The sequence below is a fragment of the Mesocricetus auratus genome, unplaced genomic scaffold (assembly GCF_017639785.1).
Source record: "Mesocricetus auratus isolate SY011 unplaced genomic scaffold, BCM_Maur_2.0 Super-Scaffold_6730, whole genome shotgun sequence".
NCBI lineage: Eukaryota > Metazoa > Chordata > Mammalia > Rodentia > Cricetidae > Mesocricetus > Mesocricetus auratus.
Genome location: NW_024429184.1, coordinates 37,014,958 through 37,159,136, shown reverse-complemented (window position 1 = coordinate 37,159,136; position 144,179 = coordinate 37,014,958). Strand labels below are relative to the sequence as shown.

General features: G+C 41.4%; 2 protein-coding genes and 1 long non-coding RNA gene across 3 annotated transcripts; 2 read left to right on the top strand and 1 right to left on the bottom strand.

Annotated features, from left to right (window-relative positions):
• The first annotated feature begins 46,563 nt into the window (after nucleotides 1–46,563).
• On the top strand, nucleotides 46,564–68,849 carry Ttpa (alpha tocopherol transfer protein). The gene is made up of 5 exons (XM_005066220.4): nucleotides 46,564–46,842; nucleotides 54,344–54,497; nucleotides 61,145–61,338; nucleotides 63,832–63,942; nucleotides 66,838–68,849. Exons 1-5 carry the CDS (start codon nucleotides 46,639–46,641, stop codon nucleotides 67,009–67,011), a joined length of 837 nt encoding a protein of 278 aa, XP_005066277.1. The 5' UTR covers nucleotides 46,564–46,638; the 3' UTR covers nucleotides 67,012–68,849.
• Nucleotides 68,850–83,703: 14,854 nt separating this feature from the next.
• On the top strand, nucleotides 83,704–108,771 carry Ggh (gamma-glutamyl hydrolase). The gene is made up of 9 exons (XM_005066221.3): nucleotides 83,704–83,898; nucleotides 87,178–87,292; nucleotides 93,763–93,813; nucleotides 95,835–95,919; nucleotides 97,102–97,240; nucleotides 100,647–100,753; nucleotides 100,849–100,939; nucleotides 106,891–107,028; nucleotides 108,397–108,771. Exons 1-9 carry the CDS (start codon nucleotides 83,790–83,792, stop codon nucleotides 108,516–108,518), a joined length of 957 nt encoding a protein of 318 aa, XP_005066278.1. The 5' UTR covers nucleotides 83,704–83,789; the 3' UTR covers nucleotides 108,519–108,771.
• LOC121137917 lies at nucleotides 93,730–97,106 on the bottom strand. The gene is made up of 2 exons (XR_005875186.1): nucleotides 96,136–97,106; nucleotides 93,730–94,025 (listed from the first exon to the last, which is right to left on the bottom strand). It is a non-coding gene; the product is annotated as an uncharacterized LOC121137917 (long non-coding RNA).
• Nucleotides 108,772–144,179: the final 35,408 nt, after the last annotated feature.

Genomic DNA, 144,179 nt, shown 5'->3' with positions numbered 1-144,179 from the left:
CTCTAGCCCTGTAAAACTGGTATCTTAACTGGACTGATTCTGTGAATAAATGTGAAATATTTCTCCATATACTTATAATGGCTTTCACATTTTTCATGAGAGTCTTGTATCATAGATCTTATATATGCCTTTTAGGTTTATATCTCAGCATTTCCTTTTGGTACAAATATAATGGAATTAAGTTCCATTTGAAGGTTTTTCCTTTCCTTTTCTTTTTTTCTTATTTTAATTTTAAATAGCTTGCTTCACATGTCAATCCCAGTTCCCTCTCTCTCCCCTCCTCCCGCACCCCTCCACCATCCCCTCCAGCCTCCCACCCTATCACCACTTCCTTCCACATAGGAGATATCCAGAGTCTGTCATTTCATTCAGGGTAGGGTCCAGGCACTCCCCGAAGAGTCCAGGCTGAGAGAGCATCCCTCTTTGTGTTATGGACACATGAAGTCCATTTGTATGCCAGGGATAAACACCGATCCACTACCCAGGGCCCCATAGATTGCCCAGGCCTTCTCACTGACTCTCACACTCAGAGGGTCTGGATCAGTCCCATGCTGGCCTCCCAGTTGTCGGTCTGTTTTTGCCAGCCAAGTCTTTGCCAATTTGCTCATCGCTCCTCTCTCTGTGTCACTGGGTTCCATGATTCAGTTCAGTGTTTAACTGTGGGTGTTTGCCTCTGCTTCCATCAGTCACTGGATGAAGGTACATCAAGTTCATTATCAGGAATGGGCATTCAAGGTGGTCTCTCCACTATTGCTTAGCTTGCCAGTTGGTGTCATCCCTTTAGATCACTAGAGGTCTTACTGGTGCCAGATCTGTCTTCTAACCTATGATTCCCTCTTCTCCCTATTCTACCCCCCACTCAACCTTCCTGTTCCCCCATGACCTACTCTCTCTTCCTCTTCTCCCCTCTCTTCTTCCCAGCTCCCACTCCCCCCACCCCTTGCCGTGTTCCCAATCTGTTCAGAAGATCTTGCCTCATTCCTCTTCTCTGGGGTACCATGCATATCTCTCTTAGGTTCTTTCCTGTTTTCCAGACTCTCTGCCAGTGGACGTTTTATACTTATACGTGTGCATGCTTGCTTTTGTGTGTGTATGGGTGTGTACATGGGTATAGAGGCAAGAGGTTGATGTCTGTCTTTCTTGATTGCTCTGCACTGAGGCAGTGGCTCTCACTGAAATTGGAGCTTACTGATTCTGCTAGTTTAGCTAGCTAGCTTGCCCCTGGGAAATCTGACTCCACTTCCCAGCACTGGGATTACAGGCTGGTCTCTATGTGATGGGGTTTTATGTGGATCCTGGTGTTGGGGAAGTCCTTTGACAATAAAGCACTGCTGGCCAATAGGAATCTAGATAGGTGGGACTAGGAGTCCAGGAGGACTCTGGGAAGGAGAAACACAGGAGAGTTGAGATGTAATGCCATGGGGTAGGAAGCCCGGAAACTTCTCTGGTAAGAGTCATACTTAGATTAACAATTATGGGGTAATTACTTAAGTCAGAGCTAGCCAGTAAGAAACAAGCAAGGCCAACAGCTTCATAATTAATATAGCCTCCTGTGTGTTTATTTGGGACTGATGCGGCTCTAGAACCAGGCTGGCGGGAAGACTTCTCTCAAAGAAAAAGCTCCTCTTTACATACTGGGGATTCTAACTTCTGTTCTCACACTCGAATACTAGCAAGTACTTAATTCATTTAGTCACTTCTGCACTACCTGCTTAAAAAAGGCAATGCTTATTCTTGGACAGTTTCATCTATATATGCGTTGATCATATCTAACTCAAGCTCCTCCTTCCACTCCTTTGAGTACCGCTCCCCAACACATTTCTCTCCCACTGTCATGTTTTCTTTTTTCATTTCAGTCATTGGTCTGCCTGCTGGAATAGGATCAGATTTTGTTGGATCTCGTGCAGGTAACTGTCACTGCAGTGAGTTCATAAGACAGCATTTCACAGCATTACATCACATCTTCTGGCTCTTACATTTTGTTCTGCAGCCTCTTCCATGGTGATCTCAAGCTTGGGGTTGGGGCTCTGTGTAGATGTACTATTTGGGATAGAGCACTCAACAGCTAATTGTTATCAATATGTTCACCAGTAATGAGTCTCTGAGCTAACCACTACCCACTGCAGAAGAAATTTCTCTGGCTGAGTGTTGGAGAAACTGCGGCCAACCTACACAAGCTGGAATAGCCCTACCCCTGGTGCCCAGGCCAGCCTGTATGAGCATGTGCAGCAGGCACTTCCTCCCTGAGCCAAGCCTGCCTCTGCACCCAGAGATTGCTGATGAAGAGACACCTGACCTGAGGCACCAATGAAGAAAAGACAATGCAGCAGAGTCAGTACCTGAGCCAATAGGACCTTGGGAAGGGGTATAGAGGCAGGTCTAACTTCCTTAATAAACGAGTCTGCAGCATGCTCTGCTACTCACTGACTCCCAGTGCCTGAGTTGTTGGTGCTGGCCTTTTCACCCCCTCCCCAAGGGGTGTTCACCCACAATAGTTCAGGTTTAGAGTAGCAGAAAAAAATTGGTATAAATATTTCAAAGGCAGTTTGACCACAGTCCATTTAGTAAAGCAACAGTTGATTTCCACGAAGGGCTTTTGAACAGATTTGTGTGCCATGAATTCCTAGGTGTGCAGCAAACCTCAAATAAAACCAGAAAATTCTTGGTTGCCTCCAGTCTTCACGCCAGTATCACAGAAGTGTGCACTGTTGCTGGCTGCTGCCTCAGTGGTCACTGTTACAGCTTTCAGAGTCGACTGCTGGGGAATACCATCAATGGCTTTTCTTTCCTACCAGTCTGGTAGCACCATAAGGCAGTATGAAAGCTAGCCAGCAGAGTGGAAGTTTTCAGGTCAATTTCTTCTTGATTTCTCTATTTCCTGTGATGGAAGTATGTTATATCTTCAACGGTGGTATTTAACCATGTGGTTACGATGGGCAACCAAAGCCAGTGATAATATGTGTTGTTTTTGAGTTTCTTTAGGGCCTCCCTATCTCATAACTTGTAGCGAGGTATTTTGTTCCTAGCACTGAGATTTTCAACCAGTAGCCAGTATCTTCTAGGGGAAGCATTGTCCACCCATGCAGGTAATCTGTGTTCAAACTCCTGTAACAATTTTGTTTTTTTTTTTACCTGATTTTTAACAAAGAAGCCAAAAGTATACAATGGAAAAGAAAAAGCATCTTCAACAAACGGTGCTGGCATAACTGGATTGTGACATGTAGAAGAATGCAAATAGGTCCATATCTGTCTCTATGCACAAAACTCAAGTCCAAGTGGATCAAAGACATCAACATAAATCCAGTTACACTGAAGCTGATAGAAGAGAAATTGGGTAATAGCCTTGAACACATTGGCACAGGAGACCACTTCCTGAGCATTAACACTAGTAGCACAGACACTGAGAGCAACAATCAATAAATGGAACCTCTTGAAACTGAAAAGCTTCTGAAAGGCAAAAAACACTTTCAATAAAACAAAATGGCAGCCCACAGAATGGGAAAATATCTTCACCCCACTCTGACAGAGGACTGATCTCCAAAATATATAAAGAATGCAAAAAACTAGACATCAAAGTACTAAATAATCCCTTTGAAAATGGAGTACAGATTTAAAAAGAGAATTCTCAACAGAAGAATCTCAAATGGCTGAGATACACTGAAAGAAGTGTTCAACATCCTTAGCTATCAGGGAAATGCAAATCAAAACAACTCTGAGATACCATCTTAAACCTGTCAGAATTGCCAAGATAAAAAATGCTAATGATAGCTTATGTTGAAGAAAGATGTGGAGTAAGAGAAACGCTCCTCCATTGCTGGTGGGAGTGCAAACTTTTACAACCATTTTGGGAACCAGTATGGGTAGTTTCTCCCAAAATTGGGGATCAATCTACAAGACCCAGCAATACCACTCTTGGGCATATACCCAAAGGATGCTCAACCATGCCCCAAGGACACTTGCTCAATTATATTCATAGCAGCATTATTTATAAGAGCCAACACCTGTGAACTACCTAGATGCCCCTCAACCAAAAAGTGAATAAAAAAATGTGGTACATTTACACAATTGAGTATTACTCAGCAGAAAAAAAATGACATCATGAAATTCACAGGCAAATGAGTAGAACTAGAAAAAATCATCCTAAGTGAGGTAACCCAGTCACAGACAAACTGGGGTGTACTCATCATAAGTGGATAGAAGATGTAAAGCAAAGGATAACCAGGCCCAGAGAAGTGAGGTGGACCCTAAGAGGGACACACATATCTCCCTGGGAAGAGGAAATAGATGGGATGAACAAGGAGGGGCCAAGATCATGATGGGGAAACCCACAGAGACAGCTTATGGGAGCTCATGGACTCTGGGCCAACAGCTAGGGAGTCGGCATGGGATAGACCTAGGCCCTTTGCATTTGGGTGTTAGTCATATAGCTTGGTCTTTTGTGGGGCCCCTAGCAGTGGGACCAGGACCTGTCCCTGAAGCATGAGCTAGCTCTTTGGAACCTATTCCCTATGATGGGATACCTTGTTCAGCCTCGATGCAGGGGTGGGTGGTGAGGAGGAGCTTGGTCCTGCCTCACTTGATGTGCCAGACTTTGTTGATTCCCATGGGAGGCCTTTCCTCATCTAAGTGGAGATGGGGAAAGTGGGAGAGAGGTGGGGGAGGAGAGGAAGGAGAGGAAAGAGGGAAGACTGTGGTTCATATGTAAAATAAATTAAAAAAATGATGAAAATTTTTGATTTTTAATTAACTTAAAAACAATGAATTTGCTGGGTGGTGGTGGCTCATGCCTTAAATCACAGTACTCGGAAGAAAGAGGCAGGAATATCTGTGACTATGAGGCCAGCCTGGTCTCCAGAGCCTGTTCCAGGACAGTTAGGGCTGTTACACAGAGAAACCCTGCCTCAACAAACTCAAACCCAAACCAAACCAAACCAAACCAAAACAAAACAAACTGGTGGTTCCCATAAATGCTTCTCACTCATTCTTAGTCTCAGTTCACCATTCCTTACTTCTCGCCCATCCCTCCTGCCTTGTGGCACCCTCTCTCTCTGCGATTTTCATAGCACGCGTGCTTTACTTTCCCATCACCCTTTAATGCCATCTCCATCTCATGGACCCTTTCAGGCTTCCTGACTTCTACAGATACTCCAATTGAACACAGATTTTAGAAAGTCAAAGCTAAGATTCCCATATGAGAGAGCACATGCAGTATTTGTCTTTCTGGACCAGGCTTGATATTTTCCATTTCTGTCCCTCTCTTGAAAATTTCATTTTTCTTATAAGCGAGGAAAATACTATTGTATATGTGTACCACAATTTCATCATCTGTTTATCAGTTGATGAACATCTAGGATGGTTCAGTTTCCTAGCTATTGTGAACAGAACAGCTGCACAGACAACTGTGCACACAGATGAGCAAGTATCTCTGGAGTAGAATATGGAGTTCTTTGGGTGCATACCCAGGAGTGGTATAGCTGAATCACATGATAATAAATTTGGGGGGGGGGCAGAGAGGGTTTCTCTATGGATTTGGAGGCTGTCCTGGAACTAGCTCTTGTAGACCAGGCTGGTCTCGAACTCACAGAGATCCGCCTGCCTCTGCCTCCCTAGTGCTAGGATTAAAGGCATGTACCACCACTGCCCGGCTGATAATAAAATTTTAAAACTAAAATTGTTTTAAAGATAAAACTGCTTTTACCCCTTCGAGAAAGTTCCATACTGGTTTCTGTTAGTTTTAAATTTCAGACCCTGTTTGTTCAATAGTGGTATCAATAAAGAAATTGGTTCTTATATATCCATCTCTATTCTACACATTTGGCAAAATCTTCCAGTATTGTGTTGTGTGAGAGTGGTGGATGGTAACATCCTCGTCTCCATCTCGATCTGAGCATGGGATTGTCTATTTTTCACCGTAAGTGTGATGTGCTGTGGACTCTCTAAGGATGCACATTGTGTTTAGTGAGTTACTCTCTACTTTTAGTTCACTAAACTGATTTATGATGTGTAGGTACTGACTTTTGTCAAATGCTTGCTTCGCATCTCTTGTTAATGATCATATAATGTTAACCACCTGTTGATGTGAGAATTGCATTGATTTCTGAATGTCAAAGGTGCTCTTTTTTTTACCTGTAATAAGTCTCGTATGTTGTGGTGTACAATTCACTTGATGAATATTATTGGTTTGCATTTTGTTGAATTTTTTCATATCGATGTTCATTAAACACATGGGTTGTATGTTTCCTTGTGGCTCTGCTTCTTCCTCCAGAAGAACTGGTTCATGAGGGAGGAGGAACCAGAAGCAGGGAACAGGGTTTGGACAGTTGTGGATACGATGGACATATAGTCCTAAGGGAGATGACTTTGGTGAACCAGCAAAACTTTATTCCAGAGTATATGTTATATAGGATCGGGAAGCCTGGGAACAAACTATAATTTGCACAAAGTGTCACTGTCCTATCATAAGTCTTCCTATGTGACAGCAGGGTTCTATAGCAAAGCTCTCAGCACAAGTCTTAGTTACCATATGTGCAGCAGGGGGAAGGCTTCTAGCAGGAAACTGTGCCAAGGGTCATGCTAAAGATAAATCAGGCATCCAGGTTTAGAGGCAGTTTTCAGATAAGGTCAGTCCTCCAGGCCCAGAGACATCCCCCAGACAAGAGCAGATAGTGAGCAGGAAGTCTTCCTGGGTTTGGGTGTGGGGAGGGAGACCTCCATGTTGCTAAGGTTAGAGAAAGCTGCCAGGCTATGGAAGACTGCAACTCTGACTGACCATCAGGGCCTCTCAACATTTCCTTTTGATATGATGATAACAATGCTGACCTCATAGAATGAGTTAGGAAGTAGTCAAATACCTTTTCTTTTCAGAAGGATTGTAGAGCATCCTATTGTGTCCTTGGTACATTGTGATTTGAGAGGTTATTGATTGATTCAACTATTTCAGTAGATTCAAGTTAATTTTGTTATAAAAATTTGATTGTATCTCTCAAGGAATTACTCTTTGCTTATCTAACATCAAATATGTGAATTTAGATCCATTGCTAATGTTCTTTTGTTATATTTGTACACAGGCTTATTATTGGTACTTTCTCTTGTATTTCTGCTATTTGTGACTTCTGTTGTACTGGCATCTTGCCTTGCCAGTAAACTTGTAGTAGTGACCACACCCTTTGGGTGCAGTTTAATGTGCAGACGTGACCCTTTTATGGCAGAGGAGCTGTGGGCTTGTGCTCTCTTAGATTGCAGAGAGCATCAGAAGGGCAAAGACTGCGCCTTCTGGAGCAGGAAGGCCAGGGTGGTTACTTACCCTTATCTGTGTAAGTTCTTCCCCACTAAAACACCTATTTCTCATTTATCTTGGGTCTGGTGGACTCATTTAAGCCTCGCCTTCATTCTGTCTTTCTTCCCAAACCCTGAGATTGTTTGCCTGGCTAGAGAATCATCACTTTTCCTCTAAGAACCAGCTTTCCTTCTTGTGTTTGTGGTTTTCATTTTCACTGATAGCAATTTGAATATAATACTAATGGCTTATGTTTTGGTTTGCTGCAGATGTGTATTGCTATTGTCTCACTTGTTGTCTTTAGGCTCCTTTCTGCTGTGTGCAGTCAGTGTTAGTAGTTCCTGCCAGCACCCACTGCTCATCTGCTCATCTGTATACTACACATTTTAAGCTGTCTTTTCAGTTTAAGTTATTGCTTTTAGTTTCTTTTTAAAGCCTCTTTTATCATATAGTCGTTAAAAGGGTATCCTGAGCATATTAGATGCTAAAGTTTGGAATTTAGGAAGCTTGAAAGTCTGACACTTTTGGGCATCAACATGCTATCTGGCCCGTGGCCACCAATGATCTGCTTCATATCTCTGTGGGCTTACCCCTGGTGTGTGTGTGTGTGTGTGTGTGTGTGTTGTGCCTGCTTGCCTTCGCTTCTTTTATGTAAACATTTAGCAATTCATTTATTAATTCATGTTAATATAATAGCAGTACTTTCCCACTCTACTGTTGGGTAGTAGTCCATTTTATAGTTTCTCCATGATTTTAGCTTTTTTCTGTTATGCACAAAACTAATTCATAAGAACCTTCAAGTATTTGTGTTGGTAGCTGACTTAGGAAATAAGTGAAAGTGCTGTTATTGTTCATATGGTAAGTGATGCTTAGCTTTTTCAGTTGTCATTAAGTACCGTTTTGTAGTCCTAACATTAATATAAAATGTTCCAATCTTGCTGCTTCTATGGATTGTTTTGGGGGGCATAATTTCATTTCACTGTTTTTTAGTTCTGATCATTTATTTGTTACTATTAAAGACTTAGTTTTGACTGGACTCATACTTAAAAGTAGAAGCTCTCAGTGAGGACAGACTACATCTCTTGATAATCTCTTCCTGGCATTTTTCTTTGGTTTCCTTTATCTGCTTGGTCAAAAGTTTAGCATATTCTGCAACCTTCTCATTGGTTTTCTTAGTGCATTGGTTCTTCAGAGAAATACATTGGTATTACAGGGTACATGGAAAAAAAGGGCTCTGAACAATGGGTGCTTTGGTCCTGGGCTTCTTACTTTCTTTGTTTAAGGGCTTCCTGATAACATTTTGGCAGACATCAAATTCTTTAGTGAGATTGAAAGCTTCTGGATTCTGTTAGTTCTTTTGAGCCCCAACCACTGAAGGACATTATTATATGTCAGTCTAGGAGTATCGTTCTCTCCCTTTTCTACAATGATCAAGTAGAAAACCCTCAGATGGGCATCCACACCCATCTGTGAACAGACTTGGGTTTCCTTTCTCTCTAGTTCTTCTTGGCCAAGAATGCCCCTTACTCAACAACAGATGTATTCTGCCATGTGTTCAAGACACCTTATTTCATGGAAAAACCTTGTTTGCTGTTCCCACCACTGATTTAGACAATATAATCCTTCTAGGCTTCACCCAAAGCACCAGCAAGTCCTTCTGTGGCCAGGTGTTTCTCTTAGAAAGTATGAAGCTTGAGTTCATTATCCTCATCAATGGGTTTCTGATAGCCAGTGACCAGGAAGGAGATACATGGCTTTATCTTGAAATAACTAACCACCTAGGAGGTGTCATGCTAAAGAGCTGGTTAAAATGACATAAGAGCCACAAAATAGTGCAGTTGTTTCCCAAGCTCTTTTTTCCTCCTAGAAAAATATTTTCATGAACCATGAAACATTTGCATTTATGAAAGGTTAGAGCTTTATCTTTATAGAAATATGTACACAAATGCTAGAACTTATTTAGATTCTCTCAATTTTGCCACTGACATTGATATTATGCCCCTGGACCCAGTTGAGGACACAGGGTTGCACATAGTTGTCATTTCTCTATAGGCTCCTCCAGTCTGCGTCTATCCCCCTTTCTTCTGTGACCTTGATACTAGCCCACTGTTTTGGATAACTCCTAGTTTGGGTTTCTGTGAAGCACATATCAAAGTTGGATCGAGGTTATGCTTGGTTAGGATGGACAAATAATAATGTTGTCTCAGTGTATCATGTCAAAGTTACACAATAGTGACCTGTGTCGCCAGTCCTGACTTGGTTATGTGGTATGTATCAGAGCTCTGTTGTATACAATTATTATGTTTGGAAGTCTCTGAACACCTATTGGCTGAATGTGTTAGTTCTTCCTCTGTATTGTTTTTGTTTTCTTTGTCCACATGTCTGTCTGCCACACCAGCACACAATATATGGTCTTTCCGGACTTGTACAGTGAGTTTCAAAAATCAAGTTGTGTAGAATCTCCAACTTTGTTCCTGGTGTGCAAATTTTTTTGTTTTTTTTTTTAATACACTTTACATCTCTATGCATCTTAAAATGTATTTGTCAGTTTCTGCAGAGGTCTTGCTGGGACTCAGGCTCTCATGCTTGCTTGCCCAGCTAGCATTCTTACCCATCGAGTCACCTCTCCAGTCTTATTTTTAACTTTTGGATGGTATTGCTGTGTAGTGTAAGCTAGACTTGCAGTCATCCTGGTCAGATTAAGTATAGCCTTGAAGTCTCCATCATTCCAGTGTTGGCTTCCCAAGTGTTGCAATTACAGGGGTGTGCCATCACATCTGGCTTATTAATCCAAGGGGTTTAAGGCATGATGTGCCAGGAAATATGGATAAAACACTATAATAAAACAAAATGCTGTTTCATTCATCATTTAGGAAGTTACATGGGATATAAAGGTTTTCTGCCCACTGGTAGAGATGACCAAGTGAACAGGTTTTTGGTTTTTTTTGTTTGTTTTATCATAACACAATGGCATTTCAAAATTGTGTTTAGGCACCTTTTAAACATCCGAAATAGTGTATTTTCTTGGAAAAGTGGCATTTTAAATATATGGGTTTTCAGTGCTAGATATTGAACTCAAGGCCTCATCCATGCTAAGCTGCCATTGAAATGTATTCCCAGCTCTCATGTTTATTTTCTTAGACTTGATCCACTACTACGATGCTGGAGTGTGCTAGGTCTCTGTGATCAACTTAACCTGACCTCTACTTCATATGAGTTCTTGATGGTCCATACTTTTTCCCAATATCTTTTTTATTTTTTATTAAGCTATGTACTCTCCTTCACTCCTTCCCTCTCCCCTTCCACCTCCCCCTGCCCTCCATGCTCCCAATTTACTCAGGAGATCTTGTCTTTTCCCCTTTCCTAGGCAGATCCATGTATGTCTCTCTTGGTGTCCTCTGTTACCTAGGCTCTCTGGGGTTGTGGCCTGTAGACTGGCTGTCCATTGCTTTACCCCCTCCCCGTCTCTTTTGTTTGAATATGACAGTGGAGTTGCCAAAGGAAGCTTGTGTCCAGATGAAGCACTAAGAACTGATGAAGAGCTGGGAACTCCTGGCTGACCCTGCAGCTGTTCTGCAGTCCCTTCCTTGGCGGTATTTGAAATCCTCATATCTTGATTTTTCTATTTCTTTGGGCATCACCCATCCTCTAGGTTCTAGACACAGAATAGGCTAACAGTTCAGTTTCACTCTGTTGTTATTTCAGTGTGTGTTTCTTTGAAGGAATGAGGGGATTGATATGAGATTGTTCATTCGTCATTAAGACCCAGTGAATCAGGAACAAACAGTAGAACTGAAAAGAGAATATAGGACTAGGAATAGGGTCTAGTTCTAGGGGAGTTTGGATCCTTAATCTATGAGAGTTTGTGATGGGGAATGTCCTTCTGTGTATAGGTTTCTCTGACTGGTTGATGAATAAAACACTGTTTGGCCAATAGCCAGGCAGGAAGAGAGGCAAGGGTAGCAAACCAGAAGAAGGCTGGGGAGAAGTCAGAGCGGGACTTCTGGGAGACACCCTGTAGAGATTGGGAAGATAGGATGCGCCAGGAGTTCTCTGGTAAGATAAGGCCATGTAGAAATACATAGATTAATAGTTATGGGTTAATAATTAAGAGAGAGCTAGCCGGTAAAAAGCCCTAGCCATGGCTAAAAGTTTTATAATTAATATAGCATCCATGTGTTTATTTGGGGTTGAAGGGTGGTGGGACCTTGTGGGAAAGAAACTTTCATCAACATGTTTGAGAAGCTTTGTGGAACCAGTTGTGGGAGCAATAAATTGGGGACACCTTTATCTGTCCTGAGTGAGGGTTACCTCACCTGTGGGTTGAGCTTCGTGAGTGCCAAGTTACTTCTTATGGTGTTAGAAAAGTCCTGGCGTTAGAAGATAGAAGTGTTCTGAGTCCCTGAGGTTCTGTACGATTACATCTGGGTCTGCAGCTCAGGCTGCTAATGAAGCCAGAATGAGGGAAGAGGTCTAGAGGATCTGTAACAGTGCCTTATGCTTGCACCGTTTTTACTGCTTGTCCTGACACAGCTCGAGTTCTAACGTGCAGCAGCAGCCGAACATTGCTGGGTCTCCTGTGTAGTCAGTGACAGGGTAGACGACAGTGATACAGGAGACAGTGACTGCCATTTTCAGAGGAAGCAACTGGGACATTGTCTTTTATTTCAGTTCATGGTCTTTCATATGTGCTATCTTGTTCAGGCTTGTTGGCACCCTAGTGGATTTGACTGTTAGTTTTTACTTGATAAGGACTCTGTGGAGAAACAAAGCAAACCCACCTTAGTTATAGAATGTTTAAATTTCAAGCTTTGGATTTGAAGAATTTTTATTCCACAAAACTTAAAAAAAATCACCCAAGCCTTGGTATTTGTATTTATTATTCAGCCTTTGTGCAGTAATTATAAGAGGTATTCAAGCTTCTATGTGTTTTTTATACTAATTTTTATTTAAATTAAAAACAATCTTATTTTGCATACTAATCCCAGGTCACTCTCCCGCCTGTCTCCCCATTCCCCACTACCAATCCCCCATCCCTCCCTATCCATTCCCCAGGGAGAGTGAAGCCTTCCATAGGGGATCATCAAAGTCTGTCACATCATTTGGGGCAGGGCCTAGGCCCTCCCCTATGTGTTTAGGCTGAGAGAGTATCCCTCTATGGGGAGTGGGCTCCCAAAGTCCATTCTTGCACTAGGGATAAATACTGTTCCACTGCCAGAGGTCCCATAGACTGCTCAAGCCCCTAAGTGACACCCACGTTCAGGGGGCCTGTTTTCATCCTATGCTGGTTCCCTCGTTGTCAGATTGAGGTTCCAAGCTTCTAAGCAGAAAGCTCTTCCTTTCACTTAGTTTTTGATACGAAGGGTGCTTTGTGTGCTCCTCTCTAAACCACTAGAGGTCAGTGTTGTGTTGACAAACACAGTCACCTTTGGGTTTTGAGTCTTAGGTTTTGAACTCTGCAAGGTATGTAGGTAGGTCCTGTCTTGGGAGCTGGGGCTTGCATTCCATAACAAGCCTTTAATTAATGGTGTGCATAGGATGCGGCATAGGCACTCAGACAGTTGATAGTGTTAATAGTGACTTCTTAGGTTCACCGTTCACTTCAGGCGACATTCATGGCTATGCTCACAACCCCCTACTGATGTCTAGTAGGTTTTTCTTTAATTTTAGGGGCCAGATAGCTTTCTCACACATATTCCATTTGCCACCTGCTGCATTCCTGTAGTAAACATTGTATCTTAATCTACCCTGTGTGTGTTAGCTGTCTGGACTGGGGATTCCTGCAGTGGCAAAGCATTTCTTTTCCAGGTGAGAAGTTTTGTTTAGTATTTTCAAGCCATTTCCCCCTGAATATCCAGCAGACTTGTGGTGCTCAATTTAGTAGTTCGTCATTTAGTCTATACTTTACATGGTCCCGATTGCTAGAGGTGGCTCCACTGTATGGCTTTCAAGGCCAGAATACTCTGAGTTGTTCTTGTTTCTCTTTCTCCCATGTTGAACAAGCAACTCAACAAGTCAATTTTCTCCTGTGTGCACCGCTACCACACTTCAGTCCATCATCGTTGTTTGGGGTATTAGAGTGATCTATGTTGCTTTTCCTGCTCCCCCCTCCCAGTAGATCCCTTCTGTACCTAGACCATTTGTCTGAATTGTAAAGCTGACCTTGTAATTCTCTGTGCGCACTCCATTGTTTCTCCTTTGCTTTCTTAGCATTGAAGTTGATTCACTCTGCATCCGAATAGACATTTGAAACATATTTGAGTGAAAGCAGTAATGCAGAAAGTACCATTTTAACCATATATAAGAGGTACTGCTTCCTTTTCTTCTCTTCCCTCCCTTCTTCCCCTCCTCCCCCTATCTTCTTCTTCTCCCTCTTTCATCTATATTTTTTGTTTTATTTCGCTTTTAGAGACAGGGTTTCTCTGTGTAGCTTTGGACCCTGTCCTGGAACTCCCTCTGACCAGGCTGGCCTCGAACTCACAGAGATCTGCCGGCCTCTACCTCTCAAGTGCTGGGATTACAGGCATGCACCCATGGATTTCATTTATATATATTTTAAAAGAGGGGGTCTTATGTATCCTAGCCTAGCCTTGAACTTACTGTGGCCCCCCCCCATATTCATCTTCCAAGTGCTGGGATTACAGGTGTGTACCACCACGTCTGGTTACAGAAAGCTTTCTATAGGAAAAGCTTGACTGGGTTTTAGAGAAAACACTGGATTCAGTCACATCATCAGGCAGGAATGTGAATGTAAAAGTGGAAATGTCCGTAGTGTTTGAGGATGTGGTCTGATCCAAGTGGGAGAGGCTACTGATACACTACATGGAGTGTCAGTAATTAGTGTCGGACCTTGGACTTGTACTCCTTTACTCATCACTCCGTGCCTTCATACAGAGTGACCAGGAGCATTGGTTGGGGTGGTGGTGGAGGTGACGCGGTCCACTATGTCGGAATTGAAGTGATATAAAAAAAATACAATATAGGAAGTTGGAGCTGTGCTGCTGGGTCCCAGAGCAGCGAGGGAGAGCGGGCGCTAAGGAATTCTCAAGGAAGAACGGACATGAGGTGACCATGGAGACGAAACTCACTGAAAGAATGAAGAGGAAGAAAGTGGCGTCACGCTGGTCACACTGGCGCAAAGGCCTTGCTGCTGCTGTGAGCATTGTGCTCCTTTCCTTGCCGCTCGGGCTAATGCTCCAAAATCAGTTAGCTGGTGCTGCACAGCAGCTCTCAGTGTTCTTGGCACTGCTGCTTAGCCTGTTAGGAAAGAACCCTGACGGGCTCTGAGAGGAGTTTTTTGCAATCTCGAATGCCACGTTTTCATGATGACCTGTGTTGTATTCATTTAAACGTGTGTTTTTGTCTTCATCACCATCTTCTAGTCTCACATATTTTGAAGGATGGTGTTATGAATGGGCGTCTGTAACTGTAATATCTGAGTATCTATGTGATTGCTTCACATAGATGATTCTGTGTTTTTACCTGCACCAATTTCTGCATGGCAGATAGTCTGCGGTGGACCCTTTACAGATGCAGAGAAACTGTGCTTGCTCAGACCCCAAACATTGGGGCTGGGGATCTTTAGATGCAACACAAAACTCTGACTTCTGGTCAAGGGCTCGCTACCTCAGCATGGGGACTGCCCTTGACTGCCTTGTGTTCCTTTAAGCCAATGGGAAAATGGCACGTCAGCAACAGGAACAGCAGCACCCACAACAAAGCTTTTCTTTTTCCTCAACTAATCTCCACTTTATTCTTCGAGGCACAGTCTCCCACTTGAGCCCAGAATTCATGGCTATGTTTAGTCTTGCTCAGGACCCCATCACTGCAATTACATGTGGCCCGCCCTTCCCACCCTGCATTTACAGGGGAGCTGAACTCCAATCCTTCCACTTACACAGAAAGCACTCAACTACTAAATCATCCCTCCCAGCCCAGGATCTAAACACAAAACTCTTTAAAAGTATAGAAAATCTGAAGTTACTTCCTTAGGTGCATTTTCAGTCTGTATGGTCTCAGGTTTAATGTCAGTATGTAGTGTGACTCCTCTGGATTGCTTCTGCTAACCTGCAGTATCTGATTGATTGTGAAAGAACACTAATTTGCCTGGGGTTTGTTGTGAAGACATACTTCTGGACAGCTTTGGCTTTGGTACTCTGAAAGGAAGGAGAGAAAGAAGGGGAAAACAGTCACTGTGCAATTGAAGAACTGCTGTTTGGGATAGGAGAGCCCTGGAGTTCTCCATTACCTTTGCATCCTGAGTCCTTGGTGTGGGTGTGGTCAGCAGTCAGTACAGCGCAGGATGCTGTCTCACTGACAGGTGTAGAAAGATTGCTGAACTTAACTTGGGATGGTGAATTCTTGTATTTTGTTTTGACCTGACTTGTTGGTGAGTGCCTGCTGTAGCTCAGTTTGTTGGTGAAGCTATGAATTTGATGTCAGTGAACCCAAATGTCAATGAAAAATGAAAAATCCTGGGGAAAATCCTAGGAGAGTGGGCTGTGCCAAAAATGCATCCAAAAAAAAAATCCCGGCAGAAAATATGAACACAAAAGCTGAAAGCAAAATCTTGGCAAAAAGTTCAGTACAAAGCGGGGTTGAAAATCCTGGTAAAATGCTTGATGTAAAGACTGCTCTAAACATTTAAGTCAAAAATCCAAGCCACCTGAAAAAATCCGGGTAAACACCCAGGGTAAACAACATGGGTGGAAATGATGAACAAAATGTGGAAGAAAAAAAATTCCAGGTGAAAAATATAGGCACAAAAGTTGTGGTCAAATTCTAGGTGAAAAGCCCAGCACAAAAACAAGTCAAAAGACCAGGTGAACATGCTTTCCAAATAGGTCATTCTGCAATCCAGGAGGAGGATTCAGGGAACAACTATGGGCATCAAAACCGGGATCAAAGTCTAGGAGACAAGAACGGCACAAAGGCCTGCTGGAAAACACCGGTGAAAATGCCAGGCAAAAAGACTGAGACAAAAATCCAGTTCAGGTGAACAAAAGGGGAAGAAAACACCAGAGCAAAGTATACTCAAAAGGTTCAGAAGAAAGGGTGAAAAGTCATAAAACTACCAGATTAAAGCGGTGGGCAAAAAGGTTAGGCCACATATTTAGTTGAAAAAGTGAATGGGAAATACAAGCCCAAAATCCATGAGGAAATCTAGGCCAAAGTCCTACACAGGGCCTGGTGAAATATCCTGGTGACAATGCTAGGAGAAAAGCTTGGGCGAAAATCCAGGTCAAAAATCCCAGTGACCAACAGCCTGGAAAGTTTTCCTCATACTCCTCTGAAGTCGCTTCCCCTAGATGAGCAGAAGATTGATTCCTATGTAAAGAGGGTTTTGAGAAAACGGAGTGAAAATTGTAGTCCTTTTACCGTGGTAACTTCTTGCTAAAGCAATTCACCTCAGGGAAAATAACAGCAAGAAAAGTGGTGATTTAGTACAAGAAGGCAGAGCACACGAGTTGATTATTGTAGTGATGTACTCTGTTTGGGTTAGAGTTAAGATTGTTAAAGTAAGAAAGGAGTGGCAGGATACAAGATCAACTCAAGAAAATCAGTAGCTCTACTATACACAGACGATAAAAGGGCTGAGAAAGAAATCAGAGAAACATCACCTTTTACAATTGCCAAAACAACATAAAATACCTTGGGGTAACGCTAACTAAACAAGTGAAAGACCTGTATCACAAGAACATTGAGTCTTTAAAGAAAGAAATTAAAGAAGATACCAGAAAATGGAAAGATCTCCCATTCTCTTGGATAGGTAGGATCAATGTAGTAAAAATGGCAATCCTGCCAAAAGCAATCTACAGAATCAATGCAATCCCCACCAAAATCCCAACACAATTCTTAACAGACCTTGAAAGAACAATAATAAACTTTATATGGAAAAACAAAAGACCCAGGATAGCCAAGACAACCCTGCTCAACAAAGCAACACCTGGAGGCATCACCGTCCCTGACTTCAAGCTCTATTATAGAGCTATAGTCCTGAAAACAGCTTGGTATTGGCACAAAATAGACAGGTAGACCAATGGGATCGAATTGAACACCCCAGTATTAACCCATACTGATATGAACACCTGATCTTTGACAAAGAAGATAAAATTATACAATGCAAAACAGAAAGCATCTTCAACAAATGGTGCTGGCATAACTGGATGTTGGCATGTAGAAGACTCCAAATAGATCCATGTCTATCATCATGCACAAAACCTAAATCCAAATGGATCAAAGGTCTCAACATAAATCCAGCCACACTGAACCTCTTAGAAGAGAAAGCGGAACGAACTGGTACAGGAGACAGCTTCCTGAACATAATCCCAGTAGCACAGACGCTGAGGTTGACAATTAATACATGTGACCTGGTCACATGTAAGCTAAGAAGCTTCTGTAAGGCAAAGGACACAGTCAACAAGACAAAAAGGCAGCCCACAGAATGGGAAAAGATATTCACTAACCCCACATCTTACAGAGTACTGATCTTCAAAATTTGCAAAGAACTCAAGAAACAAGTCTCCAAACATTGAAGGATCCAATTAAAAAGCAGACTACAGAAGTAACTAGAGAATTCTCAATAGAGGAGTCTAAAATGACTGAGAGGCACTTAAGAAAGTGCTCAACATCCCTAACTATCAGGGAAATGCAAATCAAAACAACCTGAAATACCATGTTACTCCTGTCAGAATGGCTAAAAATAAAAAACACCAGTGACAGTTTATGCTGGAGAGGATGTGGAGAAAGGGGAACACTCCTCCACTACTGGTGGGAGTGTCAACTCGTACAGCCACTTTGGAAAGCAGTATGGAGATTCCTCAGGAAAATGGGAATCAGTCTACCACAAGACCCAGCAATTCTACTCTTAGGCATATACCCAAAAGATGCACGTTCATACAACAAGGATGTCTATTCCACTGTATTCATAACAGAATTATTTGTAATAACCAGAACCTGGAATCAACCTAGATGCTCCTCAACGGAATAGTGGATAGAGAAAATGTGGTACATTTACACAATGGAATACTATTCAGAGGAAAATAACAATGAAATCTTGAAATTTGCAGGCAAATGGACGGCACTAGAAGACACCATCCTGAGTGAGGTAACCCAGTCACAGAAAGACAAACATTGTATGTACTCATTCATATATGGATTTTAGACATGGATCAGGGGAGTGCCAACCTACAATCCCACAGCCAGAGAGTTAGGGAAACAGGTAGGACCCTAAGAGAAATATGCATGGTACCCCAGAGAAGGGAATGAGGCAAGATCTCCTGAGCAGATTGGGAGCATCAGAGGAGGGGAGAGAGAGGGAGAAAGAGAGGGGGAGAATAAATGGGGAGAGGAGGACATGGGAAACAGGAAGGTTGAGTTGGGGGAGGGGGGTGGAGAATAGAGGAGAGCAGGATGAGAGAAACCATAATAGGGGGAGGCATTATAGATCTGAGGAGAGATCTGGCACTAGTGAGATTTCCAGAGATCTACAAGGATGACACCAACTGGCAAACTAAGCAATAGTGGAGATACCACCTTAAGTGCCCCTACCTAATAATGAGTTCTACTACTTCCTTATATGCCATCCTAGAGCCTTCATCCAGTAGCTGATGGAAGCAGAGGCAGACACCTACAGCTAAACACTGAACTGAACTCCAGGAACCCAGTGACAGAGAGGGAGGATTGATGAGCAAAGGGGTCAAGATTAGGCTTGTTTAACCCACAGAAACAGCTGACCTGAACAAGGGGGGAGGTCTTGGACCCTAGAATGATGGCTGGGAGTCCAGCATAGGACTGATCCAGACCCCCTGAATGTGGGTGTCAGTGAAGAGGCCTAGGCAATCTATGGGGCCTTGGGTAGTATTTATCCCTGGCGTACAAATGGACTTTGGGTGCCCATCCCATAATGAGGGATGCTCTCTCAGCCTGGACTCTTGTGGGAGGGCCTAGGCCCTGCCCTGAATGAAATGACAGACTCTGGATATCCCCCATGGAGGGCCTCACTCTTCCTGGGGAACGGAGTGAGGATTGGGTGGGGGGCTGGGGGGAAGGAGGGGGAGGGAGAAGGAGCTGGGATTGACATGTGAAGCAAGCTTGTTTCTAATTTAAATAAAAAATAAGAAAGAAATGTGGAAGCTGTATATGAGTGTCAATAACATTAGTAGGACACAGTGCCACCTTTAGAAAACACGAACCAGTGACTAAAATGTGGCATATTTGCAAAAACCAATGTACTTTTACTATAGAGCAAACTCAACTTGATCTCACATTTCTGAATGAGTGTTTAAAAACAGAGTGAAGTTGGTCATGCTTGAAGAAGAGCAAGAAGTCTCTCATACAAGGCACCTGACAGAGAAGTACTGTAAGGGAAATGGGGGCTATTTCCAAGACAGCACAACACATATGTTATTCTGCATAAGGACATAGGTTTAGGGTTAGTGTTAAGGGTAGTGCTAGAACAAGAAGGAATCTGTTAGAACCTTAAAAGGATCTGTAACTTTAGCAGCACACAGAGTCATCTTTGAAAACAAAGGCTTAAGTGACTAAAACATTGCATAGTGGTACATTTACCAAAAGAAATGTATTTCTGGGCTGGAGAGATGGCTCAGAGATTAACAGCACTGACTGCTCTTCTGGAGGTCCTGAGTTCAATTCCTGGCAACCACATGGTGGCTCACAACCACCTTGAATGATATCTGGTGCCCTCCGCTGGCATGCAGGCAGAAGACTGTATACACAATAAATAAAATATTAAAAAAGAAATGTATTTCTGTCATAGGAAATATAAAATGCTGTTTACAAAAATAAATTTGAAAAGGTGTTCCATACATCACTGAGCTTGCGTGCATCAGACATTACATTCCTAAGTAAAGTGGATTTTTAGAAAACAGAGTTAAAACAGTAGTGTTTTACAGCCATAGAAATACATAAAAGAAGTGCAGGGGAGGGAAAATCACAAGGGAAGTGGTGATTTGGTATAAGAAGCAGGGCACACGACTTGATTGTAGTAGCACTACACAAGGCCATTTGGGTTAGAGTTATGATTAACATTATAACAAGAAAGGAATGGGAGAGCAGACTGTTAGTATCTGTTATGTTAGTAGCACAGGATACCATCTCTAGAAAACACGTGTCCATATGACTAAACCATGGAACAATGCCATATTGGTTAAAAACCAATGATCTTTTAGCAAAAACTAAATCCTGATTACAACAGTGTGTTTACTCTTCCATGTCTGAAGTTGCTTGTAACAGGAGACAGAGCATTCATAGCTAGGGAAAGTGAGTTTTTTAAAAGGCAGATTGGAAACACGAATACTTTTATAATAGCAGGAAGTCTGCCCTAACACTGCACCTAACACAGAAGTACATAACGGAATGATGATTATTCATAAGAAATCAGAGCATGACTAATAGTAACATTGATTCATTGTATAACAACATTAGGGTTAGGGAGAGTACGAATATCTGTAACTTTAGCGACACTGTGACCTCTTTGGAAACCACAGGTACAAAGGACTAAATCATCACATCAGATTTATGAGACAAGAACCTATCATGGTCACATCTTTTTATTTCTAACAACATACTGTGATGATATTGACACTCCACCACCCTTTCTAATCACTTTCCCTGTTAACCCCTTGTTCTTCCCAATTAGTGTCTCTTCCATGTTCATGTCCCTTTTCTATGTATACAGGTCTTGTGCAGGTGACCACGGCTGCCTTGAATTCATGATCCCAACAGCCGTGTCATACCCAGAAGACCATATTTCACAATACTCCACCCCATGCTCCAGATCTTGGCTCTTGCATACTTTCCGTCCCCTTGAACTTGGAAAAGGTGGTGTAAATAGACAGTTTAGGGCTTAGCAGTCAACACTTGTTTATTATCTACAAAGACCCTTTATGTGTTTCCATGTTACCATCACTCACTCAGAATGGAGCTTCCCTAAGCAAGACTGAAATCAGCACAGGTATAAACGTAAGTATCAGAAGGCAGCTTCTCTCTAAGTACATTTAGCAAAGCATCAGTGGTAAATTCCCCGCTCCCAGGCCTGTGACTCCCCAACCATAGGATTACAGTACCAGCCAGAAAGCCGTCATTTACAGCCACACCTCCAACAGTTGTGCCATTATTACAGCAGTGGGCACACCTTGCCTTCCAGGTCAGTATTATACCACACACAGTCTGCAACTGAACAAGATCATTGGTGACTTAGTACCTAAAATGCAAAAAGCTAAATAAAATATTAAAACTAAAGAATGTATGAAAAGTAATGGTCTAAGCATCTCAGACACAGTTCTCAAAAATGAAGTAAAAAGGACTAATAAACATTTAAAAATTATTCAAATAATCAACTATTATGTAAATGCAAATTAAAAATGCTTTGAGACTACATCCACACCAGTCAGATTGACTATTATCAAGGCAACAAATAACAGCAAATACTGAAAATTGCAGAGAAAGGGAAGCACACTTAGTATTGGTGGGTGTGTAAACTTGTATAACCACTATGGAAATCTATGTGGCTGTTTCTCAAAAAGCAAAAATGACTACATGACTGATTTATCTGTAAAAGTCTCAGTATTGTATGACAGAGATACCTGTTGTGGCCCTACTCACGATAATAAGAGAGTCAGCCTAGATGTCCACCAGCTAACAGTCTGATAATGGAAATGTGAACATTGAAGAGGGACCAGTTGGAATGAACAAGGGGCAACAGGGAACATGGAGAGAAATGAGAGAGGGTAGTGGAGTGTGAGTATCATCACAATACATCAAATACATGGATGCAATTGTTAAAAATAATAAGAGATGATGATGGAAGAGAGGTGAAACTATTATTCATTGTCCTCTTCCAGTTAGCTGTAGGGAATTTCAGCACGAAGTCAAGGAAATTTAAATCAAATTTATAAGTTTAATTTTTAAATAATCATAAACATTCTATTCTGAGTTAAGGGAGTTGGTAAAACTAAATGACAATGGAAATCGTATTCCCTGAGAGGGCCATGGAGAGCACTTCTAATGGACAGTTTGAAGTCTTGCTGGGATATAAAATTTGATTCTGATTGATAACTTCTGAGTCCTTGCTCAATGTTTAGGTTACATTTGTGAAGTTTTTCGATCAATTTCCTACTATATATTGCAATGCTTGTTTTAGACAAGCCTTAGTGAGGTACAATTCATGTGTATTGTAATCCCCACTTACATTGTACCTTCAGGTGGATTTAGTATTTCAATGTTCTTGTTCAGCTGTACAAATGTCCTGTAGTCTGTTTTCTGGCCAATGTTTAATAACTATTCATTCCCTATTTCTTATCTTTTTGGCATTTCTGGACAGAATATACATATATATATATATATATATATATATATTGCTATCCTTTTCACTGCAGGATGTTTGGCACATACCTGACCTCATGACACCAGCCATACACTGGCTATGAAAACAAAGAATATCCTGACATGTCACTAGAAGTCCTCAAAGTATGAAATCATCCCTTGTGGGGAAACCACTGAGAAGGATGAATTTCCAACTCCACCTCTGTCCCTCCTCCTGTTCTTGTTTTATATCTGCAGTGTGTATTTGATCATACACAACATATGTATTGGACTGTGTTCAGCACATAACGTGGCTGGCTTCTTTGGAACTGGAGCTCTCCTGGAATCACTCTTGGACAGATTTAAACCATCCCAGAAAGCAGGCTGGTCCTTTGCCCTCATAAGCTGTGAGGGCAGCAACTCCTGGCTGCTGGCCCCTGCCTCTACAGTATCTATAAGCAGGGAGATGTACTGCTGTTTTCCAAACAAGAATCAGATACCCATCTGCCAGATCTCTGTAACAGGAAATCATCTGTTCTCTAGTGACTGGCCGGCCAACTCTTTTGAGTCCCACTGAGTTTCAGTTTGAGTCTCTTCAAAGGTCCCCTCATTACACAGCCTTACCTTCATCTCCACTCTTGGTCTTCTGTACTGTGAGTGAGAATTCATGAAAATAAGCTGTGTTTGCAAAGATCGATGGACTAAGACTGTAGTGACTGAAAAGGTTGAGACATTGCATCACTAGAGCTCATTATCTTATTTTGTGCTAACTTTAGCACCCTGGATAGAGATTCCCTGCCCACCTCCATGTCAGGGCTAACATCCCGGGACTAATAGGTAAAGACCTTTGGAAATCTATTAATTTAGCAAACCCCTAGCTTGCACCAGCCCCCAGGAGAAGACTGTCGTCAGATAGCATTGGAGACTATAGAAAAACTTTCCCTCTGCCACGGACCACCCCAGCCGGGTATGGGTGTCCCTGGGATGAGGGTTCTCGAAGACTAGGTGGGTAAGGATTCGGCGGTGACAAACAGAAACAAACACAGAGGCAGTTTGAATCTGAGTGTATTTTGCAGCTTTCTAGCAAGGCTTTTTATCCAGAATAAAGCATATCTTCTCAGAGTTTGTGTTCAGTGAAGCAGACAAATGACATCATCATTACTTGGCATTGTAACACACAACTTTTCCAAGACTAGTAAAATGATAAATCAAAAAAAATCATTCAAGGATAACTGTAGCTAACCACCTATTTCTAAGATCAGGTTAATATATTTTTATGGTTAGTTATTGTTTGACATCTGTTACCTAGTCACAATTGTTTGACTTTGTTGCCTAGTTCTTGTGAGTCTTTGAAATAGAGCAATTTTAACTTTTTTTCTTATCAAAAAGCTTTCTTTACCAAACATTAAAACCATTCTTGATCACACATGTACAGCCGTATGAAATTTTATTGTTGGGAAAGTTTTTATTAATATTATTACTATTTACTTATATAAATGACATGAATGAGTCAAAAAGCACTGGTTTTCCCAGAGATGAGGTCATGGTCAGTGACCATGACTCAGGGGACGGTTTCTCATTTATTTATTTTGTTTAAAATGTCAGCATAGGCTTTCAGGAGCATTTTGTTAATATCAGAAAAGAATAGAAGACCAGAGATCCCCATGAAAACTACGGCTCAATATTTTTCTCCAGCCTAGAGTTCCACAACCATTTCCTGGAGACCTCCTTCTTTTGAAGTTATCACCTCAGTCTGTGGAACTTGTCACACACAATGTACTGGATTTGGTGTGGCACCCTCAACTTGCTGTCACCACCTCCCTCGTGTATCCACCAGTGTATTCTACACATGCCTTGATTTCTGTTTTTCTGTGTTTTGTAAAACTGCTTTCACGTTGGAACATGGAATTTGTAGTAAACTAAGTCTTTTTTCCTGGGCCATGGTCACCCCAAATGGCTCCAGAAGAAACTGTCTCTTATTCCCTTTAATATAAGAGCTAAGATTCTTTGTTTTTTATTTTTGGCATTGACAATACCACATTCAGCAGTGAGTTATCAGAAAATCACTTTAATATCCCTAAGAATATTTTCATAGAGTGCCCTCTGGTAATGATATTTAAACACCTCTGGGTTGGCATTTTATCTTCCTGTGGGTCCTGATCAGGTTATTTTCCTCTGACAGTTAAAGAATTAAAAGGCAGGAAATAATCTCAAATGCAGCAGTACTGGTTACGGACGAGGGTCTCTTTTGTTTTACAGGTTGAGGAGGGTCAAACCAAAGGAAAGCATTTTACTACTGAGCTACACCACAGCCCCTGGGAATTTTTGAGGCAGCGGTGTCCATCCTTGTAGCCCAAGTTGCTCCTTAGCCACTGAGCAGGCAAAACACACCTCCAATTTCTGCTCCTCCTGCCTCTACTTGCCAAATGCCTGGACAACAGGCACATATTACCACACTAGCCCAGAAGAGTGCTTTTTAAACTACATGCTCACCAATGGGTTTAACCTCTCCTCCCGTCCCAGCAACAGCCCTCAGGCATACTGGAGATTCTTTCTGGGATCCCATGGGTACTTTGTGGGTACTCCTTGTTCTTTTGACAAATCCAGTATCCTCTAAAGGACTTCTATGGTTCCTGAAATGACCTAGGGGCCTTCCTCCACAGATTTTGTGTCTGATGACCCCTTTGTATTATTGTCCCAGGTGTAGAAGTATTAGGTGCTCTCTGAAGCTAATACTGAATTGTGCTCCCTCCCCCTTCTCCCCCCCCCCCCCAAAAAAAGACCAAGCAAGGATCACATTGATCACCATGCAGCAATGACTGGAATCAAACATGCACATAGTAACTTGAAACTGTGATCACGTGATTTTTTTTTCAGTTTAGAAAAATATCAGTTGTTTAGACAATAATTTGCATTCTTGGATTTTCCTAAGTTCTAAGTTTTTAGTGTAAGTGTTCATAGATAAAATGAACTTTGTACCCAAACTTGACTACATGATATTCTATTTACATATTTTTTTCAAAAATAACATGGGAAATTGATGAGATGTCTGTTAGCTTAAATACTTTAAAATTTGTTTAAATTTAAAATGACTGTTAAGAATTATGTCTCACAATAAACTGCTAGACACCAACATTTGTGACCCTGTGTCCTAATCCAGTGTCTGACACCTTACAAGGGTGTTCACCATGTTTGGAAATAAAACAGTTGAATCAAAGAGTACCATAACTGTGGCAGATCTCCAGCTGCATAGTGAAAAGCTGATCATATCACTGCAATTCCCATGTCTCTAGATTTCTTTGTATGGAAATCCAAATTGTACCACTTATTACTTAAACTTTTAAATCCTGGAAAAGCTCCTCCCAGCCTAAAACAATTCCCTGAGGTGGCAGCTGCTTGTATCACTTCCCTTGGTAATCAAGGCAGATCTCAGTTAATGCAGTAGCTGCTGTAGCCACATAGCTACCATGGGCCTGATTGTTGAACTTGAAAGTCCCCTGCAGAGATATTCCTCTCTGGGCTTTCTCCACAGCCACAGTCCTATACTGCTCACGATGACACAGCTCCAGAGGAAGATGCCTCTCATCATACCTGTCAGGGAGTCCCCATGGGGACTTCAAGATTTAATTGACCTTCAGATATTTAGTGAGCAGACTAATTAACTTCCTTGAATGCAGACCTTTCTATCAGATCTGATCACCTCCCCTGGGTAAGTCTCTGGGTTGAATTGCATGTCCTTCTCATCAGAGTACTTGAATTTACGTCTCCAAACAATCTAGATCCACCCTGCTAACTTAACTGTGAAAATCCTGGTTTCCTAATGCCTTTGTCAGCAATCTGTAGATACCTCTCTGATGTACAGCAAATATTATACCATTACATTTTTTGTTATAGTTTATGCAAGTCTCTTAAAGGCAAAGGACTATACAATGGCATGATATGTCCCTTTGAAATATTTAAAAGGATCACAGACCAGTTTTTATGTGGTCTAAACTTACATAAGTGCTATTTCAAAGGATTATTTGAACTTGGCTAAGAGGACGGAAGTTAATTTTCACAACTGGAAGTCTCTAGAACTAACTGAAAGGGCAAGGCTGAATAATCACATGCCAGGGTTGGTCTTTGGATATTTACAACACTAGGAAGTGTATGAAAGGCCACTGCTAAATCAACAGACAGTGGCTATCACATTGGTCCCCCAAACTGTGTGCACACACTTTTGCTATTTCTGAGACATGGCAGTAAATAATTTTCGTTAGGGGTAAAAATTATGCTATTTTACTGTTTGTTTGCCTTTTAGACGGGTTCTGCCTCTGTAACCCAGCCTGCCCTCAAATGTAGAATCCTCCTCTCTTGGCCTCTTGAGTGCCACTCTCTCTGACTACAGTCTTGAAATAAGCTGTTTTCGTTTGATATGGTGGCTCATGCCTTTAATCCCAGCACTTGGGAGGCAGAGGCAGGCGGATCTCCACGAGTTTGAGGCCAGCCTGGCCTAAAGAGTGAGTGTCAGGAGAGGCTCCAAAGCTACACAGAGAAACACAGTCTCAAAAAAAGCAAAACAAAAATCAATCAATCAAACAACCACACCAATCCCCCCCAAGAAACCCAAAATAAAGCTCCACACAGCTTTATACAGGACCTAGCACAAGCTGATACTTCATAAATATTTATAAAATGAATTAATGATCACTATAGATGTTTAGTGTTTAATTTTCTGTATAATGAATAATGGAGAAATTTGATCCTCCTTAAATCAGACTGCCAATCTGTAACACACATGACACAAAGTTCATAGTACCATCCTTGGCAGGTGATTGGTATGCATGTGTGCTTGAAATGTGAAATTGTGGTTCAAAGTTCAGTGGGCCTTGAGCTAAGTGACTGTTCTGTGGTGTGGAGGTGTTGAATTGAACATGGTTTCCAAAGGCATTACATTCATTGAACTTGGGCTCTCAGGGTTAGTAACTGATAATTGTGCCATTTATTATGACTGCAATGTGATGACTTACATGATGTGTCCATGTTATGAATAAGAGTTCCCAAGAGATTTTTGGTATTTCCTTCGATCTGTTGTGATTGACTTTTTGATATTGTTGATGAACTTTAAGGCAACTTTTATCTCAACAGCTCCTCCCAATCTCATTACTTGTATCTAACGTCTTACAAAACAGACACGTGCCTGTGTTATGATAAAGCTTGCAGGGACCTTGCCTGGGGGGCCTTGGAAGATTCCATGGCAGGTGAGGGTGACTGAGGCAGAGGAACAAACATGCAAGGCAGGCAGAGCTTGAGAAGTTTATTAGAAAGGGGAGGGAAGGGGGAAGGAAAGAGAAAAGAGGTAAAGAGACTCAGAGAGAGGACAGAAGAGAAGAGAGAGACAGGAAAAGTCATGTCTGCCCCAGGGGAGCACTGGGAAAGAGAGCATAAGTGGGCAGGGGTCAGTCTTATAAGGGGGTCCTCTGCTCCTGTGTACAGACTACACAATCATAGAACCCTGGGCTGACCATTCTGCCAGGTGACAGGGGAAGTCCAGCACAATGCCTGAATCCTTACAGCCTGTGTGAACACTATAGAGGCTACCAGATATGGCCATGGCAGGTTACCCCTTAATCACTTCTTAAACTTAATAGGAAAGAATTAAAACTAGCCACTGAGCATATGGATTTCCAGATCTCAGCTAAGTGGAATTCAGAAAGCCTACCATTTATGTTCATTAAAATGAAATACTTGGGGTAATATATGGATGACAAATATTATTTAAAGCACCATAGTATCCCTTTGATCAACATTCATTCCTTAGACAGTGTTCCAATCCTACAGGATTGAATTTTGCAGGTGAAGGAGCTTATTATGTTTGATGAATAAAATAGCTGAATAAAAAATACCTTAACTCTGTTGGATAGCCAGCTGCATAGTGTAAAATTCTATTTCAAGTTTGGCATGCATTTCCTTTGAATGTGTATCGCTGAAAGCAGGGTGTTTTGTGTAGTGAGCCCTGCCAATATGTGATGTCATAGCTTAGTTGGGAAAGGTTTTATTTTCATAACACTCATAAAGTGTTCCCACGATGTGTGACAAGTTAGCATCACTATTGCAGTGAAAGCCTTCCTAACGTCTCATATCCAGATTCCCCTTCTCTGGGGTCATCCTTTAGTTATTCCACCCCTCTCCACAATTTCCCTGCAACTGTAGTCCTCTGGTGGATGAAGATGAGTCACTTGTTAAAGGTGTTCATGAAAGAACTAAGTTACATTGATCCTGAACTCTAGGCTGTCTTTGAAGTAGTAAAATTACCTTATTTTGCCCACTGGGCCTGTTGATAAACAGATGGATAGCACCAACTCCTATCTTTCTTCCCTATGGCATTTTGGACCATGCATTCAACCCTTTAGTTTACTGGGGTTAAATATTGCACCAATAAGAAGACCCCGTGGAAAAAGGTTTGTCAGCTACTCAAAAGGTTCAACAGAGAAGTATTATGGCCCCGTAAATCCCACTCTTGGGTAAATGTCCAAAAGAAATTAAACCTGATCTTTCAATAGGTATTTGTACACCAACATTCATAATAGCATTGTTAACAGCCCAAAGGAAGAAACAATTCAATTTTCCACAGGGAGATGCACAGATAGATAAAACATGGGTTATAAAATGTGCTACTTGTACACAATGTAAAACTTAGCCATTTTTCTGGTTAGTGTCTCTGTTGTTGTCGTAGAACAGAAAGGCACCTGGGGGAGGAGAGGATTCACTTTAGCCCATCGTTGAGAGAAATCAAGGCAGGAGCCTAGAGACAAGGAACCACGGAGGAGCGCTGCTTACCAGTCTGCTTTGTGGCTTGTGTTCAGCTACTTTTCTTACCCAGGTCAGACCCACCTGCCTAAGGATGGTACTATCCGCAGTAGGCTTGGCCCTTGTGTATTAATTAGAAACCAAGAAAGTGCCCTGTAAACATGTCCAAAGGTCAATCCAATGGTAACAATTCCTCAACTGAAGCTCCCACTTCCCAGGCATGCCAAATTGACAGCTAGAAATGATAATAGTCATATGAATAATGTAATTTTATATATGCTGCATATTTGTCCCACAGAGGGACATTACTGCTTTATTCCATTTGTACGAGGTACTCAGAATAGGTAAATTCGTAGAGCCAAAAACTAGAATAGAAGCTACTAGGAGCTGGTGAGTACATTGTGGACAAATTTATCTCAGCTATCTACTTAGGAGCTACTAAAGTGATTATATATAATTATATGTATATTATATGTATATTATGTTATATGTATATGGTGATAATATTTTTTAAATATTGTGCTGTTCATATTTTACTACCAAAAGTAAATATATGAAAGATTAAACTATGATTTTATCTCTGGTTTTGCTTCAACATTCCTCATATTTCATCTGCCAACATTCCTGTCTTCTCTTCTATCCTTCCTTCCTTCCTTCCTTCTTTTTCCCTTTTTTTTCTTATTTTGTTGTTGTTAACAGGATCTCACTGTGTAGCCTTGGTAGGCTTGGAACTTGCTATGTAGACCAGGCTGACCCAGAACTCTTTGAGATCAACCTGCCTCTGCTTCTCTAGTGCTGGCATTAGAGATATGCACCACCACTCCTGGCCACTCTCCTTTCTCCCCTTTCATTTTAACTGAAGCTGACCCTGAACTTCCAAGTCTGCTTTAGCCTTCTGCATACCGGTATCTCAGGGAAGCATCACTATGTCTGGCCTTCTTATGTGCTTGAGCAACATTCATGATGTAACACGCGTGCGTGGCTTGACTGACACTAGCTTTAAGTCCATTGATAACTGGATTGCACAGATGGAAAGTGTAGACAGTTGTATTCCTTAGAAGCAATGAAGTTTAAGGACTTGGAATAGGCTTTCATGTTACTGCAAGCAAAGACAGAAATTTAAATAGATTTCAAAAGAAGAAATGGGGCAGATCATATACAGACGTTCATAGAAAAGCAGTAGGTATGAAGTAGGAAATTTAAATTAGTAGTCTAACCATCAAGAGTCAAAATCAAGTGTGAGCATTCTGGTATGTGGAAGTAATAGACATATTATGCATATATCTAACATAAGGAAAAGCTGTTGAACAAACCGACCAATGCAGCTTATGTAGTAAACTTGGTTCTACCTTCAAATTAATCTATATGTATTATCTCATTTATTGACTAAAGCATCATAATGAGAGAACAGGAGGAGGAATCCCACACAGAGAAGACACCAAGTCCCCTATTAGAAGCAGAAGCTAGTTCTGGCTCTGGTCTCTGATGCTAAACAAAGGTCCTTTGGGCTTCACCGCAGAAAACATAGTATTGCCTGTTTTTACGATGTATATGAAGCCATTTGAGATTGACCTCTGAGTCAGATAAGCCAAGAACGAGTACGTAGAGGCATTCGAGGATTCACTTTTGGCTCCAGCGTTTGATGTAACAGGGGTCAAACATTCACCACACAGAGGCTGTGCTCAAACCACTTCATTGTTCTCAAGTGATAGTGGCTTACTCATGCCAGGAGCCAGTTTCAACCATCTGATGGGGCACACAAGAACCAGCCAACACAGGGTTTTTCTTTCACATGTATGTACATAAGCATGCACATTCATGTTCATGCCTGTGCATGTGTGTGTGTGTGTTTGTGTGTGTGTGTGTGTTTCCAAGGATGGAACCCCAGACCTCATTTGTACTAAGCCGGCATGCTAACATTGGGTTGCACTCCCAACACTACAGCCTGACACTGTGTTTCATAGCAATAAGTACTTGAAACTTAATATTCTCATTTCTAAATAAGGATGCTATTATCTACATCTTAGCATTACTGTGCATTAAAAATAATGTATATAACATATCCAGCACAATAGCTGACAAAACAGTATTAATAACTTTAAATATATTCAGTTAATGGTTTTAGTATTTCTCATAATGATGACAATATTTAACCAATCAGTCAATTCTATATTATAATTTGGTTTCTACAGCTTAAGTTTATATGAAAAAGTATTAATAGACTTGAGGGTGCAACATACTGGCAAAAGGTACTGAGTGTGCATTTTGATAATGGGGTTACATGTTAGTTGTTTGAGTGCTGAGATTTCAGGCATGAGCCTCTAGGTTTAGCTCAAATCTCAATCTTTTTTTTTTTTTCAAGATGAGACAGGGCTTCTCTGTATTGCTTTGGAGGCTGTCCTGGAACCCGCTCTGTAGACCTGGTTGGCCTCGAACTCACAGAGATCTGCCTGCCTCTGCCTCCTGAGTGCTGGGATTAAAGGTATGTGCCACCAATGCCCAGCTTCAGATCTTAATCTTAGTCAGGCCGATTACTAGCTGTGTGACTTGGGGAAATCTCCTTAGCCTCAGTTCATGAGTTTCCTTTATAACATGTGAGTAATGGAGCCAGTCTACTCTGTAGGATCGCAGTGAAAGTAGGCAGTATTTGTGAAGAGCACATAGAATAGATATGTAAGTCTTTGCTTAGATAAATGTATTTTCATATACATTATTAGCACGCGACTTTCAAATAAATTCTTTTGAAAACGTAATTCACTCATTCATTCATTTTATACCAGGACTGCTGTTTCTCCTTCTCCTTGTCCTCCTATCCCTTCCCTCATCTCCCCTCGACCCCACACCATTTACTCCTCTTAGTCTGCTTGGTCTCTGATAGAGCAGGGAGTCTTCGCATCAGTTGGAGGCTGGGGAAAGGCAGCTAGAAGGGAGTGGGACTGGAGGTAGGGTGAGGCGTTGCAATAGAGTGATGGTGGAGGAATTTTGGGGGAGGGCAGCCTACCTGAATTTCTCCCAGTCTGCCTGATAGAGCAGAGTCTCCACCCCAGTTTGAGTCTGGGCTGATCTCTGGTACAGCAGAGGAGTCTGCCCCAGCAGGGATATGGTGACCAGTAGGGACGAGGGCTGGGGAAAAGGTGGGCAAAGACTGAGAGACTGAGGGAGTTTGGTGGGCAGGCAGCCTACCTGGAGTTTTCCCAGCCTGCCTGCTCTCTGTGGAGCACGGGTCTCTGCCAGACTGGGGCACCGCAAGTAGGAGGGTGCAGGACTGCGGATAGGGAGGGGAGAAGCCAAGATATCCAGAGAGTGTGGAAGTTTGGGGGGACAGGCAACCTACCTGGACTTCTCCCAGTCTGAGAGGTACCTAGTGGAGAGGGAGGGGGAGGCCTCCACTCCAGTCTGGTCTCTGGTGTAAAGGTTTCAGATGAATTCTTAACTAGTGGTGTGTGTGTGTGTGTGTGTGTGTGTGTGTGTGTGTGTGTGTGTGTGTGTGGTGTGTGTACACGCGCACGCACGTGGGTGCATGAGCATGCATACATATACAGGGCACATAACAATTTGGACACCAGGGATCAACATCAAGTATCTTCTCCAATCACTCTTCATCTTAGTTTCTGAGATAGTCTTTTCCTGAATCTGAGCTTACTGATTCTGCTGGACTTGGCCACAAGCCCCAGTATTTCTCTCATCTCTTTCTACAACCCCCCCACCGGGACTACAGTCCTGTACTGCTGTGCCTAGTTTTATAGATGAGTTCCAGGGAGCCCAAATCAGATCTTAAACTCATACCTGTATAGCACACACTTTACTGAGTCATTCCTCCAGCTCCAGGACCTTGACAGTCTTTTCTTTTTTTCTGTTCAAATGCTGTTTATTTTATTTTTTAATGTTTTTAATTGAAATAGAATTACATTACTTTCCCCCTTCCTGCCCTCTCTCCTACCCCTCTCATGTCACACATCCAATTATCAAGTTGATAAACTCTCTATTATTTTTACATATATACGTATACATGTAAACATAAATATACATAAATCCAGTGTGTTGAGTCCAGTTTTATTGTTGGCATGTATATGGCTTTGAGGCTGACCTGTCTGCACTGGACAACCAATAAGGGGGCTCATCCACCATGAGTTCTTTATGTAGGGGTGTATCCCTGTGAAATGTCCCTCTTCTATGTTAGCATATCCATTACCATTGGCATTGTTCCAGTCTTGTTTCTGCAGTCATTTCTAAGACAGACTATTTCATACAAGACTTCCAATACCCTGGCTCTTACAATGCTTCCATGCACTCTTCTGCAATGTTCCCCGAGCCATAGATTAAGGAACCGTGGTGTGGATGTATCTATCCACTGGAACTGGGCTCCTCATAATCTACTGATCTCTGCATTATGTTCAGTTGTGGTTTTCTTTTTCTTTTTTTTAGATTTTTTTTCTCAATATATGTTTTTATTTAAATTAGAAACATGAATGTTTCACATGTCAGTCCCAGCTCCCTCTCCCACCCCTCCTCCCTTGTCCCTCGACCAGACCCCCACCCAATCCCCACATCATTCCCCAGGGAGGGTGTAACCCTCCTTGGGGGATCTCTAAAGTCTGTCATTTCATCCAGGGCAGGACCTAGGCCCTTCCCCATGTGTCCAGGCTGAGAGAGCATCCCTCTACTTGGAATGAGCTCCCAATGGTGAACACTGATCTTCTACCTAAGGCCCCAGTGATTTCTGTGGTCTCCTCACTGGCACTACATTCAGTCCCCTGTTGGTCTTTCAGCCATCAGTTGTGGTTTTCTATGATGGTTTCCATTTGCTACAAAGAGAGGCTTCTTTGATGAGGTGTGGTAGCTACACTTAGGGAGCAAAGATAAAATTCAGAATGTAACAAGGAATTACACTGATTTAGCAATAGTAGATTATGTTCTAAGGTCTGTGATTCCACCAGTCCTAGGAAACTGGCTAAGTTCCCAGTAAGAGACATGAATTTCTTCCTTTTGAGTGGCCTTAATTCCAATTGGACAGATGTTGGTTGTCACTGTGTGTGACTGCCACCTATTACACTTTCATGCGTATCTTGCCATATTGGCAATTGCCATGGTTCTTGGTGTTACAGATGGGTAGGACTGTTTAATTGCTCCCCTCCCATGGAAGCTTGTGACCTTGATAATCTTAATAGCCCTCTGCTAGTTTTGGCAGAAGCAGCTGGAATAATCAAATTGAATAATTAGCATAGTTTAACAAAAGAATTGTATATAGCAGAGAAAAGTGGAATCCAAAACCATTAGTACCTGCAGACCTTGTCCTAAGTCAAATGGTGTTCTCTTAAGGTAAGTATCCTTCCTAGGACTTGAGAAAGTGGCTGCATTTGGGAATAGGGCCTTTGTAGACATGATTAACTTAAGCAGAGGCCACACTTTGTTAGGTGAGCCCTAATTCAACATGTCTGGAAGCATGACAGCATAGGAACAGAAAACAGACAGAAGCCTACATAGAGAATACAAATGCTCATAGGAAATGGTGTGATATGGCTCAGTATATGTCAAGGAACACAAAAAACACAGTCAAGGAGCAGAAGCCAGGGAGAAACCTGCAACATATCTGACTCAGAGCCTGCAAAAGAGGAGCAAGTCCCCACAACCCTTGGATTTCAGAGTCTCTCCAGAACTAAAGCGATGAATCTCTGTTGTCTTACCCCTGATGGTGGCATTTTGTTACATCAGTTCAACAAATTAATACAGTCTAGAAAGCAAGATCATGGCTATAGAACAGGGACTATTGTGGCTTTCAGTAGTGAACTACATCCAATCTGTGAGTCTGTGGTGGTGACCTCAATTCTCCTCAGAGTACCCTCTGTTCACCAAACATAGGTAGGAGCCAAAGATCAGGAAAGCACACTGTGAAAATCAATGAAGGTTCATTTCAGGACTGGGGAGATGGCTCAGTTGGTAGAATGTTTACCATGCAAGCTTGAGAACCAGAATTAAGACACTTAGCACTCACATAAAATGTCAGGCATGGACCTGTAAACCTAGTGGTGGGAGGCAGGGAGACAGTGGGTCCAGGGAACTCAGTGGCCAGACAGTTTTGCTAAACCAGTGAGTTCCTGAGTTCCACGTTCATGAGATACTTTGTCTCAAAAAAAAAAGTAATAGAGATCAATATTAGGGGAAGGACATGATGTTGACTTCTGGCCTCCATATGTACACTTATCCACAGCCACATGCATGCACATAGTGTATGCCTAACACACACACACAGGTACATGCACCACACACACAGACACACACACCATACATACAAATACACAGACACACACACACTACCACACAGACACACAGACACACCACGCAGACACACAGACACACAGACATACCACACAGACCCCCCCCCCCACACACGTCCAGTTCACATCCCTATGGTGACATCATATTCAGAGAAGGTAGGACAGAGAGAAGGGCATGTCTGAGATAAGGATGGAAATACTCAGTTACACTATTACACTGCTACTAGTTAATCGGTGAGAAGTCCTGAATTGCTGTGCCTGTTATGTGAAAAACACATAAATTGTTGCATGTTACTCTTGTAGAAGACCCACACCTGGCTCCCAGTAGCCACATCAAGCAGCTCATAACTGCCTATAACACCAGTTCCAGGGTGTTTGATGCCTCTGACCTCCACAGGCATTAAAAAAAAAGACGTGAATTTTCATGTTTACACTTGCATTCCATCCTAAAATAGCTTAGATGTTTGGGTGTTATAGGAATGCCCTCTTCTTGCCAGGGACACCATGGCGAAAGGGTTGGTCACTGGGGATGTGAGGCAGCTCTTGGGCAACCCATTGAGCTCTCCTGAGAGCAGTACTAGGCAAAGACCAAGCCTGCCACAGCAGCTCTTCTTTGTCTTTCTGCTCCTGCTTGAGTCATAACACCTTCTTCCGACATTTATTCCTGCTCTTGTGTTGTGCCCTCTGCTGAGGCCAAGTAAGTGATGATGGCTAGGGGGTCACCCATACATAGACTTTGGCACCCCAAAACTGAGTTAAATAAACCTTCTTTTGATAAGCTAGCTGCCCTCAATATTTTTGTGGTGGCATAATAAAGCAGACAAATACAGCAAAAATGTTACATTCAAAATCCCAAACCACTTCCGATTCTATGTATTTCATATAACCCATGTGTCACATAGCATTCAAGCTGCCAGTGTTGAAAGGGGGCCTGGTATAGGAAGATATTTAACTGCAGAGCCAGGCTCTGGCACTACTGTCCTGCCATTTGTCATTCTGACTAGCTGAATGGTGTTAGAATTATGTAAACACTGAAAGACTCACAATGGGATTTTTGAAAACTGAAGTCAGATAATCCCTGTCCTAATCATAAAGCATTTTTAAAAAATGCAGCTTTTAGTCAGGCCTGCATGATGGACACCTGTAATGTCAGCTATGTGTGAAATGAAGACAGGCCCATAACTTGAGTTCATAAGTTTGAGACCAGTACTTATGGGACACTTTGAAAGCAGTGCTAAGAGGAAAGGTTCATAGCACTAAGTGCCTACATGAAGAAACTGGAGAATACTCAAACTAGAGAATTAACAGCACTACTGAAAGCACTAGAACAAAATGAAGCAAACTCACCCCAGAGGAATAGATGCCAGAATGACTAAAATCAAAACCGCCAATGACAATCTGTGCTGGAGAGGATGTGGAGAAAGGGGAACACTCCTCTATGTTGGTGGGAGTGCAAACTTGTGAGGCCACTTTGGAAATCAGTATAGCAGTTTCTCAGGAAATGGGAATCATTCTACCTCAAGATCCAGCAATTTCACTCATGGGCATATACCCAAAGGATGCACATTCATACAAGGACATATGTTCAACTATGTTCATAGCAGCACTGTTTGTAATAGCCAAAACCTGGAAGCAACCTAGATGTCCCTCAACGGAAGAATGGATGGAGAAAGTGTGGTACATTTATGCAAGGGAGTATAACTCAGTGGAAAAAAAAACAACAATGGAATCTTGAAATTCTCAGGCAAAAAATATAGAACTGGAAGAAACCATGCTGTGTGAGGTAACCCTTTGGGCTCCTCAGTTACAGAAAGACAAGCATGGTATGTACTAACTCATATATGGATATTAGACATAGAGCAAAGGACTATCAGTCTACAGTCCACACCACCAGAGAAACTAGGAAACAAGGAGGACCCTAAGAGAGAAATACATGGTCCCCCGAAGAAGGGGAAAGAGACATGATCTCTTGAGCAAATTGGTTGCATGGGGTGATAGGCGAGGAAGGTAGGAAAAAGAGAAGGGGATTAAGAGGAAGTGGAGGAGAATAAGATGGATAAGGAAGACTGAGTCAGGGGAAGAATAGTGAGAGCAACAAAAGAGATAACATAATAGAGGGATCCAGTATAGGTTTGAAGAGAAATCTGGCACTAGAGAAATGTCCAGAGATCCACAAAGATGACTCCAACTAAAAATATAGGCAGTGGTGGAAGAGGCTGCCTTTGATGCCCTTCCCCTGTAATGATATTGATGACTACCTTATATGCAATCTTAGAGCCTTCATTCAGTAGCTGATGGAAACAGAAGCAGAGACCCACAGTTAAGCACTGAGCCATAATCCAGTTGCAGAGAGAGAGGGGGGCTATGAGCAAAGCAGTCAAGACTGTGTTGGAGAAATCTACAGAACCAGTTGACCTGACCTAGTGAGAGCACACAGACCCCCAGTCATAAAACTGGTGAACCAGCATTGAACTGAACTAAGCCCTCTGAATATGGGTGCCAGTTAGGAGGCCTGGGCAGTCTATGGAACCTCTGACAGTGGAACTAGAATTTATCCCTAGTGCACAGATGGACTTTGGGAGCCTATTCCCTATGGAGGGATACGCTTTCAGCCCAGATATGCGGATGAGGGCCTAAGCTCTCCCGCAAAGGATGTTACAGACTTTGATGGTCCCCCATGGAAGGCTTCACTATCCTTGGGGAGTAGGTGGGGGAGTGGGTTGGGGGATTGGTGAGGGGCGTGGGAGGATGGAAGGGAGAGGGAATGGGGTATTAATATGTAAAATAAGATTGTTTCTAAATAAAAATAATAAAAAAATTCAGTTTGAGACCAGTCTCAGTAACACAGTGGGATCCAAACAAAAAAGCTGGTCATAGTGATGCACTCTTTTTTTTTTCTTTTCTTTTTCTTTTTATTAATATTTTTTTTCCATTTTAAATTTAGATAAGAAACAAGGTTGCTTCACAAGTCAGTACGAGGTCCCTCTCCCTTTCCCTCCCCTCCTCTCGTGCCCTCCCCCCATCCCCCCCCCCCGTTATCCCCTCATTCCCCCAGGGAGGGTGAGGCCCTCCATGGGGGTGTCCATAGTCTGTCATTTCCTATAGGGCAGGGCCTAGACCCTTCCCCAAGAGTTCAGGGTGAGAGTGCACCTCACATTGTTCTATGGGAGTCCAGAGACCGTGTGTATACTTGGGATGGGTACTGATCTGCTGTCCAAGGCTCAATAGATTCCCTAGGCCTCCTCACTGACACCCAGATTCGGGGGGGTCTTGATCAGTCCCATGCTGGATTCCCAGGCTGATGGTGATGCACTCTTTTAATCTCAGTATGGGAACACAGAGAAAGGGAGATTTCTCAAATTAAAGGACACACAGACAAACAAACCCTGCACAGCAACAACAAAGCCAACACACACACACACACACACACACACACACACACACCCCACACACGCCCCAGATATCTTCCTTTGCTGTTGGGTCCTGTTAAAGTCTGAATGCTTAGCCATAGAACAAGAAGTAATTGCAGCACTGTACTGCCTATTATCAACTTATCTGACCCACCAACCTATACTGTTTGTATTGTAGTAAAATGCTATTAGGCTCTATCCCAGCGTATTCTCAACCTGTCAAATGACCCTTTCACAGTGGTGGCCACACAGATATTACATTGTGTTTTATAATACTATCAAAATTACACTTACAAAGTAGCAATGAAAATAATTTTATGCTTGGGGAACTTATTTTTTTTATTTTTTTTTTACGAGACAGGGTTTCTCTGTATTGTTTTGGAGGCTGTCGGTCCAGCCTGGCCTTGAACTCACAGAGATCCACCTGCCTCTGCCTCCCGAGTGCTGGGATTAAAGGCGTGCACCACCACCACCCGGCTCATGAGGAACTTATTAAAGGGTCATACATTAGGAAGGCTGAGAACCACTGCTCTACCCCACTGTACAACACAAACCACATAATATGAATGGAGCCTAAGTTCCCAAAACACTTGCCCCTATTGCTTTATTATCCCTCCAGTAACTCACACCTGGGGCATCATGGCGATGCCCTTTAAGTAATTAAATGGAAGAAGGAATCACACGGCCATGTTTCCCAGTAGGCACACAGTGACATCAGTTGGGAGTGGACAGTGGTTGTATGACTACCCTGCATCAGATTAGTTTTGACAATCAACCACTGTGCGATGTTGAGGAGGTAGCACTATCTGTCTGGTTTATACTGGAGGACTTCAGACCTGAAGGACATTTTTAGTCTGACTTCAGAAAATGCCCATTGCTGGTCAAATGGGGGTCATGGAGAACTGACAATGAGGTCAATACCATATGCAGCTGTACCTCTTGAGTGGGCAAAATGATGCTGTCATTTCCAGAGGGTAAGGCAACACTTCCTGGGGTTGATTGAACATTCCTCTTTTTCTGGACCTGCTCAATGCATCCAGTTACAAAGTGGGCATTATAGTGGGAAAGCAACATACACATAGACTCAAAAATCAAAACATGGGCTTCTTTTCAACAACTACATGGCTCTCCCCCAGTTTGATTTCCTTATAAATCACCTTTCAACCCTAATGTGGCACTGTTTCCTGGAGTCACCACTGAACCCTTCTCTTTTGATTACACCGAGTAGCTTTCATTTGGGAGGCACAGTGTCAGGCCCATAAAACACTAGTGATATATAGGAGTCTACTTTTCTTACCAAAGTAGTTTCAGGGAAACCACTATGAGCCCACAAGCAGCCCCCACTGACTGCAGAATTTGTTCTGTAGCACAGAAGTACAGCAGTGGTTCACACCAGCAGAATCTGACAGCATATTCCTTTTCTATCCCCACAGTTAAAACAGTTGCTGACCTAAAAACCAGCTGTGATGAGTAATATTGAGTCAACTTGATAGGTTCTAGAATGTCTGGGTAGACCTTGGAAGGCTTATTAGACTAGGTTAGCTCCTGGGATGTCTGTGAAAGATTTTCTCAGTTAAGTTAATTGAAGTTGGAAAATCCCTCTCTGGACCCAAACCAAAGAAAAAGAAAAAGCAAGCTGAGCTCAGGAGTTAATTTCTACCTGCTTTCTGACTGCCACTGCCACACAGTGACATAGTTATTATTCCAATAAATGAACTGAAACTTGGAATAGTCAGGTGAAGCTTCTAGATCAACTATTGGAAGAGGGGAGTGATTGTTTGCAGTCACCAAAGGAAAGGACTTTCTGTTACACAATAGGGACAAAAGACTATGTTAGCGACCTGGAAAGTTCACTTAGGAGTCCTGTGATCTCCAGCAGCAATCAATTGAAGCTCCACCCACTAGCATCAGGATCACCTCAGACCTGAAGCCAGTAGAGACAAAGGTAAAGAATTATATAAAGAATTTTGTCTCACTGGAAGAGAATAAAGGCACCATGGGAAGGATAACAGATGAATATGAACTTAGATAAACTGAATCCATTATCTATTACCAACATGATGTTGCAAGACAGGCAACTTCAATAGGTTTACTGCTTGCATTTCTGAACTCAACCAAAGGTTGGTTAATAGGCTGTGCTGGTTTGGTCTGGCTCATTCACATGGCTAAGAATCACCCGACTGGAATAGCTTCAGTTGGGGAAGTTAGTTTTGCTGCAGGTATCACCCTGCAATGGGCTACATGGGCACATTCTCAGGATGAATTCAGAAATGCAAATAGAGAGTCTAAAGACACTTTGAGACTCTGCTCAGGATGGCATAGCAATCTTATTCTTCCTCTATATTGACAAGTACAGGTATAAAGGGAGGATGAAGACCTCACCTTTCTGAGACTGATGGTTCACATAGTGGAAAGTGAAGCCTCACCATGAGATGGAGAGTGTGGGCTGTAGTTGGAGACAGTGCTCTCCTAATGCTTTCGGTCTCATTCACACTGTAGTATGAATAATAAAAACCCGGAGACAGATATTGGGGTTCAAGGTGTGGATCAGAAAAAGCAAAGCAGTCAGCCAGTAGCTCTTACGTCTACCTTAGACCGAAAGGGTGATCCTGGTTCCATGAATCCTCAGCGTGGCTGGAGACTAATTGCCACATGAGACCCTTTGCTTCTTCCTTATATACCTCTCTAGTGCTGGCATTAAAGGTGTGGGCTTTGTTTCTCTTTTAGACTGGTTCACTCTCGTGTAGCCCTGGGTGGTCTTGAACTCACAGAGATCCATCTGCCTCTGTCTCCTGAGTGCGGGGATTAAACATGTGTACCACCACTGTGCGGATTCTATAGTTAGCTCATGGTGGCTAGCTTTGCATTCTGATCTTCAGTGACTTTATTTGATCATAAACATATCACAAATCATTTCTTTCCTTGCTCAAGTGAGGGTGGTAGTAATTCCCCTTGTAGTTGACTGCTGTATCTCACCTTCTCTACACCTGTTAAATTGTCCCCTTCTGTAAACTCCAGTCAACTGGTCCCATTGGATGTGTTATCTACTTCCTGCTATGACCCTAACTGATGCAGTCTCTTGAAGACTGTCAAAGAGAGTAAGATGTTAAAAGCATCCGTATTGGAGCTAGAGAGACGGTTTAACAGTCATGACACAAGCTGTTCTTCCAGAGGACCTAGTGTTCAATTTGTAGCACCCACATGGTGGTTCAGAACCATCCTTAAAGCCAGACCCAGGGGGTCCAATGGCCTTTTCTGGCAACTGAAGGTGCTGCATGCATGTGATGCAGACATACATGAGTCAAAACTATACTCATAAAGGTGAAAATTAATGTCAATTAATATCATCATTTTTTGTAGAAAAGTAAAGAATATAATTTAGCTGAACAATGACTTCAAAGATAGAGATTAACTGGGCATTGGTGGTGCATACCTTTAATCCCAGTACCTGGGTGGCAAAGGCAGGTGGATCTCTGTGAGTTCAAGACCATTCTGGTCTACAGAGACAGTTCCAGGACAGCTAAGGCTATGCAGAGAAACCCTGTATCAATAAAACAAAACAAAACAAAACCATAGAAAAATGAAGATTGAGGCACTGACTTACATACACCTTAAGTCTGTGACATTTTTTTCATTTTATTATTTTTTGCGCATGCTTGTGTATGGGTGCATGTGTGTATGTACCACAGTGAATATATGAAGGTTAGAGGACAGGTTTCCAGAGTTGGAAGTCCTTTTACCATGTAGGTCCTGGGGATTGAACTCATAAAGTTAGGCTTGATGGCAGGCATCTTTACTTGCTAAACCTTTTTCCTGAACCCAAACTATACCTTTTTTTTGGTTTTTTTGAGACAGGGTTTCTCTGTATTGTTTTGGAGGCTGTCCTGGAACTCGCTCTGCAGATCAGACTGGCCTCGAACTCACAGAGATCTGCCTGCCTCTGCCTCCCGAGTGCTGGGATTAAAGGCATGCGCCACCAACGCCCGATTCCAAACTATAACTTTTGACTTCCACCAAACCTAACTGTTACCTTGCTGTTTACTGGAAGCTTAAATAACGGCAGTTGAGTTTAGTATGCTGTGATTATTATATAATGGCAACAATGTGTGGGAAAGAGGCAGGATGCACCATTCATTATTTACTGAAGAGACAAACTACTTAGTGGATTATGGAAATTGCTAAATTAAGCCAATCTATGTATTTTAAGAATGTCTTGACTTCAAAGTGGAAGTCAGAAAATAAGTTGTTCTAGGGGAGAGGTATGCCTTTGCTTCCACAGGAAGCAAAAAGTTTTGGTTCTCTTCAAAATTAATACAGATCAGACTTAATCAGGGGAAATCTCCTGGGGATCTTGGCTTCAGACATAGGGGAAAAAGTTAAGGAAGATGATGCGACAGGTGATGTAGATCCCTTGACATGGGAACAGCTTTGAGACTGAATGAGGCATGATAAATTTTGTTGGCTATTACGTGTCATCCTTTCCTATGGCATGAATAAAGGTTTGGTCATACAGTCCAAATGGATTTATGAAGTTTCCAGATGCATTTTACCTGCTTAAACATAGAACAAAAAATCATCTTTAACTGACTTGTACAACACACATTCCATACTTGTGTTAATGAAGATATGTATGCTACCTTTAAACGTTTGTGTGTTTTCAGAAAGAAAAAGGACCAAACACAAGCCAAAGACAAGTAGCCCAGATGATTCAGTCTCTCGGAATTGCAGTTTCCTCAAACTTCTGCATCCAGAACAGCTTCATGGCTACTAGCTGAGATGGTCCAGCCTCATGCACTACTCCAGTCAGAACTTCAGATAAGTCTTGTACTTTTCCGTCACACCCAGACTGGACAACAGCTAGCTCTCCCAGAACTTGATCATTATTCCAGTTTTCTCAGATATCAGCAACCCCAGAAAACAGGAAGCAGTCTACAGTACATGATGGCCACATTACCAAGAGGTGAGGTGGATGGTTTTTGGTCATTTGATAGGTTATGGATATTTCTCATTGTTTAGGGGGCTTGGTTGCAAGTGGTTATTGGTAACCGTCAGAAAAGAAACTAAGAAAGGAGATTAGATTCAGGGATCTTATTCTGAAAAAAAAAAGGGGGTGATGTAGGAAAGATAGGATAAAAGGATCGATTACTGATTCTACTCTAAACTAAAAAACAACTATTAATCTCAAATATTTTACATTGATATGAATTTTTGTATATTGACTCAAATTTAAGGTTAGTTTTGGCAGAACATTGTGTATGGTTCTACTCTTGTTTAAGATATTTTTTGTGTATTGATAGGAATTTAAAGTTAATTTTGTTATACTGTATACATTTTTCCACTCTTTTTTAGGGTATTGTACCTTTGCAGCTCATTTAAAAATGTAATGTATAATTAAGAAATACATGTTAGTAGTTAGTCGTCCATAACACTCAAACTCGTAGTTATGTTAGGTTTATTTTCAAGGCTTAACAGAGATATATATATTTTAGATAGATAGGCAGTCTTCAAATACTTTAGAGCCCTGCAGAATATGGCATTTAAGATATTTTAGTAACCTAAGGTTTTCATGACAGTGAGACATGTCTGTTCCTGACAGCACCAATTTGCTTCAAAAAACGATGACTGGCATTGAAGATCCTCCATATGGAGTTTACTTTCTTTGTGGCAAAAGTTAGCCACTGAGCATAAAGCTGCCTTTACCTCAACAGTTGTCAGTATGCTGTCCAAATTGGATGAGCAGGACAGAAAAGAAAGTGACTTCCAAACTTTGCCAATTCCCATGTCACAGGAAAGTCGGTCAGACATTCTAGGCCTGTAGGCTGAAGATGGATGTCCCAATGTTGCTGAGGAACCTTGGGTGACTGCCAGTCAGCCAGCTACTTCTGCAGTTCTATAGTTTTGGAACTTGTTTGCTCTGTACTTCCCGTTTACTCAGGTAATAGTATATCCTTCTCAAGTCTTTGGTAGAGTTGAAGACTAGGTGGTTATAATTTACAGTTTTCTTTTTTACCAAATAAAGAAAAGAAAGTCACAAGAAAGGAAAAGAAAAGAAAAGAAGAGAAAAGAAAAGGAAGGGGAAGGACATGACTGCTCTTAGGTATGGAGGAAGAGGAGAAAGTTTATTGTGGATAAAAGGGACAGCGAGCATAACTGGGTGCAGAGACATTTGGGCTACATGAACCTGAGCCATGGGGGAGGGAGAGAGGGGTACCAGGTGCAGCAGTCAAGAGGGCAAAAGGTTAAAAAAAAAAAGGCAGGTTACCAAAATGTCTGGATTATATAGGGAAGAGAAGAGCAAAGCAGCTCCTGAGTTCAGGTAGGGACTGGGGGATACTGGGAGAACCTGGCAGCCAGGTCTGCTTTGGTATGTAAAATAGGCACCACAGCCCTTTCTCCCAGGTTTGAGACTTAACAGATTTAGATTGGATTCTGATTATTTAATACTGTTCCAATTCCTCCCTCAACATATAAGTCAAAGTTTGCAGCCCCTTAACATCCCCAGGTGGGCTGTCTTAGTGACTCAGGGGTTCACATCACATCACCGCAGAGTCTCTGCCTGTTTTGCCTTGTTTCCTGTTGTATCATGTTTTCTTACACCATGTTTAATGATTTATCTTTGTTGTTTTTACCCCCAACCTAAACAAAAACGAAAACCTCTCCAAGGCAAGAGTGTTGCTTTGTTCAGAGGGCGCCACTTGCAAGACAGGTGTTCTGTGAGCATGTGCCGCCCATTTAAGAGGAATTAGTTTTGTGGACGCTCTTCTGCCTAGGTGGCATTTCAAATCTAGCATAATTTCAGCGGATGGTAAAAGCACTTTCTTGCATCTTCCGATTTCTGGGTCACCTCTCGGCTTCATCTTCTTCACCAGACATCCTTTCGATTCCATCACTTAAGAGTTTGGGCTGAGAGAGACTGGTGGCAAGTCTAAACACATACATTTATGTTTTAAAAGTGCCCGCCTCCACCACCTCCCCTTTTATTTGTATGAGACTCTAACCGAGCTCGACGCCAAGATCTGAGAAGCATTTTCCTGGAGAGAAGCAAGGAGGGGGTGGAGCAGTAAGATTATCAAAGTGGTTTCCTTGAATTGCAGTTTGGAAACTAATTAGAATACCGGAGCTCAGCATTAAGGAAGGAGTAGAGGAGGGCGCCAAGAGTTTCTGCCACAGGCTGTTAAACAGCTGTTTAACTTTACAGCTTCATGAAGAAGGAACGGAGGAGAGAGGGCAAAAAGGGAGAGGTGGAAAAGGTCCTCTGGCAGCCTGCTCACAAACATCCCAAGTAACTTTTTGACTTCACATTCTTGGCTTTCAACACCAGGACTTTCCTTTAACTGGAACTGGCTCGGGAAAGCCCTAGGGAGGTGATCAGCACCCGAGGGCACCACGTGGGTTCCTTTAAGAGGGTGGCAGCGGCCCTTGCACCGGCGGGGCGCCTGAGTCCCGGGCGGTCCGGGTGAGTGTGCGTGGGGCGGCGGCCACGGCGGCCACGGCGGGGGGCGGAGGGTGGCACTGGGCCCACGCTTCTCCCCGCTGTCCTGGCAGCGGCGGTGGCGCGGCGGGCATGGCAGAGATGCGTTCGGGGCCAGTGGCCGGGCCGCAGCTCAACTCGCTGCCGGACCACTCGCCGCTGGTACAGCCCGGCTTGCGGGAGCTGAGACTCCGAGCAGAGGAGGCGGGCGTCCCGCAGACCCCACACAGGCTCACAGACGCCTTCTTGCTGCGCTTCCTGCGCGCCCGGGATTTCGATGTGGATTTGGCTTGGCGGGTAAGTGTGCACCGGGCAGGATCCACGGACGCCGAGCGTGGCGAGGCGGCTGTAGGTGCGCCCAGGCCCTCGGGTGTCCCTTCTTCTGTCCGCCGCGGAGGCTGTGGTCCTGGCCGTCCGACTGGACCTTGCCCGGACTGATATGGTCCCCGGAATTAGACAAAGTTACACACCTGCGTAGGTAACTCCAAGTGTGGTCAGAGAAGGACCAAATGGACATCTGAAAGCATCTTAAAAGGGACTATGTTAATAGAGCTAAATGCCGGGACAGTCAAGCAGTTTGGCGTGTTTGGAATTCAGGGCTGGAGGGAACGATTCCTTTGTGTTTCAGGTGTTCACAGCCCACAGAAAAGGGGCCTTGCCCTCCCCTCCTCCCCCTCCACAGAAGCGACCTTGACTTTATCCCTCGGGGTCAGAGCCCTAATCTGTTCGGTAACTGTGAGGACATGACAATTGCACATTAACCTGTAACTGTTAGAACAAGATGTGCTCAACCAATCCGGTGCTTGGCCAGGAGTAAGTGGTCAGCAGGAGGACCCGACCATAACCAAGACCTTTCTCCGAACCTTAGGAAATCAATTTTATCGGATTAGCGCTGAGCATGGCAAAAGCAACACAAATAAGAGAAAATAGTAAAAAGTGCAAAGGAATTTCCAAAAAGGGGGGGAAAAATCACAAAGTTTAGTTAGTTGAGTGACCAGAGTGCGGGGCTTTACCTGTTACTTCGCACGATGGTTTGTGTTCACTCTAGCAGGTGCCTGTGTTTGTATTTTTTTTTTAATTTTGACTTTTCTCAGCCGCTTGTTTACAGAATCATGTCATGTGAGCACATGCGCATACATCTTACACTTTTTAGGACTGTATTTTTATCGCTTAAGATGGAGATATTACGTTAAATGTATGTAATCAGCTGTCGCTGTAGAGTGTTACTAGATGGTGCTGGGCCCATGCTCACTGCTCATGCCTTCATCCAGTCTTGGGGACCACAGTGCTGCCATGCCGAACACTGACCCCTTCATTTAGTTTCCTCTTTCTTTTTCTTTTTCACATCCTCATTCTTGTCTAGCAGTACAAAAAAATGTCACCGGTAGGTGGGTGTTTTCTTTTATCCGTGACTTTGCATTCTAGCTTGTCTTTATACTTCATCGTTATACATAAATGAGAACATATTCTTTGTGTGTGGGGGGGGATGGAATGTACCACATTTGTGTAAATGTACCACATTTTCTTTATCAATTCTTCAGTTGAGGGACATCTAGGTTGTTTCCAGGTTCTGGATATTACTAGTAATACTGCTATGAACACAGCTGAGCAAGTGTCCTTGTGGTATGATTGAGCATCCTTTGGGTATATGCCCAAGATTGGTATAGCTGGGTCTTAAGGTAGATTGATTCCCAGTTTTCTGAGAAACTTCCATATCAATTTCCAAAATGACTGTGCAAGTTTGCACTCCCACCAGCAGTGGAGGAGTGTTCCCCTTACTCCACATCTTCTCCAACATAAGTTGTCACTAGTGTTTTTGATCTTAGTTATTCTGACAGGTGTAAGATGGTATGTCAGTGTCGTCCAATGGTTCTCTCCTGCCTGCCAGTTTCCAGATAAGTTCTCAGAGGCTTAATATTACTTATAAATGATCAGCCAAGAGCTCGAGAACATATTCTTATGGGTCCTTTCTGAACAAATTCATCAGTTGCCGAAGTATGATGCTCATATCGTCAGTGTTGAGGAATGCAACAGCTCTGTGGGGAGGTTTTCACTTTGTTTGCTACACTGATAAAATTTGCACTGAACAGTGGTGTCTTTTTCTCCATATTGTGTTTGCGACTTTACCATATGATTTATGTCTGCTAGATGAGAAATAGTTTTTTATTTTCAGTATAATATACATTAATTTTGTTATAAGTGAGGTTAACCAGGCCAGGCGGTGGTGGCGCATGCCTTTAATGCCAGCACTCAGGAGGCAGAGGTAGGCAGATCTCTGTGAGTTCGAAACCAGCCTGGTCTACAAGAGATAGTTCCAGGACAGCCTACAAAGCCACAGAGAAACTCTGTCTTGAAAAGCAGAAAAAAAAAGAGGTTAATCATATTTTAGATGTCTAAAACTAGTTTTTTCTGTTATTTTTTGTTTTCCACTTGTTCTGTTTTTTTTTTTTTTGCTTCAAAAATACCTATCTGCATTGAAGAAATGCAATGCACTCTTTGTCCTAGCTTATAGACTATCTGACATTTAAACCATGTACTTTCTGAAAGAACTAGAATGTTTAAATATGATGAAACATATTGACTATTTTTTGTTTGCTCTTGGGTGTCATGACTGTTTTGTTTTCTGGTGACATCAGCAGTGCATCAGCAAGTTAACTGTGTCACCATCAAGGCTAAATCTTGCCATAAGTGCAACAGCCATGGAGCTGGGGGAATGAGTTTTCTCCATCAGTTCACTGTTCCATTTCTTTCTTTCTTTCTTTCTTCCTTCCTTCCTTCCTTCCTTCCTTCCTTCCTTCCTTCCTTTCTTTCTTTCTTTCTTTCTTTCTTTCTTTCTTTCTTTCTTTCTTTCTAGAGCTCCCTGACCTTGACAAATGCTGTCACTCTTGTGGTGATTTGCCTTCCACAGGGATAGCATTTTCCTCTTATAGAACCAAACTCATTTTGCACAGGATACTCACTATGTTTCTGAATTGCACCCCTAGTCTCTGTTTGGGATACTGTAAAATTCCCTTTCATTTTTTGACTTTGGGATTTAACCCAGGGCCAAGTACATGGTAGGTCAGTAGTCAATGATTGAGCTAAGTCCCCAGCCCTTTTATAAATGATTATATCCAACAATTTCTTTAGAGATGGATTGTGGATTGCTTTTCTTTTTAAACGTTGATTTCAACTTAATGAGATTATTTTGATGTTAGTGAACATAGGTTTAAAGGAGTCCACAAAAACCCAGATAAATGATTAACAGGTATTTACTAGGGGAGCATTGACACAATGATGGTACATAACTTCTGAGGTCTTCCTGCTCCTGAAGATGCAGTCTCTGCCCTTTTGAATGCTCCAACCACAACAAGAGAGAGCCAGCCAACCCCTCCTCTTCCTTATAAGGGGTCACATCTTCAACCTGATGCCACACCCCTAGGATGTGGCTACCACCCCAAGTCCACTGCTGGAACAAGATGCTACTACATGTTAGGAATTAAATAACAGGGCAACTTCAATTCTTTCCCTGATATTTCTGGGCACAAAGTTTCTGAACACCGTGATCAATGAATGCACTAGTGTGCACTTTGCTGCTAGTGGATATGAAGATGCAGTTGCTGTAATTTAAATGAGTCCTTAAAAATACAGAGACATACCTAATAACAAAATCTACAAGTTGTTGGTCTGAGCTGCTTTTTAAACAGACATGAGTAAGCAGGTAAAGATATAGAATCAGTCCATAGCCTCTGTGAGCATGTGGACATTTCCTTTATCGCCTGTTTTGCTGAATGGTTTTCATTGCACAGAGCCTTGATGAATTGCCTAGTAGGACTCTGAGTCCACTGGACAGAACCCAAGTTTCTGCTTGTGACCTCTCTGTCTTATCTGCCAACTGGAAGGAACAAGGAAAGGGCAAACCTATACAACTTACTTTTTATTTTCTTCTGCAGTTGTAGTCAGTCTCTTGCTCGTGGTATATAAACCCTAACTTTATTTTTTTAACCCTAACATTTTGTAGGAGGAAAATTCTACAATGCCCTCAGTTATAATGGAATTTCTCATTTTTTTGGTTTTATAAGCTATGATAAACTAATATTTTCTAGCCTTAATAGTCAATATGTTTATGGAATGTGAGACATTTTGCTGAATTGTTTATATGGATTATCTATTTTTTTCATTTTACAAGAAATTGAGATATAGAGTGACTCGTCAGTACTCACTATTAGTCTGTGGCACAGTAGGGTAACTCATCAGTACTCACTGTTTATCTGTAGCACAGGGCTTTGAACTTGGTTGAAGATCAGGACAGGCCATGCTGCTGGAAGACTACTGGCTCCTTTAGGACAGAATATTCAACATGAAGACAGTCTCATCTGTTTGGCAAGCAAACTGTCTAATCCTTTTTTTTTTTTTTTTGATTTTTCGAGACAGGGTTTCTCTGTATTATTTTGGAGGCTGTCCTGGAACTCGCTCTGTAGACCAGGCTGGCCTCGAACTCACAGAGAACTCTGCCTCCTGAGTGCTGGGATTAAAGACGTGGGCCACCAACGCCCGGCCACTGTCTAATTCGTTACATTTCTGTTTTAAGCTTTGATGGTTTGGATATGGTTGGCTCCCTCAAAACTCATATTGAGATTTATTAAGAGGGCAGAAATGTAATCCAGGTACTGTGTTTGGAGTGGGCTTTCTGGGAAGAGTTCATCAGTGTGGAGCATTCATGATAGAATACTGATAGTTTTTAAATGAGAGCAAGACACACACACACACATACATACATACACACACACATATACCTACACACGCACACACACACACGCACACACACACACACACACACACACACACGCACACGCACACACACACACACTCCTGACTGAATCTAACCATATAATGGCCGGTGTTTCCTGAGGACTGCCAGCAGGAAAGCCAGCAGCATACTGCATCTGCTAACCCTTGGGCCAGACTGTAAGCCAAGATGAACTTCATCCTTTTGTAACTGGTGCCATCCGTGTTATTATATCATTGCAACAAAATAACCCAAAACATATACAGTGTGCTCAGTACTTAACTCCTTATGGTTTCATGCTTACTGTTCTGACCCAAAGGAGCCAGTAGCCTTCCAGCAGTATGGGCTTTAACCAAGTTCAAAGCTTTTAAAATTCTTCCTCTTCCTGACAATTTCCATCAAACTGTAGCTTCTTTTCATGAAATTGATCATACCATATATAAATTTCAATCTTCATATTGCTTAGTGTATAAACATAATTTTCATGACTTAATTACCTATATAATGGGATGATGGTAGTTACTTCTCAGGGTCATTATAAGGCAAAACTGAGACAATGGTATTGGATTTCACAAATGTGTGTGTGTGTGATGGTTTGAAAACACAGGGAAAAATGTAAGAAGGAATCTACCCTAAATAGAACAATTTGAATAGATATTTCCAATTTTTGACTGAAATAGACAGCTTTCAGTAACAACAGTAACAAATACTGATTTGCAACTGGTATTTTGTTGCTGTTGCTCTGGACTTGAGTTTGACTTAAGAATTGATTAGTAGCAATTTATTTTTATTATTAACCTTGATATCAACTGGACTTGTGAATTCATTTCTCAGTGTAGAGTAAATGGCCGAAGATTTTGATTTTGAGCCTTTGGGAAATTTAAGTGTCAAGACACATGACAGTAATTGCTCATATTCACAGAAATGATTCTTCTCAAGCGTCAGCACAGCTAATGGTTCCATGCTTGGATCCATTCTTTCACTCAGCATGTTTTCATCTCCTGAGAGCCCACAATCTGAACATAAGTGTTCAACACGCTGCATCCACTAGCTCAATGATCCTCCATAGTGAGACACTTTTACATTCCTAGGACAATAAAACCATCATTCTATATAGTCACCAAGATGTTGCTTTCGACATGTATGCGGAACAAGGATTTATTTATTTATTTTGGTTTTCAAGACAGGGTTTCTCTGTGGCTTTGGAGGCTGTCCTGGAACTAGCTCTTGTAGACCAGGCTGGTCTTGAACTCACAGAGATCCACCTGCCTCTGCCTCTCAAATGCTGGAATTAAAGGCATGCACTACCACCAACCGCCGAACAAGGATTTAAAGGCTTGCTTTTGGCTGAGGAGACTGTCAAAAAGTAAGTGAGCATCCTAAAATGTTGTTGACACTGGTTCTGATGCCACCTAAAACGGGGAGGAAGGGAAATTCATGGTGTTGGACAAAATGAATGTATCAGAGCTTCAATGTGCCCCTTGTTCTTGCTGTCTTTGGGAATGGCTATTTAGGTCACCAATTATTTTTGCTGGCAAATTGACTGACTTTCTTATTTCTTTCTTTGCTGCGTTAGACTTTTAATAAGTCCCACTTTTTTAAGCTAAGGCGACTCTACTACATGCAGAGATGAGAGAGACAGATAGACAGAGGAGATGACAATATGAGAACAGGGAGCAGGAGGAAAGGGAGAGGGGGGACAACAGAGGCTGTGCCCTCGAGGACTCCAGGGTGATGCTTTTCTCACAGCCCAATTGGCTCTTCTCCAGCTCAGTCCCAGCCAGGGACTTTTTCCATGGCTCAGAATTCTCTCTGAGTAGAAGCTATTTGTAGGGTCTCCTCTGGATCACCACTGTTTTGTGGCTACAGTTATCATGCTTATGACAATGGATTTCAAATATGAAGTTCTTTTGATGAAGCTTCCCCAGATTAAGGCCCTAACTCAATGAAGGACAAGGTCCACATACAGTATCTTTCTAGTATTTACATAAAATGCTTACCATATCTTTGCCTTTTACCTGAGGTTTGATGTGACTAATAGCAGCCTGTAAGCATAAAACAAGTACAATGTCAGTTTAGGAAATATGACAATGCCAAAAAAAAACCATAAAGAAAATAAAATGATACTAACTTTTTGTTGGCTGGCCAATTATGGTGGTTATATCTATGGGGGGGGGGTAACAGGTTTCCTTTAAACCATATTTTCCAAAATCTAATTTTTAGTTATATGGTTTCTTTACTTCTAACTCACTGGATTGGTTTTCATTCCTTGCTCCAAAAGTACTAAGTGCAGTATTTCGGTTATCTATTGCTAAGTAGGAAATCTTCCTTAAGGTTTTTGACCTATGGTATGACTCTACACTTGCCTGTGTTCTGTGTCTTGGCCAAGGCACAGTGGGATGATGCATTTTGGATCATGGTATCCCGTGGGAACTTGACTGAAATTAGACAATTTAGGATGGCCTCTCCATCTTCCGGGCTTTTGTCCATATAGAATGTTACCATCCAGGAATCTTACGTATGCCCGGATCCCTGAGAGGCCAGCTCACATATAAAGCCAATTCCATGCTTTTCTGGAAGGTATACATCAGAAGGTCTGGACTTGTTGGTGACTGTTTTAGAGATGATTACATATGGCAATTAAAAATGACTGAGTCTTAGCCTGGCGTTGGTGGCATACGCCTTTAATCCCAGCACTCGGGAGGCAGAGGCAGGCGGATCTCTGTGAGTTCGAGGCCAGCCTGGTCTACAAGAGCTAGTTCCAGGACAGCCTCCAAAAACCTCGGAGAAACCCTGCCTTGAAAGTCAAAAAAAAAAAAAAATGACTGAGTCTTGAGTTGAAGACTAACTTTTGTGGTCTCAATTCCTTAATGAAAGGAATTTTGTCTTTTATAACTGAAATAAAAAAAACTCTTCCAGATTCTGATATGACTGAGGACAAAGTTCACACATAATAGCACGCCTTTCAATTGTTTTACAAAATGTTTACCATGTGCATCACTTACAGACACATTTGATTTCATTTTTCAGTTACTGAAAAACTATTACAAATGGCGAGCAGAATGTCCAGAATTAAGTGCAGATCTGCACCCTAGAAGTGTTATGGGACTTCTGAAGGCTGGCTACCATGGAGTGCTGAGGTCCAGGGATCCCACCGGCAGCAGAGTTCTTATTTACAGAATCGGTGAGTCGCATGCAGCTGTCCCCTCCCTCCTGTGTTGTTTTTACTTCTCCCTTTCATTACCAGGTGTTCCAGTGTTTCTTTTGGTCAATGTCTGATCTCATCAAGCTTCCACAGTACCGTCCCATAGACTGGTGGCTTAGAAAACCTGAAACTTAGTTCTTAGTGCTGAAGGCTGTGAAATGCAACATTAAAGCACCAGTGATTTTATTCTGATGAGAGAGGGCCTGTTTTCTGGTACACAAAGATCTCACCCTGACCTCATGTAGTATAAGAAGTACAGTAGCCACTGAAGCCTCTTAAAATGACACTAATCTGATCCATGAGGACTTTACTCTACAGAAGACCTCTGCCTTTACCTTCGTTGCTTGCTGTTTTGTTAAGGAAAGAGACCATTTTCAGCTCTTGAAAATATTACATGAGTATGACTGGTGTCCTTATTTCTTGTCCCAGGTAATGTGTCACCCACAGAGCACACAGCAGTGGTCCTTCTGTCCTTCTGTTGCTCCATCCATGTCAAAGGAAGCTTCTTAGGGATGGGCTGGCCATCATATATGCTAGAATTAATGATGAGCCTATTATATTCTAAAACTTAAGGTTATCAGTAGAATTCAAACTTTAAATAAACACTAAAATAAGTCTTTAGTGTGCCTAGACATACTTATGCTTAATCTTGTACCCAATTTATCTGAAATTCACCTTTAAGTGGTGCTTATATTTTATGAGATAACTGTGCCTAAATTCCAAGAACATAAAACTGAAACACCCAGGGTTGGAATGTGAAAAATAAATAAAAACAAGTGCCAAAAAAGAGAATGGAAAAAAATTGAAAAATCCAGATGTTTTATTTTATTCCTCACACACCCCCTTATAAGTGTCTGGGCTTTGGAGTATCTGACTAGGCATTTGCTGCTGTTTTTATAGTTTAGAAATGGAGTGAAAATAAGTGAAAACAACATTTTTATAGTGAGAAAGCCAATGTGTGTGTGTGTGTGTGTGTGTGTGTGTGTGTGATCACAAATACTTTAGTAGCACACTAACAGGTTTGTTGTATAGCCTGGGCCTCTGGGAATATAGTTACTTAAAAGTGTGTTATTTAGGAGATGGGATGACAACTCAGTTGGTAAAAAGCTTTCTATGTAAGCTTGAGGTCCTGATTTCAGATCACCCGAACCCATGTGAAATGCTAGTGCTGCCCAAGTGCTTGTCTGTGATCCTGGTGGTAGAGATGGGGAGATGCCTGGGGCTTGTTGGCCACAAGTCTACCTGAATCGTGTGAGCTTGAGACTCAAAAAATGGGGTAGAGAATGATAAAAAAATATCAACATTGACCTCTGACCTCCATGTGTACCAACATGTGCATGCCACATTCTCTCTCTCTCTCTCTCTCTCTCTCTCTCTCTCTCTCTCTCTCTGTCACACACACACACACACTCAAAGATATTAACCTCAAAGATTCATAGGTTTAAGGAAGTCAGAAGAGAATGATATGTTACAAACCTCCTGTGTGCTATATGTTGTTATAAAACGAAAGGAAGAAACATTGATGTACTTTATGAATGGAATAAAAGGACAGAATAAAATTTTACAGACTTTCACAATCTAATTGAATTAATGGAGTAACTGCATCTTTGATAGACTTTACCCACAGAAGCCCAGTGCAGCTACCCGCCCTCTGTACCAAGTCTGCACAGTAAAATCAGTGAGAAAACGCAGAGCCTTCCCCTCTGTGTGAACCTTTATCATCCCCATGACAGAGGATGTAACTTGAGGCCTTTGCGACCAACTGCTATACTCCAGCAGCAAAAGCAAATTTTAACAATGAAGACTCAGTTTTAACCACAGTTGTATTATAAGTTGAAGCTATGAGGCATGATGACTTGATTGCAATCTGTAAAATGCACACAGTAAAAACCTATTAACAGAGTTACTGTGGGAAATACATCATTTTTAATATATGTATACATATATATAAAACATTAACTGGCACACGCAATGAGTAATAAATGCTAGGTATATCCAGGGAAGAAATTAAAATTCTGATTCCTCATGTCGTTCTTTATGGCGTTTACTTAGTGTGCAATAGAACCTTCCGTGAGGATCCGGTTTTACGAGCGCCGCTAGCCTGCACACAACTATTGCAAGCTTGAACTGAAGCTACTGCGATGAGAAACTGAACTTCTAATTCATACTCACAGAAAGTGAATACAGGGTAGAACCGGTCTGACAGGTCAGATGGCTCAGAAATTTAGTCAGAAACTCTTCTATAATCTGCAAATTTCCTTTGTTGGGCTCACATGTCATCATTGTAGCATTCAGCTGAAGTAGTGTGCTATTTTGAGGCTGAATAAATAATTCCCATATTCTTACCAAGAATCCGAGTTGCAGTAAATCAAAGGGACATCCCATGGCCATCTTTCCCCTTTCTAGATCTTTATCCTTTTTCCTGGTGGCTTTTAAATACCAACTAGCATTTAGCGCTGTTAAGGCTCAGCTAGTGAAAAGACAAACTCTGCCTTGGTCCTAACTCCAGCCTCTACCTGACACCTCTGATCTCACTTTTCCTGCTCTCAGACAGACTGTGTGTCTCTGACTTATAGATACCTTATCATTTGGGTTTTGAAATTTCCAGGTTCAATTGCATTGGTCTCGAGTATTTGTTAATACCAAATCTTGTTCTTTTATGTGACTTTAGAAAAAATTCCTCAGCTTGATTTTTTTAAATCATTATCAGTCACTGATTTGCTGTCTGCTGCCACTTAACCCAACAATTGATACTTTTGAGTTAATTTTTATTTGTAAAATTTCAACTGAATCTTTTTAAAAGTATTTATTTATTCATTTAGTTTTGGTTTTATGAGACAGGGTTTCTCTGTATTGTTTTGGAGGCTGTCGGTCCAGCCCGGCCTCGGACTCACAGAGATCTGCCTGCCTCTGCCTCCCAAGTGCTGGGATTAAAGGCATGCACCACCACCTCCCGGTTTCTTTTTTAAACATAAAATATTTTTATTTATCAAGAATTTTACATACATATATATTTTGATCATATCTACCCTGTTCAGCTCCTCACAGACAGACACCTCCCCATATGCCCTTTCCTGTCCTTTTTAAATAACCCATTAATTCCAATTAGTGCTGTCCATATGCAAATGGACATGGGCAACTGAACAGGGCCTACATTCCTGAAGACAAGTGGTTTCCCTCTCCCAGCAAGGTCATCTGACAATCATCATCCAGGATGGGGACTCACTGAGCCCTTCCCTCATCCATGCTGGAGTGTTCGCTGGCTTGATCTCGTATAGGTGACCACCACTGCTGCTATGAGGTCAGGAGTTATCCAACACATGGTCACATCCAGAGGATGGTCTTTCCCAGCTGTAGACAGAGGTTTCTGTTACGCCTGGTCCCACAGCCGATTAGCCCCAAATAAACACACAAAGACTTATATTACTTTATAAACTGTTGGCCAATGCCTAGGGCTTCTTACTGGCTAGGTCTCTCTTAATTATTAACACATTTCTGTTAATCTATGTATTGCCATAAGGCTGTGGCTTACCCATATTCTGGCATGTTAACCCTTCAATAGCATGGCATTCCTCGGGCCTCTCTCTGTCTTCCTCTCCCCAGCCTTCTCCTGGTCTGGTAGCACTGCCTATGCTTTCTGCCTGGCTATTGGCCACAGTGTTTTATTCATCAACCAATAAGAGAAACATATATACAGAAGGACATCCCCCATCAAGCAGCAGTCTCCTCTAACCTCTAGTTCTTTTTTTTTTTTTTCGAGACAAGGTTTCTCTGTGGCTTTGGAGGCTGTCCTGGAACTCGCTCTGTAGACCAGGCTGGCCTCGAACTCACAGAGATCCGCCTGCCTCTGTGCCTCTGCCTCCCGAGTGCTGGGATTAAAGGCGTGCGCCACCAACGCCTGGCCCTCTAGTTCTTATAATCTTTCCACTAGGTCTTCTGAGATGTTCCCTGATTGTGTGTGTGTGTGTGAGACAAATGTCCCATTTACGACTGAGGACTGTACTCCACATTCACTTATTCTGTCAACTTTGACAGTTTGTAAGTTTTTTGTGTTAACCACCATCCACTGAAAGTTCTTCTAATGAGGGCAGAGAGCTACACTAATCCATGTGTATAAGATAAGTATTTAGAAGTCAGTAGTAGGTTCCCCTATAGCACTTTCCTGTCTATAGGCCTGTGACCAGATGTACAATACCAGGCATGTGGCAGGCCTGAAACACAATTAGGAAGCAGTTTGTTACTTCCATAATGGTCATGCCATTATTGCAACAATGGGCATATCTTACTAGATCTTATGACTGTAACTCTCTGGGTTCATAGATGGGTAAGAGTGTTGATGACTTTTATCCCACAACCTATATAACACCTTTCAGTCCTGTGAAAGCTGGGTAGCAATAGGGAGGCTTCTACATCAGTGCCTGCTTTTCCAAGTTCGGTGATGATCAGAGTGTGGTGTCTTCTTCAGCAATATGATCTTACCACCCAGTAATTACCCTCTCCAAAACATTATTTATTTATTGTGTGTATGTTTGTGTGGGTGTGCAGGTGGGTGCGTGGGCATCAATTATGGGTGAGGTCAGAAGACTACTTGTAGGAGTGATTTCTTCCCTTCTACCATGCTGGATCCTGGTATTGAGCTAGGCAGTAAAGCTTGGTGGCAAGAGCCTATACCCACTGAACCATCTCCCTGGCCCTATCCATTCTTACACATAGCTTTCAGTCTTCTTTCCTTACATCCATTGAAACCATTGCTTCTTTTAATTCAGTTTTTCCTCTTAACTGTTTCCTTGCTTTTTGCTGCTTTGTCTATGGAGTTTGATTCTTGTCTTCTTGTGGGTGTATCATATGACAATTCTTTTTTTTCCAAGTAGAAAGAAAATTAAGTTTATCAAATATATTCCTATGCAGTGAATTCTAGGACCCAGTGGTTTTATTAGAAAATTCTAGGAAAAATTTAAAGATATAGAACAATGACTACATAAAATGCTTCATAAAATAACTATTTACAACTCACTCTGTGAGACCAGGTAAATATTTTTAATATTCTTTTTTTAATTTTATTTTTAAATTTAAATTAGAAAATTAGAAACAAGGTTGTTTCACATGTCGATTCCAGGTCCCTCTCCCTTTCCCTCCCCTCCTCCAGCGCCCTCCCACCAACCCCCCCAATATCCCCTCATTTCCCCAGGGAGGGTGAGGCCCTCCATGGAGGTGTCCATAATCTGTCATTTCATCCAGGGCAGGGCCTAGACCCTCCCCCAAAAGTCCAGGGTGAGAGTGCATCTCTCATTGTTGGATGGGAGTCCAAAGTCCATTTGTATACCCAGGATAAATACATATGACAATTCTTAATAAATCTTGATCATTTTTTTTTTTTTTGGTTTTTCGAGACAGGGTTTCTCTGTATTGTTTTGGAGACTGTCCTGGAACTCGCTTTGTAGACCAGGCTGGCCTCGAACTCACAGAGATCCGCCTGCCTCTGCCTCCGGAGTGCTGGGATTAAAGGCTTGCGCCACCAATGCCCGGCTAATCTTGATCATTTTTAAAGACCACCCCCTTGCCTGTCCATTTCTGCTATCATTTCTGTTTGCCATGACCTGTCTTATGAAAGGTGGGGAGGGAGAGACTGTGTGGGAGAGTACCCTACCATAGGTACTCTTTGTTTTCCCTGGGTGTGTACAGCTGCCTTTCCAATCCCTGCTCAAACCTGTAGGGACATGAGTGCTCTGTGCTGTTCCCAGAGATCTGACAGATGACCAGCTTATCTATCTGATCCATAGGCTTTTCTGTTAGAAATCTCTTTGGCTGCTGTGTTAGTCGCCTGCCCATAATTTTGACAGGATTTCTGAGGCAAACAATGTAAGGAGAGGAAAGACTGGTTCCAGAGGTTTAAGCCCTCATTGATTGGCTTCATGACTGAGGGCTTGTGCTGATGCAGAACACCATAACAGGAAAAACATGACCGAGGAAAGCTGGCAAGATTATGGTGTTCAGGAGGCAACAAGCGAGGAAAAGAGACAAAATATCCTCTTCAAGTACACACATCCAATGACCCACTTCCTCCAACCAGGCCCTACTTCCAAAGTTCTCAGTACCACCCAATAGACCACTAAGTTACAAACCCATAGATTCCTTTGTCCACTGATGATCTTAGGGCTAGTTCCCTCCAGAAAGCACAGTCTCTGAACACTGATGCACTTGGAACTATGCCTGAGGCAATGAGCTGGTGGATATACCCCAGAGCCAAACCGTAAACTGCTACCCAGGCTCACACTTGTCAGTTTCTGAGTTTGGAGCATGGTCGGAGACATTGAACATTTCTGTTTCTAGGCACAGCTCTCTCTTGAAATGATGATGTGACTTCATTTATCAATGAAATTTGATCTGCATTCATCTCCATCCCATGCTCTTAAAAATCTATTCATCTCCAGAAAGTTAAGGAGGCAGGGAGAAGCAGGAAAATATTTGAACCCCAATTCAATCTATTACTTAATTCAGGCTCCCTTGTTCATGATTTTATTTCTACACATCATTCAGGCCTTAAAATAATTGGTTCCCTTAAGAATCTTTCTGATTCTTCCCACAGTGCTAAGGTGTAACATCTTTTTATTACTTACTTATTGTAGCATACTGGGACCCAAAAGTTTTTACAGCCTATGATGTATTTCGGGTAAGTCTCATCACATCAGAGCTCATCGTACAGGAGGTGGAAACTCAGCGGAATGGAGTCAAGGCCATATTTGACCTGGAAGGCTGGCAGATTTCCCATGCTTTCCAGATTACCCCATCTGTAGCCAAAAAGATTGCTGCTGTACTTACAGTGAGTACATATCTTAACTGTTAGGTGTTAAATATATAGTAGTGTTCAACTGCGTTTGTATATTTTTAGCACTTTACTATTATATTTAAAGAATATTAACAGTAAATGTAATTCATGTATTAAAAATGTAACAAACTTCAAAAATAAATACATTCAAACTAGGTAAATACAGTATTATACATTTAATTATAAAGTAATTTTATTTTATTTTTGTCATTTAAGTTTTCTTCCTAAATTAAAAAGTTGACTCAAGACAGACGTGTTAGAATTCATCTGAAATTTCAGCATTTGGCTGGAACAAGCAGGAGGATCAGAAGGCCAGTCTCGGCTACATGAGACTTGATGTCATAACACCAGTAACATCAGAAGTTGACTCAAAATTACTTATAACAATGATATATTAAGATGACACATGTCTTGCTAGCTATAAATTGATTTGCCTTTCTTCAGAAATCAAGTCTTTGTGTATGTACCCTTGTTCTTGTGTGTGTACCTGAACATCTGTGAATGTATGTAAGGAAGCCAGAGGACAAGCTTAGGTGTCCCTCCTCAGGTGCCATTCACCCTATTTTGCTACACAGTCCCTCATAGGCCTTCACTCATTGGACTAGACTGGCTGGCTAATGAACCCTGGGGGCCTTCTCCACCACCCCAGTGCTAGGATTATGAAGCTCCCCCACCTCATGAATTTGGGGATCAAACCCAAGTTCCAGTGTTTGCATGGCAAGCAGATGACTAACTGAGCCACCTTTCCAGCCCCCAAAGTCTTTTTTAAAAGCAGTTATCACCAGGTGGTAGTGGCAGTGTATGCTTTTAATCCCAGCATTCAGGAGGCAGAGTCAGGTACTCTCTATGAGTTCAAGGCCAGCCTGGTCTACAGAGAGAGTTCTAGGACAGCCAGGACTACACAAAGAAACCCTATCTTGAGCCCCACCCCTACCCCAAAAGCTATTATCTTTAACCTAATTCTATTTCTGGGACCCAGCTAAAGAATAATCTTTTTTTATTTGTTTGTTTTTTGAGACAGTGTTTCTCTGTATTGCTTTGGAGGCTGTCCTGGAACTTGCTCTGTAGACCAGGCTGGCCTCGAACTCACAGAGATCCACCTGCCTCTGCCTCCTAAGTGCTGGGATTAAAGGCCTGTGCCACCAATGCCTGGCAAGAATAATTTTAATATAGTTGTATGTTGTAGCAATAATAGCTTACTATGCTCTAGGTAATTTCCTAAGTCTTCCAAATGTTTTTCTACTTAATGGACATCCTCTGTGGTGTCAGACAATGACTCCTTCAAATCAGCAGTGCTCTAAGGATCGTAGGCCAGGTCTGCTGAATGCAAAAGCTGTTCTACAGTCATCTCTCTTTCTAGACACTGAACAGTGCCTGCAGCATAACTTCTAATAGAAGAAAATTAGATACAACGTACTTGCCCAGAAATAGGAAAGTGATCACTTAAATGATGACATTTAATGGATATGTCAACAATGTTAAAACTCAAAATTCTCATCACAAATCATACTGCAGCAATGAGACAGAATGGAATGTAATATGTTTAGACATCATAGTGGCAATTAGCTTAAGTAAAATTATACATAGAATGTGGGAGAACTCAATTAATCATAACCTCAAAATGGCAAGAAGGGGAAAATTCTTCATAAAAGAGAAAAAAGTCTCTATTAACAGAAATTACTAAACTTTTTGATAAGAAAACAATCAAGTTTATTTTTCTTTCAGGTATTGACTTTTTAAGCTTTCTAAGTAATGAGTGACTTCGATACTAAAGATAAATACCCATGTCAAAAATTTTAAAAATGTGTGCCTATTATTATATTCTTTCAATTTTCATGGAATTTTTCTCTAAAAATATTTTCGGTAAAAGTACTAAAATTAAAAATGTCCCAGATTGTCATTGTTTCCTTAGGAGAAGCTTTATGTATGACTAGTGAGTAATTTTCTGGTCAAATACTGTAGATGGCTATTAAAATACTTGGCTTAACCTATGAAGAAAGAACCTTCCTACAGGTCTTTTCTGAGTCCACTGACAGTGAAAGATAAACCAGGCTTTTGTGTTGATGGAATAAACCATTTGAAAAAGGAGTCACACATACACATACATACACACACACACACACATACACATGCATAGAGGACAGAGGTTAATGGCTTCTATTGCTCTTCATTTTAGTTGTATTTTTTTGAGACAGGGTCTTAAAACCAACCTAGAGCTCATCATGTCTCCTAGACTGGCTAGAGTAGGGGTTGCCTGCCTCTGCTCCTCTACTCTGGGGACAGGGTTAGCCATGCCAGCTACTTACATGGTTGCTTATGGGCTGAACTCAGGTCTCCATGCTTGCACAGCAAGCACTTTACCCAACGAGCCATCTTTCAGGCCCTTACCATAAACTTACAATATATCCTAGAAGAGACTTGTCTTTAGGGATGTGACTGCAGTATTTATGCTGTGTTATTAAGGTTTTTTTTCTTTACTTTCAAAAGGATTCCTTTCCATTGAAAGTTCGTGGCATCCATATGATAAATGAGCCAGTCATTTTCCATGCTGTCTTTTCCATGATTAAACCATTTCTGACTGAAAAGATTAAGGGCCGGGTGAGTAAAATCTATTCAAGTGATTATATCTCCTGAGAACATTCTTACCTCTTCTTCCCATTGAAGGACAGCTTTACTACATCCTCATATCCCTTGGCCATAAACCATGGGAAAAATATCGCAAATACTCATCAAACATGTCAGCTACTCTTATAAATTAAAATTTACTTTAAAAATCCAGCAATACTGGCTGCTAGACTCTGGGGAAACTGACGTGCATATATCATTAGAGTGTAAAATACATTCCCTGTAGAGGGCAGTGTGGTAATAGTTATGATAAACTACGTCTGCATTTTCTGGAAATCTATCAGCTAGACATAGCTGTGCACCAACAAAAGTGTAGATACAGAAACAGATTAAAACCACCAAGCATTCACTATGAGAGTCTGGTGGAACAAACTACGATAAATTCACACAAGACAGCAGGGTGTATTTTAAGGTGAGATGCATACCATGCAGATTGGTGTTGATGTTAGACTACATTTCTGTGAAAAGTGGAGAATAAGAACATATAATTTGGTTTGCACAAAAATGTATCTTGTCAGGATAAACAGAAATATGGGATTACCAAATGATCTGGTAAAGGCAGAGTTAGTAGCACAATTTGTCTGTTTTAAATCTTCTTTTGATTTCTAAGTTATGTGGATATGTTATTTACCCACATAAGAATACACAGTGTGCTAACTCTCAGTCACATGTACCTGAAACATGTCATATCTGGGGTATATAATTTAATGTCTTTCAGCTGAGACAAAGGAGATGACTTTCACTAACCTGAGCTTCATGTAGAACTTGTGAATTCAAATTTTGTTGTTATAAGTTTTGAAAGCTTTAAAATAATTTGCTTTCCAGGGCATAACTGCTTTCATGAACCAATCAACAGAAGGCCATTCTTACAGCTCTCATAAGGTGTTGTTAAGTTGTCCAGGTTCTTATTTCTAGGTTCAAGTGATCCTTCCACCTCAGCTTTCTGAGCTGCTGGGGGAAGCACAGCTGTGCCCTGTTTGCCTGCTACAAATGGTTTTGGAAGAACTTTGTGTTTTAAACCTAAAAAAATATAAGTAGTGATGGCATTCATTATAATGGGATACTTGAAAGTTTAGAAACTATTCATCCATTTTCAGAAAGCATAGCATTTTATACTTGGTAAGAATATTATGACCCTAGAGAGATTTTTTACAGATTAGCAGATCCAATTGGTATTTCTTTCTCTTTATTTTCCTTAAATTTATTTTCTTATTCTTTGACAATCCCAAGCATGAGTCTAATATATTTTGCTCATTCCCACCCCTTATCCTTTTTTTTTTCCAAGTCAGGGTTTCTCTGTGTAGCTTTGGAGGCTGTAGACAAGGCTGTAGAAAAGGCACTCGCTCTGTAGACAAGGCTGGCCTCGAACTCACAGAGATCCGCCTGCCTCTGCCTCCCGAGTGCTGGGATTAAAGGTGTGTGCCACCACCGCCCGGCCCCTTATCCTTTTGTGAAGTCCCTCCACTGCCACTGAACCACTTTTCCCCAGCCAGTCCCTCTCCTTCTTTCTTCTGTTTTTAGATATTGTTACTTTTGACTCCCAGTGGGTATTACTATCTTTATAAAATTGTTCTATTCTTTAGTTATGCATATGCCAATGGAGGTACTTGTCTATGAGTGCAGGTGCTCCTCGAGGCCAGATGAGAGTGTCAGATCCCTTGGAGCTGGAGTTGCATGTGGTTGGGAACTGAACTCTGATCCAAGCGGTCTTATCTCCTCAGACCAATTTCTTTCTGTCTTTAAGAAAAATCATCCCTAAATTGTCAGCTCTAGCGAAGCTGGCTACTCTGGACTTTAGTCTCTTATATAGGCCATTTTGTTTTCCCTTTAGTGTAACTTAGTGACATTGGATACCGTCTGATTAACTCTTAAAGTTCTAAGGATAAGCTTATCTATTCGGGGTTATATTCTGAACAATTAAAAACAAAGTGAGAATAACTGAATCTAATAAAAAGGGAGAGTATGAACCAAAAAAAGAGAAAAAAAAAACAGTAAAAACTGAGCTGTTAAGTGAAGCAGCTTGGTGAACGTTACCTCACAGCAGACTAGCCAAAATGGGTAAACAAACCCAAACACATTTCCTCCTCAGTTTCTTGGTGACAATATACATTTCAATATTTCTCCTTTGCAGGGAAAATAGAATTTTTTTTAGCTAACTGATAAAATCTTTGAGAGTCTTAAAAAGTCAATCAAGGGTTGGGATATGAGGTTTATAAAGTTAGATACTTAGCCATCATCCCTCATTTCCTTTCCTTTAAAAAGTTTTTTTTCTTTTCTTTCTTTCTTTTCTTTTCTTTTTTTTTTTTGAGACAGGGTTTCTCTATAGCTTTGGAGCCTGTCCTGGAACTTTCATTGTAGACCTAGCTATGGGAAAGATATTTTTGCTTATTTTCTTTAACGAGATGCACTTTTGATTTGTATGGTTTGCTTTATCTTGCCTTTACTGGCGTTCTACAGTCATTTTTTAAAATTTAAAATGAAAATTTAGGGCTCACAACTGTCATAATCTCTTGATGGCATTGCATTCACTGACTATAGCCATATAAACTGCTCCTTGTGAGTCTAATTGTGGGTACAGCTATCTGTTTCTATTTACCATGGATTGATATCAGGTGGTAAATTTCTTCATCCTTTTGTAAATATGCAAATGCAAATCTAAAACAACAATAAAATTATGATTCACACCAGCATAATGTAAATATAAGAAACATTCCTAGATTCGAGAACATAAGAACAAAGGGTACAGTATGTATATGCACCTGCTAGCCTCAGTGTATCCTGTTTTGCATGGTTTGTTTTCCCCCTGGGAATGGTTCTAGCATGGTGAAGTCAAAGACAACATCTTCTAAAACACTGTGGCTATTTCAGATTCATCTGCATGGGAGCAATTACAACTCAAGCCTACTTCAGCACTTCCCAGACATTCTCCCTCTGGAGTATGGTGGTACTGAGTTTGCCATGGAGGATATTTGTCAGGAATGGACAAATTTTATAATGAAGTCTGAAGATTATCTCAGCAGCATTTCTGAGACCATCCAATGAGAAGTTATTTCCTGTGATTGACTTCCTCACTAAAATTCAAGGATGGGATCCTATTTGGTTATTAAAGTCAAGAGCAAGCCTAAATGAATTGATGTTTATCCGACATTTACACGTGCAAGATGACCATGAAGAGTGTTCTAGCTTTTACAATGCTCTGTTCCTTGTGAATTAATTAATGCTTGAAGAGATTCCTGTTTACGTGTGAAGAGCAAGCATAGCTACATCGGAAGTACCTGTTTTAGTGTATCTTTGCATGGGTCGGGAAATTTCACTTTAAAGAAAACATTATGATCTCAATGTTTAATGCTAGATTGATGACTAGTCCACTGGGAAGAAATACTGTGCATTCCAACTGATGGTGAAACATTATTAGTGCTCTTGGTGTCAGATTATAATTCAGATTGCAGTCTGAATACAGCTTTATGCTGGCAGGATGCTTTATCTCAGGGAAGCCCTACTTTAGCATATGTACAACAGAAGCCTGAGGATGTAAGTCTACATGTCACCGTATTGTATGCAACAAAATCACTACGGCTTATAAAAATGACTTAAAACTGTAGACAATATTCTGGGCACACTTGACGGTTTCTTATGCAGTCTTGTATTTTCGAATAAGTAAAGAGCTAGTTCCAAGACAGCCTCCAAAGCCACAGGGAAACACTGTCCCAAAAAACCAACCAAACAAAAAAATATAAAAAATAATTGTGGCTTCTGTTTATGACTTGTACACAGACTGCTTATACTTGAAAATTAACAGAACTACACAAAAGGAAGTGTTTATATCCTACTTAACCATCACCAGTCATGCTAGCATTTTTCAGATTATTCATAAAATAATTTGAGTTTTACTATGACCTCAGAATATTTTAGGTCTCAAAATTCATGTTTAGTTTAAAAACGGTCAGTAGGTAGGGTGTGCTGTCTGTATCACAGTGCAGTTCATTTTTAAGTCTTCCAATCGTTGAGAAAAATGTAATCTCATCCCATTTTCAGCACGTTCTTAAATTTCTGACATGATTTTTATACTTAGGGTCTTCTAATTAATTTTTATCTTACACATGAAGGAATACAAGGTAGAGAATTTATTGAATTTGTGTTCAGAGTAATCATATAATACTGTCTTTGTGCAAGGCGAGTTTTCATTGCACAGGGTGTTTTTCTTTGTAAGAAAATGAGTTGAATCAGACAAGCTGATACTTCCAATTCTCTGCACACACACTGACAAAACCAAAAGGAGGTGCAGATGTTCTTCAGAGAACGTGTTTCATTTAGCAACTAACGCTACCTTTACTATTTAATTTTACTAAAAAGATCTTGCTTTCTTCTTAAAACATTAGTCTTCCTTACGAAACTATAAAATTAAAATTGTTTAAATAACAGGAAATCAGCTAAAGGAATAAAGAGTAACAAAACACCTCCATCTTTTCAAACTTTTAGTTATAGACAGAAACGCAGATGTCACTTTATTTACATGTGGCTGTTCAATCATTTGCTATGATTTTGTGGAGGAATGTTATATTACAATAAAGGCTAATGACTTAAATGTCTTTTTAATGTGTACATTAGTGAAGTAATTAAAAATGCCAGTCAGTATAAGTACATTCTATGATGGGGCTTTGAGATTTTTATAACATGAAGCAACTCTATGAAGAGCTTGAAGAACAATGTGTGGAGACGGTTTTGAATGGCTCCAGGCGGGAACTGGAATTCTCTGTGCGCCTTCACTGCACTTGAGCCAGAAGTGTTTTCTGAAAGGTGAATGCCAGAGGTGCTTAATGTGTTGCAGAACTTCACAATAAATTGTTTTAATATTGTTAAAAATAAATGTCTTTCTCATAGACCATGGTGTTATTTTTTCATTTAAAATGAAAATAAGGCATTCTTTAAAAAAATGCTTTTTCTTTCGGAAAAGAAATTAAGCAAAAGCATACGACTTCTCGTTGCCCATTATCTGAATGTTCATTCCTTTCTTCATAAGTTTTAAGTGCAGGCTGTCCCTTTTCCTGCTGCTGGGCTTTGGTGTTTGCTGTGTCAAATACAGACACTGCACCCAATGCTGCAGTTCTGGCCTTGAGTCATCTGTCTTTGGAATGCATGTGCAGTTTTACTTTGGAGAGTAAAAAAAATCCCTTAAAAAAAAACCTATTACAGAAACACAAATTATTTGATTGGTTCAGTAGTACATTGATTTGTGTTTTTGTTTTATTTTCATGTTGCTTAGACTTTTCACTCAAGTATGAATGGCTTAGCTTTATAGAATTAGCTTTGTGGCCCCTTTTTAAGTCTATGCCCAAGGACATGGGTTGTAGTCCCATCATTTCATAAAACAAAGGAAAAGATGGATAATCCAATTTTAGAGCAATTTCCTACCAACCCAGATCATGCATTTATTTGTTAACCTAGACTTTACTTATGAAAATAGCATTAAAGTTCTTTTGAAATGTTTTCTTTACCACTTAAGTTAATTATATAGACCAAACATTAAATTATAGAAAGAATCCAACCCAGCTAATGAGTGACACTGCACTTTCTGGGATACCCCTCACAAGGTGCTATATGCCAAGTTTGTCTTTTGATAGATGGAACTGGGAGTTACAAAGGTGGGACCAGAAATGAAGCCAATACTATTAAGACTGATGGAAAACACTGATCAGCCAAGACACAGCCTTCCACCACATCCCCAGCACTTGACTAAATGCTCTTAGCCATCCAGGTCAATCATACTGTCCTCTTTTTAATTATTATTTTTATTTTATGTGTATGGTGTTTTGCCTTCATGTACTTCTCTGTACCAAATAATTGCCTGGTGCCTATAGAGTCCAGAAGAGGTTGCCAGATATCTGGGACTAGAGTGACAGATGACTGAGACCTTCCATCTGCTTAGACTTGAACCTGGGTCCTCTGGAAAGCAAGCCGGTGCTCTTAACTTCTGAACCATCTCTCCAGCCCCACATGTCTGTTTTTGACAACACTGTGGATTAAATTCTGTGTTGTGGCAAATAGAAACATTATCTTATTTATTGTCTTATTGTTGTGAAGAGACACCATGACCGAGGCAATAAAGCATGTAATTTCTCACAATTTCCAAGGTAAGTCCATTGTCAGCATGGTAGAGACCATAGTAGCAGTCGGGGCAGGCATGGGGCTTAAGAAGTAGCTGAGAGCTACATTCCTGATCCACAGAAAGGAGACTGGGCCTGGCACAGGCTTTTGAAACCTCAAAGACCCCCTCCTTCTTCCTCCATACCTTACACACTTCCTCCAACAAGGCCAACTAATCCTTTCTAATCCTCCAACAGTTCAAGCTTTCAAACATGTGAGCCTATGGGGGCCATTCTCATTCAAACCACCACAGTCTACTCTCTGGTTTCCATAGGCTAGTAGACATACTAGAACTCAGTATAACTTTAAAAATCCCATAGTCTTCTGGTCTCAAGACTGTTTAATAAAAGTCCAGAATCTCCTCTGAAACTCAAGGTCATCTGTTACCTGTAACTCCATGTCAAAAACAAAAAGCAATCACATGCTTCCAACATTCAATGTCACAGGATATATATTACCATTCCAAAAGGGAGGGGAAGGAGCATAACGAGGAAATGCTGGACCAAAAGCAAGACCAAAAACCAGGAGAGCAAACTCAAAATTCTGCATCTCATGGCTGATGGCAAAGTGCTCTTCAGATCTCCAATTCCTTCCAGCTCTGTTGACAGCAACACTTCTTTGAGCTTTGTTGACTGCCACACATTTTTCTCTCTAGGGTCAGCTGGTAACCAGTCTGCAGTTCTTCTTGGCAGATATCCGATGCTTCTCACAAGTTGGAAGCTTAGCCAGATGGGGTCTTGTTGTAAGGATTCGGGCATTATGCTGGCCTGCTGCAGTCACCTGGCAGAATGCACTCAGGCAGTATTCTGGTCAGCCCAGCTGCAAAGGACTCCTTTAAAAGAAAGACCTCCACCCACTTACATTCTTTCTACTCTCCTCTCTTTCCATCTCTCTTTCCCGCTGTTCCCCTGGGGCAGACATGACTTTTCCTGTCTCCTTCTTCTCTTCTGTCTTCTCTCTGTCTCTCTTTACCTCTTTTCACTTTCCTTGCCCCTTCCCTCCCCTTTCTAATAAAACCTCTCACTTAGGCTCTGTCTGCTGGCATGCTTGTCTCTCTGCCGCAGTCAACCTCGCCTGCCATGGAATCCGCAAAGGTTCTCCATGTGCTTTATCATAACACATGTAGCATCAGGCTTTCCTTTAAACTTTGTATGTTTTTGAGCACTGGACTTGGCTAAAATTGAAAAAAAAATCTTGATGTTCTTTTTCTCCTCAAATTGTACATTTTGTCTTTCTTTTTGCCCTGCTTGGTTTATTATTACTGTTACCAGGGCAACAGCCTGAAAGGCAAATTGAAGGCATACTAAGGCAAATTGAAGGCATACTACCCAGAAGGGGCTAGACAAAGGTTTTTTTTATTGTTTGTTTGTTTGCTTGTTTTAATTTTTTCTTTATTTATTTAAATTAGAAACATGCATACTTCAAATGTCAATCCCAGCTCCCCCCCTTGGCCCTCCACTAGCCCCTCCACCCCTCACCTGCAGCCCAATCCCCACATCATTCCCCAGGGAGGGTGAGGCCCTCTGTGGGGGCATCTCTAGAGTCAGTCTGCCATTTCATCAAGGGCAGGACCTAGGCCCTTCCCCATGTGTCCAGACTAAGAGAGCATCCCTCCATGTGGAATGGGCTCCCAAAGTTCATTTGTATGCCATGGTGAACACTAATCTACTACCCAAGGCCCCAGAGATTTCTGAGGCCTCCTCACTGACACTACATACATGGAGTTTGGATCAGTCCCCTGTTGGCCTCTCAGCCATCAGTCTGGGGTTCAAGAACTCCCCCTTGTCTGGTCAGCTGTCTTTGTGGGTCTCACCAGCAAGGTCTTGACCTCTTTGATCATCACTCCTCCATCTCTGTCACTGGGTTCCAGGGGGTCAGTTCAGTGTTTAGCTGTAAGTATCTGTCTCTGCTTCCATCAGTCACTGGATGAAGGTTCTAGGATGTCTTATAAGGAAGTCATCAACCTTATCATCAGGTAGGGACTATTAATATAGTCTCTCCTTTATTACTTAGTTTTCCAGTTGGTGTTATCTTTGTAAATCTCTGGAAAGCTCACTAGTGTCAGCTCTCTCCTCAAAGCTATAATGACTACAACTATTACGGTATCTCTCATCCTGGTCTCCTCTACTCTTACCCTGACTCAACCTTCCTGACCCCCATGTCTTCTTCTACCCTCCTCTTATGTCCTTCTCTTTTTCCTGGTTCCCTCTCCCCTACCCCCATGTTCCCAATCTGCACAGGAGATCTTGCCTCATTCCACTTCTCTGGGGTATAATGCATATCTCTTGGGAACCTTCCTGTTTCCCAGACTCACTGGCCCTGGGATTGTAGGCTGATTCATATCTAAAATCCATACATGAGTGAGTACATACCAAGTTTGTCTTTTGGTGACTGGGTTATCTCACTCAGGATGGTTTCTTCTAGTGCCGTCCATTTGCCTGAAAATTTCAAGATTCCAATGTTTTTTTCCTCTGAGTAGTACTCCATTGTGTAAATGTGCCACATTTTCTCTATCCACTCTTCAGTTGTGGGCCATCTAGGTTGCTTCCAGGATCTAGCTATTACAAATAATGCTATGAACATAGTGGAACAAACATCCTTATTGTATGAATGGGCATCTTTTGGGTATATGCCTAAGAGTGGAATTGCTGGGTCTTGTGGTAGACTGATTCTCATTTTCCTGAGGAATCTTCATACTGATTTCCAAAGTGGTTGTACGAGTTTGCATTCCCACCAGCAATAGACACATCCTCTCCAGCATAAGATGTCATTGGTGTTTTTGATTTTAGTCATTCTGACAGGAGTAAGATGATATCTCAGGGTTTTTTATTTGCATTTCCATGATGTCTAAGGATGTCAAGCACTTTCCTAAGTGTCTTTCAGCTATTTTAGACTCTTCTATTGAGAATTCTCTATTTAGTTAAGTCCCCCACCTTTCAATTGGGTCCTTTGGTGTTTTGGAGAGGTTCTTGAGTTCTTTGTAAATTTTGGAGATCAGCCCTCTGTCAGATGTGGGGTTAGTGAATATATTTTCCCAATCTATGGGGTGCCTTTTTGACTTGTTGACTGTGTCCTTTGCCTTTCAGAAGCTACTCAGTTTCAGGAGGTCCCATTTATTAATTGTCGATCTCTGTGTTTGTGCTATTGGTGTTATGTTCAAGAAGAGGTCTCCTGTACCAATTTATTCAAGGGTACCTCCCAGTTTCTCTTCTAACAGGTTCAGTGTGGCTGGATTTATGTTGAGGTCTTTGATCCATTTGGACTCAAGTTTTGTGCATGACGATAGACATGGATCTATCTGCAGTATTTTACATGCCAACATCCAGTTATGCCAGCACCATTTGTTGAAGATGCTATCTTCTTTCCATTGTATAATTTTAGCTTTTTTGTTGAAAATCAGCTGCTCATAGGTTTGTGGATTAACCTCAGAGTGTTCAATTTGATTCCATTGGTCTACCTGTCTATTTTTGTGCCAATACCAAGCTGTTTTCAGGATTATAGCTCTATAGTAGAGCTTGAAGTTAGGGATGGTGATGTCTCCAGGAGCTGCTTTGTTGAGCAGGATTGTGTTGGCTATCCTGGGTATTTTGTTTTTCCATATAAAGTTGAGAATTGTTCTTTCAAAATCTGTGAAGAATTGTGCTGGAATTTTGATGGGGATTGCATTGAGTCTGTAGATTGCTCTTGACAGGATTGCCATTTTTACTACACTGAAGCCACCTAACCAAGAGCATGGGAAATCTCTCCATTTTCTGGTGTCTTCTTTAATTTTTTTCTTTAAAGGCTCAAAGTTCTTTCTATACAGGTCTTTCACCTGTTTGGTTAGCATTACCCCAAGGTATTTTATGTTGTGTGTGGCAATTGTAATAGGTGATGTTCCTCTGATTTCTTTCTCTGCCCTCTTATCATCTGTATATAGTAGGGCTACTGATTGTCTTGAGTTGATCTTTATCCTGCCACTTTGCTGAAGGTGTTAATCAGCTGTAAGAGTTCCCTGGTAGAGTTCTTTAGGTCACTTATGTAAGCTATCATATCATCTTCAAATAGTGAAAGTTTTACCTCTTCCATTCCAATTTTTATCCCCTTGATCTCCTTTTGTTGTCTTATTGCTGTAGTTAGAACTTCAAGTACAATATTGCAGAGGTATGGGGAGAAGGGACAGCCTTGTCTTGTTCCTGATTTTAGAGGAATTGCCTTGAGTTTCACTCCATTCAGTTTGATGTTGGCTGTTTGTTTGCTGTATATAGCTTTTATTATGTTTAGGTATGTTCCTGTTATCCCAGATCTCTCCAAGACCTTTATCATGAAAGGGTGTTGGATTTTGTCAAAGGCTTTTTCAGCATCTAGTGAGATGATCATGTGATTTTTGTTTCTCAGATTGTTTATATGGTGGATTACATTGATAGATTTTCATATGTTGAACCAACCCTGTATGCCTGGAATGAAGCCTACTTGATCATGGTGAATGATTGTTTTGATGTGTTTTTGGATCTGATTTGCCAGCATTTTATTGAGTGTTTTTGCATCAATGTTCATGAGGGAAAGTGGTCTGAAGTTCTCTTTCTTAGTTGTGTCTTTGTGTGGCTTGAGTATCAAGGTTATTGGTGCCTCGTAAATATAGTTTGGCAAAAACCCTGCTGCTTCTATTACATGGAATATTTTGAGGAGAATTAGTATAAGCTGTTCTTTGAATTTCTGGTAAAATTCTGCACTGAAGCCATCTGGCCCTGGGCTTTTTTTTTTGGTTGGGAGACTTTTGATGACTGCTTCTATTTCCTTAGGTGTTATAGGTCTATTTAAATTGCTAATCTGTTCTTGATTTAGTTTTGGCAGGTGATATCTATCCAGAAAGTTGTCCATTTCCTTTAAATTTTTGAATTTTGTGGAGTACAGGTATTCAAAGTATGACCTGCTGATTCTCTGGATTTCCTCAGTGTCTGTTGTTATGTCCCCCTTTTCATATCTGATTTTGTTGCTTTGCATGTTCACATTCTGCTGTTTAGTGAGTTTAGATAAAGGTTTGTCTATCTTGTTGGTTTTCTCAAAGAACCAACTCTTTGTTACATTGATTCTTTGTATTGTTTTCCTAGTTTCTGCTTTATTGATTTCAGCCCTCAATTTGATTGTTTCCTGGTATCTACTCCTCCTGGGTGAGTTTGCTTCTTGTGATCTTGAGGTTTCAGCTGTGCTGTTAATTCTCTAGAGTAACTATTCTCCAGTTTCTTCATGTGGGCACTTAGTGCTATGAACTTTCCTCTTAGCACTGCTTTCAAAGTGTCCCATAAGTTTGGGCATGTTGTGTCTTCATTCTCATTGAGTTCTAGGAAGTCTCTAATTTCTTCTTTGTCCAAGGAGTGGTGCAATTGCACATTATTCAATTTCCATGAGTTTATAGGATTTCTGTAATCTGTGTTGTTGTTGAACTCTAACTTTAAACATGGTAGTCTGATATGATACGTGGAGTTATTCCATTTTTTTTTTTGTACCTGTTGAGGTTTGCTATGTTGTCAAGTATGTGGTCAATTTTTGAGAAGGTTCCATGTGGCACTGAGAAGAAGGTATATTCTTTTGTGTTTGGATGGAATGTACTATAGATGTCTGTCAAACCCAATTGGGTCATAACTTCTATTAGTTCCTTTGTTTCTTTGTTAAGTTTCTGTCTGGTAGTCCTGTCTAGTGGTGACAGTGGGTTGTTGAAGTCTTCCACTATAAGTGTGTGAGGTTTTATGTGTGTTTTGAGTTTTAGTAATGTTTCACGAATGTGGATGCCTTTGTATTTGGGGAATATATGTTCAGAATCTCGACTTCATCTTGGTGGATTTTTCCTGTGATGAATATGAAATGACCTCCTTCATCTCGTTTGACTGATTTCAGTTTAAAGTCTATTTTGTTAGATATTAGGTTTGCTACCCCTGCTTGTTTCTTGGGACCATTTGATTGGAAAATCTTTTCCCAACCCTTAACTCTGACGTATCATTTGTCTTTGAAGCTGGGGTGTGTTTCTTGTATGCAGCAGAAGGATGGGTTCTGTCTTCGAATCCATTCTCTTAGCCTGTGCCTTTTATGGGCAAATTAAGATCATTAATATTGAGGGATATTAATGACCTTTGCTCATTCTCATTTGTTTTGGAATGGTTGTTCTTGGTGGAATTGTATGTGGATTTCCACCCCTTTTCTCTTTTGGCTGTTGGTAAAGTGGGATTATCTATTTCCTATGTTTTTCCAGCTGTAGTTAACTTACTTGAACTGGAGTTTTCCTTCGGGAACTTTCTGTAGGGCTGGGTTAGTGGATATGTATTGTTTAAATCTGGTATTGTCATGGAATATCTTGTTTTCTCCATCTATAGCGATTGAAAGCTTTGCTGGGTATAGTAGTCTGGGCTGGCATCTGTGGTCTCTTAGTGTTGATAGAATATCTATCCAGGACCTTCTGGCTTTCAGAGTTTCCATGGAGAAGTCAGGTGTAATTCTTATATGTTTGCCTTTATATGTTATTTGACATTTTTCCTTAGCTCCTCTAAGTATTCTTTCTTTATTCTGTATGCTTGGGGTCTTGATTATTATGTGGCGAGGGGACTTTTTTGTGGTCCACTCTATTTGGTGTTCTGTAAGCTTCTTGTACCTTCATTGGCATGTCTTTCTTTAGGTTGGGAAAGTTTTCTATGATTTTGTTGAATATGTTTTCTGTCCCTTTGAATTGGGTTTCTTCACCGTCTTCTATACCTATTATTTTTAGGTTTGGTCTTTTCACAGTGTCCCATATTTCCTCGATATTTTGTGTTAGGGATTTGTTGGACTTAATATTTTCTTTGATTGATGAATCTATTTCTCCTAGTGTGTCTTCAACACTTGAGATTCTCTCTTCCATCTCTTGTATTTTGTTGGTTATACTTGCATCTGTAGCACCTGACTGTTTCTCGAGTTTTTCTATTCCCAGTATTACTTTAGACTGTGGTTTTTTTTTTTTTTTTTTGGTCTCCATGTCAGCTTTCAACCCTTGCACTGTTTGAATTGTTTCTTGTAATTTTTCTTCATGTTTTCCTCCCTTTCTTACATTTGTTGGCTTTTTTGGTTTGTTTTTTCTTCTATTTCTTGCATTTTTTGGTTTGTTTTTTTTTTCTTCCATTTCTTTAAGAGATTTTCTCACATCCTCTTTGAGGGCCTCTATCATTTTCACGAAGGTGTTTTTAAGGTCATTCCCTTCTGCTTCATTTGCATTGGGGTGTTCAGGTCTTACTGGTGTAGAATCTCTAGACTCTGGTGGTGTCATATTTGTTTTTCTGTTGCTGAGTGTGTTCTTACATTGCCTCTTCTCCATCACTTCTTCCAGTGGGTGTAGAAAGAGTCTCTTCCTCTCATGGTGGGTAGGCGACCAGGGTTTCCTTTCACTGGGTGCAAGCAAATCCAATACTCTTTGGCCTCTGCTCTCTGTCCTCTGCCCTGAGTGTGGATGGAAGTGGACCAGCTCTCTCTCAGGCTCCTGGTGACTTGGTCATCCTTTCCAGGGTGAGTCGACCTGGCTGCAGTCCCCAAGCCAGGGGATCTGAGAGAGGGCAAGCAGGAGGAATGCAGGTCTAAGATGGAAACCTGGTGCTCACCTCTGCTCTCTGTGCTGAGTGTGGGCGGAAGTGGCTAGACAAAGGTTTTTGTAAAGGTGGAATTTGCATATGCTTGAGACTTTCTTCACTTCCTTCAGCTGTGGCTGTCCCTCTAACTCCCTGTTATACAATGATAAAAGGAGCTGTCTCACCCTTGGTTACATAGAGATAAATAAGTTTACTGTGTACGCCCACAGAGATGGCTCCACTTTATCTTGACTTTGGTCAGAGAATTCAAAACTGTCCTTACTCTTCCAAGGTTAAAGTCATAAGACCTAAATGTCTAAGGTGTCACTACTGTAGGATGTTTGATCTTGGTGGTGGATGTCTTATCTATATAACAACAGACTTGGTCTGAGGTGTGGTTACTCTTGACCCTCAAGGCCAGATAATGAGAAATTGAGTCTAAGGTGTGGTTACCAAATGTTTGGAGAATTAAGGAACGAAGTCTGTTTGTACCTTGTACATGATAAAGAAGTCTTTTGCTATGTTCCCTTTTTTGGCTGGCATATTTTTGGCATATTTATGTGAATGTTGAAGAATAAACTTAGGGTGTCCAGTATTCATTGGATTGCCCTCCTGATTCTCTTCTGTCTGTCTTTTCTTACCGTCTTTACCTGCTGTTTTCTCAATCTACACTCCCCCTCTCAAGTACAAACCGGCAAGTAGGCTGGATCCAACTGAAAGCCCACAAAGACAGGTTACAGCAGTTTACAAAACCCTGAGAAAGTGGTTACTTCACAGGAGTCACACCATTATGGAGAGGATACAGGTTGCTAGGAGCTCATCTTTTAGGAATTCTGGGCAAAGGTCAGCAGATACTAAGGAGGGTACCTAGTACAGAACAGAGTTTTCTTAGCCATGTCACATTGTAGACTGCATATGAGTGATCCCTAATGACCACATGGCAGGCAATATTAGGGCATCTTGAATTTCCTCTTCTAATGCCATTAATCCTAAACTCTTCAATTTAGTTAGCATCAGACAGATTTTTAGGGCAAGGGCAACACATTCTTCACCAAAATAGCACAAGAATGTTTTTTAGGTCAGCTGATAGTATTCTCCTCTGAAGCCTCTGCAGCTGGGCCCTCAGCTCACACAGCCCTTGCACTACTGTTTTCCATGCTCCTACTAGTATGGCCCATGAAGCCCTGCTTGCAGTGCTCAACTGGTTTCTAGCCCAAAGTACCAAAGTCTTCCATATTCTTTCAAAAAAACAGTATACTCAGGTCTATCACAGCAATACACCACTTCCTGGTACCAATTTCTGTCTTGCTGTTCTATTGCTGTAAAGAGACATCATGACCAAGGCAACTCTTATAAAACATTTAATTGGGGTCAAGTTTCAGAGGCAATTCTATTATCATCATGGTGGGGAAGATGCAGGCAGGCAGGCAGGTGTGACATTAAAGAAGTAGCTGAGAGCTATATTCTGATCCACAGATAGCAGGCACAGAGAGAGTGAGGGATAAAGGGAGGGGGGAGATAGAGGAGGAAGGGGGACAGAGAGGGGGGGAGGAGAGAGATACAGTCAGGCAGACAGACAGACAGAGACATTCAGACAGAGACTGGGCCTTATATGGGCTTTGGGATTTGACACACTTCCTCCAACAAGGCCACACCTCCTAACCCTCTAAACAGTTCCACTCCTTGGTGACAATGCGTTCAAAGATACCCATCACAAAAAACATTAAGTTTACTTAGGAGAGAGAGAACAGTTTCTGACCAACATAATTTGTGGCTATTCTCTAGGAATCCTGGGTATGGACCTTGTCAGCGTTTGTTGTCCTGTCCAGTATTTTAATTAAAGCTTGCTTAAAATTTGGCTCAAAACCTGTGGTAGTAGTCTTATTCTCATGCAGTGGAATCAACAGTATACAGTATTGTATGTTGAATGTATCCCTCACCCTATTCTGAATTCTTCCCTTTCCCCTTCTCATCTTTTAAATTCTCTTGGTTCCTCCAGAAATTTTCTACTTCATGCTATATATACATAAATGGTTTTGTATGTCTTTATAAATATTAGAAACCATAGATGAGAGAAAATACAATTTTTTTTCTGACTGGGTTATGATTATCTCTGGTTGCACCCATTTTTCTGCCCATGACATAACTTTGCTTTTTTATTACTGTAACAATTCCATTGTGCATATATATACCACCTTTGTTGCGTCCATTCTTTTGTTCTATCCCTAGGTTGGTTACACAATGTACCTATTGTGAACAGTGCTGCAATAAACATCAATGTGCAATAATCTCTGTGATATGTTGACTGGGAGTCTCTCGGGTAAATACCCAGGAGTGCTATAGCTAGATTTATGGTGAATATATTTTAAAATTAGTTTTAAGCTGTTGTTTGCCACATTTTATTTATTTATTCATTCTGTCTGTGTGGAGTGAGCATGCCCATGCCACAGGACTTATGTGATCAAAAGATAACTACAGGTGATTCTCTCCTTTCATCATTTGGGTCCTGGGAAGTAAACTCAGGTCATTGCACTTGGTAATAGTCACCTTTACCCACTATTTTGTTGTTTTGAAACACTTCCTTACTGATCTGGGTAGTAGATGGACTATTTTACACTCTAGTCAACAGCATCTGAGTTCCTTTCTGCCCATATCTCACTTAGCATTTGTTATTTGACTATCATTCTGACTGAGGTGAGATGGGGTATCAACATGGTTTTAATTCATGTTTTTCTGATAGGTAGTAGGCTGAATATTTTTTCATGTATTTAGTAGCTATTTGTGTTTTATCTTTTGAGAACTATTTTATTACCCAAATTGTTGATGAGTTTGATTTTTACTGTTGTGTATATTATTTTGATTTTTGTAATATATATTTATATATAATATATCCTAGGTATTAGTCCTTTGACATCTGTATAGTTAAAGATTTTATCTTACTCGATAGGCTAGTTTTTCACTTGATTCTTTTTGTTTGCTTTTTGTTTTTCGAGACAGGGTTTCTCTGCATTGTTTTGGAGGTTGTCCTGGAAATCACTCTATAAACCAGGCTGGTCTTAAACTCACAGAGATTTGTCTGCCTCTGCCTCCCAAGTGCTGGGATTAAAGGTGTGCACCACCAATGCCCAGCTGTGTGTGTGTGTGTGTGTGTGTTTGTTAGTTTTTTGCTCTTCACTTGATTAACAGTTTCTCATGTCTCTCAGAAGCTTTTTAATTTGTCGTATGATGGTTAATCTTCATTGACAACTTGATGGGATTTAAAAATCACCATGGAACCAGAAGTGGTGGTACATGCTTTTAATCTTGGTCCTTGGGAGGCATGTCACCAAATGACAGACAGAATAACAGGTCCTAAAGTGAGAGGATTCCCTTTAGATCCTGAACAGGTGGTTCAGTAAGAGGGGTAGCTTAAAGTGAGAGGGGGAGAGAGAGAGGCCTGTTAAGTCATGATGGTCATGATGACAGGGGAGGCCAGAGGAGCTTTCAGAGAAATCCACTGACCATGCACATGCAGCATGCACATCCATGCCCACAACATTTCATTGTGTGAGCTCAGCTGGCCTTGAATTCACAGAGATCCACCTGCCTCTGCTTCTTGAGTGCTGAGACTAAAGGTGTGCGCCATCACATCTTTTTTTTTTTTAATAAGTTTTTGATGGACAGTAGGAAGTTTTACATCACTTGATTTAATTTGGGATTACATATGTGACAAAGTGCACGGAGGAGCCAGGTCCTGGTTAGGAACACAGATTAGTGGCAACTTCTTGACTCCCTGCCCCAGGGAGAGAGCTACAGGGTGCATTGTCTGACATCTTCTGGCTGTGATATCTGGCTTCTTACTGTGAGGAGAATCTTAAAAGCTAGGTCTGTTCTAACAGGAACCAGCATTTGTTGGTCTCTGGTGTGAGCCTCATGGCCAATGGCATCACAGTTAGCAGAACACATATGGAAGTGAGAAAGTTCACATGGTATAAAAGAGGTAGCAAGAGACCAAAAGGTGCTAGTCTTGTTCCATATACAATAACTCCCCTTCAAGGAACTATCCACTCCGGCCGGGCCAGATCCACAGCTCTGAGATAGCATCGGCCTATTTATGAGGGTGGAGTCTGACCTATTTACTTTCCATTAGGCCCCACCTTTTAAAATTTACACCTCAGCAGGGCATCACTGAGGACAAAGCTTCAAGCATGTGTGTGTGTGGGGGGGTGCCAAACTATATCGAGGCTACATTATAGACACTTACATCTGAGAAGTCGTAGATTACAGAGTATGTGGCTATCAGACTAATCTACCAGAAATATTAAACTTTAACATAGACCAATTCATTTATTTTTAAACTATACTTCAATTTTAAATATTTTATGATGTTCCTAGGACTGGCTTTATGAACACATCTGACCATCAAAGTTATGAACACACATACACACCTATATTTACCTACCAAAGTCTAACATTTCACCTTTCCCACTGACAGCTTCTCCATCTGGAGTTGAGTTTTGTGAGTCATGGCAGTCATTTTTTTCCCCCTTTGTGGATAGTCAATTTCGCCATCAGCACACATGCATACTTACAACAGATCCTTATCAATTCAATTAGGCTCAAACCTGCTTGGCATTTTCTCAGTAACTTCACCAAGTCGTTCAGGGTTTATCTTTCACCCCACCTGCCTATAATAATCTCATGTTGTTAAATTAAGCAATGCATTCCCTTCCTTCCTTCCTTCCTTCCTTCCTTCCTTCCTTCCTTCCTTCCTTCCTTCCTTCCTTCCTTCCTTCCTTCCTTCCTTCCTTCCCTCCCTCCCTCCCTCCCTCCCTTTCTTTTTCTTTTTGGTTTTTTGGGACAGGGTTTCCTCGGGTAGCTTTGGAGCCTGTCCTGGAAGTAGCTCTTGTAGACCAGGCTGGTCTCAAACTCACGGAAATCTGCCTGCCTCTGCCTCCCTAGTGCTGGGATTAAAGGCTTGCACCACCACCTGGGGCATTTCTTTTTCTTGATGCATGATGCATGCCAGATTCTGCCCTCCTCCCCCCCGGCAAATTGTAAACCTTTTACACAAAAGACACCATTCAGTTCGTCTTTTCATCTTCAATAGGTTTTCTATTTCCATTTGGAGTTTAACTGAGTCTTGATAAGCAGGAATTTCCCTGTGCTGCAGGCTATGAAGGAATGTATGTACGAACGAACGAAGGAACGAATCTATTCTTCCAGAACCTTCAAAATACTTTGGCCAACCTAAGCCTTTAACTGCTTAGCTACTGCCCTCGTTACCATTTGCTAAGATAACTAACTGGTGCTTTTCTGGGATTGGTGCTAACAGCAAGGACCGAGCATCCTTTCAGTGTGTGGCCCCCTCTTGCCCTTTTGGGCTAGGTGCCAGGAGTCAGCCCTTCCCTTGACCCAGTTCTACTGAAAGGGGACAGATGCATGAACGTGTCCTCTGTGATCTCCAGTCCCTCCAGACATCGGTGTGCCCAAATAAACAGAGAGCACCCCGGTGGAATGAATGCCTCCCGGAAGCCACCCCCTGTGTTGCCATCGAATGCTGTCAGCACGCACATCTGAGCCAGAGACCTATGCTTTTACGCAGCAGCGTTCTTTGGCGACTTCTAGAACCCCGGCGGCCTCCGCTGGCTGCTTGGTTACCACACAGGGCCAGCCAGGCGGGACCCGCGCTCGCCCACAGGTCCTGGGCTGGCCGCGTCGGTTCGGTGCGGGTGACCTACCCCCCCGGAGACACAATAGTTCACAGGGAGCCCTCACATCACGCGGAGGCCAGCCGGGGTCCACTGGCCCTGTCGCCCCGCTCCCAGCGGCGGCCGCCGGGCGCGTGCCTCCCGCGGGGCCGCGGGTCGCGGGTCGTGCGCAGGGCGATGGGGCGGCGCCGAGCACGCTCCCTGAGCCGCCCGCCCCCGCCCCGCGGCCGCCGCACGCGCGCGCCCGGACTACATTTCCCATAGGCCCGAGCGGCGCGGCCGTGCGCGCCCTCGAGGCCCGAGCACCCGCCCAGGCCGGGGGGCCGCGCCCCCGCCCGGCCCCGCCCCACGCGCGCCCCCGCGTGCGCGCGCCGCCCCGCAGAGCCTTTGAAAGGCGGCTGGAGGCGCGGGCCCGGGGGCGATGGCGAGCCTGGGTCGCCTGCTGTGCGTGCTAGGTTTGCTGCTGTGCGGGCCCACGGGCCCCGGGCTGTCCAGACCTCGCCAAAGGGGCCCCAAGAAGCCCATCATCGGTAAGGAGGCCCGGGAGCACGGCTGGGGACGCGCTCAGGGTGGGGACAGGTGTCTAGGACGGGCAAGCCCGCGATGCTCGCACCGCTTTGGAGGCGTGCGGACGGACTCGGTCGGGATTCCTTGGCGCCCGAAACAGCCAGAGGCGGTCCCGTTACCAGTCGTGAGGAGCACAGCTCAGGCTAACCCGGGGTTTGAGGTTTCCGTGCGGCAAAGGATTTTCAGGGAGAGCGAGTTGTGAAGCCCAATTGAGATTTATCTAAAGTGCCAAGAGAGGCTCTCGGTTTAAGAAGGAAGCGCACGGGAGAACCTGGTGTGTCTTTTCAGAGAAGACTCGACTTGCAATGACCTAGTGGTCGATGTTGAAGAGGTTTCCACAGGACCTCACTCCCCTCCATTCCTGTTCTCTTTCCCACGATCATAATTAGGATTGTAAGTAGGGTGCAGAGATGCTCGGAATAGGATAAAACCCAGAACTACTGGGGTTGAGCAAAGGGTTAAGATGTGTCTCACTGCAAATGAAGTTCCGAATGACACTCCTAAAAGTTTTACAGCAAAGCAGGGAGAAAGGCATTCAAAAACGTTACTTTACTCGTGAGTGTTAGCAGGTTGGAGGATTCATCCAGACTCCCGTGTGAGGGGTGCTTTTCCTGCCCCATGTACCCACCGTTTTCCCTGCCTTTCCTGTCCCAGAAATTCTGCACATGGTTAAATGTACTCAGATTTTTTTGGTTGTCGGTATATATGAAGATACAATACATCAAATATAAAAATGGAGTAGGTAAGAAATTAAAATGTGTCTTGGACTTTGCCAACCAAGTGACAACAGTGACTCTGAGGATCTGAATGTCAGTTCTATTTAAAATAAAGGGTGTAATCGTTTCCAGCATATTTGTGTTTCAAACAGGGTAAAATTGGTTTGCATTCATGTCAGACATTTGAAAAACTACCAAGGAGAAATCAGCCTGTAGTTAAAATTTGACAAAAGAAGTTTATGAGTAGACATATGTAGGATTATACCCTTTGTGTTATATATAACTGAGCACCAATGTAGTTAAAATTTGACAAAAAAATTTATAAGTCGACGTGTATAGGATTATACCCTTTGTATTATATATAGGTGAGCACTGAACAGAAATTAGAAAATTGTTTATGTGTTTAGGAGTGACCCGGTTTTCAAATGGGTTGCTTACTAATATTTTGACCCCTCCATCCATAGCTATTTCCAGTGATGGTTAGATTCATCAAGTTGAATCATGTAACATATGAATTGTACTTGTGGATTTTGGGAAAAGAAAAAAAAAGATGACAAAAGATTCATTTTTGTTTCTTAGATTTGAGGCAACTCAGTTGAAAATGGCAAAATAAGTGTGCTTTTTGCTAACCTGACCAGTTTTATCTTTTCTTTTATATTTATAGTTATTAGGTATATGCGTGTTTGTCACAGGTGCCAATGGAGGTCAAGCAGCAAATTTAAGAGTCAGTTTTCTCTTTTCTCCATGTGGGTCCTGGGGATTGAACTCAGGTCCTTACACTCAGCAGTAAGTACCTGTACCTACTGCTAAACCATCTTGAAGCCATCTATACCTAATCGATTAAGATAATATAGTTGGTTGAGCACATAGTATGCATAAGCTATTTATTTAGGAACCACAAAGGATCCAAAGACAAGGAAGCCACAAAAGTGAGATAGCCTAAAGTGCATGTTGAAGGACAGTGAGCCCTTTGCCTGGGAATGGGCTGGGATGTGATGGTGAAATTAATTTACTGTCAAAGGCACTTATGTTCACATGATTTTGTTTCCCATGACACTTCTGTACTCTTCTTAGCCTAATTTCAGTTTCCATTGTGAAGACTGTCTTATCTAATGGGGGAGATGGAGAGGAACATTCTTACTAGATTCATTTTGACATTTGATAATCAGTAGTGATTCATGTCAGCTACTGTAAGACGCTGAGGATACAGACGTGATTAAATGGTGGGTGTTGTCTCCCACTGAGACAGTTAAAATGACACAGTGACTCATAGAGGCTTGATATCAATGAGTAGATATGATATTTTGTTGTTGTCTACTTTTTGGAGGCCAGGGATGAACCCAAGACATTGCATATGTTAAGTGTATGCTGTCATGCCTTGATGTGTGTTGGATGTCAGTACTGTGCTAGACTTGGGTTTCCTTGGTAGGAGGAAATCAGAGATGAGAGAGACAGGGCATGAAGTCACAGAGCGTATGAAGTTCAGCAACCTCTGAGGCACGTAATGAAGATGGTAGCCCCTACTGGCCTGCGTGTCTCTGTCCCATTAACTGTTGTCTTCTTGCTTTCTCTCACATGTTTCCGGTTTGATGGACTTCTTGCAGAGTGATGGCTGGCTCATGACCTTGGCATGGTACTGTTCTTCTGCCCTGAATTGCTTTTCTTCCAGATGTGGGTGTATGGTTCATTGCACTGCCTCGCTGATGCCTTGGATTAAGTCTCACTGTCTGAAGTCTGGTTCTACCTTCCCAGGGAGGACTTGCCACCCTGTTTTGGAGACATTGTAAATCTGTTTCTTTGACTTCCTTCAGAGTACAAGCACCAACCCTCATAATTGGATTTAAAAATAAATCTCTATATGTGTCTTATCTCTTTGCTCTCCCACCCACTACCAATAAAATCTGCAAGCTGGAGATTTTTCTTTTTCTTTCTCTTTCTTTCCTTTTTCTTTGTCTTCTTATTCCTGAGCCCTTAGCACCTAGTTCAGTGTCTGGCATGTAGTATGATTAAACAATAATGAGTGGGTGAGAGAATGGTTATGTGGTCAGCTTTAATTCTGTGGAAAAGCTTAATTTTGAGGAGTCCTTAAGAAAGAATAAAGACTGTCTAATAGTCTGGGATGGGTTTGTTGAATGCTAGCTACTTAGATTAAGATGCTATTAGAGAGATGGAGAGGAAAGGCATTTCTACTCTGGCGTTTCTGACAAGGGTGCAACTGTGTTTTTGTGGGGGAAGAGGCTGATGATACCTTACAGATTTAGTGCGTTGTGTATGGATAGTATAAGGTTGTGTGAAGAAAGTTGGGGCTGTTATAAACTTTGGGGGCTTCTTTAACATTCCTGGTATGGTAAGAAATTCAGATCTTCGTCCTCCACTGCTTCGCCAATGACTGTGGGTAGACTTGCAGGAGATGCAGGTCTGTGAACTGAGAAACCAAGGAAGTGGCATTTAAGCTCTGCCACGGATCAGTTTTGAGTAACAAATGAATGAAATTGCTAAAATTAATACATTTTTTTATAAATTTAGGAATATTAATGCAAAAATGCCATACGAAGGAAATGAGAAAGTTGGGAAAATACTACATTGCTGCATCCTATGTGAAGTATATAGAGTCTGCAGGTGCAAGAGTTGTACCCATAAGGTATGTTTCTGTAGTCTTCCCATAGATGTGTTGATTGATCTTTTATCTCTAAAATTAATACCTTCTTTCCTATGATTACATCATTAAATGCAATCATGTTGCCTCTGATTTCAGCCACACACCTATTGCCTACAGTGTTCCACTAAATTGCTTATGAAGCTCTGTGCGTCTGTAATGTCCCTGAAAGTATGCTGTGTGTCTGTTAGCATCGACTGAAAGTATGCTATGTGTCTGTTAGCATTGACTGACAGTGTGCTGTGTCTGTTAGCATCGACTGGGAAGTGTTCTATGTTTCTGTTAGCATCAAGAAAGACATGATAGCTTTCTTCTCCCAAGAAAAGACACTCCTCACAGGCACCATAAAAAATCATAATAGAATCTCCAGTTTTGCCGGCTTCTGTCTAGGACTAGTGTAAGGAAACACTTAGGGAATGAAGGACGTTTTCTAGAAGATGAGTATAAATATACTTTCTACTTTTCTACTAAAGGCTTGACAGTGATGACCATATTAGTGTTGCTGTAGTGTAAATGATAGGCACCTTAGTTTTAAAGGTGTTAAGTTTGGGCTTAGAGACATGCCACAGTGGTTAAGTGCACATAGTGTTCTTCCTGAGGATCCAAGTTTGCCTCCCTGCACCCATGTAGGACAGCTCACAAGCACTTGTAACTTTAGGTCTGTGGGATCCAACACAAGTATACTGGACATGCACACACACACATACACACACACTTAAAGGAAGAATAATAAGCCGGATGGTGATGGCACATGCCTTTAATCCCAGCACTTGGGAGGCAGAGGCAGACAGATCTCTGTAAGTTCAAGACCAGCTTAGTCTACAAGAGCTAGTTCCAGGACAGCCTCCAAAGCTACACAGAGAAACCCTGTCTTGGAATAAAACTGATAATAGTAAAAAACATATTTATAAAGGTACTCCATTTATTTTATGATAATGTGATTAATAATATGTTTAATCTTATACTTTCAGTTTGAAGGGGTTGATTTCATGGCACAGTTTCACTTGAAAAGAGTTAACAGACAAAAATCTTGTAAGCACTTATATTGTTAGCTAAAGTAAGTGCATGAGCATCTCCCAGAATTCTCACCTCATCCATTATGAAATTTTATGCACAAACACAACTACTACAATCTATTTTGCAAATAATTACAATAAAGAGTTATAATCTATATAATATTATTAGTAGTCAGAATGCAAATATTATGATCTAGAGCAGTGGTTTTCAACCTTCCTAATGCTGCGACCCTTTAATACAGTTCCTCATGTTGTGGTGACCCCCAACCATAAAATTATTTTTGTTGCTACTTCATAACTGATTTTGCTACTGTTATGAGTCATAATGTAAATATTTTTGAGATAGAGGTTCGCTAAAGGGGTCATGACCCACAGATTGAGGTGACCCACAATCATAAAATTATTTTTGTTGCTACTTCATAACTAATTTTGCTACTGTTATGAGTCATAATGTAAATATTTTTGAGATAGAGGTTCACCAAAGGGGTCATAACCCACAGATTGAGGACCTCTGATTTAAAGTTTTATCAAAAAAATAGTCTGTAGCTGGGCGGTGTGGTGTATGCCTTTAGTCCCAGCACTTGGGAGGCAGAGACAGGCAGATCTCTGTGAGTTAGAGATCAGCCTGGTCTACAGAGCGAGTTCCAGGACAGCCTCCAAAGCTACACAGAGAAACCCTGTCTCAAAAAACCAAAACCAAACAAACAAACAAACAAAACCCCCCAAAACATAAGGACTGTCTTGTTCCACCTTTCACATTTGATTAACTGTCTATACCCTAAAGATTTGTGTTTAATTTGTTAGAACTGAATCTAGTCTCCTGTGAGATCACATACTCAAGTTTTAGAGCGGAGGAAGGGGCCCCTGAGTCTGCAGCACAGTGTCCCAAAGTTTTGATTATGGATGTTTTAAAATGCAAGCTATTTAGGAGGTTAGTGCAAATGCAAGAGAGACGTTGTAGAGCCATCACTGTGGACAGCCCAGGTCAGAGGCTTCTAGAGAATGCTGGGTGTGAAATAAAAGAGGGAGTGCCACTGAGCAATGGTGGTGAGTTGATGGGTCGTGTCCTTAAAACTCAGTAAAAATGATGACTCACTGAATACAAGGGTGCCAAGAAAGAAGTAGGTGGGAAGGACGGGGCTTTGGAAACCTGGGAAGTTTTGAAACCTGATGACTTGTGGATTATTAACATTTATGAGTAGATAATGAAAACCTGATTGTCAGCGTGTAGGCTAAAGCTTTGTCATTACAGTTCATTTTGAGGCTTACTGCTTGGAATTGGAATCATGTGATCATGTATTAACTGTGTGATCTGTGGGATGGAAATTCTACGTGTAAAATGAGACTCTTGCAACATTACTGTTAGGTTGATTGCTGGGGCCAGTTTCTGGTTCAGAGGAGAGAAGGTGACTAGAGATTGGGCCAGAATCTGTGCTGTAGCTGATGCTTGTTGACCTCGGTGTCCCTTCTTTCTCAGGACTTGGTGCTTTTAGGGTGCCATTGCCTGCTGCGGGACTATAAAGGACATGGGGTTCTAAAAGGTGGACTGCAGAAACCCAAGCTGGCAGCATCTGCTTTAAGAACAAGCTCAGTCAGTTCACAAAGCATTTGAAACAGCTTTGACCATTTACAAACCACAAGACCAAAGCTTTGGCTTTTGGAAATAGTTACCTAGGTTTTATTCTCAGTGGGAGAGGTGCTACTTTCTGACCATGGTGACGCCATTGCGTTTCATGCTACTGAAGCTAAACTTGTGCCATCAGCATTGGGCTTGTTTTGATTGTGGAGGCAGTAAGCTATTTCTCATGAACTGTTGAGAGGGTTTTTTATTTTAATTCTTTGACAGTTTCACACATGTACATAATGCATTATGGTGACACTCATTCTTGCTATTTAAAAATATTTTAAAATGTATTTGAAAAATTTCATATATGTATACAATATATCTTGATCATGCCCACCCTTCCCCCTCCAACTCCCTGTAGGAGTCCCACCCCACAGCAAACACATCTCCCGTTTAACTTCAGGCCCATTAAAAAATACATCTTTTTGTTTTTTGTTTTTATTCAGTAAGTCCAATTAGCTGCTCATTCATATCCACTGGGTCATGGACAACCTACCAATGGCTATATCTCAAAAGAAAAGTGACTGTCCTCTCCCAGCAGCCATCAACTGCCAGTAACTCCTCAGCTAGGTGCAAGGGGGCATGGGGGTGCGGAGTGGAGGGGTGGAAGGGGCCTTGGTAGCCCCTCCCCATATCTGCTGGAACTTTTAACTGGTTTGATCTTGTACAAGTTTTGTGCAGGTAACCACAGCTGCAATGAGTTTAGCCATGGGTTTTAACTATGCGTACAGTACCAGTCATGAAGTCCCTCTTGCAGGACAGGCTTCAAATTCAGTCAAGGCAATGGCTGGCTATTCTCACAGACAGTCTTGCCGCTGTTGCAGCAGGGGACAATGTTGCTTGCTGGGTCTGCATTTCATCATGTAGAATCTAGTGCTAGGTAAGAACATTGGTGTCTTTGCTCTCCTGGCATCCTGTATAGAATCTTTCTGCACTAGGAAAGCTAGCTAGCCAGTAGGAGAATTTCCTGCTCAGTTCGACTGATTTCTCTGTGTCCTGGAACCAAAGTGTATGATATATTAAGCTCCTTTACCCCTTCCTATGTCTTTCCACCTCTGCCAACCACCCTCTCATCCCAGCGAATCCCCCTCCCCTCTTCATGGCTGTTTTGTTTTTGTGTTGTAACCCTCTGGGTTTAACCAGTGGATGCTGTGTGGCTTTCTCCCCTGGAGCCTGGACAGTAGCTACACCACTGAAGACAAGGACTTCCTTCCCTAGGCAGCCACGACTGCTAGTAGTTCCCAGGGAAAGAATAGGACCCTATGAGTCCTTTCCCCAATCTTGTGCAGGCTCTGTTCAGGTGATGCAGTTGCTGTGAGCTCATGAGTACAGAGACCATGCCATACCCTGGAGACAGCATTTTACAGTCCTCACTACTACCCTCCTCTTAAGCTCTTTAAGCCCCTCCTTCTGCGATGTTCCCTGAGCTTTGGAGGGATACCAGTATCCTGCCTATGATGGACATTCAGCCGTCACTTGTTCTCGTCACCTTGGTTAGTTGTGAGTGTCTGCATTAATCACCACTTGCTGTGAAAATGAAGTTTCTCTGACTAAGGCTGAGGGCAGCCTGGTCTATAGGTGTGAAGAGAAATATTTATGGGACAGTTTGGCAACATGTCTGTTTAGTAAAACAGAAGAAGCAGGGTTACCCTTAGGGCCTGTGATCTCCCCAGCCATGGGCCTTTGACCACATCCACAGCATCAGGTGTGAACTTCCTTTAGAACAGCCTCCTATTTAATTAGAAGCAGCTGGCTATCCACAAAACAGTCATGCCATGATTGCACCAGTGGACACATACTGCCCGGTATGCTGGTACTGTAGTATGTGAGATTCTCAGCTGAGTATGAGTTTTCTTCTCTGACTTCCTCCATACTACCTTCTGGCACCATGAAAGCTAACCACCAGGGAATAAGTGTTCTGATTAATTCTAGCTTGATTTCTCTGTGTATATGAAAGTACATGGTGTCTTCAGCAATAGGGTGTTAGCTATGTAGTGCCAGTGGGCAACCGTGACAGGAGTTTTTGGGTTTAGAAACATCTGACAATAAACAAATGACTTCAAATCATGCCTTATTTTCCCTGGTATTGAGACAGGAATGCTCATGTCACACTCAGCAGTTATGTCGCATACTAACGGTGAGAAGTACGGTGAAGCATGCAGTCATAAATGGTATATTTAACTGGTTCAGGGGTATGCAGCTGGTAGTAGTGCCACCAGTCCCAGTCCATGAGGAAGATGTGATTTCTGGGACAGCCTGAACAGCTTGGATTGGTGGGATACTGAGAACACATGGACTCACAATTTACCTCCTCATCACTCCAAGGCGAAGTCCCCTTCGGGTTAATAATTCTGTAGTGGTTTCACTATAGCTTTGTAGCTCTGAACCCATAAGAGGTTTATTATGACCTTCTGAATGACCCACGGGGATGTTAGAACTTACTGTGTGACTTAGAGGAGAGCCAGAAAAGTCTACTGGAAGAGCATAGGCACAAGCTAGGAATTATAGCTCATTTAGAAACAGCAGGAGCCATGTTCTAAATTCACCTATTTTTTTTCCCCTTGGGGCAGGTGTGTTCTACTAAGGATCGTAAACTTCCATGGTTGTATATATGGAGACGGTGTGTGTGTCTTGCTATTGTCTTCTAGAAATAGAAGGCTGCTCAGTGTAGGAGTTATTGTAGTTATTTCACACATAATTTCTACAGAGATCTCACTATGATTTAATTAAAGGTTTATATGGATTAGTTTCTTTGGATTTTCTCTGGGGAAAAGAAAGAAAATCGTGAGTGATGCAGTGATTGCTAGGAAATCTTGTAAGGATATTTGATCAAGGATGCTTCAGAGTAATTGAGCCAGGCCCACAGGTCTATAAGTAGTGTGCCGTTAGATCTGGATTGTTCTGGATTTCAAGTACAGTACTCAGTCCTTTGCAGCTGGTTGGAGGGGTTGAGACGTTGGGTTTTGGTGTCCATTCATATCGTTTCCATTTTCCCAAGCTTCCGGTAGTAAGATGTGTGAAAATAAAGCTTTTTAAAAAGATGTATTTGTGTGTGTGTGTGTGTGTGTGTGTGTGTGTGTGTGTGTGTGTATGTGTGTGTGTGCAGGAAGGAAAAGACACAAAGAGGCCAAAGAGGGTGTAAGATCTCCTGGATCTGTATTTACACAGTAGCCTATGACATGTGTGTGGACAACTGGACTTGGATCCTCTGGAAGTGCAGCAAGAACGTTGAACTACTGAGCCATTTCTCCAACCCCATCAAATTTTAACAATTTGGCTTTATATAATTTACATGGTTGAATATTTTTAGATTTCTTGTTTTTTTTTTTTTTTTTTTTTTTTTTTTGGTTTTTTGAGACAGGGTTTCTCTGTGGCTTTGGAGGCTGTCCTGGAACTCGCTTGGTAGTCCAGGCTGGTCTCGAACTCACAGAGATTCGCCTGCCTCTGCCTCCCGAGTGCTGGGATTAAAGGCATGCGCCACCAACGCCCGGCTATTTTTAGATTTCTTGACTAACAGATATTACTAGTGTCCAGTGTTTATTAAGTCCCAGAAAAACCAGATTTTCGTTTCTGATTAGCTAAACAGGGTATAGTTTTGTGATTTTCATAGTTTGACAAGAATACCTCTAATGTAGAGATGCAATATTGCCCGATATTTAGGCTAAAGTGTAGCACTTGCCCTGTGTATGCAAGGCCTTGGGTTCAATCTGCACTACCCCAAACTCATTTAATGTTTAAAAACTAAGGTGGTGACTTCTTTTTTCCTTAGGCTTCAGAAATGATTTGATTTGTAAAACTGTTTTTATTATTTTCAGGCTTGATCTTACACATGTAGAATATGCAGAACTTTTCAGATCTATTAATGGGTAAGTTGGCTTGATATTGTATCAAGTCTTAATACAGTGTGTCAGTGTGCACATATCAAAGTTTTGCAAAGTATATGTATGAATGTTGTGCGTTTCTATAGAGCTATCTTGAAGTTTCCTGGTAATGTACCAAGTGCTCCAGTAAAGCATGAGAGACAGGATAAGGGCTAGAGCTGAAGCCTGTCCTGTAAGCAGGAAGTTCACCAGTCTGTCTGAAAAAGAAAACGAGAAAAGAGAGTGGTGAGTGTAGCTCAGTGTAGAGTTCTTGCCTGGTCTGTGTAAGACTCCAAGCTTAGTCCTAGTATTGAGAAGGAGGCAGTTAGGAATCATGTGATCGTTACATAATATACCCACTATTTTTTTTATTTAATCTTTGTTTACATGCTTAAATACTTTGAAATTTCCAAGTTCTATATCTGAGGTTATTGATTGGTTACTTTTCAGAGGTAATTTGAATAGAATTTAGAAAAATATTTTCTTCTCTGCTTCACCGTAAAACATGTGTGTAATTAGCCCACAGAACAGGCTTTGAAATCAAATGAAAACTACCCTTTATTGCATTTAACTTAAGGCAGTTAAGAGTTAAGACCCTGACTTCCTTTAGGAGACTGGCACTCCACAGCACAAGCTCTGAAAGCTGGACTCTGGATTGGTGAAAAGCAAGGGTTGTAACTTACTGTTTTTGAATGGAAACAGGAAAAAAATACAGTGATGTTTAAGTTCAAAAAGCACTTTCTCTGAGGTACCATGTAGTGAACCCCACACTGTATTGTTGGAGAATACCACACAAAGCACAGAGCCTGTCCTAAAGGAGACTGCCATCTGGTGGTGTTGGTCCAGTTTTACTGTGTAAAGGAACTGTGAGGCTCCATAGATCAGATTAGCCGTCCAGGGCTTTCTGCTGTGGCTGTGAGGCAGCTGTTTTAGCAGACAGGTGTTTGAACTTTTCCCATTAGACTGTGAACGGTGGAAACCAGCATTGTCACAGGCTGATACTGAGCCTGATTAGTAGAAGAAGCCTGATGTAGTTCTGAAATGAAAAATAGCCTCTGGCTGGTATCATGACTCAAGATATGCTTGTCACACAAGCCTAGTAAGCCGAGTTCCTTCCCCACATGTAGGAAGAGCCCGTGTGTCTGTTCTCACATACCCCCCTCTCTCTCACATACACATAAATTAGAAATTAAAATTGTCTCAGACATAATATTTCAAACTCATTTTTAAATATTTTTAGAATTTTAATGTTTAGTCCGACTTTGTTAGGCAGAGAAGCCAGACCACTTTTGAATGTCATTGATTATTTCAAGAATATATTGAAAATTATTGTTTCTTCATTATATTGGTTATTTCAAGATGTGTTAAAGAGTGCAAACATTTAACGTTAATCTAAAAGCCTGGTGTAAAAACAAGGTAAAGTTTTTTCTATGTTTTGTCGTTTTTTTGGGTAGAGTGAAAGAGAATCTAAGGTTTGCGACTCTTTCAAGAACTCTTCTAGAACGATACTTGTGTATATTTTCAGGATTTCTTAACACTGTGTTTATTTCTTAAGAAATATCAGGACTGTGAAGAAGCAAATCCTTTCTAATTCTAATTGAAGTCAATTTTACGATTATCATATGCTTTGTAGTTTCCTTGTTATTTGGAAGTTAAATTAGATGTATATTTGCAATTGGCTTGGCCTTGCTGTCCATCTTAGTTCAAAGCCAGCTGCACCTGAAATTTTGTCTTTTCATCTTCACACTCTTTGGTCTGCCTTCCTTTTTTTTCTTTTTTGCTTTAGTTTTGTTTGTATTATATCTTCTTCAATGGGTTAGTTTACTGAAGAAGTTTTAAGAGACTGTATACAAAATTGTTAACCAAAATAGATTTGGAATGGCTAGGATTATGAATATTATATATGTATACCTGAATATATATATATTATATATATATTTATGTAATAAGGACAATTTTCATTGAATGAGGCATGCTTATTTAGTTGGTGAATGGAGAAAAATATATCTTAATTGCTTTTGTTTCAGAATTCTTTTTCCTGGCGGAAGTGTTAGTATATCGCACTCAAGTTATGCCCACGTGGCCAAAATATTTTACAACAAGGCCATAGAGGTAAATATCTGCCATTGCTTATCACACTATATGGGTTGTCTGTTGCCATAAGGATCATTATCTTTCTTAAAGTGTATAGTATGGCTTCCTTCGCTGTTACTCCAACTTTATTCCCTTTAACAGTCAAATACTTGCTATCCAGGAATCAAGTGTCTCTTCCCACCTGTTAGTTTTGTCTCATGCAGTGTGGGAATTCTAGGTGTGAATCGTACATACCTTGTAGCTCAGTAGAGCTAGTGCCTCCCTCCGGCCTCTTCTGCTATGTACTGGGTGGGTCTCATGCCTATGCCAATAACTCTCCTCTTCCCAGTTGTTCCATCCAACTTCACCTTCTCCACAGCCACCTGTTGATGCCAGAGACAGCTCTTGTTGGACAGGTTTTACTCTAAGGCAAGGACAAGTGAAAGATAGGTGGTACAGAACAGAAGGAAGTTAAAAACAAAACAGTTTACCAAGTTGATGAGGACATCAGGTGACACACTAGAGTTGACAGGTCTGTTATGTGAGTTTCAGGGGCTAGCTTACAAAATTTTTACTTTTAGGGTTTGGGGAAACGAGATGTTGGCTAAGTTCAGCAATATATTTCAAAGACTGCACCTACAAATAATAAGCGTGTCAAATGAGACACAGGGGTTAGTAATAAATGGCTATTAAGATAGATTAAAGATAGCTCAAGATAATTCTGTCTCTCAATCTACAGCATGCTGTCACTTCACAGACATGAAGTTCTAGTCAACCAGTCAGTCTAGACTCTTCAAGACAGATGTGGCTTCATCAGGGAACTTCAAGCTCACATCCCTTAGGCTGTGTCGCTTACTATGCAGAGCCCCTAGCCACCATGCAATGCCTCACCTTGGACTTGCACTTATGCCATAGCTTCTTAGATCTCTGTTTCTCCCCTGAAATATTGTCAGTAATTTCTTCATTTATTGTCGCTAGTGCTCAGTTGGGTGAAGACATAATGTGCCCACAAGTCCCCTTTTCCATCCTGCCTCAGAAGGTTTCTGAACACAGGTTGAGTGGTAGCCTACTTATGAATCTCAAAGAATTCTGCATAAATCTGTGTTGCAATGATAGCAAGTGTGTATTGCTTGGTACACACATGCCCACACAGAAATATACATAAATACACGTGTATTTAAAGTTTGAATCAACATAGTTTTCTTTTTCATTTTCCCCAAGAGTTATGATGATGGAGACTATTTTCCTGTGTGGGGAACATGCCTTGGATTTGAGGCGCTCACCTTTCTGGTTAGCGGAGAGAGCTTACTAACATATACAAACACGGTCTCAGTGGCATTGCCCTTGAATTTCACTGAAGGTAAGAGTAAACATCAATTCTTCTAAAAATATTTCTCAACAGCATTAGGAAACACTAAATATCAAGTCAGAAATACTTACCAGTCATTGGAAGACCAAAACTATTGAGTTAACCTTTTGTTACTCATTTATGATGATGGCAAATTTGTATTTTGATAATGCATTGTTTCTAGTGGTTTCAGGATCATGTAATTAAGACTCAGAAACCATCAGTCTCTCTTTGCCTCATAACTTTGCACTGTAAAAGTTTCTACCTCTGCAAATTCTTTCTGAGAATTAATCAGAATAGTGATCTCCAGTTTGTAGTGTAGTACTTTAAATACAAATCTTATAAATATTAGATACTATTGCTGTCGTGGCAGCATTTTCTGTTTGTCTACATTTTCCTTGACTGTATTGTATTAACATTTTATTCTGGCACTAAACATTCGGAATTAGCAGGACTTCACCAATAAAAGGGTTTGGTTCCCAACAAGATCTCTGTATTTGTATGCTACTGAAAGACAAGTCACCAGACCACACGCACACTCTTGCTAGCTGCTGCAACTTCACAAAGCTCAAGAAAGTACTTGTATTTTCTTGCCATCTTGGAACTCCTATGAGCTTGGGTTTCTAGAATTCCAGAATTTTTATTGGCATTTTCTTGCAAAGCATGATCGAATCATTATTCATTTGGCTGAATCAGTCTCCCGAGTCTCTTCCATTTCCAGAGATTGGGCTGCTTCAAATTTCTCTAGTCACATGATTAGTCTATCTGATAATCAGCCCCATTCTAAGGGTTAACACTGATCATCTCATTAGCAAAATATACTCCTGTCATCCAGGGAATTTTAGTGTTTTGAGACACTCTTAGTTAGAAATCTTAAACAAATTCCATACACATTCTTGGATCATCATGATTAAGAGCTGCCAACTATACTTATTAAGAATTTTGGGAGGGAAGAATTTTGGTTATTCATAGAATTCATAGAATGCCCCCTACATTCAAAAGTCTTGTTTTCATTATTTCAATCACTGCAGGAACAGTATGGGAAGTGTATGTTTTAAGTCAGGCTTTCGGGGTTGCAATATAACAGAAGCCCAGTTTATACAACAAAGTCATCATTCAGGGTTCTGGGATTCTCAAATGAAGTCATTAGGCAGAGTGACAGACCTCGCTTAGCATCAGTGTCTTGAGTCTTTAGGATTGTGTTTTCATTCCCTTGTTGGTTGGTATTCTGGACTGTGTAGACTTTAGTCTCCTGGGCCCCTTCCATTCCCAGAGGTTGGGCTACTTCAAAGTCCTAGTCACATGGTTAGTCCTTCTGATGTGGTCCATGTAGAAACACTGCTTCCTTCATCATTTGCAGAGTAGGGTTTTTTTTTTTTGGCTAAGTTAATGCTGTTTTCTCCTTAGTTGGTATGCTGAACATTTCTTCAGTTGATTAAATTTATTCTTTGTCAGTTTCATTCATGAATATAATGTATGTTTACTCCTACCCACACCTTCTCATCTTCCTCCTCTCTCTTACCCATAACTACCCTCCTCCCTACATGAGATTTTCCCTCATTTGTGTCTTTTTTATTTTTGTTTTGTGAGTCACTGATTTTAACCAGGTCTCCCGGTGACCGTGGGTTTTGAAAGGTGTCTTCTGACTTTACACACCTTTTTCCTCCTTCTTCCACCATGCTCCTTGAGCTTTAGAGAAAGCGGCATGAATGTCCTGTTTAGGGCTAAGCATCCAAGCATCTCTTACTCTTGTGACTTTGATGAGCCACAAGTCTACATTCATTGCAAAGGAAACCTCTCTAACTACAGGTGGAACTAGCATTTGTCTATGGGTATAAACACAAATATGGTGTTTGTCGCCATGTCAGTTTAACTAAATAGCAGTAATGAGTTCCCCTTGAGGGGCCTTGACCTTCCCAGCATCTGTGTTAGACATGTGTTGGTCAGATCACAGGCACTTCTGTGGAAATACTGTGTTTTAATCACCATTTACTCATGTGGGTTATGTCTTAATAGTGGCTGCCATTTGGCTTCAGGTAAGTGACTTAATGGATTTTATTTTTTGGTGTATTTATAAGTCATTTGTCTGTGCTTAAATTATTTTAGGTGCATGGATTTTACAGTCCTAGGCATATATTCTCTCCCATGAAGAGAGCCTTAAATCTCATCTGAGAGAAGTTGCTTTACTTCCGTAACAATAGTGGCGCTTATTGTACTAAGGGGCATATCTTGCTTTCCAGCTTGTAGGTTCATAGCTGGGTGAGACCATTGTTCCCTTTTCTCCCTCAGCAGCTTGCATGGTCCTTTCTGGAACTGTGCAAGCCATCCAGTAGGAAAGAATCTGCCACCCCAGTTCCAGCCTGATTTATTTATATCTGGTATCCAAGGGGTGTGGTATCCTCAGCAATAGGGTCTTATCTAGTTCTGTGGGCAACCAAGAGGGATGGCAAGAACTCATATTGTTTTGGGAGTCTCCTCAGCCTCCCTGACCAGCAGGTCATAAGCTGCACCCCACACATGGCACTGGGATTTGTAGAAACAGTATTTCCTAGTCATGAGGAATATCTTTTTTTTTAAATGTATGTTTTAAAAGAAGTTTGTTTTTATTTCTCTGTCTCTGTCTCTCTGTCTGTCTGTCTCTGTCTCTGTCTCTGTCTGTCTCTCTCTCTCTCTCTCTGTCTCTGTCTCTGTCTGTCTGTCTCTCTCTCTCTCTCTCTCTCTCTGTCTCTGTCTCTGTCTGTCTGTCTGTCTGTCTGTCTGTCTGTCTCTCTCTCTCTCTCTCTCTCTCTCTCTCTCTCTCTCTCTCTCTCTCTCTCTCTCTCTGTGTGTGTGTTATAAGTGGTTGTGAGCTGCTGTATATGGAAGCCAGGAATTGATCCCGAGTCTTCTGTAACATCAGCAAGTGCTCTTTACTGCTGAGCCATCTCTCCAGCCCTGTAACTTCAAGTTTTTAATTGGTTTACAAAGTAGTAGGCTCCCATGTGGCTTTTCATTCTGGTTAATCTGCCCTCCATGCATTTTTTTTTCTTTTAGGTCCTTTATACCTTTGAAAATACGTTGAAATGCTAGGTTCTTTTCTGGGAACACAAGCATACACATATTTGGAAGTTATTATTTTTCAGAGGTTTCTGAGGAGCCAGAGTTGATTCTCTGCTCTTTTATGGCTAGCCTATTTGTAGTTATTCATATTAAAAACTTTAAAAAGTAATTACATCTGGAGCATATCATCTTTGTATCCATGTGTGACGTGTCTTGGCCCGATTGCAGGTGCTTCTGTGGAAATGTTGTGTTTTGCTCACCATTTATTCATCTTAATTATGTCTTAGTAATGGCTGCTGTTTGGCCTCAGGTAAGTGACTTAGTGGGTTTTATTTTTTTTATGTGTTTAAGTTGTTTCTCTGTGCTTAAATTATTTTAGGTGTCTTACAGGGCAGAATGTTCCAGAATTTTCCTGCTGAGTTATTGGTGTCACTAGCATTAGAACCTCTGACCGCAAATTTTCACAAATGGAGCCTCTCTGTGAAGGTATCACATGATTACACAGCAGTACCTCCTTCGTGAGAGGAGCACATTTAGGATAACTATATGAGTGATCCCTCTGTTTCATTCTTGTGTTGTAGAACTTTACAGAAAATGAAAAGCTAAGCAAGTTTTTCAAGATATTAACAACAAATACAGATGGCAACATAGAGTTCATTTCATCCATGGAAGGTATGTGTGCATCTAGACGGAATCTTCTCATTTTAATCTATAGGCGTCTTTTCTTGGGAGTGCAGTCGCATGACTTTGGAGTTCAGAGACAGATGTAGGGTTGTTTTTGAAGACAGAAGACACATTCTGTCCACATCTCAAAGCAGTTGAGGCTTACCTGGGTAGACTCTGGAACTGTGACATCAAGGGAGGGTGAGGATGGAGAAAACCACTGTTTCTAGACATATCACAGATTACACACTTGGACAAGGTTTTCAGAAAATTATGACAGATGGGTTGATAGCAGAAAGCATTTTTCTAAATACATCAACTAGGTGGCAAGAAAATAAACAAGTTAAAGCCCGAAACTGGGAGAGTATCAAGAGCAGCACTATTGATGGTCCAGACCAGAGACAAAGATCACATGTGGACAAAACACCACGGTTGCCACACACGGCTAAGCTCAAAAGGCACGTGGAATCCTGACCATGGAACTTCAAGGACAGTTGCCTGCCTGTGCATACTAAAGACATAGGGTGAGGATGGTGGGGTGAGTGTGTTCCTTGAGTACTCACAGTGTTAGTCTGATTTAGTGTTGCCTGCGTTACATAGCTGGAAATATGGACAGACTGCAGGTTGAGATGGTCACTTATAGGTGTCTTCTGGTAGCACACATGTACATGACGGAAACAAATCAAAACACTTGTCTTAGAGAGGGCAAGGATCATTCATTCCATGCTTCAGGAAATTTCTCTGATGAGGTTTGATGGAACATGAATGGTCCATGCCCCAGATCAGTAACACAGGTAATTGGTGTACCAATAGCAAGATAACTAGCCCTGCACAGACCAGCTGTAAAAGCTATGACATTAAATAGAACACCTGAGTCTTAAAGAAATAAGGAACATTTGAAAATATATAGCTGTGGTTGTACATACCTTTAATCCTAGCACTTGGGAGGCAAAGGCCAGCCTGGTCTATAGATTGAGTTCTAAGACAACCAGGGCTACACAGAGAAACCCTGTCTTGGGAAAGGGAAAAAGCATAAAAGAAACTTGAAAAGAACTAAATTTAGTTATTGTTGGGGAAGTCCTGTTATTTGCCTGTGCATTTGTCAATAAAGTACTGTCTGGCCAATAGAAAACCTAGATAGGAGGGACTAGGAGTCGAGGAGGATTCTGGGAAGGGGAAACACAAGAGAGTTCGACATGTGACACCATGGGGGTAGGACGCCGGGAACTATTCTCCGGTAAGAAACATACTCAGATTAACAATTATGGGGTAATTACTTAAGGCAGAGCTAGCCAGTAAGAGACAAGCAAGGCCAACAGCTTCATAATGAATATAGCCTCCTGTGTGTTTATTTGGGACTCATGCGGCTCTAGAACCAGGCTGGTGTGGCAGAGCCCAGGCGACTGGCGGGGGATAAACCAAAGCGGCTAGCAAAAGAAAAAGCTTCACTTAACAAGTTATTAAAAATGAAAGAAGTTCAAATGAGGGCTCAAAAGAGGTCAGTCCTAAAACACACAAAGAGAATGAACTAGCCCAGAAGGGAGATCAAAAGGAAACACTTAGAAGCCATCTTGGATGACTGTGACATGTGGTTGGGTCGCACAGAAGTGGGAAGCTGGCCGAGGTGGAGGTGAGGCATTCCAGCAGCAGACTGGGTTCTGGGAACAAAGGGAGGAGAGGGGCAGAGACTGTTTTTAATGGTAAAAAAGATTTTCAGGTGGAAGAAAGACCTAAGGGGAGAAGTAAGTTAAAGAAAAGCTTCAGAGAAATAAAGGAGAGAGAGTATCTATGATCTTGTGCGATAGAAGAAATTTTCAAGACAAGAAGAAATATAAGCCATAAATGAAAAGATGGAGCAAGTCCACTGAATTAAAAGTTATACTAAGGAGGAAGGCAGGGAGGGGGGGAGAGAGAGAGACAGAGAGACAGAGAGACAGAGAGACAGAGAGACAGAGACAGAGACAGAGAGAGACAGAGACAGAGAGAGGAGACAAAAATATAATGCATATAGCTGCCAAAGGGTCTATGTTTATCTTATAAGAAATAAATTCATTAATAAAGAATTTAAGTAATAGCTTCTTATACATAGCTAAACCCCCGAGTAGGTGCCCTGGAGAATGAGCTTCAGTGTGTTGTCTACACAAAGCTGGGTGAGGGAAGTCCTCAATGTCATGCCTAAATAGTGGAATGTCAGTGGAAACACAAGGAAGAAACCACCTTACATTAGGACTGCAAGTGCCACCCAGGCTGCTGTACTGGGCATGCTTATGCAGCTAAGATTCAGTGAGAGCGCCTGCAGCACTTTGATTTTTCTTAGTAAAGCTGAGCATTTTCCAGTCCTGTTACCCAGCTGTTCTCTTCCAGTATTTAACAATGCCTTAACAAAGCTGGGTGAGGTGGCATACCCCCCTAATCTTAACGCCTCGGAGGCTGAGGCAGGAAGATTGGTAGATCAGGTCAGCAGGACCAGAGCTACATAAGACTGTTTCAAAAAACACAACCAAAATAAAACAAAAACAATACCAACAAACTACTGTAATGAAACCCTTTCATGTACATAGAAACGTGCATATATTGTGCCTATTAGCAAAAAGGAAGGCTGCTGTTAGAAGCAGTCCGAAAGCCCCACACACCGCACAAGGAAGAAATCATTGCATAGGATACAATGCAGTTATTCAAATCATTGCAGATCCCCGTGTTCCTCATTGTGATGGACTTTGAAAACAATTTAGAGTTAATAAAAAGGTGCAACAAAATGCATATGTTTGTTTACTTTTTGAGACAGTCTCCCTCTGTGGTGCAGGCTGGCTAGGAACTCACTGTCCCAGGCTGGCCTCCAGCCTGCAGCAGTCTCCCCTGTTTCAGCTTGCAGAGTCCTGTAATCACAGGTGTGTGCCACCATGCTTCCTCCTATACGCTTATGTATAGTTTCCATTTCCATGGTCTTTCAAAACATGATGCAAAGGCAGCTCTATAACTCTTGATGGTAACTTGTAAAGATTAAAATTATTGCAGTAGCTATTCCACCAAAGGAGGGGGTGTTGGAAGTGTTGGTAACACTTGGTGATTGAGTGTGTGTGATGGCGAATCAGGAAACTTAGGGTTTTTATACTTATCCCAAGAGATGCCATTTTACAGCCTTTCTACTGTCTTTCAGAATGTGTGATGACTGGATGGCTGTAAACTTAATGGGACCATCTAGGAGTAAATGCTAATGGGGTATTTGGAGGAGCTGGAAACAGGAAAGGGACCCAGAGACAGAAGACACTCTGCATGTGTGTCAGGTCAGCTCTTGGATTTTGTGAGGGTGGAGAGAGCAGCCTGAGAGGACAGAGTCCTAGAGAGAAGTGAGCCACGATAAGGTGGGGACAGTGATTGTTACTTGGAGATTGGCCATGCCACTGTGACTTGGTCTGTATCTCTGAGACTGCATCACCTAAGAGGAATAGAGGTTTACTAATCTCCACTGTTCTGGAGGTTAGTGGGTCTTGGAACATAGTCTTAGCATCTGGTGAGGATCTCCTGGTTGTATAGAGCATCACTGAGCATCACATGGCAAATCCGGAAGGGATGCTAGGTCAGTTTTCCTGCTTAGAGAGTCGCTGGTGTTGTTACAGCCTCACCCGAATAACCTCCTCTAATCCTGATTCCTACAGGCTCCACTTCTATATGCCGTTAACAAGATTTAGGAGTTAACTTTCCAACATCCAAATCTGGGGACACTCCTAAACCTCAGCATATCAGCCAAATCCAGAGGTGGGGAGAAATACCCATGCAGGAAATCCTGAGAAATGTTGGTCAGCTCAGGGGGGAAGTGAAGCTGTTATCTTTCCACCAAGTTGCTAGTTTCACAACCTCCCAAATATCCTGCAGTAGAAACCTTCAATCCACGTTAGCTTCCCTGCCTCATCATCTACTTCTGAAAACTTGATTTCTGCTTCCCAAATCTATCTTGTATATGCTTTCACCTCTACCCAGCACCCTCCTAATTGCCCATACAGTCATCTTCCAGCTGGGCATGGAATCTGAAAAACCGATCTGATTGTGGTGCCTAAAAGTCATTCAGTGACTCTTTGCTATTGGAGGACACACCTAGATTTACCTGTGCATGTAATCCATGCTCTCTGCTGCTTTCCCTGAAGACTGTGTTCCTTTGAGATTTGTGCAGCCCCTTGCTGCCCCTTGCTGCCCCTCTACAGACAGAGCAGTGTTTCCTACCTCTCTCTCTCCCTGTATTTTCTCACGTCATCAAAAGCCCTGACATGTCCCTGATGCCTTCTTGTGAACTCTCAGCTACCATGAAAGACTTAAGCTAACTGCTTCATCATTGAGAAGCCTTCTTTGTCATTCTCCTCTCCATGTCCTGGGGCCCTGTTTGTTTGCTTTGTGTTCCTTGGGAATGTTGCTTTTTGCTTGTACTTGTTCAAGCTCCATCTTTCCCTCTAGAGTAAGATTCCACTGAGAACTGGAGTTTCATCTTACTTTCCTGTTTCTAGGGCTCTGGGGAAAAAAGTAATGAATGAATGATCATATAAACATTAGTATAGGGTTGCAAGTTAGGCATTTGTGTTCCTTGTTTCTTCTATGTCATGCTCATGTGAAAATGTCAGAGCCTGATAATTTTATCAGAGCTGTGAGTTAGGAGTCCTTGATGCTCTACTACTTAGGTATTTTCATTTCACTCTTGATAATCCTGTTCTAAACTAGTGATGCAAGTAATAATTTCTACAGTTGCCAAGAAATGTCACTGGGCTTTCAATAACAGTTTTCCAAACCGGAAGCATTACTCGTTTCTGATTGTGTGTGTCTGATTATCAGATTAATCCTCATTTGGGCATTTGTATCCTCAGCCTGGCTTTTGCCTGTGGCTCATCCCAGGATAGAGAAAGACAGTGTGAGGAGGAGATGGAGGCAGAAAGACATGAGGGGCTCTGTCTGTCTAGAGCTGCTGGCTGGCAGGCGTTGCTTCCTGTAGACACCAACAAGACTGGGATGGAGTGTTGGCTTCTTTCCGCCTGCTGTGCAAGAAGGAGAGACTAGTGAGAGGGGTGTGAGAGGAAGGTGGTCGCTCTTCTGGGTGGCTGTGTTCTCCACGTGGTTTCTGAGATCCTTCATGGTCTCCATTCTAAAGCGTTGGAGGGGCAAGGGAGAGGTTACTTTCTATTAAAACAAAGAAAGACTCATGTGAATAAGAGACTTGTTAATTTTCAGAGACATATATGTTCACCTTCCTAAAAAATTATGAACTTTCAAAGCATGAAGGAAAAACGAGGGAGCAATACATGAAAATTTCTCAGTTCTAAGCAGTCAGCATGCAAGTGACCATTCTTTCAGATGACTTTCTCCCCACACTAAACTATTTTTCAATCTAATCTAAGCATTTAAATAACTGTATTTAGCTAATAGCAGGTATAATATCTAAAGAGTCCTAAAAACAATTGCATTATAATAACCAAGATTACAACTGTTTTTAAACCATTAAAATTTATTTTAACAATTGTTTCCCTAAAGTCACTAATCATTCGATAAGCTGAGACAGATTAGCAAATATAAAAACGATGGCTTGGCTTTGTTTTTATTTTCTTCAGTCATTATGGGATTAGACCATGTATTAAGGGGCACGATACAGACCTAGAAATGTGTGTCACTATCTTAAGTGTGCACTCAGGCCTGTGTAAGTCAGTGATAGAATGTATACTTAGTATGAGTGTGTTCCTGGGTTAGAGTTGAATTAACTCTCATTTCCTGGAAATGCAACTCACCGTTTTAAGAGGATGTAAGTCAATGGATACACTGACTATGTGAGCAGTTATTTGTGCGAGAAGGTACGTACAACTTTTACCTTTTCTGATTTTGGTGAGTTGTATAAGTTTCGTAAGGCATGTACACTGGCGTGAAGCAATGCAGGAACATCATTGTACATCATTCTTGGCACTTACTGGTGTGTGTTCTTCACTCAGGATTTAAGTATCCAGTCTATGCTGTCCAGTGGCATCCTGAGAAAGCACCATATGAGTGGAAGGGATTGAAAGGCATTTCCCATGCACCAAATGCTGTGAAGACGGCGTTTTACTTAGCAGATTTCTTTGTTTCTGAAGGTAATATGCAGGTGTATAGTCTCTTTACTCCATTTTGACTTTTGAGGGAGAGTTTATGCCCTTCTCTGGGCTCCTGTATAATTTATTCTATAATTGATAAATAATGTCTATAGATTCAACTGGAAAATGTTAAATAATGTTAAAGCCTTGAAATTGAGATATTAGGTATTCAATAAAAATCAGGGCAATTATTTAACAGAGTCAGCCACGATCCAGTGGGCTGAGTTCTTGCACAGTGATTTAAAAAATGTGAAACTCTTTCTTTTTTCTCCTTGAGCACTTCTAATTTCCATTTTCAAGAATAACGATGTAATTATTACAGCCTTTGGGCATTATATGCTATTTTTCCAAGACAATGATATAAATTGAATTATATGCTGTCACAGTCTGGGGCTTTATGATTGTCTGTCTGTAGGCAATGGAGTACTGGAGAAAAGTTACTAACATAGATTTCCATGCATTTTATGCTGTGGTTAGATAAAGAATTTGGGAGTAGGTATTTATATCTTAGTTGAACTGCACGGGTGAGAACAGTAGAGGCAGTGTGCAGGGGACGGAGCATCATTGAGGTGAGGACTGTTCTTCTTAGCCCCAGCCTGCCCTATGTTTTTGTCTACCTTCATGCCTAGATTAAGAACCTAACAACCTCTATCTAATTCATTTGTGTTTGAAGTTACGTACAATTTTGGAGGGATTCATGAAAAAAGAAATCTAAGTGAGTTTTAAACATAACAAAACTATCCCATACATAGAGTTGATCGAAAGGAGTATTTCCCCTATGGGCGGGAGTGAATAGCCACAGTGGACAGAACAGGCTTTTCATGTAGCTTTAATCTTGGGGTGGTAATTGGGTCCATATCTGCCAACATTCTATATAAAAAAATATCAGAGGACCTGGATTTACTTACTGGTTCTTACCCATCTACAAACTTTTCTCTAGCCTCCTTTGTTGAAAATTCTTCCCTGTTTCCTCTGCTGGCATTTGCTTTAGTTTCTCTGCTCCTTTAAGTCGTGCACCATCTCAGTGCAGGCATACTGCAAAGACAGTCCACCATTTAATTGTGTATGTCTGCTAGGCTGTGCTTCCCTAGTAATGGGCCCATGTCCTGTCTTTACGTTCTTGCAGGCCTGTATCAAGTCCTGTACGCATTTAGCTGTGTAATGAATGGTATACCCAACTGGGGGCAAGTAGCTGCTGTAACAACAGCAACTGTACTTACAACGACACAGCTGGATTAGGGAGCGGAGTCTCTGAGGCAGTTTTCTTCTTGCCCTTGCTTCCCCAGTGAATAAGCCTGACCTTAGGAAGTCTCTTGAAATTCTTGTCAGCCAGTCTTTTTAAAAAATGAACGTTATTTTCTCTTGCAGCTCTGAAAAACAATCATCGCTATGAGAATGAATTTGAGGAGATGGAATCCTTGATTTATCAGTTCTACCCTGTTTATACTGGAAATATTTCTTCATTTCAGCAGTGTTACATGTTTGACTGAAAGTCTTCAATATGGTAACAAGGCAACTTGTAGCAATTCAGTGACTGAATTGCTCACTCACTGCTCATGGCAACATGAGGAAGCCACACAGATTCTTTTTCTGTGCCTGGTTCTGATTCTTCACTTAATACATGATTATTTTTATCAGATTTGATAGCTTGACAATGAAAAAGCAATGGTATTTTTCATGAAAAAGTTTTCTGGTGTCTAAAGATCTAAAGATTAGAAAAATATAAATTTTTTGAAAATATAATTTCTGTGTGATTTATTATTGATCCTAGGAGAAAAAGCTACCTCAAATCTACCCCATCTTATTTTGGCTAAAATCTTTTTAACTTCTACCTACAGGTCCTTAGGATTTGGGTGTCAGAAATGTGTGTGTGTGTGTGTGTGTGTGTGTGTGTGTGTATGTGTGTAAAGATATATAGATGTTTTTCTTTCTGCTTTGTTTTTAGCCCATGGCTAATACACTGAAATCAGAGTCTGTATATTTCACTTTTTATCTGCCACAACATCTAACACTAAACTCCCAAGGAATATCTGTAAATTTGTAAATGCTATTTGTAAAATGAGCATTTTTCCCCCATGGAAAATAATTGAAAAGCATTCTGGTGTGCTCCAATATATTTCTCTGTTTGTACTACTCTCTGTGATCACTTCCCATCCCATATACCTCCTCAAAAGTCTGAAACTTAGGTATTCCTTGGGGACTTGTGACCTGCTGGAAAGAAAGGTTTTTGCTTTTTTTAAATTTTAAAAAGTTTTAATATTTATATTTTTGTGTGTCTCTGTGTGGTGTGTGGATATGTGTCTGTGAATGAAATAGTCCAGAAGTTGTTGCATCCTCTGGAGCTAGAGTTCCAGGCTATTGATAGCCACTGACATGGGTGCTTAAAATCTAACTTGGGCCCTCTCTCTGCAAGAACAGTGCATCCTCTTAACTTCTACTCCATGTCTTCAGCCTCAGAAATAGAGTATTTGATCTGTGTATAATAAATAGTGCTTATAATTTGTTTCCCACCGTTGCTGAAGACAATATCTGGGGAGTGGAATGATGTCGGAGGGTGTATGAGTTTTATGTGCAGAAAAGAATCATGACCTGAATATACTATGAGAAACCATACTCTCTGGGCAGTAAGAGCAAACAGGGCACAGAAATCAAAGGGGATTGCAGTTTCAGTCAGCCAAGACAGAGCTTTCTTTACTGAATATTGTTCAGTGTCCCATTCCCAGCTAAGAGAGACATGTATGACTTAGCATTCAAGCTTGTTTCTATTAACAAAAACCCTGGTAGCATCTCCTCTCTTCTACTTGCTCCAGAGTGGCTCACAACTACATGAACATGTGAATGATGACCTTTTTGCTCCCGTTAAGTCTGCTAGTTTCCAACCGTGTGCTTCTTATTTTGCAATCTTTACAGTAGAATTTATTCATTGCAAGGGTAGCATTTTCCCACTGTTACCCTCTACATCTCTTACAGTACCAGCAAGGGCTGGGCAGTATGTTTGAAAAGCAGGCCCTCTTAGAAGTTCAGGTGCTCTTCCATCGGGAGAACAAGAGATAGGGCATTGAGTAGAAGAGCCTGAGAACCATGCTGCTGAACCATGGCTCTGTAAGATGGGGCCACACTCCTGAAACATGCTGAGGAACAGCTGGAGGGTGTGGACCATGTGCTGCCTTGCTGCGAGGAAGGGATCACAGACTGTAAAGAGTGAGGTGGTGTATGTGAACCATGAAAGCAACCACAAGGAAGTAAAAAGGAAGGCTGGGGGAGCCTGGGTCTGTAACATGCAATAAACACTACTCTTAGTGGTCAGCTGATGGCATCTTTGAAGGATGTTTGCAGAATGTTCTTTATTCCTCCCTCTTATATTTCCCTTCCTCTATCTTAGATGAGAGTGTTCATAAGGGGCCATTTCTATACTCAGTTCTAGTTCATGGTTCTGTAGGCCCACTGCACTGAGTCTGAGGCCTGGCACACGATGTTTTCTGGGGGATGTGTATGTCCCCATTTCCATACTTGAAAGTTAGAGAATCTCCTAACCTTTGTCACTAGGCCAAGGTTCCATGGTTAGGATGGTTCTGTATCTTCCAAAAGCACAGAGATGCCTCACCAGGAATTACTGGAACCTGGTACAGGGTAGGATTCTTGTAATTCCCTGCCCAAGTTAGCTTTGTCAGCCTGACACAGCCTAGAAACATCCTAAATGAGCCACAGTTGGGAAGTTGTCCAGATCACATTGTCCCGTGGGCGTGTCTGTGGGGGAATTGTCTTGAGTATTAATGGATGTAGTAAGGCTCAGCCTCCTCTGGGAAGTGCCATCCCTAGGCCAGTGGTCCTAGGTGGGATCAGAAAGCTAGCTAAACTAGAGTCAGTGCCTGAGAAAGTAAGCAGTGTTGGCTCCAAGCTTTCTCCTTCGCGTCACTGTCTTGGGCTGTGACCTAGAGGTGTAAGATTAAATGAACCATTCCTTCCCTGAAGTTGCTTTTGATTACGGTGTTTATCATAGCAATAGAGATCAAACTAAAATAGAAATGGTACCAGGGAAGTAGGAGCGTGGCCACAGTGAACTTGACCATGTAGCTTTTTATGTGTTTGGGCTGTTTTGTTGTGGAGGATTTTGGAGATTTGGGCTAGAAATGCTATTTAGTGCTCATAGCTTTATGGGCTGTTGCTGTGGAAGCTTGAGTGATAATGCTGAGAGAAATGTGGATTGTGGAGGTCTGGCTTGAGTGCTTCAGAACTTAAGGGCTGGAATAGGAACTATTCCTGTGATACCGGGGACTAGTCATTTGTGCTGTTACACTGCACCTGGGAAAACAGGTGTGATTAACAAACTCCACACCATTGAAGTGAAAGTTTTTGTGCTGAAAAATCATCTGCGATGAATAAAATGCCAGCATCACTGAGGTGAAATCTATAAAGTATTTCTTTGGGGTTAGCACACAGAAGTTTCCTCCAAGGGATCTAGGGCTTCATCTCAAGCTGGCAGCTGAAGTTGGAAGTAGTAACCCACATGCTACTGGTTTTAAAGACATGAAGGCTTCAGGATTGAAGAGGTTATAGAGAGTGGCCGAGTCTTGGATTTTGTTCATGGTATTTCTCAGAGCAACAAGAATGCAAAATAGCACTATACTTGAATAGAACTTCTAGAATTGCATTAGAAAATACACCATATGTTAATTTTCTCAAAGGAGAAAGAATTCAGGCCATTTCCTACAAAATGGACATTTTAAAACACATAAAGAAATTGAAGAAGACACCAAAAGATAGAGATTTCCCATGGTTATGGGTTGGTAAGATTAATAGGATGAAGATGACCATTCTACCAAAAGCAATCCAGATTCATTGCAGTCCCCATCAAAATTCCAGTTCTACACTGAAAAACAGAAAAGCTCAAAATTCACACAGAAGCACAAAAGACTCAATCCTGAACAATGAAAACATTGCTGGAGCTATCTCTAGTCCCGATTTCAAATTACACTGCAGAACATAGTAAAAACATAGTCCCAGCTCACACAAAACAACATGATTGTCAGTAGAATAGAAGACCCAAATATAGGTCCACAGACCTACAGTTACAGAGATTTTGATAGAGGCTAAAAATACATGTTGGGGAAGAGAGCATCTTTAACAAATGGTACTGTAACATGGAATATATATACTTGCAGAAGAACTAAGCTTAATCCTTACAATCCAGTTGGCACAAAAAGCAATTCTGACTAGATCAAAGACCTCAGTGTTATACCTGACCCTTCAGAGGAAAGAGTAGGGAATAAACCGGGATATAGGCTTGTGTACAGACTTTGTGAATAGGATCATGCAGGCAATAGGGGCAATAATCAACAAGTGGGACCCCTACAATCCTTCTCCCCACTCTTCTATAGGTTTCCTGGATCTCCACCTAATGTCTGGCTGTGGGTCTCTACATCTGTTTCCATCATTTTCTGGGTGAAGCCTCTCTGATGACAATTGGGATAGGCACCAGTCTATGAGTGTAGCAGAAAGAATATCATTAGGAATCATTTCATTGACTTTTTCCCTCTCATCATGTTTGGTTCTATCTTAGTTCCGAGACATGCAGTACGGCATTTTCTTTATTAGTGATTGATGGGCAATGTCCCATTGTGGGTGGGGCCTTCCGTGGGTTGATAGTCTTGGGTTCTACAAGAAAGCTGGCTAACAAGCCATGGGGAGCAAGCCAGTAATCAGCACCCTGATTACTGATGGGGTCTGTATTAGCTCCTGCCTCCAGGTTCCTTCCCTGTTTAAATTTCTCTCGGGACTTCCCTGATTTCCTTCCTTTGATGATGAGTAGTGATGTGGAAGGGTGAGCCAAGTTGTTTTGGTCACGATGTTTAATCGAAGCGGTGATAACCCTAAGTAGGACAGAGGGGGATGCTTGGTGATTGTCTGGGAGGAGTTGAAGGCAGGGAGAGGAAGATGAATATTATCAAATATATCTTATGCATATATGAAATTCTTAAAGATGAGCGGGAAGTATTATAAAGAAAATATTGAATTAGTGAGAAAGAAATAGAAAGGGAGGGGAAGGAAGGAAGGAAGGAAGGAAGGAAGGAAGGAAGGAAGAGTTGGAACATAATCAAAGGAATGACCAAAGGTGAAAACAATGCCTTGGGGAACTGTGAGAAGAGCTCCAGAGAAAAGGCAGAAAGCCTTTTACCTCAGGTGAAGTTTATTCTGTGGATTATTCTTGGATGTGATTTCGTGCCTGCTGTGACAAACATTTACATTCAATTCCTAAGACATGTTTATTCCTGTTGGATGTCAGAACATCGCTGTAGAACCCAATGTGGTGAAAAGATATACTAAATGCTATCCCTAGTGCACCCCGAATCTGCATACGGCCTCTGCCTTGCTTTCATGCTTTCCCAGATATAACCTATAGGATGTGTCAGGCAATTGTGTTTAAATGGGTCTGTCCTGAGAAAGGACTGCTCTGTTAATCTTTAGTGTATGCTCATTGGCATTTATTTCATGCTTTTCTGAACTCAAACAACCTTCCTTAGATGATTACTTTCTTATTTTGTTTCTGTATAAGAGTATACTGAAACTAAAGCAAGGTCGTCTACAGCATTAGACTGTAGTTGGTCCATTATTTAAGGTCCTCAGACCCCAGGTCCAGCAGACAAGATGTGCTCAGATCGGCTGAATAGTCGATAAGAAGGAGGAAGCAAGGAAGGAAGGACGAACGGAAGAACGGACAGGCGGAAGGAAGGAAGGAAGGAAGGTAGGAAGGAAGGAAGGAAGGTAGGAAGGAAGGTAGGAAGGAAGGTAGGAAGGAAGGAAGGAAGGAAAGAAGGTAGGAAGGCAGGAAGGAAGGTAGGAAGGAAGGTAGGAAGGAAGGTAGGAAGGAAGGAAGGAAGGCAGGAAGGAAGGTAGGAAGGAAGGAAGGAAGGAAGGAAGGAAGGAAGGAAGGAAGGAAGGAAGGAAAGAAGGTAGGAAGGCAGGAAGGGCTGGAAGGAAGGTAGGAAGGAAGGTAGGAAGGAAGGAAGGAAGGTAGGAAGGTAGGTAGGAAGGAAGGAAAGAAGGTAGGAAGGCAGGAAGGAAGGTAGGAAGGAAGGTAGGAAGGTAGGAAGGAAGGTAGGAAGGAAGGTAGGAAGGAAGGAAGGAAGGGAGGAAGGAAGGAAGGTAGGAAGGTAGGTAGGAAGGAAGGAAAGAAGGTAGGAAGGCAGGAAGGAAGGTAGGAAGGAAGGTAGGAAGGAAGGCAGGAAGGAAGGTAGGAAGGAAGGAAGGAAGGAAGGTAGGAAGGTAGGAAGGAAGGTAGGAAGGAAGGTAGGAAGGCAGGAAGGAAGGTAGGAAGGCAGGAAGGCAGGAAGGAAGGTAGGAAGGAAGGAAAGAAGGCAGGAAGGAAGGCAGGAAGGGCTGGAAGGAAGGTAGGAAGGAAGGAAGGAAGGTAGGAAGGAAGGTAGGAAGGAAGGAAGGAAGGAAGGCAGGAAGGAAGGAAGGAAGGAAGGAAGGTAGGAAGGAAGGAAGGTAGGAAGGAAGGAAGGAAGGTAGGAAGGCAGGAAGGAAGGAAGGAAGGAAGGTAGGAAGGAAGGAAGGCAGGAAGGAAGGAAGGCAGGCAGGCAGGAAGGAAGGAAGGCAGGTAGGAAGGAAGGTAGGAAGGAAGGAAGGAAGGAAGGCAGGAAGGAAGGCAGGAAGGAAGGCAGGCAGGAAGGGCTGGAAGTCTTCCACTCCTTAGAAGCAGCAGCTTTGTGACTGTTACTGGACTTGTACAGTGTTTATTTCATACATAATTTTCATAGTGACAGTAGCACAACAGATATCTTGTAGGAATACAAGGAAACACTAGATGTCAGTAGTGAGCCAACTACTCTGGTGTTTAACCAGTTGTAGATTTGAGGAAACTGCTAGAGCCCAAGGAATAGTTACTGTACAGTTTTGATTATTTAACAACGTATGGCGGATAAATGTATTTTTACTCTAATACTGGAAGCTTTCCCATCTAATCTGTGAGAAAGTTCTGAGTAAAAGTCAGAAACAAAACAATTTGTAGCATCTGTTAAAAGATGGGTCTTTTACATAAATGTGTATATTGTAGCTAAAATTCTAGGTAGAATGATGCATGTCTGTAATCCTAGCATTCAGCAGGCAGAAGCAGAAAGATTGCATGATTTCAAGGTTAGCTTTGGCTACACAGTAAATTCTAGGCCAACCAGGACTCTATAACATGATCCTGTTTCAGAGCAATCAATCAAAAAAAAAAAAAAAGGAAAAAAAGAAACCCCCCTTCCCCTCTAACTGGGCAAAATTGAGACGCAGAGAGTTTTGTGGGTAGTACAAACCAGGGGCTCCTATGCAGTATGCCCCTGGGGATGTGGAAGGCTCAAAATCCGACAGGGAATTTCTCTCCATTGCCTATAAAGACAGAGAAGTGACACTTGAAGCAAACGTGGACACTGTTTGTATTATTTTCCTTGGAGGGTAATCCTTGTTATCATAATGTGCTGAAGGGCGTGCGTTTTTTCCCCTGAGTTTATAGCAAAGCTCTTACTGCTTCATGTTCCTGGTGGGTTTGTTCCCTGCGCATAAAATTGGCAGGATTTTAGGCTGCTATTCTTCTGACATTTGTAGTAATTCTCATTAACTTCAATTAATTTAGAGCCAGCCTGTTTCATAATGAAACTGATCTTTAGACATTGCAGTGTTACTCCAAACACCTTCTGTTGGAGTTAATTTAGCCAATCTCATCTGAAAGCTATTCAGGAAGACACTCAGGAGGATTAGAAAAATCTCAACAAGAAAGGGAAAGAACACAGATTATCCCAGTGAGCAGTGGGGACATGCAGTCCCCACAAGTGACATCTAAACAGCATTTTTTTATTTAGCCACATTACCTCTGGGCTACAATGAACTGTTCAGACTGCTGGTGACAATTCTTTTATGCTCAGGTCACGTGTTGTATCTTTTAGCTTTGCAGAGACTGTGAGGGAAAGAAAGTACCAGAAGCCAGGGTGGCACAGATCCTGCCCTATTCCTACCCTTCTCCTAACCATAGCCTTAGTCTTAAAGCTGTAGACTCCTTTTGATTCTTTAGAAATGTCCTAAAAGTTTTCAAACTCCTTTTCCGGCTAAATGTTTCTTAGTCAGGGGTTTAAACCATGTCTACCTCTTTTTGAAGGTTCCACTGACAAGCGAAGTTTAATTTCACCAACGTTCACCCTGGGGAAACATGAGTTTATTGACTCACTTCCAGAGCATGGGTGATGAGTTATCGGCAGCAGTACAGGTGACTCTAAAGCAGCCGCACTAGAAAACCCGGGCCTGGCATGGGTGATGGCCCCACAGATGATTGGATGGAGTCCTCTTCCCCTAGTCTTCCCAGCTTACACTCTAGCCCCTTGAGTCCCCTAGTCTTCCCAGCTTACACTCTAGCCCCTTGAGTCCCCTAGTCTTCCCAGCTTACACTCTAGCCCCTTGAGTCCCCTAGTCTTCCCAGCTTACACTCTAGCCCCTTGAGTCCCCTACTCTTCCCAGCTTACACTCTAGCCCCTTGAGTCCCCTAGTCTTCCCAGCTTACACTCTAGCCCCTTGAGTCCCCTAGTCTTCCCAGCTTACACTCTAGCCCCTTGAGTCCCCTAGTCTTCCCAGCTTACACTCTAGCCCCTTGAGTCCCCTAGTCTTCCCAGCTTACACTCTAGCCCCTTGAGTCCCCTAGTCTTCCCAGCTTACACTCTAGCCCCTTGAGTCCCCTAGTCTTCCCAGCTTACACTCTAGCCCCTTGAGTCCCCTAGTCTTCCCAGCTTACACTCTAGCCCCTTGAGTCCCCTAGTCTTCCCAGCTTACACTCTAGCCCCTTGAGTCCCCTAGTCTTCCCAGCTTACACTCTAGCCCCTTGAGTCCCCAAGGCCACATGTAGTTAGGGCAGAGTTACTATGTACACAAGGGTAGGTAGAGTGGCTGGACACTCTGGTGAGGGTCTTTTAAAATTCTCTATCCACCCCTCCTCCTAACAGGAAATGTTAGTCAACAAGCCCAGCTGTGCAATGTTTTGCAAGTGAACCCAGTTGGTCTTATGAAGATGGCAGTTGAATGACTCGGAGCACAGTGCTCCGAGATACTACAAATAGATATTTTTGTAGTATTTGAAAATCTGGGGAAAATATACTTTCTATAAAGTTAAACAGGAGGATGAACGTTTCCATCTTGGATCAGAACAGCAGTCCGAATTTCCCATAGAAGAACTTGTTATTTCTCCTTCAATTGTGCAAAGTAAGTTGAGGTGAGGAGGGTCGTTTGCATTCTTTTTCTTCTGTAGTCAAAGGAATCTAAATTGCTCTTTACTAGTCTTTATGAATGGCAAAAGGAGCATATGCAAATCTATTGGTATAATTAAAGGTAACGGTCGGCCACAAGTTTGAGTGAAAATAGTTGCATGAAGCACATTTTGAACTATTCTAGAATAGACATTAGAATAATACCAATACAACAATGATAATTTTTAAAAATTGAATGGAAAACCTCCTTCTGTTACTTCCCCTTGACATGTTTGCACACAGCTGTATTTGCAGCTTATGTCCTGTTCTTTCACTTTTACCAGCTCAAAACAGTATGTTTTGATGTTGCCACGCTGCTAGCCTAGCTGTTCTTTGGGACGCTTGAGTTGCTGAGCTGTTCAGGTTGAGTTGAACATGTTGGGATTGCTCAGTGTAGAAGGTAGAGGGGCTCAGCCAGGGCAGGGATTCTCCTTTACATGGTTCAGAGTCAGGGAGTGAAGCAGATCCACGTAAAAGCGCACATGTGGGGTCACAATTGCAGAATGACTGACAATGTCTTAAAGTCTTCTTTTTTAATTATATGAGTTTTTCATTTGATTCATCAGAGACACCCTGAATATATATTATGTGAGACTATTGGAAAAGGTGTTGTTTCTTTTCCAGACTGTTTGTCATTTGTATATAGGAGGGCAACTGATTTTTGTTAGTTAATTTTATATCCAGCTACTTTGCTGAAAGTGTTTTTCAGGCATAGGAGTGTCCCGGTGGAATTTTAAAGGTTATTTATGTATACTATCATGTCATGAAAAGTATCAAATAACGATACTTTAAACTCTTTCTTTCCAATTTGTATCCCCTGATTTCCTTTATTTGTCCTGTGGATAGGCACAGAGACAGTGGATAACCTTGTCCTGTTTCTGAATTTAGTGGAGTTGCTTTGAGTTTGTCTCCATGTAGGTTGATACTGGCTATGGGCTTCCTGTAAGCTGCCTTTATTATATTGAAGAATGTCCCTTGTATCCGTAGCCTCACCAGGACTTTTATCATGAAGTTGTGCTGGATTTTGTTAAAGGCCTTTTCTGTATTTAATGAGATGATCCTGCGCTTTTTGTCTTTCAGTTCTTTATATGATGGATTACATTGATTTTCGTATACTGAACCATCCTTGCATTTCTGGGATGTAGCCTACTTGCTCATGGTGGATGATCTTTTTTGTTGTGTTGTGGAATTGGGTTTGCAATTATTTTATTGAGTATTTTTACATCTATGTTTAAAGGGAAATTGGTCTGCAATATTTTCCTTGGTTGGGTCTTCATTTGGTTTGGATATCAAGGTAACTGTGGCCTCATAAAATGACCTGGACACTGTCCCTTCTGTTCCTGTTTTGTAGAATAATTTGAAGGAATTGGCATTAACTCTTCTTTCTGCACTAATACCACCTGGCTCCAGCTTTTGTTTTTGGGTGATAGACGTCTGTTTGCTGCTTCTGTTTCGCTTGGGACTATAGATTTGTTTAAATTGTTTATCTTATCTTGAAGTGACTCCGATAAGTGTTGTGTATCAGGAAAATTATCCATTTCTTCTGGATGTTCTAATTTGGTGGAGAACAGGTTTTTAAAGTATGACCTTATGATTATCTGAATTCTCTCAGTTTCTGTTGTTATGTGGCCCTTTTCATCTCTAATTTTCCCATTTTGCAAATGTGCTCACTGCTCTTTAGCTAATTTTGATAAGGGTTTATCAATCTTACTGATTTTTTTCAAAGACCCAAATTTTTGTTCCACTGATTCTTTGTATTTTTTGTTTGTTTGTTTCTATTTTATTGATTCCAGAACCAAGTTTGATTTTTCTTGGCTTGTACTCCCCTTTGGGGTGTTATTTCTTCTTGTTCTAGTGCAGTGGATCTCAACCTGTGGGTATTGAACCCTTTGAGAGTCAAATTATCAGATATCCTACATATCAGATATTTACAATTAATGGAAATAACAAATTACAGTTATGAAGTAGAAACAAAAATAATCTTATGGTTGGGGGTCACCACAGCATGTGGTAAAGTGTCACAGCATTAGAAAGCTTGATAACCACTGTTCCAGAGGTTTCTGGTGTGTTAATTTACTAGTATGAGAGCTCTCCATTTTTTTATGTACTTAGTGCTATGAACTTGCCTGTTATGAACACCTCCATTGTGCCCCATAAATTTGGGTATGTTGTATATTCATTTTCACTTAATTCTAGAAAGTCTTTGATTTCTTTATTAATTTATATCTTGACCCATTTTTCATTCTGTCAAAAACTTTTTCAAGTTTCATGATTTTGGGAGCTTTCTGTAGTTTCTGTTGTTGATATCCAATTTTAATGCATTCATAGAGGTCAGATAGAATACAGGTGGTTATATCAATGTTTTTGTACCTGTTGAGATTTGCTTTGTGCCCCAATATGTGGTCAGTTTTAGAGACATTTCCATGAAGTGCTGAGATGAAAGTGTATCCTTCTGTGTTTGTATGAAGTGTTTTATAAATATCCATTAAGTCCATTTGGTTCATAGCCTCATTTAGCTTCAGCATTTCTCACCTTAGGTGTTTTTCCAGATGACCAGTCTATTGTTGAAAGTGGGGTATTGAAGTCTTCCACTCTCAGTGTGTGAGGGTCACCATGTGATTTAAACTGTAGCAGTGTTTCTTTGATGAACTTGGAGGCCCTTGTGTTTGATATATAGATGTTAAAAATTACAAGGGGGGAGGGCACGGGAGGAGGGGAAGGAAAAGGAGAGGGACCTGGAACTGACTTGTGAAGCAACCTTGTTTCTTATCTAAATTTAAACTGAAAAATAAAAAAATAAATACCTAAAAAAAAGAAAATGAAAATTTTTGTAAATATAAAAAAATTACAATGTCTTCTTGGTGGATTTTTACTTTGGTGAGTATTTAGTGTCCTTTCCTAATTTATCTCCTGATAAATTTTGGTTTGAAGTCTGTTTTGTCAGAAATTAAAATGACTATGTTAGCTTGCTTCTTAGATCCATTTGCTCAAAATTTCTTTTTCCATCCTTTTACCCCAAGATGATATCTATCTTTGATGTTATACCGCTTCTCTTGGATATAGTAGAAAGATGGATCCTGTTTTCATATCCAATTAGTCTGCGTGTTTTTATTGGAGAATTGAGACAGTTGATGTTGAGAGATATTAATGAACATTGTTTGTTGATTCCTGGTATTATTTTGTTGTTATAGGCTGTGTGTGTGTGTGTTTCCCCTCTTTTGACTGGCTTGTTGGGGAATATTAATTATTTTTTCTTGTGTGTGGTTAACCTCTTTAGGTTGGATTTTACCCTCTAGCATCTTCTGTAGGGCTGACTTGAAGGTAGATACTGCTTAAAAATTGTCTATCATGGAATGTCCTATTTTCTCTATGGCAACTGGAAGTTTTGCTGGGCATACAAGTTTGGGCTATCACCTGTGTTCTCTTAGAATTTGTAGAACACAAGTCTAGGCCCTTCTGTCTTCCCAGAGTCTCCATTGAGAAGTCAGGTGTTATTTTAATAGTCTGCCTTTATATGTTACTTCATCATTTCCCCCTTACAGATTTCTATATTCTTTGTTCTTTCTGTATGTTTAGTGTATTGATTATTATATTCCAAGCGAACTTTCTTTTCTGGTGTAGTCTATTTGGTGTTGTGTATACTTCTTGTACTTATATAGACATCTCCTTCTTTAGTTTAGGGAAATGATTTTCTATGAATTTGTTGAAAATATTTTCTGTGTCTTTGGTCTGTGTTACTTCTCCTTCCTCTATTTCTATTATTCTTAGATTTGGTCTTTTCATAGTGTCTGGATTTTTTTGTACCAGGATATTTTTAGATTTAACATTTTCTTTACCTAAGGTATCTATTTCTTGTATTGTATCTTCAATGCCTGAGATTCCTTTTTCCATCTCTTGTATTCTGTGGGTGAGGCTTGTCTCTGAGAGTAATGTTTGAGTTGCTAAATTTTTAATTTCCATATTTCTTTGTTTGTTTCTTTATTAACTCTATTTCTACTTCTAGGCCTTGAACTATTTTATTTATTTCCTTCCACTGTTTGTGATTCTATGGATTTCGTTAAGAGCTTTATTAATTTCCTATTTAAGGAATACTATCATATTCATACATGCTATTTTAAGGTCTTCTTGTGCTTCAGCTATGTTGACTTTTGTGGTAGGATTGCTAGGCTCTAGTGGAACACATTGTTCTGGTTGTTACAGATTGTAGTTTTATGTTGGCATTTAAGCATATGAGTTTGGGAAGATTAGAATTCTAGGTGCTGGTATCTGGTCTTGTTATTGTCTGGTGGGTATTTTGTTCCTTAGTTTCTGTTGCCCTTTCTGGTTCCTAGGAGGGTGTGGTGGCTGTGTTGCCTAGTATGGAATTCTTCTAGTATTCCCATATGTTGGTCCCTGGAGTTTCTGTATAAAATGTGTTTCTAGTTATTGGGAACTGATACTTAGGAATGGGGATGGCTGAGGGGGTCCACAGGAGGGAAGAAAACAATGTATTCTGTCAGGATCTGCTTAGTCCCCTAAGAACAGGAGAGGCCCCACCAGGTAGTGAGGATGAGACTGGCGCATTGGATATGGAGGAGGAGCAGGGTGAGTGAAGATCCGAATCTAGCCCACTTGCTTTGCTGTCCTACTTGCTTCTCTGGCAGGCTTGGCTGGAGCATTTCCAGGGAATGCCTGCTGGAGTTGGGGACTTGAATTAAGCAATGTGTATGGGAGACAAAGGTTAGAGGGGAAGGTCTATGCGATCCATTGGAGATGAAGGTTGGTAGGAAGGAAAGGCCACAGCAGGTATTCTGCTACAGAGCTGGAGATGACACTAAGGGGTTGGATTTGGAGGAGAGGAAGGAGAGGTGAAGATCTGCAGTTAGCCTGTTTCCCTGACCTTAAAGGCCATGCCTAGTCTAAGATTTAAGGGAACTTTGGAAATTATTTGTTTCAATGTTTTTTTTTGTATACACAAAATATGAAACAAATAAAATTCAATTGTTAAGGACTTGTAGGATAATAATTAGCCAAAACTCATATAGAAAGATCAAAAAGTTTACTTTATATTTTTGTTTGCATTGGATTTAATTTTTTAATTTATTTTACATACCAACCATAGTTTCCCCTCCCTCCTCTCTGCAATCCCCTCCTCCCCACCTCCATTTTGCTTCTTCAGAAAGGGTAAGGCCTCCCATGGAGAGTCAACAAAATCAGGAAGGAGCAGGACTGCACTCCTTCCCCTGCATCAAGGCTAATGAGGCATCCCACCACAGGGAGCAGGTTCCAGAACACCAGCTTATGCACACCAGGGACAGATCCTGATCCCACTGCTAGGGTTCACACAAACAGAACAGCTTTGTGGTGTATTTTGAGACAGGGTTTTGTAATGTTGCTTTGGATGCTCTGTCACTCACCTAGATCCACTACCTTTATCTCCTGAGTGCTGGGTTCCATGTGTCCGCTACCATATCTCGTGAAGGTTTCATTTTGAAGTTTTTATTTATTTTTATGGTTCTTTTTACCCTTGTAGCCTCTGAAACACAGATGCAAACTTTTGCCCCATGTTGCTTTTACATAGTCCTGTTCTCAGGGAATGCCTGCTGGTGTTGGAGGCTGGGATAATGGGATGAATGGAGGAGAAGTTCTATGTGATCCATTGGAGATGGGGGTGTGAAAGAAAGAGAAGGCCTCAATAGGTGGTCTTCTGCATAACTGTGGATGATACTTCAGGACTAGACTTGGAGGAAGGGAGAGGGGTTATAAAAAGTGCAATTAAATCATGATTGTGCTTTAGTTCCTTCCTATTTCTAAGGCAAGGAAGATAGAATAATGAATCTCCCTCAGAGCTTTCAACTCCTACAAGAGCAAGGCACAAAAGTCTTTGTTTCTCCTTGTCGTTATGGCTTCTGCGTAGAGTCAGTCTTAAGGTGAAATCTGCTATGAACTGCCATCACCACATCTTCTTGGGCTGAGCCTTGTTGTCAACCTGACGATAGTTCTAGTGCATATGAACATGTTTTCTGGCTGCTGGACCTCATTCTCATAAGGCCAGGATCTTCAAGGCTTGCCCTGCTGTCTGCCATTAGAAAGGGAATGTTGACTTCCAGGGTGTCAGGCAGCATCCCAGAAGCTTTTGTGGTATAATGACTCTTTCCTGATCCAGTTTGACAGTTTCTGACAGTCCTTTACAGACTCCTGCTGTTTTGGGTAGTCTTGCAAGCCTTGGGCACTCTGCTGGAAGCAGACACTCATGTGTTCCTTGCCTGAGACCCAGAACCTCCTACAGCAAGCCCACAAGGTACTTAGAACACTCAGAGGAACTATTCTATTCTATATCTGTGAACTGTCAGTGTTGAGTCTTGTAGATGCTATGCCCACCTTAAAATGTTGCGATAAGCTTAAAATGTTGTAAGCTTTGTCCATCTGGATGCTGACATCAGTCATTGTTCTCAACACAAGTTCTACTTTTCATTTAGGTAAGATGAGAACAATAGATGGAGAGATACTTTCATTAAAGTTATGTTATTTTCAGTTCTTAACAGGAACAAAACAAGTAACACCCTCTCTTAGTGTTGGATTGGGGTGAGTCCAAGACTTTAGGGAGGACACAGTAGGTGAGTTATAGGCAGACAAGAAACAGAACCAAAATGAGATCTTTTACTGACTTTCATTGTTGAGATTTTTAAAAGTGTTTTTAATGGTCTTTGGAGACTTTCATACCTAAATACAATGCATTTTCATCATATCCTTCCTTTTTCCATGCCTCCCATATCCCCCTCTCAAGTTCATGTCTTCTTCCTCTATAATTATATATACTTATATATAAGCTGTCATTATGTATATGTATACACACATATGTGTGTGTGTGTGTGTGTGAGAGAAAGAGAGAAAGAGAGAGAGAGAGAGAGAGAGAGAGAGAGAGAGAGAGAGAGAGAGGGGGGTTAGATATAAATGATAGTCACCCGAGAAGGGGTAGCCATAATTAAGAAACTGCTTACATAAGATTTGCCCAGATTGGCCTTCATTCAAGTTTGTTGGGAATTTTCTTGATTAATGATTAATGTGGAAAGGTTCAGCCTATTTTGGAAAGTGCCAGCCCTGAGCTCATTGTCCTTGTGTTTTTATAAGAAAGGAAACCAGGCATGGGATGGGGAGTAAGCCAAGAAGCAGTGTTCCTCCATAGTACTTTCTGGTTTGTGTGGATGCGCATCAACAGGGAAGAGGTTCCTGGTTGGTCATGGTTTATCTCTCTGCATTCTGTGCCCACAGTGAGTGGTGTCTTTGTAGTGACATCTTGTTTTGCCAGTGAACTTGCGGGGTGGCTTCAGGTATGCAGACATGACCCCTCATAAGGGTGAGGAGGGACTGGCTCTCTTGGGTGGCAGTGAGAGCAACCCAAGGGCAGAGACTGCATCTTCTGGAGGAGGAAGACTGCAGTGGTTATTTACTATTATTTGTGAAAGTGCTTCCCTAATAAATACATATTTATTACTATTACTTCTGTAAGTGCGTCCCTAATAAATGCATATTTATCATTTATCTTGAGTCTGGCTTGTTGCGGAGTTTCCCAAAGCTGTTTGGCCCCAAATAAACACACAGACACTATATTAATTATAAAACTGTTGGTTGGTGGCTAGGGTTCTTATTATCTAGCTCTGTCTCAGTTATTAACCCATCTCTATTAATCCAAGTACTTCCACATGGTCTTATCTTACCAGAGAAGGGTCTGAACCTGTTATCCTTTCCTCGACTACATGGTGACTGTTTTTGCCTACGTTTCCCAGAGTCTTCCTCATCTCCTAGTCCCACCTGTCTTCCTGCCTCACTGGATGAAAGTGTTTTATTTATCAACCAATAAGAGAAACATATACAGAAGGACATCCCCTACCACTGATGGACTCATTTAAAGCCCACCTTCATATCTTGAACAATAGGATCTTACCACCTAGTTATGGTGAGCAACTAGGAACAGTACCAATAGCCTGTGGTATTTTAGATGCCTCGCCTCTCTGATCACTAACAGGGGTATCCCATGCATGGCACTGACATTTTTATCTAATAAGACATGTCTTCTGGGAACAGCACTGTCTATCCATGCAGGGGACTTCTGATCAACTTCAATAATTTTATGTATGTATGTATGTACGTACGTATGTATAGATATATACTTATATAAATATATTTCTAATTATATACATATTTATAAAACACTGTATATATATGCATATATATGCACACAATAAAGATGGACTCTGTATTATAAAGATATCATGATAAAAGTAAAAGTTTTGACATAAGAATAACCACAAATTAAAACTGATGATAGAAACAGGTAAGTACTATAAGTACTAACAATAATTTAGTTTATTCCTGAGAAAGTGTTACATATGATTAAGGGAGGGAAGAACATGTGATATTGGTACTAGAAAAAAATCGGATATGCATATGAAGTAAGCATCAGCTACCAATTCCACTTAACACACTAAAAACACAGCAAAACAAAGACTGAGAAAAGCTGTCATGATATGGGGAAATCAGGTTTGGAATGGTTTTATCAAAACCCACCTTATCCATGACTCTTAACATAGAAAGGACTTTAATAGGAATACAATAGACTAGTATTTTAAGCTGAGAAAAAAATGCATTTTTATGATTTATTTTTATTTTTGTGGCGGACTGAGTTTTCCTCTATTGACTGCAAACTTCAGTCTTCCTGCCTCAGTTTCCCTAGTACAACTGGGATCCATAACTTCCCCCACACCCAGGTAACACATAGAACTTTTTGATATGATAATATATACCTTTTATATTTCCTAATTTAGTACATCGTGTAATATACATATTTCACTATGATTGGTTATTTTATTATCTACTGATATTTCTCAAAGAAGGTTACTTACTTTGCTCAAGGTTTAAATCACTTTCCTTGAGTCCATAAAAAATGAGATTTCTCTAGACATTTATGACAGATTTTATTCATAACAGAGGGGTAGGAGCTGACTTACTGGCATTCGATTGATTTCTGTCTGTGGCTTTTATACTGGTTCTTTTTACTGAGCCACTAATGAATTAAAAAAACACTTTCATTTATGCCAAATGATTAGTAATTATCATATATTCATATTTATATATAAAAACATTGTACTTATTGTACACACATACACTTGTGTGTTCATTTGCAGAAATAAGGAATTTGATGTATACATTAAGGGACACTGAGTCATTCTTATACTGAAAGGGTGTAATTAAAGTCACAGGTTTAGGATTGCAGGCTGTCATTTCCCGGAGTATGTCATCCCAAAGTAGTTACTTAGCAGTGGGCTCAGAAGATGGCAATGGTTGCGCTCTGCTACTGCAATTAAGCATTGCCTTTGTCTTTGCTTCCAAACAGAAAGGCTTGGCAAACTCTACAGAGCCTCCAGGTACCCAGAAAAGTACAAAAGGGTGCCCTGGTAATCAGCCAAAGAATTAGTGCTGAGCTAATGAGAGCATCTCAAGATCTCACTAGCTCAGTTCTCATCCCTTTTTAAGCCCTCCAGAAGTTTTCCAGACTCCTGGCTAGGGTCATTTGAATGTGTTTACAATCTAAAGCCTGGCAACTAATATTGATTACATTGATTATTTCTTTTGCTGTAGTATTTCTTGACATTATGACATAAAAGCAATTTATTTGCTTTTTATAAAGAATTTGAGTTTTTTTATTTTAAAACAATTTCATTTCTATAGGGAAATTATAGATATCATGAAAAATTCTTACCTTATCTTGATCTACACTACCCAAGGGTCAGTATTTTATGTTTATATTGGCATTCATCATCTTCATCTTTTCAATGAGCTTGGTGTGTTCCTATGCCCAACCACCATCACCACACACACACACACACACACATGCATGAATAAAAAACACTTAAATTGCAGCTATGTTGCCTTCTTCCTCTAAGTACTTCAGTAAACATTTACTCAAATTAAGGGAATTCTGTTACATAGTACTGTGTACTCGTGGGCATCAATATACCTATTTAAATAGTTATCTCCCCATGACAAATGGGAAACTTACATTGGACCTGGGATCTTACTTAGATCCCAAATTGTCCTTAAATTTGTGCCCCTTTAGTTCCTCCTAGTCTGTTCCTGAGTGATTGCCGTTTATGACCTAACATTTGTGGGACTGTGAGTTGTTTTGTGGAAGCTTTTTCCTAATCTCAAATCTTGAACAGATTTCAAAGGCCCTTAACTTACAGGTGAGTTCTGGCTTGCTTAATTTCTCCATGTCTAAGCTTGAGACATTAGCTTCTGACTTACAATCGGAGACCTCAAACATCAGTGCAGAAACAGGGAAGGAACCTGTCTTTGCTGGTCATCTGTAGAGTCCCTGTAAAAGAAGAGTTACATGTGGAGAGGCATGTATCAACCATCCCAGTCAGTGAGTTTGGATTCCTATTACACATGCTGTTATCATTACTATTATCACTTTGCTTGGCAAATCCTTATAACTATGATCTGCTTAAAGCTGCATGGTGGGTTCTTTGCTAATCTTGGTGTCTTCAGGGTCATATAACTTTCTGTGGATCCTCATTTCTGCCTTGCTCTCCTCTGGGGTGTGACTCGCTCCCAAATAAGACTGGAAGTTAAGTTATGTAGATCCTCTGCCTGCCACAAAACATACCACTTGAACTTCAGCTTGGAATGAAAGAATTTGGGTGCATAATGTCTTAGAGAAAAAAGAAACATACTCTGTGCTCTCATTCTTTTTCGGTCTGCTTTCAGGGCCACTCACTTTATGTGAACCCTGGAACTGTCCCTGTACCCCATTTGGAGAGAGATTCCTAGCCTCATGTGCAGCACAGCTCAGGGGTTCCCTTTGGTTGGTGGATCCAACCTGGCCTCTTGTTACTACCATTCAGACTTTGAGATATAACCCTTTGAAAGGACCTTACAAAATGGAAAGACATTAGGCAAAACATTATCAACATCAAGTCTTTCATGGCTTTCTCACTTGTGAAATGTAAAACAGGAGGGAAAAATGTTGCCTACCATCAGGAAATTCAGCATTTCCATTTTCACAGCACTGGGTAAGGAACCTAGGGCCTTGTGAGTACTGTGCAACTATTCCACTATTGAGCCACCTCTGAGCTCTCTTTGATTTATTTTCTTCAGCAATTGTCTATTCCACAGGAAGTATAATGGTTAAGCATTCCACTTGTTGTGTTAGCAGGCTGTTGAGAGCAAAACATCACAGGAAATAACAGAATGTAGGTCTAGAACCATGGTTCTTCAAAAGATGAGGCAATCATTGTTTTGAAAGGGAAGGATATCATTTGCTCGCTCATTCACACATTAATTCATTTGTTCTTTGAGATAGGGTCTCATCCTATAGCTGAAGCTGGTACAGAGCTCACTATGCAGCCCAGCATAGCCTCTAGCTTGTAGCAGTACTGCTTCAGCCTCTGGAGTCATGAGATTATAGTCATGAGTCAACACATTCACCTCATGTGGGTATTTAGCTTCTCAAATTCAGCAGTTAGAAAAAAAAAAAGAATGGAAAAGCAGTAATGAGGGAAAACTCCAGATCTGGTTTTCATGCACAACACAGACCCTGAAAGTCAACTAGCCATTTTTATTAGGTGATCATTGGGAGGTAGGGCTTGGCACTGCAATAGTGGGACCTCAGTGATGCCGAACGGCTTCAGTGTACTTTCCCACTACCCTTTCAAAGCTCCAGCTACATCTCTTTCTCCCTCCTTTCAGATGATGAACTTGCATCTATGGCTTCAGGTGAATCAGGAAGGAAAGAAAAAAATGCCTGCAAGGTTCCATTGCTCAGCCATCCCAACCTTACTGCACACCCACCGTCTGCTTTACCTGCGTCTTACTGAGTAGCTGGTCCGTCCCCCCCCCCCCCGCTTTCCCACAGATTGGGAACATCACACTAGCATGAGTTTTTCCTACACCACCAGCCCTCAGATCCAGGATTACTATGATCATCATGCTTATATGTAATGTGAGGTTCCCACAGTCATTTCTCTCCAAATAAACACACAGATGCTATATTAATTATGAAACTGTTGGCCGGTGGCTTGGGCTTCTTACTGGCTAGCTCTGTCTTAATTATTAACAATTTCTATTAATCTATGTATTTCTACCTGGTCTTACTGGAGAAGGATCTGGATCTCTTACTCCTTTGGTGGCTCCATGGCAGGCTCTCTTGCCTACCTCTCCCAGAATTCTCCTCATCTCCTGGTCCTGCATATCTTTCTGCCTTATTGGCCAACAGTGTTTTATTCATCAATGGATAAGAGAAACATATATACAAAAGGACATCCCCCACCAAATTATATACAATCCCCAACTTTTAAAAATCCTGCTGATCCCATTCTCTCTTTATTTTGCTTTCTCAATTTACTACTATATTGTTGAAAGAGTTATTAAATGTATTATTTGAAATTTTCTACTTCCATTTTCTTCTTTGAGAGATATGGTTTCTCTGGATAGCTTGGCTATCCTGGAACTCAAACTGTAGACCAGGCTGGCCTAGAACTGCCTGCCTCTGCCTCCCAAGTGCTGTAATTAAAGGGGTTCATCCACTGTCCAGCTTGCTTCCATATTCTTGCAGACCTATTTCATTGCACTTAGATGATTTTTAGCTTCATGTCTCATTATCAAGGTTACCAATACTTTCCACAGGACAAGTATAATATCTCAAATCCCTCTATAACTCTTCTGATAACATTTTGTGTCTTCCTCCTTGGAAAACCTCTTTACTTGGTATTAACAAAATAAACTTAATTTTAAAATGTTAATTTCAATTCTAATTTGCAAATGATAGTAATATGTATTTATGGAGTATGTGGTGGTTTAAGTCATAGTGACCCCCCATAGGCTCATATATTTGAATACTTAGTCATCAGTGAATGGCACTATTTAAAAGAATTAAGAGGTGTGGCCTTGTTGGGGTAGGTGTGGCCTGCTTGGAAGAAGTGTGTTACTGTGTCTGAACTTTGAGATTTCAAGATCCCAAGCTTGGCCCAATGACTCTTTCTCTTTCTCTTTCTGATGCCTATGGATTGAGATGTGGAACTCTCAGCTACTTCTTCAGTACCATGTCTGCTTACATGCCACCATCCTACCAGCGATGAGGGCAATAAGCTAGGCCTCTGAAAATGTAAGCAAATCCTGATTAAATGCTTTCCTTTGTAAGAGTTGCCGTGATCATGGTATCTCCTCACAGCAATATTACATTGACTAAAACAGAAATACAATGTGATTTTTTGGTGTAATATAAAAATATGAGGTGATTAAGTCAAATTAATTAATGCTATACATCCTTCATTTACTTGTCTATGTCATATGATATTTGATATTTACTCTTTCAGATTTTTTAAAAGACAAATTGTCAACTGTAGTCACTCAGTTGTACAACAAATCTAAAAAAAAATGTGTTCCTCCTTCCTAACAGAAGCTTTCTACCTTTTGAACCAAATGTCTACATTTCTGTTCTTGTGCCTCTACTTCTAGTAATCCTCATTCTATTTGTGCTTCTGTAAGTTTATCTTTTTAAAGATTTCACTTATATTAGTCTTGATTACCAACTTGACATGATCTCTAATCAATGAAGAGATACACCTCTAGGTGGCTCTGTGAAGGTGATTGTAGGAAGGATTGACTAACTCCCACAGTAGATGGCACCCACTGGCAGGTGGTTTCATTCAAAGGAGGCTAAGGAAGAAGTTGCATGCTTACACACCTGTCTTCAGTTCTTGCTGTGAGCATGTCTGCTCTATGCTGACATCAAACTCTAGCAGCTTTCCAGGAATCTTCTAGGCCTTCTGTATTGAATTAGGACTGATGAGGCATTTAATTTTGTTGACTGAGCTACGACTGGGCTCTCAGCCTTCACCAGCAAGCAGATGGCTAGTGTTACACTGCCAAGTTCCTATCAGTTAGCTGTAAGCCATTCTAGTACATCCTCTTTTATAATATACACACATTCAATCAATTCCATTCTTCTAGAGAACCTTGTCCAACATGCCACTTGTGAGAGCACCATGTATTTGTATTCCTGTGCCTGGATTTTTATAGTTAGCATACCAACCTGCATGATATTTAATTTTTTAATGATCAAATATTATTGCATTTTCATATATACCATTTTTGTGTCCATTAATTTACTGGTTGCTACTCAGGTCGATTCCATATGCTGGTTCTTAGGAATTGTGTTACAATAACAGCATAGAAATACAAAAATTTTAATGCTGGTTCAATTTTCTTGCTGACTCACATAGTATTTTTATTTTTAATTTTTGAGGAAGCTCCATATTTTTATTCATAATGACTGAATTAACTTACATTTATCACAATAATACATGAGTTGTTTTTTCCCTCTACATCCCCACCAAGACCAGAAATAATCCAGGCATTTATGATCAGTGAATTTTGATGAGGATGCTGAAAACACGCAGTGGAGAAAGAATGCTTCAATATATTATTTTGGCAAAATTGAATATCAGGATATGGAAGAATAAAAATGAATCACCACCTCATACCATATAAACACCAACTCAAGACACATTAAAAAGTAATATGAGAATTCAAAACTATTTGAAAAAAGACATGGTGGGAAAGTTTCATGACATTTAACTGTGCAAGGATAGGCTCAATGACAAAAATAGGCACAGTTAGATGAGGGACTACATCACACTGAAAAGCTCCCACCAAGTAAAGAAATAATTAGTAAAGTGGAATTAAGACCCCCAGAATGGAAGAAAGTATTTGAATACCATGCATGTGATAGGAAGAAAATATGCAAAATGTACAAGGATGTCATATGACCAACCAACAACAACAAAGGAAAAAAAAGAAAGATCCAATTAAAAGAACAAGCAAAGGGCCTTATTACATGGCTTTTTCTGGAGAGATGTTAAAAATATATATTCAGCCTTGATAGGACACTGATGACAATTCAAGAAATAATTTCACTAGATCCATACTTATCACTCTGCATAAAACACAACTCCAGATGGGTCAAAGACCTCAACATAAGGCTAGATACATTGAATCTGATATAAGAGAAAGTGGGGAATAGTCTTCAACTCAATGGCACAGGAAAAGACTTTTTTAATAGAACACCATTAGCACAGACATTAAGATCAACAGTTAATGAGTGGGACCTCATGAAATTGAGAAGCTTCTGCATGGCGAAGGAAACCATCATTTGGATAAAGTGGCAACCTACAGAATGGGAAAAGATTTTTACAAACTTCACATCTGATAGAGGAATAATGTGCAAAATATATAAAGACTAAAAAAAACCTAGATATTAAGGAAACAAATAACCCAATTAAAAATGGGCTACATATCTAAATAGAATTTTCTTTTTTCCCTCAATATATGTTTTTATTTAAATTAGAAACATGAATGCTTCACATATCAATCCCAAGCTCCCTCTCCTACCCCTCCTCCCTTGTCCCTCCACACCGCTCCCCTCTAGCCCCCCACCCAATCCCCATATTATTCCCCAGGGAAGGTGAGGCCCTCCTTGGGGGGAATCTCCAGAGTCTGTCATTTCATCCCGGGCAGGACCTAGGCCCTTCCCCATGTGTCCAGGCTGAGAGAGCATCCCTCTATGTGGAATGGGCTCCCAAAGTTCATTTGTATGCCATGGTAAACACTGATTTACTACCCAAGGCCGCAGAGATTTCTGAGGCCTCCTCACTGATACTACGTTCATGGAGTCTGGATCAGTCTCCTGTTGGCCTCTCAGCCATCAGTCTAGGGTTCAAGAGCTCCCCCTTGTCTGGTCAGCTGTCTTTGTGGATTTCACCAGGGCGATCTTGACCCCTTCGCTCATCACTCCTCCATCTCTGTCACTGGGTTCCAGGAGTTCAGTTTAGTTAAACAGAGAATTTTCAAAAGATGAAACACAAATGGCTGAGAAGCACTTGAAGAAATGTTTAGCATCCTTAGTTGTCTTAGGGTTTCTATTGCTGTGAAGAGACACCATGACCATGGGGACTCTTATGAAGAACACTTAATTGGATGGTTTACAGTTTAGAGGTTCAGTCCATTATCATCATGGTGGGACATGGTGGCATACAGGTAGACATGGTGTTGGAGCTGAAATTCCTACATCTTGATTCAAAGACAACAGGAAGTGACCTATCTCACTGGTTATGGCTTTAGCATAAATGAGACCTCAAAGCCTGCCTCCACAGTGACACACTTCTTCTCACAGGGCCACTCTTACTTCAACAAGATTACACCTTCTAGTAGAACCACTCCCTTTGGGGGCTATTTCCTTTCAAGCCACCACATTAGTAATCAAGAAAATTTAAATCAATTATTTTGAGATTTCATCTCATACCCACTAGAATGACTAAAATCAACAAAACAAAGTTTCGGTTCCTACTGGTGAGGATATGAAACAAGGGGAACACTTGTTCATTGCTCGTGGGAGAGTAAACTTGTATAGCCCCTTTGGAATTCTGTGTGGCAGTTTCTCAGCAAGATGGAGTCAACCTATTCTAAGACTCAGCTATATCACTCTTGGGCATATACCCAAAAGATGCTTCATCCTATCATAAAGATACTTGCTCAACCATGATCACTACTTAGAAACAACCTACATACCACTCAATAGAAGAATGGATAAAGAAAATGTGGTACATTTTTACAATGGAGTAGTACTCAACTGGTTAAAAGAAAATGAAATCATGAAGTTCGCAGTGGATGGACCTAGAAAGAAAATCATCCTGAGTAAGGTAATCCAGAAAGACAAATATTATAAATATTTGCTTATATGTGGATGTTCACAGTTAAGTCATTATGAACAAGCTACAATCTGTATTGTAGAGAATGAGGGATTTGGGAAATAGAAGAGATAGTCGTGGAGGGATGAGGGGAGGTACTGGAATGGTAGGATCAAATTGGGATTGGGAAGGGGGACAAGTGAGAGAATGTGGGGAGGGACAGCTAAAACTGAGGGCCATTTGAAGGCTCATATCCTTATGAGGGAGTGGTTACTTATAGAAAGATAGATGCCTCAAAGGCAATACAACACTGGAAATCCCTCTGCCAGCATGGTTGATGGATTATGAAATCTGCAACCTTGGAGCTCTCTGGTGACTCACAGACAGGTCAACAATTTGGAGAGTGTCATTAGCAATCATTGCTATTTACATAACTCTCAGCATCACCCTTGTGAATCATGTAAGTTCTAGGAACTTCATATGACTTGTGAGTTGTTTGCTTCCTGAATCCCAAGATGTCTTTAGGAGGGAATGGTTCAATTTGGAAGAAATTGTTGCACCACAATATGACATCAGCCCAGAAGCACAGAACAGAGAACACTCAGGAACTAGAGTGTGAATCTGCAGGAAAAGCCAGGGGAGTGGATCAGAATGCCTTGTAAAACTGAACACAAATGGGGCTAGAGACAAACAAAGCAAAACAAAACAAATGAAAAACCTCCTTAGGCAACACAATTATTCTTTTTTTTTTTTTTTTTGGTTTTTCGAGACAGGGTTTCTCTGTGGCTTTGAAGGCTGTCCTGGAACTAGCTCTTGTAGACCAGGCTGGTCTCGAACTCACAAAGATCCGCCTGTCTCTGCCTCCCGAGTGCTGGGATTAAAGGCGTGCGCCACCAACGCCCGCCTCACAATTATTCTTAATTAGTTCTCATTTCTTATTGGAGGAATTGCTAAGCTGTCCTATAAATATCCTCAGTTGTGACTCATTAACCACATTGTCACATCATTTCCTTTTCCTTTGTAACACACAGTTTCTTCGCAATAGAAGTTAGCCATCTATGTTTGTGAGGCATCTACTGCTTGACAGAAGCATTGCATGTTAGTATATTGGTGTTGTGAGAGTATATCACCTTGTGTCACTACAGAAGGAGATCTAACTTCTGGTTTCCTGCTTTAAGTGATGGCAGTGTTGGTGGGTAGGTCCAGAGTGGTCAGCTGCATCTTTCTACTGTAACAATCTTGCTTTGCCTTAGTCTGTTTGTGTTGATAGAATGAAATAACCATGCCTGGGTAATTCATACATAACATCAATCCTTACAGGTCTGGAAGAGTTCAAGATCAAGGTATCAGCAAATGTGATGAGGGTCTTCTTGTGATGTCTTCACATGGCAGAAGGGTAGGAAAGAGCTGACAACTGTGCAGAGGGTCTTTAAGAAGGTTTTAATTAATACATGCTTACTTTACATCGTGGCTTCATCACCACTTAAAACTCCTACTTCTCAGAAGTATTCCATTGGCAATAAAGTTCCAATGAATTTGTGGATGTGTTTGGACCACAGCAGACCTCCACCGTTGAACTCACATGACATGACCCTGTGACTGTGGTGTGACCGCTAATCTTGATTGCCAATTTGATACTTCTATGAAGAGGAATCTCAACTGAAGAATTATCTTACTCAGAGTGGCCTGCCAGGAATATCAGTGGGTCAACTTCACTATTTGAAGAAGGAGGGCTCCCTCTACTGTGGGAGGTATCACCTCATGGCAGGTAGGACTAGCTGTTTAAGAACTGTAGCTCAATGTGAGTTTGGGAGCAAGACAGAAGCAGTTTTCTCCCATGGTTCCTGCCTCTGTTCCTCTCCTGACTTCTTAAAAGATGGATTGTGATCTGGAAGTGTACAACCAAATAAACCATTTGTTACTCTAACTTGTCTTGGGTCAATATTTTATCCAAGCAATAGGAAGCAAAGTAGAATATCTGGTGAGTGGAGAATTTCATGACCTCTCCCTGCTGTGCTCACCACTGTGAGGGGGCAGCCATCTTCATCTTTTAGTGGAGAGAGAACAGCCTTACTTCAGCCTCCTGACCCCAACCTTTTTCTACCTTTCTTCACTAGTCTCTGGTAAGCAAAGGATCCTGTCCTGTGCTCCATAGTCTGAATGCTGCCTCGGATTGCTGGCTCTCTCCGAGTGACACCTGATTTGTACACTGGCCTGTAAGGTCACAGTGTCTGGCCCTGGCCGGCTCTTCCGTCTCACCTCCATCCACAACCTTCTTCTTCGTTCTGTACCGGAGCACTGACCTTCCACACATTTCTGCTTCCTGCCTGCCTGCCTTTCCTGAATTCTGGGAAGTGGCGTCTTTTCTTGGCACCGCTGTTCCTGTCTGCTGCCTCATTTGTCTTCATGGTCTATAAAACCATCCAACAAAGTTTTATCTACATGTTCATATAATTATTTTCTGCCTCCTTACCTGGAATGCAATTTGCACGAAGACCAGGAATTTATTTTGTCCTATATCACTGTCTGCATATGTCTGGTGGCTCATAAATAAAGGAAGAGCTGTGTGCTCAGTGCCAGCCAAACCTATGACTGGCCTGAATATGAATGAACAACTGCATCCCTGAGTACTGTGCTGGAGGACTGAATTACAGTGTGCTTAAGGAAACTGGGACTACATATAACACTATGCACTCTCTTTTCACTTAACCTCTGGGGAGAGTCTGACCCCATTTTAAGATGGCATCCAGATGGACTGTTTCATAAAATGATTGAGAACTTGCTAACTGGAAGGTGCTTAATGCCTCTCATATTTAATACACATAGGTAAGTGCTGAGGTCAGTGGCTCTGAACATCGGGCATACTGAAAAACGTACTGGGTTCAGGGTCTCCGTTTTAACAATTCTGCCACAATAATACAAATCCATTAGCACATGTGGGGAAAACTGTAAGCCTGATAAAAAATAAAGCATCAAAGATTAATGTAGGTGTCTTGAGGCTGTTTTCATTTTACTTTTATAAGGTTAAAAAGGGGGCTCTTTTGTTGTGAAAAATATAGCAAGATTTAGTAATCTGCTCTCCAAACATTGTTCTTCCTCTTCCTTTTTATGAAAAGGAAAGGCCTATTTATTTGGTGAGTTGAAAATTGGCAAGTGTATAGCCAAACACTTTTTATTTATAATACATACATACATACATACATACATACATACATAAGAATAAATGGAAGCCAGGAGACTTCGCCCCTATGTCCAGTGGCTTATCTGAAATGGTAACATGTGGTTATGGCTATAGGTCAAAAGCCACAGGGTCTGATTACCAATGACAGCACAACAGCCCCCAGGGAGCCTCAGGTAAATTATAACACCCCCCCGAAATTTGTTTTCCTTTCCTTCTCAGGCCACAGATTTTTTTCTGTTTTATTTTCTGTTCACTACTCCATTCTTATCCATCAATACACCTCAACAACCAAAAAACAAAACAAAACAAAACAAAACAAAAAAAACCCAAAAAACAAACATGTATTTTGCTCAGAACTGAATCTGAATGTATGTCTTTCACCTGGCCTTATCTTTTTTCTATATGACAATTTCCAAGTCCTATTTTGAGCTTAGTTTCTGGGAACACTTTTCCCCCTTTAAATGGGGAGATGCTTCATTGGTGTCTTCAGTACGTATGATGTCTCATAACTATGCGGAGGACATCTTCTTGCAATTCTACTTAAGCTGTGTGCTGCCGGGGTTTATAACATTGGTGGACTTGGACATGTTGGCAAGCAGAAGGTATCTCCAGAGGTTCTCCAGGAAGAGCTGGGAAGGGTGGAGGAGACTGAGTCCCTGGGAGGAAAGGATTGTTGCACTGTGGGCCACTGGGAACACCCAATTTCCCATTCAGTGAATGAAGTCAAAGAAGACTTATTCTCAAGGCCTCTTGAGAGCCTCCGCAGTTGCTGGTCTGGGGCTAGCCTGTGGAATCTGGCTTACTCTGACCCTTAAATCAGTTTCATTAGTGGGCAACTGACAAATGAGAACTGTATTTATTTAAGGTGTATAAATATATATTTTTCCTTTTTGGGGGGTACTAGGGATTAAGTCAGGGCCTGGTGCATGCTAGGCAAACGCTCTAACCACTGAGCAACATCTTTAGCCTGAGGCTTTGGTGCATGAATTGTGACATGATTGTTTTATCACTGGTTCCCATATTGCTACAGTTTCACACTGCTCCAATTCCATGCTGCCTTTTTCCTCTTTCTTCTCCGTGTCGTTTTTACTGCCCTAGTCTGATTCCTACCTTGTATCTCCATTTCTCATGTATATCAGGCTAGCCCCTGATCACACTCAGGTCCACATTCAGGTTTCAGAGGCCAGGGAGTGTGAGTGAGGTCCCTTTTTCCTTTTGCCGACAGGCTCTGTGGCAAAATTCCTTGCAGGGTCCGGGGCATAGTGTGAATTCTACTCTACTGTCTGTTTCTTTTTAAAACCTTTTATTGATTCTTTGTGGGTTTCACATCCTGCATCTGGATGCCATGCATCTCCCCCATCCCTTCTTACCCACCCTCTGCCCTTACAACCTTCCTCTAAGGATAGAATAAAGTTTTCAGGAAAAATAAGAAACAAAAAGCAAAAACACACACACAGGCCTTGGTGTGGAAGCTATACTGGGACCCAGTGAGTCAACAGTTTGCCCTTGAGTCCATACGTCTTTACTAGTAAGTGTTCATCTCAATGAGCCACTGGTCTGGTTCGAGGCCTCTCGATTCCACTATACCCTGGATACTGAGCCCTCACTGGGGCTCCTGTTGGATATCCTGTTGTTGTCCAGTGTCATGGAGATCTGCAGCTCTTGATCTCCACGTCTGACCTCTTTACATGCGCCAGCAGTTCATGGATGAGGTGGTGCTCATGTGGGCCAACTCATAGTCCTGGTTCTGGGCCTGGGTGGTAGCTGGGTTAGTCAGACTGCCAGCTTTCCCTCTTCATCTCTGCCAGGGAGAGCCCCCCAGCCCTGCCCCAGCTAGCTCACCCACTGCAGCAGGCAGCAAGGAGTGGGGCCAGTTCTCCTGCTCTGTGGCCTCCGGTCAGCTCACCCACACCCACACTACCAGGGTCAGATCTGCGGTTTCACCCAGGCCAGGTGTAGGGCCTGCTCTCCTGCCTGCTGTAGGTGGCAAGGAGAGCGAGTATCTTTCCTTCATACATACCATCACATGGCAGATGGGGACCAGGGTCAGCTCTTCTGCTCTCATATCCTCAGGGCTGGCTCATCTGTGTCCTCACCAACAGGTTCAGCTCTAGTGTGCTGCTCAGGCTAGGCGCAGGGTCAGCTCTCTGTGTGCTGCAGCTGGTGAGGTACGGAGCCTGCTCTCCTACCTCACGCAGGTGGCAAATGTTGAGGAGGAGGGCATCTTTCCCTCACCCATGCCACCACATGGTGGATGAGGGAGGTGGTCAGGATCAGCTCTCCTGCTCTCAGAGATCGCTCACCTGAGGCCCCACCAACAGGGTCAGTTCTCTTGTGTTGCCTGGGCGAGGTACAGGGCCGGCTCTCCTGAGTGCTACAGCCAATGAGGGGCAGGACCAGCTCTCTCACTCTCATTATCTCAGGGCATGATGGATGGACGATGGAATTTTTCCTTTACCCCTTCTACCATATGGCAGATGAGGCGTGGAACCAGATCTCCTGTGAATGTTCTCAGGGCCAGATACTGTCTTCTCAGCTTTGACTAACCCAGCCCCCACTCTGCAGCCATTTGGAATAAACTCCCAAGGAAGACAGGGGACACACATTTTAAATGTCCACTGGGATTAATCAAGCAAAGGAATCATGAGCTCTTTTCAATCTTTACATCCAGAATGACTAATTTAATTGCTTTAGTTAATACTTCAATGCTATTGACTTAATTTTGTATTTCACATACTTTTGCTTTTTGCTTTTCTGAGCTGTAGCCAAGCTGAAAGAAAATGTTAAGAAGGCAGTGTTTGTACTTGAAAAACATTCTAATTTTCTTAGTAAAAGAAAAAGAGAACTTTCCATACTCGTTTCTAGTGAACACCTAGGAAAGGCTCCAACTAGGGGGTGGAGAGAAGGAGGACCACAGGGCTCCCACACTTTTTCTGGCCAGTGCCTTAAGCAAACTGGCTTTAAGGCCATGACCGTTCCCCTCCTCATTGGAGGAGCTGTGACTCTTCTACAGTGGGCTACGGAGGGGTTCAGGTAACCAATTGTCTTTGAAACCTCTTAATGCTCATGAAATGAAAATCAAAATAGAAACTCCACTTGCTTCTAAGTACACTGTATTCTGTATTTGCAGCCTCCAGTCCTTGGGTGCCAGACAGGTAGGTGTGTGTGTGTGTGTGTGTGTGTGTGTGTGTTTGTGTGTCGGGGGAGGGCCACAAGAAGCATGTTGCTCTGTGGCATGATAGGGGAAGAGAACAAAGGGAAGTTTGAAGATGGGGATGGGTATTGAAACATTAAGATTTGAGGAGGTCTTCTGATGTCAGGGTTTGTCATGTCTGCTTTCCGTATATAATTCCTGTCTTTGTTATCAAATAGGATGGCTCTGGGTTTCTACTAGAGATCATAAAACTCAGATTGATAAAAGTCAACTATTTATAGACGGTGCCAATGAATTAAGTACAGAATTCATCATTCGTGGGTCTGGGAACTAGCATAACATGGGTTATTTGAGAATGCAGAAAGCATAGAAATGGGAAGGAGGAAACACAGAGAAGGAAAGCAAAAGACAGAAAGGGGAGTGGAGAGCAAGGGACATGAGACACAGTTTCACTCTCTTCTCTATTCACTTTGTAAGCAGGACCATAACCCGAGAAAACCATCTCTATCAGTTTTCATTCCCCAGGACACACTGTCCTTACAGATGTAGTCACTCAGAGTTCTGAAGGGATTGCAGTAACTGGAGATGCCCCATTATTTATTTCTCATCAACAAAATGTCAAGGCCAGAATCAAGCACCATTAGCGCCAGCTTCCTTGTTAGAGACCTTTAATACAAGTCTTCTAGGAGATGGCAGCTTTACGGGGGAGGCCTTGTGAAAGCTCACTTAAAGAAGTCATTTTGACACAATCTGAAGGCAGAAATGTCTTTTGTGACTGACTTTCCATATCAACTAATGTCAAATTCTTATGCATCACTGTGAGATGATCAAGAGTGTCCTTTGTTGTGTGTTGGTACCATTGCGTCAGTTTAGATGACTTCAGGGAGGAAGAAAACTAAATTTAATTTCTGCTTTAGTAAGAAGAATGCAGATTCTATGTTCTTTGCTAAGTATTATGGTTCTTAAGGGTACATGAAGCAGCAGGTGTTGGTACTGACTTGTCATCCCAGCTCTGGGAAGCCAGGAAGATTTCAAGTTCAAGGCCATCTTGAGCTGCAGGTGGAAACACTGTCTTCAAAACAGACAAGCAACAACAAACAAACAGGAAATAATAAATTCAAGTCTTACTATTTGCAAGTTTTTTTTCCTGAACAAATAGGCACAATTGTAGAGGATTAAGTAGACCCATTCAAATGCATGTTGCCAAGGAAGAGAGTTGGGATATGATACATATGACATAAAAGCAGAAGGGGTTTGTCTGTTTGAGAAATGTGAGCCAGTGAGATTGGAACACAGATCTTGGGAGAGACAAATAGAGCAAAGTATAATGAACATGAATGTATGAAAATGCTATAATGACACCTGCTACCTTGTAAGCTAATTTTACAAATGAGTAATAAAGAACTAATTCATGCCAGTGATTTTCACCACCTGCAAGGCTTCTGAACACAGAAGACTCTGCTGAGTTCCCGGGATATCCCCTCCTACTTTTCACCATGCAGTCTCACATTTGCTCCTGTCTCGGGTCATAGGGCATCTTCCAAGGTTGTCTGCATTGTTCAGTCTTCGGGCCTCAGCTCAGTGGTCCGCTCTTAGAGAAGAGCTATGTGGCCACCCTAGAAGGGAGGCCTACCCTTCATCCCACCACATCCTCTATCACATCATTCACTTTACTGTTTAAGGCACTATCACAATGTGAACCGACTTTTTAAAGATTGATCTATCCTTGGGCATGTTCACACATGCGTTGTATAACATACTCTAGCTACACTCATCACTCAACCCTACCTCATCTCCCTGCTATCCTCACAACCACTGCTCCTCCTACCAAGTTCCCATTCCACTTTCAAGTCTTTATTTGGTTGTTGTTTCTGCCTTGTGACACGTTAGGTTTCATCAGGGCTGAAGGCATGAGCATGGGTGTGAAACTATCTACTGGAGCATGGGTAGCTTACCAACAGCTATGTCATCAAAGACAATGACTGTCTCTCCCTCAGGAACCCTCAGTGCTGCCCTGGATAAGGCTGGGTCCCAGAAGCCCTTCACACCCATCATTTGAGTGTGGATGGGATCAGTTTCTTCAAGACTCAATACAGCTACTGTGAGCTTATGAGGGCCTTGGCCATGTCAACCTCATACCATGGCTTTCTCTCTTCTTCCATGATGTTTTCTGAACCTTGGGAAGGGTAATATGAGTGGTCCAAAGTGAATTAATTTTAACATGTTTACTAATTCGAACCGTTTATATTTTTCTTGTGATTATTGTCCATTTGACAGCTATCACAGAATTCCTTTAAATTTTTAATGGCACTTATTATCATCATAATTTATTTCTATTTATTTATTTAAAACATGGAACAATCCAGGGGAACAGCATACCATTCCCACACAGGAGCCATATTAATCTTTCCGGCATTTTTCCAATTTTTAAATCTGAGCAAAGAAAATTTTGTTGTATTCACTGCATTGAAAAATAAATATGTAGCTGGTTTCCCAATATCTTATCCTCTAAAACACAGACAATCAAAAATGTCGTCTGTCTGAGTGACTCAAAATGATCACCTGGTCCACCCCACTCCCTGGAAGATTATGCAGATTCGGTAACTACTTGTTAAAATGTTGGATACTTAGAATTGCAGGTGGGATCACTGTTTTTAGTGAACTTGGAGAATATTAGAAAAGACAGTGGTAGGCGGGCAGTGGTGGTGCTTGCCTTTAATCCCAGCACTCGGAAGGCAGAGGCAGGTGGATCTCTGTGAGTTCGAGGCCAGCCTGGTCTACAGAGCTGATTCCAGGACAGCCTCCAAAACAAAACCCTGTCTCGAAAAAACAACAACAACAAAAAAAAAAAAAAGAAAAAAAAAGAAAAGACAGTGGTGCCAGAAGACAGATTGAGTTATTCTGAAAATGGAAAAATCAGATTTTATAAATTATCACTTATGAATTTTGGGAAAATCCCAAGAAAGATGCTAACATATAACATATAACATGTTACAAAACTAGTGATAGACTTCTGAGATAGTATGACCAAGCACAGATCATATTAGACCAGGAAGCTAGCATTTTCATAACATTACTATGTAAGCCTCCACTAGAAAGATCAGAGAGATAATGAGCCTGGGCTTCAGGAGAGTCCTGGCTGACATGAATTGTGTGATAGTTTTGGAATAATTATCTATTTGTTTTTTCTGTATATAAAATTTTGAAAATTTTGCAAGCTAACTAATCTTGAGCATAGTAATTAGTAATTGTTTTTTAAATTAGTATTCAAATGTTATGTATATTCAGGGTTTAGGGTGCTATATTATCTTCATCTGTTTTGTGCTACTGTGAGAGAATGTCAGACACTACGGAATTTGTAAAGCCCAGGGATTTACTTCTAATAATTCTTATTGTTATTTCTTCAGGGTAGTAGCTGGTGAGACCTTGTTACTATGTTGTCAAATGGTTGGCAGTATGTGAGACAGAGCACGCTAGAGTAACATATATTTGGGCATTTTGTATTAGCCTCTATTAACTGCACAAAATAATAGGTTTCATTACAATATTTTCATACAGGTATATCCCCTCATATTCAGGGGGGCATTATCCTCCAGTTTCACCCTTATAATAAACCTGCTTCATATTTGTGAAGGCAGAACCTCTCATGACCTGACCATTGCACAGAAGAGCCACCTCTCAATATGATGCTATAGGGTTGACTTTTGAATACCTGACTCTCAGGGGGCAAGTTAAGTGATGGGGAGAATTGTAGTCATATAAGTATGAATGGGGAGGGTGAGGTTGGACAAAATTCAATCAGGGCCCATGCTGGCATA

What these genes read in the sequence shown, in the direction of transcription:
- Ggh (XM_005066221.3), top strand. Translation starts at nt 83,790, where the DNA reads ATGGCGAGCCTGGGTCGCCTGCTGTGCGTGCTAGGTTTGCTGCTGTGC. An exon ending in GCCCTTGAATTTCACTGAAG is followed by an intron (nt 97,241 to 100,646) that starts GTAAGAGTAAAC and finishes AAATTATTTTAG; the next exon opens with GTGTCTTACAGGGCAGAATG. An exon ending in AGATTTCTTTGTTTCTGAAG is followed by an intron (nt 107,029 to 108,396) that starts GTAATATGCAGG and finishes TTTCTCTTGCAG; the next exon opens with CTCTGAAAAACAATCATCGC.
- Ttpa (XM_005066220.4), top strand. Translation starts at nt 46,639, where the DNA reads ATGGCAGAGATGCGTTCGGGGCCAGTGGCCGGGCCGCAGCTCAACTCG. An exon ending in ATGTGGATTTGGCTTGGCGG is followed by an intron (nt 46,843 to 54,343) that starts GTAAGTGTGCAC and finishes TTCATTTTTCAG; the next exon opens with TTACTGAAAAACTATTACAA. An exon ending in AGATTGCTGCTGTACTTACA is followed by an intron (nt 61,339 to 63,831) that starts GTGAGTACATAT and finishes TACTTTCAAAAG; the next exon opens with GATTCCTTTCCATTGAAAGT.